The 144,179-nt window shown below is 36.2% G+C and overlaps 3 protein-coding genes and 1 long non-coding RNA gene across 9 annotated transcripts; 2 read left to right on the top strand and 2 right to left on the bottom strand.

Annotated features, from left to right (window-relative positions):
- The first annotated feature begins 22,976 nt into the window (after positions 1 to 22,976).
- On the top strand, positions 22,977 to 31,409 carry CSN2 (casein beta). Its single transcript, XM_047798953.1, has 9 exons — positions 22,977 to 23,007; positions 25,388 to 25,450; positions 26,180 to 26,206; positions 26,325 to 26,351; positions 27,680 to 27,703; positions 27,798 to 27,842; positions 29,151 to 29,669; positions 30,277 to 30,318; positions 31,097 to 31,409. Exons 2-8 carry the CDS (start codon positions 25,400 to 25,402, stop codon positions 30,280 to 30,282), a joined length of 699 nt encoding a protein of 232 aa, XP_047654909.1. The 5' UTR covers positions 22,977 to 23,007; positions 25,388 to 25,399; the 3' UTR covers positions 30,283 to 30,318; positions 31,097 to 31,409.
- Positions 31,410 to 40,560: 9,151 nt separating this feature from the next.
- On the bottom strand, positions 40,561 to 44,196 carry LOC125138126 (uncharacterized). The gene is made up of 6 exons (XR_007137582.1): positions 44,178 to 44,196; positions 44,045 to 44,086; positions 43,661 to 43,699; positions 42,537 to 42,563; positions 41,498 to 41,521; positions 40,561 to 40,702 (listed from the first exon to the last, which is right to left on the bottom strand). It is a non-coding gene; the product is annotated as an uncharacterized LOC125138126 (long non-coding RNA).
- A 3,017-nt stretch (positions 44,197 to 47,213) lies between these two features.
- CSN1S1 (casein alpha s1) lies at positions 47,214 to 85,208 on the bottom strand. Its single transcript, XM_047798124.1, has 11 exons — positions 85,149 to 85,208; positions 77,503 to 77,634; positions 56,339 to 56,401; positions 53,022 to 53,054; positions 52,573 to 52,593; positions 52,132 to 52,173; positions 51,637 to 51,660; positions 50,877 to 50,900; positions 49,103 to 49,126; positions 48,034 to 48,063; positions 47,214 to 47,255 (listed from the first exon to the last, which is right to left on the bottom strand). The coding sequence occupies exons 1-11, from the start codon at positions 85,206 to 85,208 to the stop codon at positions 47,214 to 47,216; spliced, it is 495 nt and encodes a 164-aa protein (XP_047654080.1).
- Positions 85,209 to 107,689: 22,481 nt separating this feature from the next.
- Positions 107,690 to 133,545, top strand: LOC125138047 (sulfotransferase 1E1-like). Of its 6 annotated transcripts, none has more exons than XM_047799290.1 (9): positions 107,690 to 107,811; positions 113,572 to 113,636; positions 117,554 to 117,715; positions 119,995 to 120,120; positions 120,915 to 121,012; positions 124,778 to 124,904; positions 127,066 to 127,160; positions 130,941 to 131,121; positions 132,690 to 133,545. In XM_047799290.1, exons 3-9 carry the CDS (start codon positions 117,565 to 117,567, stop codon positions 132,800 to 132,802), a joined length of 891 nt encoding a protein of 296 aa, XP_047655246.1. In that variant the 5' UTR covers positions 107,690 to 107,811; positions 113,572 to 113,636; positions 117,554 to 117,564; the 3' UTR covers positions 132,803 to 133,545. The 6 variants fall into 6 exon arrangements, with proteins under 6 accessions (XP_047655246.1, XP_047655245.1, XP_047655243.1 ...); XM_047799289.1 differs by having other exon boundaries at positions 113,572 to 113,654; XM_047799287.1 differs by having other exon boundaries at positions 113,449 to 113,636.
- The last annotated feature ends 10,634 nt before the right edge of the window (positions 133,546 to 144,179 follow it).

The raw sequence follows: 144,179 nt of genomic DNA, 5'->3' as shown, positions 1-144,179 counted from the left end.
GACAATCTAAGGGTTCTGAGAAAACACTTCCCAAAGAACACAATAATAGAAGTTTGAAATAATAAGAACTTTTGAAGTAATAGGCTAAATGAAGATGTATTCAATAAAATGAATTATTACAATGGTTTGTTATATGGTATTCCTTATGCAGAAAAAAAGGAACTTATTCTGAGAGATGAAAAAGATAATCAAAAAGTAATGAAAGAATTAGTGATGAAATAATATAACTTTGAAAAAGTTTACTCAAACCTTTAAAATAATACACAATTTGCAAAAAGAGAGTTTAAGGTACTCAAGAGATCTTTTTTTTTATAAAATGTAAAGTTTAACTTTAGGTCTAAGGTAAAAGTAATTATTAACAAAGTGGAGAGCATATACTTAGTCAAGGAAATTCAAAAGGTTTCAAGAACACCCCAGCAACAGAGAAGATGGAGCACATTTCCTCCATTTTCCACAACATTCATTTTGTGAAATAATTGCTGTCAATTCAGAGGCATTGACATCCTGAACTTATCTTCAGATCATGATATAGAGTTACAATTTCTTTAAAGTGTTTCTATATGCATATACATAGTTCCTATATAGTTTGCACATATTCTATATGCAAAAATATCAATAAATAACACATTTTATAAATGGTTTCCAATTCATCCCAGCAAGCAAAAGTTTATGTATATTATAAGTAAATGTATAATATCATTTTCCAAGATGAGACTTACCAGTCAGAGAAGGTGAAATTCTGAAGCCCTAAGAGAGGTTGTGCTTTTCTAGAGGGCTGGTGTATTTAAATACACTGAAGTCTTCCATTTATTTTTACAAATCCCATCAGTTATGAGATCATATTATTAGAACTGAAAACACTGCCCCAAATCTGTCCTCACTAAAAATAAACTTGGCAGGGTGATTTTACAAAAGAAATGGTGAAGCACTGTGACCAGAAAATCAATGGACCCAACAAATGTTAGTCCCAGTGTTAGTCTAGGCATGTGTGAATTGAATAAAACAAGAGGAAACATGTGTAGAATAAACCAGATGTAGAAATGATTGGCAATGGTAAAAGTGTTTCTAGAGAATGCCATCTATCCTATGTAGGTTGAAACATGTCCTTACTAAAATTAGTATCATCTCAAAATTTTACCTGCTTTCTAAGTATGGTGATGACCACCATGATAAACTGGAGTCATCCTTTATTTCAAATGTGTTACATTGTGCTTTTACTCTATTGATTTAGACTATCTTGTCTTAAAATTGTAAAAATTTGGCAAACCTATGGGTATTGTTTGATAAAATGTTTCTTATTTTTAAAGTGAAATGGAAAAAAAAAGACACTGTGCAAAAAAAAAAAAAAAAAGGTCAAATGGCCGTGAAGCTCAGTACTTTTTATCACCCATAATAAGCAGGTGTGCATATGTTTTGAATTGAATTTACTTCCTCTGAGTCTTAGGGGCTCATGTTTCCTCAATGGAAACTAAATGTTAACGTGGTTATTCTGTTACTCAAAATGTAAACAAAGTTATTCTCTTACTCAAAACGTGGGCACTTTGAATGAAATCTTAGAGGGGTACTAGGAATGCCATTTTAACAATATCTGCAGGTGTTTGTGTACAATAAAGCTTGAGAAATCACATAATAGACTCATAAATGTACATTTGTCTCTAGTGAACTTCTTAAACAGAAATTAAGAATTAGTTTTACATTAGATGTTTTAAGGAAATATTTATTGGGTCAATTTTCTATGCTACCTTTGACCATCCCTCCTAGAAATTACTGTTATTTTTTAGATAGCATATAAAACATTAGAGATGGTTTGTTAAAATGAATAAAGGATTAAAATCCAATTCAATTTAAACAATTCTTGCTCCTCTTCATTTTTTCTATGCCTCATGGCCATATGAAGTCTCTTCTCAAATGCAAAACAAATCCAATCTCAAGTATATTCTCAGTGGAAAAAAGAGATACAAGGTTTAGAATCATTGATATAAGTCCGATTTTTAAAATAAGCCCTTCTGTATTCATTTTGGAAATATCAAACATTTTATTTTTATTTTTTCCTCTATTCTTTCTCTCTCTCTCCTTATTGATTACTTTGTCCTTGCCCCGCACCCCCCCCCTTTTCTTCTTGGCTTATTTAAGAAATACTCTGAGGCAGTAGACCTATGATAGCCATAGTTTAGAGAACAAAAAATGAAATAGTATTCTAAAGACCCCACCAAGCAACAACAGCAACAAATTAGAAAGTCCCTTTTATAAAAATTGATAGATGCTAAAACATTAAATTTGAGTCACCTGTATTTTGGTTTGGGACAGTAAAATGTAGGCGTTATTCCACCTATTATTTTCCGCTTCATCATGGTAGGAAGTGTGAGGATTATGTTTGACAGTAGAAAGGAAGAATAGTGGACTCTGAGCACAGGAGTAGCCTTCTTGTGTCACTTGCGGTTTCAACCTCCAGGAACAACAGGTCATTTTAGAAGACTCACGAACCAGAACATGACCTGATACTTCATAATTAAGAAAACAGATATATATCCTATATAATCAACCACCATACTGTTTGAAAATGCCAAGGTCTTTTATTTGAACAACAACAACAAAAAAAATCAATAAGAGCACCTGTTTTATCACGAGTGTGACATTTAATTGGTGGCATAGGACCCAACATATAAAAGGGCACTTACTTATGCTGGATTTCCATCCTCTTCTTTTACTTCTCCTTTTGTTCTTATTCTTCCTCTTCCTTCTCCTCCAATCTCCTCCTTCTCCTTTATTTTTCCTTCAGTGAAAACAAGGTATGGTCTGTTACAAATCTATGATGTTTATTTAATTAAAGAAGCATTTTGTATATATTCCTGTGTGAATTACTAAGTTGAAAAATAGTGCTGGAGTTCCCATTGTGGCTCAGCAAAAACAGATTTGATTGGCATCCATGAGGACACAGGTTCAATCCCTGGCTTTGCTCAGTGGGTTAAGAAGGTTCTGGCATTGCTGTGAGCTATAGTGTAGGCTGCAGATGTGGCTGGCATCCAGCATTGCTGTGGCTGTGGTATAGGCTGGCAGCTGCAGCTCCAATTAAACCCCTAGCCTAAGAACTTCCATATGCCAAAGGTATGGCCCCCAAAAACAAAAACAACAAAATACTGCAAATGACAAATATAGACCATAGGGTGACCTACTAGGTAACAAATACTTCCTGGGAAATGGGAATATACAAAGTGATAATCTCTCATTCTTGCCTTTAAGGACATTACCTTATATCATGGACTGAATGTATTGCTCTAAATTCATATGTCTAAGCCCTACCTTCCTTCTAATCCACTCTATCAGGAGGTGAGCATTGTGGGAGGTCATTAGATTTAGATGAGGTCGCAGGGTGGAGAGCCCATGATGGTACTAGTGCCCATATTAAAAGGTGAGAATCTAAGGCTTCTCTCTACCATGTGCTGATACAGGAAGAAGGAAGCTGTCTGCAAGCCAGGAAGAGAGCCTGTATAATAGAACCCAAGTGTACCCTGGTTTTGGAATTCCCAGCCTCTAGAGCATAATGAATAAATGTCCATTGTTTAAGCAATCTGGTCTATAGTACAGTCATCTCTCTGAAACTTTAGGGGATTGGTCCTGGTACCCACGAAGGATGCATAAATACATTGATACTTAACTCTCATAGTCAGGCTTCTGTATCCACAGTTGAGTATCTGTAGATTCAACCAACGCAGGTCATATAGTACTGTATTTACTATTGAAAAAAAAAAAATCAGAGTGTAAGTGGACCAGGACAATTCAAACCCATGTTATTCAAGGGTCAATTGTGTTTTATAATAGCAGCCAAGATGACTAAGACATCTTGTAATTTGTGAAATAGACAAGGTTAAAGGCAACTGAAGATAGAAAAGTCTGGGAGAAGGTTGGATATATGACGCCAAATTAGAGAGAAAAAGATCCAGGCTGGAGCTGAGGATATAGGAGTAATCAGCATATTAACGTGATTAAAACTATGAAAATTTAAGAGATCATATAGGAAAAAGTTGCAGAGTCAGAAGCAAAATAAAATTAGGAAAGAACCCCTAGATTACAATATTTGATGTGTAAGAGAAAATATAGAAGTTTATGAAGTCTTTACCTTGAAGGTAAAGCAAAGCAAGAGAAGAGAATCCTCAGGCAAGTAGTGAATCATGGAATCCAAGGGGATAAAACATCAGGAAGGAAGATTAATTATCATGAACAAATGTTATAATGACCTTGAAGATTGCTTAATCTTTTTAAACTACAATTTTATCCTCTGGAATAGGTGACTAATAGCTGAGAGTGGATTGAACAAGAATGTGTATAAAATACATTGCAAATAGAAATGTTAAGGATTATCATTTTTGTTTTTATCATGGTAATCTTCATTAGCAATAATAAATTAAAAATTATATAAGGATGAAGGAGAAAATGAAAACCTAAGAACATTGGTCAAATATTTTAGGAAAATGTGAGAGTTACCGGAGCCTTTAAGACTGAAGGGACAAAGTTATAAATCTGAGGAGACATAGACACATTCAGGAAGGAGATGTATACAGGAAGGAGACGTATACGAGGAGACATCTACAGAAGAGGGAAAGTGGGCAATGGATGAAAGTAACGTTCAATAGATTCAATTTTCTCTATGAAATAGGTGATTATTGTCTAGAAATAGAGAGGAGTTATATGCTTCAGAAAACTAGTGCTACTTTTAGACAGTTTGAGAGGAAGGGTGAGAGATATGTGAAAAAAATGGGGAAAAAATAAAGATCTAGTAAGTAGTCCTGAATTCTACATTTAGGGAAAAAACGAAAAACACAATTTTTGTTCCCTGTAGAATTGATGTCCTCAGTAGGATGGCAATGTAAGTATATTTAAGGACTTTCTAGGAATGAGATTTTAACAAGCAAATTTACTTAAAGTTTTAGGTTTAAAGGACTTATTTGAGTTCAAGACATGCTAAATATTAAATATGAAATCCTAGATTTCACACTTCAGAAAATGAAATAAAATTAAGAACAAATATAAAATAAAAGGAAATGGAAAAAATCAAGAGCCTAGAGGTTTAACTAAGGTCAAAGTATATGTGGCTTTGTTTTCACACTTGCCTCCTTTCAAAATATAAAGATCTAATCCTTTTCAGTGACTTCCATCTCAAAACAAAGTTTTAACTTGAATTACAGAGCTTTAATAATCTGCACACCCTTTTTGTGTGGCCTACTTTTTTTTTCTTTCTGCTTCTTTTCTATCCAGACTGGTCTCTTTGACATTTACCCCCAAAACACACATATCCTTTGCAATAAATTTGCACTTGTTATTCCTTCAACTTGGAAATTTCTTCCTCCATGCTCACTCCCATACTCAATTCATATCATTTCTTAAATGTCACTCTACCAGAGAAGATGCCCTTGACTGTCTTATTTAAAATAGCCTCTGTGCCTCTGCCCCTCCTTTATCACTTGTTACCACCTGAGATATTATGCATCATTTATTTACGTCTTTTTTCCCAATTCCAAGCCTAATGAAAGTTTCATAAAGTAGGGCTTTGTCTCTTTTGCTCTCTGCTGTGTCTTCAGCAACCAGAAAGTTGGCTGACAATTAAGCACTCAATAAACAGTCATTCAATAAATACTGTTTGAAAAGTGCCTGAACCACTAAAATATTTCTTGTTGAAGGTCATTGGTGACACCACTTATGAAGGGCATTAGAAACTTAATGTTACAGTGCCTGCCTGCTTCTGTAAAGTGACATTAGGATAAAGTGACATTAGGGGTTTTCTTCTGACCTCGCTCGACTCAGATAGGAAATGTGAGGACTCAATGGAAGGTTTAGAATGGGTACTGTGGCAAAAGGAACTAGCAACAAGTCAGGGAATTGTTAGAATAAATAGTTCAAAAGAATCCAGCTGAGGTTGTGGACCATGTATTTGTAGAATATGGAATATGATGAAATAAATTGTAATTAGTTTGTAAAATCACACAGTGAGATACCACAAAAGAAATTTGTATTTATCAGCATGGATGAATATCCAGTCTCAAGCATAATATTAAGCAAATAATAAAAGCTGCAGAAAGAGATATATGCACAGTATTTACATAAAGCTTAAAAACATGCAAAATTATTGGTTTAAGATAATAAAATTGCAAACATTTAATATGGACCTTCCTATGCACCAGGTACTATTCTAAGATTTTACCTATATTAAATGAGTTATTCTTAAAAGATTGGTACTATGTATGTATAACTGATTCACTTTGCTGTACACCTGAAACTAACAAAACATTGTAAGTCAACTATATTCCAATAAATTTTTTTAAAAAATTGTAATTAGTTGACCTCAAAGAAGCCCTCACATAATGTTACTCCAGCAAAACTCAAAGTGGGAAAAGGAATTGGTTAAAGGGATGATTATGTAGCTTAGTCGGTCAATAAGGAAAATACAGATAGGATTGTGCTTCACATTCATTTCTTTTAGAGCAAAAAAAGGGTTTTTATTACTTGGAGAGAGCTGAAAAGAGCTTAACAGTTTTCAATTGCAACCATTTTATCAAACATTGATAAGGAAGGTGAGTACCATGAAATGCAAAGACCACAATGCATTAGAATCTTTCTTTTTTCTTGCATTCTCTTTTAATAATTCTGCCAAAATATGGCTGTAGGGTGGTATGATATGTGAAGTAAGAAAATACAGGGACTGAATTTTCTAGTCACATCCTTTCAGAAAGAGAAAATAACAAATTATTTCTGTACAATCCTATAAATGCATGCACATTCTAACCTGGTACAGGGTTAAGTCTTTATTGATAAATTTAATTACCTATAACTAAGATTATATATAATATGTACAGATATATATATAAATTTTATATGATAAATTTAATTACCTATAACTACGTTTATATATATATATACATACAGATATATGACTAAATATATTATTAGTACCTGAGTATTCACTATGTGTAATATTCCCCACTTGGTATAGTACAGAATAAATACTCATAGTAAATACATAGAATTAAATTATGAATAAATCCTTCAAGGCGAATGCTCCTCTTATGTAAAGCATAAGTTTAATCACAGTATTCACATAATAGCAATTTTAGTTAGTATTTTTATCAGATTAGATTATTTTGAAAAACATCTTCATAAAAACAATGATTGAGTTTTGAGAGAAAATTCTACCAGTTAAATTTTTTTTTTATACAGTTCTTATAGAGTATGAATATCCCCTGTGCCTTCAGAGGAAATGAACTATCATTGTGTTCAATGACTGCTTAAAGCAGATGGTTGCTATTGCAGTTTTCATTCGATTTAAAAAGTTATCAGAGTTCCTATTGTAGCTCAGAAGTAACAAATCCAACTAGTATCCCTGAGGACATAAGTTCTATCCCTAGCCTCATTCAGTGGGTTAAGAATCTTGTATTGCTGTGGTTGTCTTATAGGCTTGCCAATTTAACCTCTACTTCCATGTGGTGCATGTGTGGCCCTAAGGGAAAAAAAAAGACAAAAATAAAAAATTATCAAAATTTAAAACATAACTTTCTGATTTTTATTTGTTTTTTAAGTTCTAGGTTTAAAGAACTTGCTGATCAAGTGAAAACTTTGTCTTACAGATTTCTCTTGAAAAGAAAGATACATTTAAATGAAAAATGAATGGTAAGATATTATTTAAACACATAGTCTGAAATGCTGAGTTTTCTCTGTTGATTCTACATGCTTATCTCAGAAGCTCATTTACATCAAAGTCAAGGGCAGGGTGTTAATGGTGGAACTAGGACTTCTGACCCCAGTCTTAAATTGTTTAAAATAAATTGTTACTTTCTTTCTTTCATGTTCCTGCTTTGCTCTTTATTTCTCCTATTAGAAAAATAAGACTTCTTTAAGCCAAAGTAGAGTTTTACCAAATGATATTGACATGTTAGAGTCTAGGCAGGACACTGAATAATTTTGAATACAATTGTCCTGTAAAACAAAACTAATGAATTCTGCCTACCAATGAATAAATATAGGATTAAAGTGAAATAATACACGATAAACACATAAAAGAAAACTATAAGTCCAATAAAGAATCACTTCAATTTCTATTACTGTATTTATGCTTTGTATAATTAATGCTTAAATATTTGTGAAATAATTTCTGACCTAAAAATTTCTTTGAATTCACTTATTAAAACTATTTTTTTTTTTTTGCCACACCTGTAGCATGCAGAAATTCTTGGGCTAGGGATAGAACTTGCAACACAACTGTGACCTGAGCCATTTTGGTGATAATGCTGGATACTTAATCTGCTGCACCAGCAGGGAACTTCAATATAATGTGGGTGTTGCTCAACACTCCCCCCCCCAACCAAACCAAACCAAAAACTATTTCTTTTATTCCTTTTATTTATATGGCTATTATTTTATTCTGGGGTTAGAAGAAGTAGACTTGCCAGAGTAGGCATAAATTAGTAAGGGGTTGTCTTAATGAGATTTAATGGGCTCACAGCTAGCTGATATTGGTGATAAACCCGGGGATTTGGGAGGATTGCCCACTGCTGGTAATATTGAGATTACTTTCATATTAAAAAAAAAAACAATAATTACCCCCAATTAAACAATCTCCATGAAACAGATCAGGTCAACTAATATCAAATAGAGTGAACTAAATAGTTGATCATTATGTAAAATTCCCTAAAATTGCGACTACATTCACAGAGTGAACTATAACATTTGAAATCATATATTAAATTCAGAATTTAGACAAAAAGTTTTTAAAATGTAAGAATATATTTGCAACTAAAAAAGAAAGAATAGGATTGTTTAATTACCAAGATGTGTATATGAATTTTCCATGTTGTTTTCCATAAGTGGTCTTTAGAGTCAGAGAAACTAAATTGAACCTAGCATGAGCCTATATTCTGAAATCTTTGATCTTTAGCAGGATGCTGAATCTTTTTGAGTGCCTCTTACTGGTAGAACTATGTAAAGCACTTTGGGTATTGCCTGTCATGAATGAGAACTTAATGAATGCCCCTCTTACCTCCTGATTATGACTTTGATCCTAAGTACAAATACTTGCCCCTACTACTGTAGAGGTTTCTTGAGACCTTAGGGGCATAGCCCTTCCTTAAGAGCTTTAGATTATACAGAGGGAACACCAGTAAGACTTTATTTATTTATTTATTTTCCATTTTTTTTATTACTCAAATGAATTTATCACATCTGTAGTTGTATAATGATCATAACAATCTGATTTCACAGGATTTCCATCCCACAGCCCAAGCACATACCCTCACTCCCCAAACTGTCTCCTCCAGAGACCATAAGTTTTTCAATGTCTATGACTCAGCATCTGTTCTGCAAAGAAGTTCAGTCTGTCCTTTGTTCAGATTCCACATGTCAGTGAAAGCATTTGATGTTGGTGTCTCATTGTATGGCTGACTTCACTTAGCATGATAGCTTCTAGGTCCATCCATGCTGCAAAAAATGCTGGTATTTCGTTCTTTTTAATGGCTGGGTAATATTCCATTGTGTATATGTACCACCTCTTCTGGATCCACTCCTCTGTCGATGGACATTTAGGTTGTTTCCATGTCTTGGCTATTGTAAATAATGCTGCAATGAACATTGGAGTACATGTGTCTTTGCGAGTCATGGTTTACTCTGGATAGATGCCCAGGAGTGGGATTGCTGGGTCAAATGGTAGTTCTATGTTTAGTTTTCTGAGGAATCTCCACACTGCTTTCCACAGTGGTTGTACCAATTTACAATCCCACCAACAGTGTACTAGTGTTCCTTTTGTTCCACACCCTCTCCAACATTCATTGTTTGTAGACTTTCAGATGATGGCCATTCTGGCTGGCGTAAGGTGGTACCTCATAGTGGTTTTGATTTGCATTTCTCTAATAATGAGTGATGTTGAACATCTTTTTATGTGTTTCTTGGCCATCTGTATGTCTTCTTTGGAGAATTGTGTTTATATCTTCTGCCCATTTTTTGATAGGCTTGTTTGTTTTTTTGATATGGAGCTGCAGAAGTTGTTTATAAATTTTGGAGATGAATCCCTTGTCAGTCGATTCACTTGCAAAGATTTTCTCCCATTCTGTGGGTTGTCTTTTTGTGTTGTTTAGGGTTTCCTTTGCTGTGCAGAAATTTTGAAGTTTGATTAGATCCCATTTGTTTATTTTTCTTTTTCTGAGAAGATGTTGCTGTCCTTTATGTCATAGAGTGTTTGGCCTATGTTTTCCTCTAAGAGTTTTAGAGTATATGGTCTTACATCTAGGTCTTTAGTCCATTTGGAGTTTATTTTTGTGTGTGGTGTTAGGGAGTGTTCTCATTTCATTCTTTTCCATGTGGCTGTCCAGTTTTCACAGCACCACTTATTGAACAAGCTGTCCTTTCTTCATTGTATATCCTTGCCTCCTTTGTCATAGATTAGTTGGCTGTATGTAGGTGCATGGGTTGAACTCTGGGCTTTCTCTCCTGTTCCACTGATCTACATTTCTGTCTTTGTGCCAGTATCATGCAGTTTTGTCGACTGTTGCTTTGTAGTATATTCTGAAGCCCAGAAGCCTGATTCCTCCAGCTCCATTTTTCTTTTTCAGGATGTCTTTGGCTATTCTGGGTCTTTTGTGCTTCCAAACAAACTTTAAAATATTTTGTTCAAGTTCTGTGAAAAATGTCCTTGGTAATTTGATAGGGATTGCATTGAATCTGTAGATTGTCTTGGGTAGTATAGTCATTTTGATAATATTGCCTCTTCCAATCCACGAGCATGGTATATCTTTCCATCTATTTGTGTCATCTTTGATTTCTTTCATCAGTGTCTTATAGTTTTCAGAGTACAGGTCTTTTGTTTCTTTAGGTAGGTTTACTCCAAGGTATTTTCTTCTTTTGGATGTGATGGTAAACAGGATTGCTTCCCTAATTTCCTTTTCTGCTTTTTCATTGTTAGTATATAGAAATGCTGTCAATTTATGCATATTAATTTTGTATCCTGTGACTTTGCCAAATTCGTGGATGAGCTCTAACAGTTTTCTGGTAGAGTATTTAGGATTCTCTAGGTATAGTATCACATCATCTGCAAATAGTGATAGTTTTACTTCTTCCTTTCCAATTTGGATTTCTTTTATTTCTTTTACCTCTCTGATTGCTGTGGCTAGGACTTTCAAAACTATGTTGTAGAGTAGAGGTGAGAGTGGACATCCTTGTCTTGTTCCTGATCTCAGTGGGAATTCTTTCAGCTTTTCACCATTGAGAATGATGTTCGCTGTGGGTTTGTCGTATATGGCCTTTATCATGTTGAGGTAGGTTCCCGTCATGCCCACTTTCTGAAGGGTTTTTATCAGAAATGGGTGTTGGATTTTGTCAAAGGCTTTTTCCATGTCTATTGAGAGGATCATATGGTTTTTATTCTTCAGTTTGTTAATGTGGTGTATCACACTGATGGATTTGTGGATATTGAAGAATGCTTGCATCCCTGGGATAAATCCCACTTGATCATGATGTATAATCCTTTTAATGTATTGTTGGATGCGGTTTGCTAGTATTTTGTTGAAGATTTTTGCATCAATGTTCATCAGTGAAATTGGCCTATAGTTTTCTTTTTTTGTGGTATCTTTGTCTGGTTTTGGTACCAGGGTGATGGTGGCCTCATAGAATGAGTTTGGGAGTATCCCTTCCTCTGCAATTCTTTGAAGTAGTTTCAGAAGGAGAGGTGTTGCTCTTCTCTAAATGTTTGATACAATTTGCCTGTGAAGCCATCTGGTCTTGGACTTTTGTTTGTTGGAAGTTTTTTAATCACAGTTTCAATTTCAGTTCTTGTGATGGGTCCATTCATCTTTTCTATTTCATCTTGGTTTAGTCTTGGAAGATTGTACTTTTCTAAGAACTTGTCCATTTCTTCTAGGTTTTCCATTTTATTGGCATATAGTTGCATATAGTGGTCTCTTATGATTCTTTGTATTTCTGTGATGACCGTAGTTACTTCTCCTTTTTCATTTCTAATTTTATTGATTTGAGTCCTCTCTCTTTTTAGCTTGCTAAGTCTGGCTAGGGGTTTATCAATTTTGTTGATCTTTTCAAAGAACCAGCTTTTCATTTCATTTATCTTTTCTATGGTTTTCTTTGTTTGTACTTCATTGATTTCTGCTCTGATCTTTATGATTTCTTTCCTTCTACTAGCTTTAGGTCTTGTCTGTTCTTCTCTCTCAAGCTGCTTTAGATGTAAAGTTAGCTTGTTCATTTGAGCTTTTTTCTTGTTTCCTGAGGTGGGCTTGTATTGCTATAAACTTTCCTCTTAGAACGGCTTTTGCTGCATCCCATAGGTTTTGGAGGGTTGTATCTTTGTTGTTGTTTGCTTGTAGGTATTTTTAAATTTCCTCTTTGATTTCTTCAGTGATCCATTAGTTGTTTAGTAGCATGTTGTTGAGTCTCCACGTGTTTGTGGGTTTTGCAGTTTTTTTCTTGTTGTTAATTTCCAGTCATATAGCATTGTGGTCGGAAAAGATGCTTGGTATGATTTCAATTTTCTTATAGTTACTGAGGTTGAATTTGTAGCCCAGGATATGATCAGTCTTAGAGAATGTTCCATGTGCACTTGAGAAGAATGTGTATTCTGTTGCTATTGGATGGAATGTCCTATAAATATATATTAAGTCCATCTGGTTTAATGCTTCATTCAGGGCCTGTGTTTCCTTATTGATTTTCTGCTGGTTGATCTGTCCATTGCTGTAAGTGGGGTGTTAAAGTCCCCCACTATGATTGTGTTATTGTCGATTTCTCCTTTTAAGGTTGTTAGCAGTTGCCTTATATATGGTGGTGAAACTGTGTTGGGTGCGTAGATATTTAAAATTGTTATATCATCTTTTTGGATTGATACTTTGATCATTATGTAATGTCCTTCTTTGTCCCTGAAAATATTCTTCATTTTAAAGTCTATTTTGTCTGATATGAGTACTGCTACTCCAGCTTTCTTTTGATCCCCGTTTGCATGAAATATTTTCTTCCATCCTCTCACTTTCAATTTGTATGTGTCCCTAGAAGTGAAGTGGGTGTCTTGAAGACAGCATATATGTGATTCTTGTTTTTGTATCCATTCAGCCAGTCTATGTCTTTTGGCTAGGGAGTTTAGTCCATTCACATTTAAGGTAATTACTGATATGTATGTTTTTATTGCCATTTTATTAATTACTTTGGGTTTGTTTTTGCTGCTCTTTTTTCTTTCCTTCTTCCATTGTTCTTTTCTGCCTATAGAAGTTCCTTTAGTATTTTTTGTAAGGCTGGTTTAGTGTTGCTGAATTCTCTCAGCTTTTGCTTATCTGTGAAGGTTTTGATTTCTCCTTCAAATCTGAATGAGAGCCTTGCTGGGTAGAGTAATCTTGGTTGGAGTTTTTTTCCTTTCATCACATTAAGTATATCATGCCACTCCCATCTGGCCTGCAGAGTTTCTGTTGAAAAATCTGCTGACAGCCTTATTGGGGTTCCCTTGTATGTTATTTGTTTCTTTTCCCTAGCTGCTTTCAAGATTTTCTCTTTGTCTTTAATCTTGGTCAGTTTGATTAGTATGTGTCTCAGGGTGTTCCTCCTTGGGTTTATATTATATGGTATTCATTGTGCTTCCTGGATTTGAGTGAGTGATTCCTTCCCCATATTAGGGAAGTTTTCAGCTATTATCTCTTGGAATATTTTTTCTGTCTCCTCTCTCTCTTCTCCTTCTGGCACACCTATAATACGGATGTTGGTGCGTTTAATGTTGTCCCATATTTCTCTGAGACTCTCTTCATTTGTTTTCAATCTTTTTTCTCTTTTCTGTTCTGCATCCGTAATTTCTACTAATCTGTCCTGCACCTCACTTATTCGGTCTTATGCCTCCTGTATTCTACTGTTAGCTGCTTCTAGTGAATTTTTTATTTCAGTTATTATATTTTGCATCTCTTCTTGTTTAAGTTTTATATCTTGTATCTCTTTGGCAGTGTTTCCTGTAAGTTATCCATCTTTGCCTCCAGTTTATTTCCAGTGTCTTGCATCATCTTCAGCATCAACAGTCTAAAGTCTTTTTCCTGGAGGCTGAGAATCTCCTCATGGCTTAGCTGTTTTTCTGGGGTTTTTCCTTTTTCTCCCTCATCTGAGTTATAGTCCTCTGTCTTTTCATTTTTATAGGTTTTTGGTGTGGTGACCTTCTTACAGATAATAGAGTTATAGCCTCTCTTACTTCTGATGTCTGCCCCTCTGTGGCTGAAGTCAGTATGGCTGAAGTCAGTATGAAACCTTGCTGTAGGTTTCCTGATGGGAGGGGCTGATGCCTGCCCCCTGGAAGGTGGAGCTGATTCTAATCCCTCTGGTGGGTGGGGCTTGGTCTCTGGATGGGATTAGAGGCAGCTGTGTGCCTGAGGGGTCTTTAGGTAGCCTGTTTACTGTGAGGTGGGGCTGTGATCCCACCTTGGTTGTCGTTTGCCCTGGGGCTTCTCAGCAGCTGGCTGATGGGTGGGGCCAGATTTTCCCAAAATGGCCACCTCCATAGATAGGCACACTGCTGAGTATTCCCAAGAGCTTTGCTTCCAATGTCCTTTCCTCACAACAAGCCACATTCACCCCTGTTTTCCCAGGATGTCCTCCAAGAACTGTGGTCAGGTTTGACCCAGATTCCCCTGGGAACTTTGCTTTGCCCTGGGACTCAGTGCACGTGAAAGTCTGTGTGAACCTTTTAAGAATGGTGTCTCCATTTCCCCCAGTCCCGTGGAGCTCTTGCACACAAGCCCTACTGGCCTTCAATGCCAGATGCTCTGGGGCTCTTTCTCCCTGTGCCATATCCCCACACGTGAGAGTTTGATGTGTGGCTCAGAACTCTCGCTCCTGTAGGTGAGTCTCTGTGAACCAGTTAGTTTCCAGTCTGTGGAGCTTCCCACCCTGGAGGTATGGGGTTGTTTATATGGTGAAATCGCCCCTCCTTCCTCTTGATGTGGCCTCCTCTTTTTCTTCTGGAGTAGGGTATCTTTTTTAAGGTTTCTGGTCCATTTTGATGAAGAGTGCTCAGTCTTTAGTTGTTAATTTTGCTTTTAGGAGAGAATTTGAGCTCCAGTCCTTCTATTCTGCCATCTTAATCCTGTCCCCCACCGGTAAGACTTTAAAATGCAGCTTTAGTTCATACAGAGGGAGAGCCAGTAGATTTTTAAAAAGCCAGAGAATAATTATTAGATTGATAAATGGTTATGGAAAAATCAACACAACAAACGTGTGCCATTGTTAATCACTTTGACCAAATTTTAGGAACACTTTGAGAACTTTGTAAAACTGGAATTTTAAGTTATATTATTAAAACTATAATTAAACAGAAACAAAGTTCTAAAATCAGGTAGTTTTTTAGCAGAGAGGGTTGCACTTTGGGAGGATCTTAGGCAGGGGCTATTTCTTTGACAATCATTTTAGAGGAAATTTGTTGTTTATGGAAGAATAATAGCATGTTCTGTGCACCCAGCATTCCCTAATTTACATATATTATCAAATTTAATCAAAAAAACTCTCACAGCGCCAACAAGCTGTTATTATTTTATAGAGGAGAAAAATTCAGCTTAAAAAAGTTTAGTATTGAACAAATTTCCAAGAGACACTAAGAGAGTTCCCATTATGGCGGAAACGAATCTGACAAGTGTCCATGAGGATGTGGGTTTGATCCATGGCCTCACTCAGTTGGTTAATGATCTGGGATTGCCAAGAGGAGTGGTGTAGGTCACAGACATGGCTCAAATCCTGAGTTGCTGTGGCTGTGGATACAGCTCCAATTCGACCCCTAGCTGGGGAACTTGCATATGCCACAGGTGCGGCCCTAAAAAGGAAAAAAAAAAATTAAAAAAGAGATACTAAGTGATAGGGCTGCACTGTAAAACAAGTTGCAGGAATCTAAAACAGCTTCTGGCAAGGCACACCGTGTTTTATTACATTTCGAAGATACTGTGTTACTGCATTTTTTAAAAATAATTTGAAAGTTGTGACAAATTTAAACGGTACAGTTTTTCTATGAGAATTTTCTGGATCTTTCCAACTTTTTCATTATGATTATATTTGTCATGGTGATTTGCGATCAGTGATGTTTGATGTTGCTATTGAAAGATGATACAACTTGCTAAAATCTCAGATGGTGCTTAGCATTTTTTATCAATAAAGTTTTTGTTTTTTTTTTTTTTTGGCTGCTCCAGGGCATATGGAGTCCCCAGGCCAGGGATCAAATCCATATCCAAGCTCTAGGTATGGTGATGCTGGATCCTTTAACCCATTGTGCTAGGCCTGGGATCATACTAAGTCCTGGTGCTACAGAGATACCACTGATTCCCTTGTATAACAGTGGGAAGGAACTCTATCATTAAGTATTTTTAATTAAGGTATGTACATTATTTTCAGTCATAATGCTATTGTACACTTTATCAAGTGTGCTATTTTAATAAAATAAATTTTAATTAAAATTCAATAAGATAAAAAATTTATTAAAATCTATAGAATAAAAATTTTAAATTAATACAAATAATAAAATAAATTTTAAAGAAAATAAATTTAATTGAAGTTTAAAATTTAATGAAATAAATATTTAATAAATAGCTACACTATTTTAATAGTTACTTGCTTTGTCAAGTGTGCTATTGACTATAGTAGCGTGTAAACATAACTTAGATGTGCATTGGAAAACAGGTAATTTGTATGCTTCACTTTGCTGCAATATTTGCTATATTGTGGGGGCCTGGGACCAAACTTGCACTGTCTTGGAGGTATTAGATAACCTGATGCTTGAAAATAGAGCAGTTACTCATTTTTAATCATAAGACATTAGGCCATGTTGCTCAAGTAAAAGTAAGTGAGAATAAATTAGTAAGACTCATTTGAGCTATATTTGCACTTAAATCACTTCGATTTTAAATAATATTTTTAGCGTTTGGAACTCATTCATATTTGAATAGATAGAAGGAGAATACCTCATTGTTATTTCAAGACAGACACACTTCTTTGTTAGGGTAATAGCACTGTACCATGAAACAAACTTTTTTTTTGCCTTTTCTAGGGCCACACTCGCAGCATATAGAGGTTCCCAGACTAGGGGTCTAATGGGAGCTGTGGCCACCAGCCTATGCCAGAGCCACAGCAACGCGGGATCCCAGCCGCGTCTGCAACCTACACCACAGCTCACGGCAATGCCGGATCCTCAACCCACTGAGCAAGGCCAGGGATGGAACCCTCCACCTCGTGGTTCCTAGTCGGATTCGTTAACCACTGCGCCACGATGGGAACTCCTGAAACTTTTTTTTTTAACTTGAACAATTTTTTTTTTATTAAAGTATAGTTGATTTGCAATGTGGTGCCAATTTCTGCCATACAGCAAAGTGACTCAGTGATACATATATATACATTATATATACATTATCTTTTGAATTCTTTTCCATCAGCCTATCAAAGGAGACTGGGTAGAGTTCCCTGTGCTATACAGTAGGATCTTATTGTTTATCCTTCCTAAATGTAAGAGTTTACACCTACTAACCCCAGTCTCCCAGTCTATCCCTCCTTGTCCCTCCTCCCCTTTGGCATCCACAGTCTTTGAGTCCATTGCTGTTCTGTAGATAGGTTCACTTGTGCTGTATTTTAGATTCCACACATACACACGGTATTTGTCTTTCTCTTTCTAAAGTTTAATTTATTCTGAAAAATTAAGAGGTCACTGATCACTTGGAAAAAGTAGTAAAATCTTTTAACTGAAGTTACAAAGGGTAAATGAAATTTACCTGCTGGGTTTAGGGAGTGCTTTTCTTCTTTAGCAAGCTCAATTTTTCTGTTAAGAAGGAAAAGCCCATGTTTAAAAACACACAAAAAACGTATTAGATAATATTAAGATAATTTTATTTGAATGAAAAATAATAATCTCAGTGACTGTTTCTTCAGATTCCTTAGGGAAACAAAATAAGCAAGGATTTTCCTTCAGAACAGAATGCCTGAGGTAGCCAAGGCTCTGAGCACCAACACACCTTGTGTGACGAATGAGCCAGCCATTGAAGGGAGTTGGAAGGCGTGTTCCCTGTACATTAAGGAACAAACCCCTATTCTCTTCTTTAGAATAATAACGAACATGATGGTCTATTACATTTACGGAGTATTTTTATGTGTAAAACACCTTCCTATTTCTTACCTAGTTAAATACTCAGAACTACCTATGAAGACTATAATTAGTTCCTCACATCTAAGGAGAATGAAGCTCAAACCAGCTGAAGTATTTCCACTAGGCTACATGACTGGTAAATTGCAAAGTTCCACGTCACATTCAGACATGCTGAATGCAAGTTCAGATTTTGTCATGTAACACTGTCCTGTGTCTATTGCCATTAAGTACGGTGAGACCCTGACACTGTTTTGTCAAACCATGCAGTAACTGTGGCTCTGACCTACCTGCCAGAGGAATGCACTTTCTCAAGAAAATCGAAACACAGAGTACAGTGTTTGCTTTTCCATCTGCAGCTAGAATCCCGATTCAACGCAACTGGGAGAGTATTTCAAAACCGCCCTGATATTAGAGCACATTCCTATTCAGGAAAGGAGATGCTTAGTGCCAGTTAGGTCTTTATTTGCTGGTTCATCAGGCTCAGAATATAGTCAGTTTACTTACCCCCATCCTCCTGTGCACGTTGTAAAATGTGCTCAGGTTTTCTTCTTTTTTTCCTTTAAATAAAGATGGAGATGCCATTAATCTCACATGCTTTGCCAGAGCAAGAGCCAGAAGGCAGGCAAGGATGAGAAACTTCCTGTTTAGACTGTGAAAGTAAATGAAGACAATCAGTAACTCATTTCAGATTATATATATATATATTTGTATTTATATATCTTCATATCTTTATCACAGAAAATGGGCAAAGGGTAATGAAATATATGAAGGCCTGATGAATTCATGCTGGTGAATATAAAGAAGTCTATTTAAGCAGTAATTTTAAAAGTTCGAAACTCTTGGTTTCTAATGTGAAGATTCCTTTACTCGATGCCTTTTGATCACATAATTGGTTGTAATAATTATAATTATTTCAATTATTTATTTGGTATTTCAACAGCTATATTCTGAGTACCTACAAACATCTGGCTATATCTTAGGCCTGAAGTGGTGAGCAGAACAAACATGTGTTAAGCCAGACCTCCTTAAACAATTCTTTAAATTTTTCTTTAATATCGATGATGAACTTTTCCTTGCTATTAATTATATAAAGTGCAAAATACAGCAGGAATTCGCTTTTAAATCAGTTTAAAGAAGCTAAAACCTGCACCCTGGCTTTCCAGAAGAAGATGGAGCAGATGGAGAAAATGCTGGGATGGGCCTCTGGGCTTCTGCTAGCGCCATCTTGGCAGTGGGTGAGCCACCAGCCATCACTCACATTCCTCCCTGAGCAAATGAAATAGTCAATTTTATTGAGTCATTTTCCAAAACAAATGCGACAAGACATTTCACTTCAAAACATTTTTTTTTTCTTTTTAGGGCTACACCTGCAGCCTTAGAAGGGGTCAAATTGGAGCCTCAGCTGCCAGCCTATGCCACAACCACAGCAAAGCCAGATCCCAGCCACATCTATAACCTTCACCACAGCTCATGGCAATGCTGGATCCTTAACCCACTGAGCAAGGCCAGGGATGGAACCTGCATCCTCATGGATACTAGTCAGGTTCTTAACCTGCTGAGTCACAATGGGAGCTCCCACTATTTCCTGTTTCTTGATTAACTTTATAAATTAATCTCAGCCATATTTATCATAAATCAGATGTTATTTTATGTGGATAATCTCATGGAAAGAATTAAAATATTACATCTATATAAATAATGCTATGCTACCTATTCTTAACTAATAATTTGTTGGAATTAACAAATTTTGTTTTACATTGTTGCCATATCCAAATCATTATATAAACTTCACTTTGTTTATCCTATTTCCACCCCCGCCCATGTTTTGGAAGTTATTAAACAGAGTCTCAAATATTATTTAGGAAAATGAAGTTTTTAGTAACAGCTCTATTTCTAAAGAGCTGCAGTCTCCTGAAAAAAACAATGCAAATTGACAGGCCCTCCATTTCTTTGCCTCTAAAATATATTTAAAACATCATATGGATGATATCTAGGGTCTCTTCTGGTCTTATTTTCTGAACAATTTTTGGTCCTTTTATTGTACTTTTTATCCAGCTTTTCTTTCTTTCTTTCTTTTTCTTTTTCTTTCTTTCTTTCTTTCTTTCTTTGTTTTTTTTGATTGCTTTCTTTTTCTTTTTTTTATTTCTTTCTTTATTTTCTTAATTTTATTCTTAATCCTTCTTCATTACTCCTTCCTTCTTCATTCCTCCTTCCTTCTTACTCTCTCTCTCTTCTTTCTTCTTTCTTTCTTTCTTTCTTTCTTTCTTCTTTTCTTTCTTTCTTTCTTTCTTTCTTTCTTTCTTTCTTTCTTTTCCTTTTTAGGTCCGCACTTGCGGCATATGGAGGTTCAGGCTAGGGATCAAATCAGAATTGTAGCTGCTGACCTACACCACAGCCACAGCCACGCAGGATCCTCTCTGCATGGGTGCTGGTCAGATTTGCTAACCACTGAGCCACGACAGGAACTCCCTTATCAGCTTTTCTATTACTCTCTTTCTTGAGGGTGTTATTCACATGGTTTCAGCTATTACCTTTTTGCTTTACCTATATCTCATGCCTGCATATTTCAGATTCATCATCCAATATTGGAAAAAGCTTTGACTGAACAAATTCTGCTTATAACAAATAGTACTAGAACACTTTGCATGGATCATATATTACTCCTCACCCAGGGTTGTCTTATAAAATTTCTGTGGATGAAATTCTCACTTTGATATATAAAAATGGCAATGCTTGGGTAATTCATTGCAAAAGCTTGGTTTGCCCATATGGCACTTTGCTCCTTACTGGTCATTGTGCTCTGAGGCTTTCCTGGCCAGTGGCACCTGATGTTATCTTAAATCTCTGGCTTTTCAGCTCTCCCTTGGGCAAGTCTTTTTCTCTGGTGTATTGTTAGTGATTTCCTTGATCAAGGTTTTACCTACTTTTCTGGCCCAATCAAGTCCATAACTGTATCTATTCATATAATTCAAAATTGGTGAGAGATAGTCACAAGGGAATGTTGTATTTATTGCACAATAGGTAAAGCATCTTGCTGAGAAAATACAAAGGAAGTATCAAATGGTTAGGGCACACTTGCTTTTGTATTCCTTTTCTTAGAAATTATACTCTTTTGCCTATGGCCTTGGCAACCAAGAGCTAACACATAAAGGCACAGTGAACAGCCAAGACCTTTTCTAGTTATACCTACGACACTGGGGTCATTTCATCATTTCTTTTCATGGCTTCCTCCTGGCTCCATATGAACACTCTTAGAATGAATATTAGCTGAATAATTTGAATACACAGTAGACACTGAGTTGGGTTTCTGAGGAATACAAAACCTATATGACAGTCAGGAATATTCCCCTCCCACATACATCTAGCATGATATGAATGCAAGGTATCTTATGAAGAAAAATCATTAATTATGCCAATACTCTACTTGCTTACTTTATAACAGCATCTATCTATACTTAAGTACTGAATATATCTTTATAGGCAATGAATAGAAGAAATAAAGATAAAAGTGAGTAGTCTAATATAATCAGCCAATTACATTTATGAACATCTATCACTAACGAGGCAAAGAAACTTGAAGACAACTTTTATACGTGGGCAACTAAAAAATACTTTTGAGGCCTGGCTCAGACTCTATTATAGCACGTTAGGTGAGACCCTCCTCCTGTCTGGGCTTTCATCTTCTTTCTTCCTTCCATCATTTGGCCTTCATGAATATTAGCTGACATACATTGATTCACTATAGAAGATATGAGACCAAACTTGAGAGGACCGATTTGTTTTTCTTTTCTTTCTTTCTTCTTCTTCTTCTTTTTCTTTTTCTTTTCTTTTTTTTTTTTTAAGGCTGCACCCGAAGCACATGGAAGTTTCCAGGCCAGGGGTCAAATCAGAGTTGCAGCTGTGGTCTATACCACAGCCATAGCAACACCAGATCTGAGCTGCACCTGCGACCAAGGTCTCTTGTGGCAATGCGGATTCTTAACCCACTGAGCAAGGCCAGGGATTGAACCTGCATCCTCATGGACACCATGTTTTGTTCTTGACCCGCTGAGCCACAAAGGGAACTCCTAGAAGCACCACTTTAATAAATTTGTACCAGTATCATTTTTTTCTCTAGAAATATTCTCTAAATGTTACTTTCTGTCTTAAAACCCTTCAAAAAGTCCTCACTATCTAGAGAATAAAATTTGCACTCCTTAGAATGCTTTGCCCACTGTTATGTCACCCCTTTGTCTTTCTTCTCATCTCCATCTACTCGCAACTCCTTGCACTTCATAACCTAGATTCACTATTTGATTTAATTGTAGTGACTTTGTTCTCATGTTCAAGACCATATTCTTCCTTTCCTTTTAGCCTACATCTCTCTTTCTTCCTTAGGTCTGAGCTGTCATCACAGGCTTGTCATGTCATTTTCTCCATTATGGCATAAAATGGTAACATCTATTTAGTTAGCATTAAATAGTGACCTTCGTGTGTCCTGTGTATCTCCAGTACCTATTAGAATTTCCCCACAAGAAAGCTCTTGAAAACCTACCAAGTGCTAAAGAGACCTTATTGTGGCTACCATAACTTGGGGACTGGGCCAGAATGTCACTGTCCCCCAGCCAACGTCTGTACTTATTGAACAGTTTCATTTCCTGGATGGATTTTCTTTATCAGATGGTAAATTATCCACTTGTTAAAATGCTCCTCAGAATTTCTGGGGATAGATAATAGGAAGAAATCATTTTCTAATCATGCAGATTTCTTGGAATTCAAACTCACTATTGATTTTATTTTCCAACCACACAATTAGCATGTCATTAAATACTGTATAAAAATAGCCACAGAAGTGGATGATTATCCATTCACTTCCTCCTTCACTTCTTGTCCTCCACTTTGGAGAAAAGGTAAGAATTTCAGATTCAATTCAATGTATCCTCTCATCCTGATCTTAAACTATGTTGAGATATAGAAAGAACATAGTTGCTTAAAAATATGTATTTAATATATAGAGTATTTGTGGGTATTTAAGATAGTGCTGATACTATTTTCAGTACTTAGGTTAAAAAAATAGAAGTGCCTGTAAAGATTTGATAAAAATTTAAATGACCGTGTTGTATGAATCTAACAAAATGTAGTAATGGTGACTGCTATTTCCTTTAGTAAAAGACTAGTTAACAGGCTGTATTAAAAGATACATTTCTTGAATTAAATGTCTCTCAAATTGATTAAACATACCACAGCCATAAAGGCAAATACATTTAATTTATAGTATGGGGATATGAGTAATCATTATTAAGAAAGTTTTAGCCCACAAATAGTTTATAGAAGTTGCATGTCAGTCAAGAAATGGAGAGATTTGTTTGGGAACATGTGCTCCTTAAAATATTTATAAATAATATTTTTAGAAGAAGAGCATATTTGTCAGAATTGTTTAAAATATCCAAATTCTCAATTTACCATTTATATTATGATATTTCAAAAATATTAAAATAGATTCATAAAATACAGAATTAAATTAAAGACAAACAAAATGTTTATTTTGTAAAAAAAAAAAAAAAAAAATCCTAGGTGGAACAGAGTTTATCTGGGAACAAAAAAGAAGGAAAACATGATCTGAAATAAAGAATAGTTTAAAATTTATGGAGTTCCTGTTGTGGCTCAGTGGTAATGAACCCTACTAGTATCCATGAGGACATGGGTTTGATCCCTGGACCTGCTCAGTGGGTTAAGGATCCAGCGTTGCTGTGGCTGTGGCATGGGCCAGCAGCTACAGCTTCAATTCAATCCCTAGCCTAGGAATTTCAATATGCCAAAAAAAGGCAATAATAAAAATCCTGGCTTAAAAATTTATAAATAAAATTATAACTATAAAATAAAGAACATGTAATATCTTCCCTACTTGTAAACAATTCTAATAAAGTACTATATTCTTTTTTCAGTCTTTACAGTAAAAATTATTTGGAAATGTTTGAGAATTTCTGCATAAAGTAAAATCAATAAGGAATAAGACAGCACCCATGAGAAAAATCTAGGGCGAAAAGTCTTAATTTAGTAAAAATCTTGGATTGAAGATCGTGTGTCAAGGTATATTGGTGGCACAAGCATTATTTTCTTACAAAACTTTTAGAAATGCAGTAAAATCCACCATTTAGTACATTTTGGTCAAAAGTATTAACATATTTTATGCTATGCAGCCAGGAGAAGTAGCCTAGAGTGGGGAAGTAGCCTGGAGTGGGGAAGTAGCCTGGAGTGGGGAGATAGCCTGGAGTGGTAAGCAGCCTAGAGTGGGGATTGGGCAAGTGAACCTGACCTTTTGGTAAATCATCAAGAGACAAGTGCACACATGTTCACAGAGATAAAAGAAGGAGAGTGTATAATCTCCACAATTACGTGGCACAAAGGAGAAGAGATGCTATTAGGTATGGGGGATGAAGACTGTGAGGTGGATATATATGGAGAAGAAACAAACAAATCTGCCCAAGAAAACATCTGGATAAGTGGAGCAAGTAAAGGAAATACTAAAATGAAAAGCTCAGTCTTATGGAAATAAAAAGCTATGTATAAGCCAATTATCCATGTAAATCATTTAGTTCAATAAAGCTAAAATAAAATATGACCTTCTTTGTATACATTTTATCTGATAACTTTCCTCTCTGAAGAACTGAGGCTCCAATAGGGCTGAGACCTTACTATTTTGTTCACTGCTAACATTCCAGCACATAAGCAAAGTCTGGCAATAAAAAGTGCTAAATAATAAGCACTGAGAAACTGCTGTACAGCACAGAGAACTCTATCCAATCACTTGTGATAAAACATGATAGAAGATAATATGAGAAAACGAATGTTTACATATGTATGACTGGGTCACTTTACTGTAGAGCAGAAATCGACAGAACATTGTAAATCAACTGTACTTCAATTTTAAAAAATTTTAAAAGGTGCCGAATAAATATTTTTGAATCCATTAATTAAGCTTTCTGTCAATATTTGTAGCTTCTGTATTTCAAAAGAAAAAAGAAAAAACTAATATGTACTGTGAAATGAGATGAAAAAGATTGAAGTAGGATAAGGCTGTTAGTGGAAAAAATCTGAATGGCTGGCAATGAAATAGGAACTTGACATGTAAGATTAAGGAGTCATAGCAGTTGTTGACCCTGGTCATATGACAAAATTTCTATCAGACATTTTTATTACACCTTTGGTTTCTTTTAGAGGAAATAAAATAAGAAATATATTAGATTGACCAGTCATATACATTTTTTTCCCTCATTTCCCCATTCACAGGACTTGATCGCCATGAAGCTCCTCATCCTTGCCTGCCTCGTGGCTCTTGCCCTTGCAAGAGCGGTAAGTACAGAAAAAAAATCTCTAAATAAATAAGGAATAGTACTACCTTCCTATGGGTAGAAAATGGTATTACCAACACTGTAAAGGTATAAATAATGCAGAAGAGCAGGTTTGTTTGTTTGTCTATTTTTTCCCTTCTAAGAAAATTCCTTGCATTCACCCACTATCTCAACAATACCCACTGGGGCCACACATCTGGATCAAATGCTTTCTGTAGTATTGTGCCACCAGTGCCTAAGGTAATCACAAGCAAACCAATAAGCAACAGATAAACAAGAAGAAACACATATGAGAACAATAAAAAGAGTAGTATTACACAAATACACTTCCATCTTCTTCCAGTGATGAGATATATGATCTCTAGGGCACCCAGTTAAATCCTACCTGTGTCTATTGAACAGAGAATGATACTCCAGAAGATGGGGTATGAGACAATAATCACAAACATATTCATAATCATAATGAAAGTATTCAATACAAATGAAAATAACTTTTTTTTGTTATCCATAAAAAACTCCTCATTAAGGAAAAATAAAAATATACCAGTAAAAAGTTAATACATTTAAATAAAGTAAAAGCAATTACAAGTCTCTCAAAAGACGTGGAACATATTTTTTCAGTTTGTGAAATAGCTCTGCATAAGGAAGGTAAAATTCAGATAGGAAAAATGTTCAATAATGAGTCAGCTATGGGGACTAAAATGCTGGTTTTTCTTTTTTTTCTCTATAGAAGGAAGAACTCAATGCATCTGGTGAGGTAAGATATTTTTATTTAGAGAAAAATTCCCAAGCATAAAATAGTAAAACTTTCTGATGATCTAGCAGATTTAGCTGGAGGTTGAATTTCAACTTTTCCTTTCTTTTTTCCTTTTCAGACTGTGGAAAGCCTTTCAAGCAGTGAGGTAAGCCAATGTTTATTCATAGGTAATTTCCCAAATTTAGAACAATTAAAAAAACTGTACTATCTTTCTTTTAGTGTGAACATGAACATGCATTGATGAAGCCATCATATCTATATTCTGACACTTAAGTTCTAATGTAAATTTCCATTGTATATATTTAAAGAGAGAATACATGTCTGGAGGATTTAACATTCTAGCCATTTCTGAGTTGACTGGCTACTTGAAATTGTGGCACTGTGCCCCGCTTCTTCTTCTTTTTTTTTTTAATGAACTGTACAGTCTTTTTTTCTATCTTGATCTCTCTCTATATTAACCTCATTCACTGTTTTGACATTTATTGATACATTTATGTATCAGACTTTAACTAGAGCTGCGGTACAAACTGGAAAGAGGGAAGCCCATAAGAAAGATGGCGCAGTGTAGTCAGGGGGCAGACATGAATATGGACACATCTTGTCATTATAATAGCATAATAGCGGTCTAGTAAATAAGAGGTAGTTAGACTTAGTCTAGTCCTAAATCTGCCCAGGGTGTCAGTCAGGTAGATATTAACCCTCACATAACTCTTTGAGTCTCTTATCACCTGTTAGTGAAATGGTACATCACTAAACTTTGACTCTTCACAAAGGTTATAAGATCCTAGAGGGAGGATATGTATTTCTTACAATTCATAACAAGCGGACTAAGAATGAGTAACAAAGGTATCAGTGGTTATATATATACACACACATATTTTTGTCTTTTTGCCTTTTCTAGGGCTGTTCCTGCAGCATATGGAGGTTCCCAGGTTAGGGGTCTAATCAGAGCTGTAGCCACCAGCCTACACCAGAGCCACAGCAATGTGGGAGTGGGATCTGAGCCGCATCTGCGACCTACACCACAGCTCATGGCAACGCTGGATCCTTAACCCACTGAGCAAGGCCAGGAATCAAACCCACAAACTCATGGTTCCTAGTCGGATTTGTTAACCACTGGGCCACGACAGGAACTCTGATTACTGTATTTTCAATGACTGTTATTCTTTTCAAATCAGATGGGTTATTAGAGATCCTTTGTTATTGTAAGAAGGGTAATAGAGAGAAATTAGTATCTGTTATAGGCCTCTGTTGTTACTATGCTCACTCATTTTCTTTCCTTTTTTGACGGCATCATCAGTTCTTCTTTTATACAATAGATTTATTCAGAATAGTGTAACATAAATTTCCAGCAATTAAAATAATATTATCAAACAAGGTGTCCACATTAACCTATAAAATGTCATTTATTGACTTATATTGACAAATAAGAATTGTTCATTAAAACTCAATCTTATTTTTATTTTTCTAAAGGAATCTATTACTCACATCAGCAAGGTAAAGACTTCATACTTAAATACGCCTATTTTCAAAACTTCCTGTTTACTTGTTACAAATAGCAACATTTCTTTTGGTGTGATCTGTTTTCTAGGAGAAAATTGAGAAGCTTAAGCGGGAGGAACAACAACAAACAGAGGTAATTTGTTCATGATGAGCATATTTTGAAAATTATTATTAAACATGATATATGCAAAATGTTTATATGTTCACTCAAAAACATGGTATTAATATAAATCAGCGTAAGAAATTAAACTATGACAAAGTGAAAAGATTTTAAAGACATAGACACATTTAAATACATAATCAACTTCCAGAGTAAAGAATAAGTACCTGTGAATAACTATTGATTTATTCATTTTACCAACAATATACCTGTTTTCAGTAAGTGCACTTAATGGGAACATTTCCGGTTCGGGGCTGTGATCCCCTTGATGAAAGAGTAGGGAGGTGGTGCACCACGAATCCTGATTGGATCCTATATCAGCTGTATAACCCTGGTCCCAAGTTTCTCTGTACCTCAATTTCTTCTTCTGTAAAATTGAGAACATTCATAAGCCAATAGGGTGGATGAGCTGGCACACAGTGACTATCCAATGCTTTTACATTAACATTCTGTAGCTTTTATACTCATTTATGAATGTGTGAAGGTCTTTAAAAAATTTCCATTACACAGTTGAGAAAAGTAAGATACAGAACAATTGAGAGCACAATTGTGTGACAACATTGCATAGTTATTAATAAGCAGGGCTTGCTTAAAAACAAGGATTTGAGGATGAAATAAAATTCTTTAATTAAATTACTCTTGTGGTAACGTATTTATCCAATCATGATATTTAAGCTTTCCTGTTTTACCAATGAAGTTGGATTATTTGGTACTTACCCCAAATATTTTCTAAATCAAAATGAATTTACAAATTTATGCCTCTTTAAAAACTCAAGATTACCACTTTATACCAAGGGAAGTAGTGCTGGAAGTTTGCCATTAAGTACCTCCTTGAATTAAAAACACAAATTAAGACTTAAACAATATAAATCTTGGAGTTATCCAAGCCTTTTTTGGGAAGAACTCTTCCTTCATTATATGAAAACAATTTGGTCTATTATCAACACATTGTTGTAAAGTCTGTACCCTCTGAAGACCAAAGTAAGTAGCTACAGCTCTGCAGGCAGCTCAGGAAAAGGTGAAACAAATCTTGACATCTCCAAACACTTATTTCCCTTGGCTTTGAGCATTGCCTAGGAAGGAAGTGGGTTAGGGAGCAGTCCCTCCATGAGCATTTTACCCAGTAATCCTCACATGGTATGATTCCTAAACCAAAAGAAGTGAACGATTTGCTCTCTTTTCACTTAATTATGACTGTTCAAAAAAAGAGGCAGCTAATTCATCATGAATGACAGTTGTAGCTGCATTACGGACTCAACGATTCTTTTTCCTTCTTTCCAGGATGAACGCCAGAATAAAATCCACCAGTTTCCCCAGCCCCAGCCTCTAGCCCATCCTTACACCGGACCCATTCCTTACCCCATCCTTCCACAAAACATCCTGCCTCTTGCCCAGGTCCCTGTGGTGGTGCCTCTTCTTCATCCTGAAGTAATGAAAGATTCCAAAGCTAAGGAGACCATTGTTCCCAAGCGTAAAGGAATGCCCTTCCCTAAATCTCCAGCAGAGCCTTTTGTGGAAGGCCAGAGCCTAACTCTCACTGATTTTGAAGGCCTTTCTTTGCCTCTGCTCCAGTCCCTGATGCACCAGATTCCCCAGCCTGTTCCTCAGACCCCCATGTTTGCTCCTCAGCCCCTGCTGTCCCTGCCTCAGGCCAAAGTCCTGCCTGTTCCCCAGCAAGTGGTGCCCTTCCCCCAGAGAGATATGCCCTTCCAGGCCCTTCTGCTCTACCAGGATCCTCTACTTGGCCCTCTCCGAGGGTTCTACCCTGTGCCTCAACCAGTTGCCCCAGTTTACAACCCTGTAAGTCCAAGTTTATTCACTGTGCTGTTTCACTTATGATGTTTAGTTGCTGTTAGAGTAATTAAGCAAGAACTCTAGAATAAAAGAGACAATGAATAATAAGTGGTTCCAAAATGCACATAGTTTAGATAGTGATTCTCAACATTAGCTACAAATAGAATAACCAATAACTGGGAGATTTCCTCCCAAATCTCAAAGTCCAGGATTACCCACAAAGATTCTGACATAATTGTACTTACCTCTATATGTAGGGGAAATTGAATATTGGGAAGAGATAATTTCAGGGATTATGATTTAATTGGTCTGTTGAGAATTGAGATAAAGACAGAGGATTTAAGGTATACTAAAGCCAGAATTAAATGTAACAATCTCATGTGGCTTGGAATAACAAACCTAAGAAGGTTGGTTATTATTTGCAATTTTGAAGTTTTCCTTATGTTCAATTATTTCCCCACATGCCTCATTTCACATCTTGTTTCGATATATGAACATTTGAGGGCAAGATACTGAGATGCCTATTTCAATACTCATGGAATACTCAGGGAAATTGTTCTTGCCAAAAGATGAATTGTGTATTTATTCACTTTTTTATTTTTTAATTTTTAAGGTCTAAGAGGATTTCAAAGTTAATGCCCTCTCCTCACTTTTGGTAAGCTTTAAGAGTTTGAAAATCAGATTAATCATTTTTATAGTTAGTATCTTTCTACACTTCATTCTCCTGGATAAGCCTAAAATAAAGGCAAATTCCATCAATATGGCAACCTAATTATTAATTATCAATTTATTCTCATTGATTGATTATTTACTGAATCTTTTAATTAGCTATGAATCTTTTCTATTTCAAATCATTCAAAATTGTATTTATGTACTGTTGGCAGATTTGATTGGTTTTCTTTCAGTTGCCTATATACTTACGCTTGATTTTCATCATTGTTATGGAAAACTAAAAATAATTTATTTTACTTTTATGTAAATATATTAGAGCTATTTTAAAGACCAACTGCATTCACATTTCTAACTTAGGCTTTATGAACTTCAAGTATTTTTAATCTCATTTAAAATGTATATATTTTCTCTTAATTCATGAGTCAAAATGCAGTTCACTAGTCCAGATATAAAGCTTAAAAAAGGAAGTCAATACAGTTTTGAGATTCTTAAAACACACACCCTTTTGTGATCATGATATAGTAAATAAAATAATAATAATAATAATAATTCATATCTAATAAAATAATAATAATAATAATAATAATTCATAGCTAATAAAACAATTCTAGGTGAGATGATATTTCTTCCTAGAGGAACTTTTATATGCCTCCAAGATAGGGCACAGCATGGTACATTTGTAATAAAATTATCAGAATTACAGAGGGGAAGAGATTAGTTTTATAACATAATTAATTCTATATTTGTTCTCTATTCCGCAGAATTGACTGCGACTGGAAATGTGACAACTTTTCAATCTTTGCATCATGCTACCAAATAATTTTTAAATGAGTCTACATGAAAAAAATGAAACTTTACTCTCTTATTTATTTTATGCTTTATATGGCCTTCATCTTAATTTGAATTTGACTCAGAAATTCTCTATTTTAAAAATTTTAATTCAACTAATAGCACAGAATTTCAATTTTGAGTTGGAAATACCATGAATATTTCAAAAATATGTATAAAAATAATTTATGGAATTATAATTTCCTAACCAGTCATTTCAATAAATTAATCCTTAGGCATATTTAAGTTTTCCTGTTTTTATTACAATTTTCCAAACCTAACTGGTCTCTTTATTAGTTAACTTAAAGTTATTATTAATGTTAAAAATAGCCACGGAAAAATTGAAATTGAGTAGAATGCTTTGACTTGAGTACTAAATTATATCAAAAATGGAGGAAAAGGCAGGGTGATCTAATGCTGCATATACTCTAGAAAGTCTTGGTTTATACCTCTTATCTCAGCTGAACTATTATGCTTGTGCCTTTCACTCTCAAAAGTATCTGCATTGGATGTTAAATTTTATAATCCTCCTAGATAAGAAGGCTTCCAATGTAAAATCTGAATCATGGCTCTGTAACATGGTGGCTAAATGGTGCTGTATAAGTTAGGCTCTCAAAGATTCAGCTTTTGCATCTATAACACAGTCAGTTGAAAGGGTTTTATTGAAGTTTTAATATGAATAGCACCCCGCACAGTGCAGGATGGGTGTCCGTGTGGCTCCACATTCCTCACTTACACTAGAGCAGCCAGTGCCAGTGTCACAATGAGAATGAGCTGAAGGATGTTGTTTTAGCCATTAATGCCCAAGAGAGTAGACTTATGTGAAGCTCTGATATCCCTTGTCTCTGTCTGAGTAATTTTTTCATTGCAATGAATTATCTGTCTACCAACTATCACTGAAGTATCAGCTGCCTCTGTACACTGATGCCAAATAGAAATGTGGAAACTGGCAAAAGTAGCTTTAATTGCCAGGCTAGTGCTTCGAGGACTGTGTCCCTCTTGGAGGAGTGGTGAGGACTCTTACTCTTACTCTTCAAGGAGCCGGGCATGATCAGCCCTTGGATATTTTCCTAACTGTTTAGTGATGAGGTAATTAGGAGTCAGCATCATCAACCTTCTGTTTCCAACTGGTCTGGGGTCTACGTGTTTGTGGGTAGCATTCAGTTGACTTCTTCCGCCTGGTAGGGGTTTGAGCACCTGCAAAACCGTTCCAAGGACATGGCTCAGCATATTATCTATAGTCCATGAGGAAGAACCATAAGTCCTTGACATTGCTGAGTGGCTAAACTATTATTATTCTGTCTTGCTTGACTGTATTCCTTTTTCTCTGTATTTTCTCACTTCTCTGATCAAATTGATTCTTTGACTAAAATTTTTCTATAGACAAAAATGCAGGCAGAGGACAGGAGTGTGGATCCACTGTGGGAAGGCTTCACAGGGTCCTGCTTGGTTACACAACTCCTACATTTGTAAACTTGATTCCCTCCCCTTGTGTTTACACAAGGACTTGTCTCTAGCAGTAATTTCATCTTTCCTGCATCCTCAGTGTTTTCCTTACCTCAGGATCAAATGCAAGCCATACTAAGGCTATAATATCTCCCATCTTTAAAGAAAAAATTCCATCCTTGGCAGTTCTTTAGACTGCTCTATGGTAACCATCAGAAAGGAAGTGTCCAAACTACTGTGTCTATTGTTTCACATAGTATTCTCTCATCAACCTGTTCCCATTGAGCTTTACCCCTATGGTAACCACTTTTTTCAAGATTACCAACAACATTCATTTTACCAATCTATGTTTATTTTACCCAAACTATCAGTGCTATTTGGTCCAGTTAATCATTCCTTTTTTTTTTTTGAACTATCGCAAATTTTATTTGAAATCCTAAGCCTGATAAGCCCTTGATTTCCCTCTTAACTCACCAGTTATTTCTTTGCATCTTCTCTTCTGGCATTTTCTCCTTTTCCAAACATGCAATGTGTGGAATACCCTAGGGATTAGCCTTACTCTGATTGATGTTGTTTGATTCCATGGCTTTAAGTCCATTCATAGGCTTGAAGCTTCCACATGTATGTCCTCAAACTTATTTTTTTCTGAACTCCAAATTCAAGCACTCAACTGCATTCTTGTTCTCCACATCGGAGTATCTAATTAATATCTCAAACCTGATATGGCCAGCAGAACTTTTTGTCTGAATCCAGTCCCCAAATTGTTCAAAATTTAATTGGGCATATTTCAATAACAAAGGCAACTAATATAATAGTGCACAAGCAATATCTTTGAATGGGCACTTCACCAAAGAGGTTATTTTAATTGTCAATAAATATATGAAAAGATGTTCAATACCATTATTTCTCTGGAAAATGCAAGTTAAAAATACCAGATAATATCATGACACAACCTCCAGAATAGCTGAAATGAAAAGAATTGGTAAAACCAAGTATTTAAAAAAATAAGCAAACTGAATAAATGCCAGGTAATGTTAATATATGTATAAAATGGTTCAAGCAACTTGGAAAGCAGTATGTCTTTGTCAAAAATAAACATCTGCTTATCTTATAACTAACATTTCTTCTCTTAGGTACATAACCAAAAGAAAACCATAATATGCTTTCATATGTATTCTAAAAACATTTACCCAATACTCCTAACAATGCTAATACCCTAAACTAAAATCAACATAAATGTGAATTAACATTTACATTACTTTGTATAAATTTGTATTTTGTACAAATAAATCATGGTCTAAAGTGGAATGGGATATCCTACTGCAGTTGAAATGAATGAGTTACTGCCACAAAAAAACAAGGATGAATTTTATATAAATAACATTGAATGACAGTAATCAGGCCAAAATATAATGGAATATATAATCCAATAAGTGGAATTTATTAGAATCTAATGATCGATTAAATTCTTGTGTGATAAGCTAGACTATTGGTTATCTGAGGGAAGGTACAACTTGACAGAAAATGTGAGAAAGTGATGGGGAACTAGAGATATTCTTTCCCTTAGCCTGGAAGTAAGTATCTGTGGTGATTCATTGTGATGTGTGCATTCAGTATATTGCCTGTCTTCTTCCTTTTCCCTGTGGTTGGGACCTCATCAATGCAGACTCACCTCTTTGCTCTTGGACTTGAATGGGATTGTGTACTATAGCACAGGACTGGGTTTCCTCAGAAACTGTAATAGTTGGTTATTGCTACTGTTATATGCATAGTTTTAGCCCCCACTGAGGTGAAAATTTTAGAATGAGAAGCAGGAGATGAGAGAGAACTTGCAGATGAATTCTCCCTTTTTTTTTTTTTTTTTTTTTGCTGTATATTACAGCGAGGTGGTAATCACACAAGACCTAACATTTTTGATAGCTAAAGGAGACCCATACAGTTTACACTAACAGAATAGCTTTATTACAGGCAGAGGACAGAGTACAACAACAGGAGAAGGGCATGCATTGAAAGATGAAAGAGGTACTGAGATCTCAAGAGCAAACTTCATTTATCCTCCTGCTGCTTGGTAGCACAAGACATGTGTTATCTTCAGTTCTTAGGCCACTAACAGAGGGTGTGCAAAGCACCTCAATACTAGGAAGCTCAAAATGACTTGTGAAATTCTCTTACAATAAGCTCATCAAGCAGGCATATTTTAGCTATATAATGAGTCTTAACAATTGAATGCCAAACCCCAATTTACTTCACCACTCCTAGATTCTCCTAAATCTGGTGTAAACCACATCCGCTTATTACTAAACAATGTTTACCAGCCAGTACCTTAGCAACTCACGGACATACAGTTACAGAATAACATTTACCAAGATCCAGGTGCCAGCAGATCCTGTGTCTGGTAAAGGCTCCCTCTTGGCCTGCAGGTGCCTGCCTTTCTGCTGTATCCTCACATGGCAGAAAGAAAGACAAGCTCTCTCCTAGCTTTTCTTAGAGGGGCACTAATCCCACTCATAGACATCCCACTCACATGACCTATTTGCCTCCAAAGATGCCACCTCCAAGTGCCATCAAGTGGGGGAGTTAGGGCTTCAACATATGAATTCGAGAGGGCATGCAAAATCTAATCTATAGTGATTAATATGACATGAATCCACAAAATGGATAGTTCTTGTGAAAGTTAGGACCATAGGAACCCAACTATTGAAAGTGGAATATATTGGAAGGTATGGAAAATTTACAGAACTGCCTGCTCCCAAGTGCTCCTGAAGGTCTTACTGTAAGGAGAGCATGGAGAAAAAGAGAAGGAGTCAGGTGTTCAGGCAAAGAGAAGAAAATTTATTAGAAGGAAAAAGGAGAGGCTGACTGACCTTTGAGAAGAGTCAGCCCCCCCGCCCTTCTAGCAGGGCCTTCTTATACTCTGCAGAGGGGAAATTGATTCCTGAAGCAGGGGGAGTTTAGTTTATAGTTTATCTTTCACCTGCAGGTGGACTCTGGTGGTCACGTCATCATGAAAAAGTCAGAGGTGTCTCACGGTAGGGTGCACTTGTAATCTTGAGAGAGCTGGAGGTGTGTGGTCCCCCCTGGTCTTGTAGTCTTGGGAAAGTAGGCACCAGTGGCGAAAACAGGATGTCACTTGAACAAGATGGTCAGTCTCATGGGTCAGCATGATGAGCCATTTTAACAATGAGCCCCATGTAGCCCCTAACACTTACTGTGTATTTTTCATGATGGAATCATGATTTCTTTGTTTACTGTAGCTAACTATTACCCTAATTTCCTACTTCTCACTTTCACTTCACTGTAACTGGGATTCAACCTTGATTGGACTGGAAGTAGAAAGTCCTTTACTTAATGACTTAAAGTACAGTATAGTACATAGACTAGTGTTAGAGGGGTTGGGTCTGGCCAATAAAGAGAAGGAGACTATGTATTTTATATTTAAAAAACACTAGACCAATATTTAAAAATAGGAGGTCTTACACACCAATCAACATTTCTAGTTTCACCTAGAAGTCCCCAAATTTGTTTACACTTGACCTGTGTATTCCTGCACAGCAACAATGCATTGGAAGGGGCAGCCAATGAGGAATGCACATATTCTTCAGTTGACTGTCAGCACTGTTTTTTCACAACTGTATTTTTTTCTGCTTCTGTTATTTGTCAGACTCTAGAAGGCAGTTTGACAATCATAATCGAAAGAGAAATATTTAAACATCCATAAATAGATACGCTTAGTTCTAATGGCCCTTCACTTCCCTGTGTCTACAAAGGATAAATTATTCTCCTTTAAACTTTGCCTTGAAGGGTAAACTTTTATGAAATTCTTCTGTGCTAAACAATTGACTGAGAACTCTGGTGGGAGATGCAAAGTAATTGAAATTTCATTTCCAACCTCAGGGAAAATGGAAGGAGACTAGTGTCACCAAACCAAGTGACAATTGGTAAACTCTGAAGCAAGATAATTAAAAAATTCAGAGGTATAGTTAAGAGAGTAATTATTGCATGAGAATTGGTCAAACTGGATGTGATCTCTATATGAGGGTAATTGTTGTATCCTTGGGAAAATTTAATGGTAGGCTTATCAGGGTGATTTTTGATATATAAATACAAAAACATTTTAGTAAACAGAATTCTGGTTCAACCTACTATCAGAGAGACTGATGATTCATCCCACTTGCAATTTACAAATAAGAATCAGTTTATGGATCCATAGCTCTAGAATGAAAGGAAAGACAAAATTCTACAGGAAAAAAATCATACCGTAACATCATATTTCCAACCCTGGTACTTGCCTTCTGAGTCTTGGACATTTACCTGAATAAAGTGAGGTATCTGATCTTCTGACAGACTCTAAGATCCATGCTCTGTCTTACCACTCACTGCCTGGAATGGAAAATGTCCGGAAAATCTATTGCCAATGTTGACATTTCTCTGAGTCAAGTAATAGTTGGTGTTGCCACCAGACTTTCCCCCTCAAGCCTAGTGATAATCTAAACTGTTTATGCTAAGTCCTCAGACCAGAGTGTACATTTTGACGGGGTAGACCTGGAAACTGGTCTCATCCCATTTTACCTACTTGATATATGGAATAAGGAGGTCAAAAAATATTAGAAACAATTATTTTGTTTCCTTCTATAATAAAACAGTAATTTTGCATTACTGGGGGAATTACAGAAACTGGTAAAGACTGAAAGATAGTGAATTACATCCCTATTCTACTTGCCCATCTGGCTTTTAGAATAGCTTCTTGGAGAATAATTAGAGATTATTGCAAATTTAATGAGGTGGTGACACCTATTATAGGTGGTATTTTAAATGTGGTACATGTCAGAAAAATTCCTGATACTTATTTTATAGCTTGTATATGCATTTTTCCCCATTCTGACTTAAAATCTAAAGAAAGAGAAGAAAATACCAGAAACAGTTTATCTTCATCTTTAAAACAGAGCCTTCTATCTCATGGGACAGATTTAAGGACAATTCTACTTTTGTCTTGAACCAAAAGTCTACAGAAAACATGTTTTTTGCTGTACTATGGCTCATCATGTATTCATTAAATTGATGAATTTATTCCTACAGGATTCACAGCATGTGAAGTTTCGTGGCTTTGATTCTTTAGGAGCTGACATGATGACAGAAGCTGGGAGATACATTCTATGAAGACATAGGGCTCTGTACCCTTCATTAATTTCTTGCAGGTTCAGTAGTCTGAGAATGTTGACAAACTTCCAGATTAAATAACAACTTGTTTAACCTTGTACCTCTTAACACTGAGAGAAGGCAGGACATCAAATGTTAAATGTCTTTAAAAAGTGTTATAGGCAAAAAATACATGTTTAGGTGTTATGCATATATGTGCATATCAATTATATATATAATCGATAAGAGACAGAACTGCTAACAAAATAGGTCGCTTAGGTTGTGGTACAAGAGACCTTGCCACCTGTATTTTATGACCTGGTGGAAAGAAGTTTCTTAAAGAGTCACAGCAGATAGGGTTTGTTGGGGACCCTGGAATAAACTCTGGAAAGTAAATTCCAGCAGGGTTTTGAGGGTATTAATGCAAGCGACTATTGTCATTTTGAGAAATAACTCTTCACTGGAGTTCGGGAGGACACTGAGTATTGTGTTACTGTATGCCATGGTCTAACCTATTAAATGTTTATTATCTAATCTACCTAATTATAAAAGTAAGTGTATAATAATCAAATGTAATCAAATGAGTTTGGCTCAAACAGGTTCTGGTGACATAAATAAACAGCTTAGCCGTGTTGTTCAAATTCCCAGTGCACCCACAACTGCCATACCACTGTTCTTCTCTGCAGCCACACCTATGTTCTCATGGACAATATCCTATAGACAGGTGACTTCAAATGAAAGATCCTAGACCCAGCTTATAACCTGTCAGCATCAGCTAGGCATGAAGATTTAACATTTTGTTCATTGAATTGTGGTTGAAAGTGTAATAAAAATTTAGTGAAAATAAAATGTTACAGGCATAAAGACTCTCAACAGGATTGTGCAAATTCTGCTGAATGGAATAATGACAAAAAATAGGAGTTCTGCCTTAAAATGTAATTTATTGAAAAGAAGGAAGAAAAATCTCAGTCACTGCACACAATTATTTGAAATGATGGCACTTACAGGAGAAGCAATTCAAAGGCTTTTTAAACAAAATTTCCATATTGAAATTTAGTAAAGACTTTTAATTCCCTCTGATTCAGTGGTCTTCCTACTGGCATGATACAACTGAAATTTAGACACTAAACTGTTAGGACAACTTTGCCAAAGGAAAAGGATTATATGCTATCTAATATAGAGTAAAGAATTCAAGAAGGAAGATTGACTTCGATTTGGGATTTCCCTGTTCTAAAAGAACAGTCAAAGTCTTCAGATAAAATGGTTCTACATGGTAGATGGAGAGGAGAAATTTCAAGCATGGTATTTTCAGTCACATCTGTAAATAGAAAAAGAAATATGTGGTAGGTTATATTACATGTTTTCAATGGAAGAGACACTGTTATGATGCATTTGAATAATCATTTTCTCTTCATTTTAAGATGAAACACAAAATTATTTGTTCTTTCCTGTGACTGACATATGTATCCATTTATCCTGATAATTTTAAGTTATATAGACAATTTATTGCTAGGTAGTATTTTCTTTTGCAGTAACAGAGAAAATATGGCCAAGGAATTCAAAGAAAAACCTTTCCCATATGTTTTGTCATTTGCCTTAATTCAATCAGTTGGAAGGGAAATTTCCACCACTAGAAAGGGAAAACACACACACACAAACACACACACACACACACCTACTGGCATACAATCGGAAACACCAGTACAATGGATGAAGTTAATTAAAACAAGTCTGTAGACGTTTAAGTCTGTTTTCTTGTTGAGAAACAAATACTTGGTTTTATCACATGACTTGCTAAGGGTTTTTATTGTAGTGATCATAAAAAATAGAATCCCACTGTTGGGTTTACCAGCATCTCAAGGTCACATCTTGATGGAAAATTAGTAGCATTCATGCTCCTATACTTGTATAGGGGTTCAATATAATAAATTATATTCATTGAAATTATCTAATTTGATTGCTATTTACATATAGTATAATTATGAAACAAACATTTGCAAATGTCCAAGCCAATTTAATTATTATCTAAGTGCTAATGTGTCCACAAGGAGCTCAACTACAGGAAAAAAAACCTTTATAGTCTACAGTCATATCTTCGTAATGAGTCTTTAAACGAAAAGAGGATCGATGGTTCCACAAATGATTTCCAACTTACCAAAGGCCATAATTGTGGAGTTCCTGAGAAGTCACTTAATTCTTCTGAAAAAACAAAAATTCTTAAAATCATGTGATGAAGATAGTCAGCAGTACAATTTTACTAAATCAATAAAAACTGACTGCTATGTATCTTCCCAGCACTATGCTTAACAGATTATTGTCTTTAATCACCTTCAGAATTATAAAAATAAGCATTAATGCATTATTTTAAGTAAGCAAAAAAGGTCAGGATTTGGATTTGGGACTTTTGGATGCCAAAATCTGTGCTTTAGTCCCCACACTGAATTGTAATGTATATCATGGGTGTATATAACCAAAAGAAAAGCCTTTAGAGATTAGTAAAATTGCAAGGAGGATAAAATGAAATTACTGTGTTTTTGCTTTGGATAGAAAGCTTTTTCCTGACTTCATCAGAATGAATCTCACAGAACAGAGAGCGCTGCTCCACAAGTTCCTGAGTAGTGGATTAACATTAGCTGCAGATATCAGAACGTCCTGCCAATTTCCCATTTTGAAAAATTCTACTACGACGCTCTAGATATTGATTTTGTCATGTTTATTCTAAATCTGTTTTTATGGTATGTTCTTTAAGAAGTTTTCTTTTATTTCCTTTGGTAGAACATCAATATACAGTCATTTAAATGAACTTACCACCACTGAGGCAGAATCTCAGTTTTTCCACCCTTCTCAGGGGCAGTGGGTTGAGGGATGTTGGTGAATAATGGGTGAGCAATATATTGTGGAGGATAATACCAGGTAGCATAGGGAAAGGCATCAAGCTGGTAGAACTGGTGGAGAGGCTAGAGAGAATGAAATAGCAACAGGATATGGGAAATTGCTCTTTAGAATCTCTGAAAAAAAGAAGCATTTTATTCACTTCTGACATGGCTATTAGCATCACAAGAGATATCTACTCTGCAAGGAAAACAGAGAAATCACATTCTTCCATGCAGTGGATCATGGCAAAGGAACTTTTGGAAAGGGCTTTTTGGGAGACTTGTGAGTAATGAAGAAATCACTTCTTCAAGGTCAATATTCAGCATTGAACTCCACGAATCTGCATTACTAATCAGAGTCCAGTTACCAGAGCCCAGAGGAATGTAGGGGTGTGAATTTAATTATTATATAATTTATAACCTCATGGACATGTGGACTGGAAAGGACTTTTTTGGCCATTTTGTTCTTTAGCTTAATTTTCCATGAAGACACTGAGCTCAAAGAAAAGGAAGGGCCTCCCACTCGGGGTCCATACCTCTGCTCTCAGAAATTCCAGGAATAAAGGGAAAAGAATTCTCCAATTCCTAACACATTATCCTTTCCTAATTATAAAGTTTTGGTGCCAAACCATTTTCCTTTCTGAAATTTCAAGATAGGTGCCTCTGTTCATCTATCATGATGTTTTACTTGTTTTTATGCATAACATAATTCTCTACATATTTAGGTGAAAATATGTGCTTTTTGATGGAATAAAAAATAAAAACATTTCCAGTTTTGCTGTGGTTACCTACATAAAGATTACTATATTATAAATGTGTTTACTGATATTTTTGCTTTATAAATCATTTGGATAAAAGAATAAAATAAAATAAATTTACCTCAAAATAGAAGTAGGCCTGTTCCTTAACAGAGAGAGAGGGGAAAAAATAGTTTTGTAATTTAAATCCAATTAAATACCATGATTAAATTATTGCTATCAAATACTCTTATTGAGATTATAATCATCACCCTCTTTTTTTTTGGAATTACATGAAAAGTTGAGGTTAGTGTACCCTTTAAATCTCAAATGAAGTGAGTAATTGCCTTTTCTCTTACTTTGGCTCAGAAGTGATTAGAGAATTTCAGAAGAAATTGAGAGTAAATCTGATGCACAGTAAAGATGCACATAAAACTGATTGATGACTACTATGTTTTGAATCTTGAGGAACTTTTTTTCTCCCTAATAACATTCATATTGAGAAAACTCCGTGATTTACTTTGTATTCTTTTTAATTAGCATGCCGTGTGTGTGTCTGTGTGTGTGTATATATATATAGATATATATATATCTATATATATATCTATATATATATATATCTATATATATATGTTGAACCATCAGTAGACTGAAGAAACTGAATTGAATGCATAGCTACTACTTCTCAAAGTGAAGATATAGAAAGACACTGCAAAAATCAGGATATGGAAGTTTGGGGAGGAAATAAATGGATAGGTCCATATATTAATTTCACAAATGAAAAAGCAGTGCTCAAAGAGAATAGCGCAATTTGCTCAAGGTCCTGTAATTATAAGGTGTCAGATCTAAGATTGAAAACTCAAATTATTTTCATTACATGGTACTATAGATTAATAACAGGTCAAATTTTAACAATGTAAATAGCTGGTTGAGATTGTCCTGACTTAAAGTTGACCTGAAGCTATCATCACTCACAGACGACCATAGAATCATTCATTCATTTTCCTTTGGCAATCAGATCTATCAGATCTTCCACAGCAATGTTAGAACCAGCTCTAGAGAGTCCAACACCAATCAATAGCCAAGAAATACTAGCATAGCACTAGCTTATGGGGCAGTATTAATACACACACACACACACACACACACACACACACACACACTCACACACTCACTCTTACCTGATTCACTCCTTTCATAGGCTCTCCCTGGAAAGAAAAAGAGAATTAGAGTTACCTTTTTAAGGCTAAATAAAACCAAAGCTGTAAGAAGCAACCTACTTGAAATGCTTTTTATGTTAGAGATCTGAGAACTCATACTAAAATTTTCCCAATTGCCTTCTCTAGAGGAAGTTTCTTCTTAGACATATGAACCATACTCTACCATCCTTATAAGATTCCCTAAAGAGCAAATAGTGATTGGAAGCCTCCATGATTGGAATTGGTGTAGCTATTCACAGGAATCAGAACTGGTAGAGTAACATATGTTTCATGGTAACTCATCATTGCCTTAAAAAGGAAAGCAGAAGCCCCAGGAGCACTAGGGCATCAGTGGAAGGGAGGGCAGGAGAAGAGTCAGTTTCTGTTAGGTATTATATATAATCTCACTTCACAGAGGAGAAAACAGAGGATCAGGAAGATTTTTTTTGGACAGACATTTACTATGGCTCCAAATGGTTGCTTGAGAAAGTGTCAATTAGTAAATCTCCACTCTCTTTGCTTAAAAGAGCATAATGGTGAGTTTGAGTTTCCTAAATGTAAATTGAATTTAAGAATCAAATTATGGACAAAAATGCAAAATTAAAGTATGTCTTAAAGGAGAAATTAATGCAACCATGGAGATGAATGCTTCATAGTGCTCAGAATTACAAATGGGCTGTCCACGTCAGGTGAGACAGACCGGATAGAACAAATCTTATTCCAAAGAAGAGTGACACATGGTTCTCATCTCTGATTGATCAATATAAATTATTTCAGAAAGTTGGGAATAAGAAATAACTGCCTGCAGAGTCCCCCTTGTGGCTCAGCAGTAACAAACCCAACTAGCAACCATGAGGATGTAGGTTCCATCCCTGGCCTCACTCAGTGGGTTAAGGATCCGGCATTGTCGTTGTAGGTCAGCAGCTACAGTTTCAATTCGGCCCCCAGTATGGGAACTTCCATATGCCTTGCGTGTGGCCCCAAAATGCAAAAAAATAAAAAGAGCTGCCTAAGAAAGAAATCCCCTCAAAAGTATGAGGGTATTTAAAAACAAACATATTTAAACTTTACAATATAACTGTGTAATTTATTAAACAAAATATTACCTGTTGGGTATGCCTGTCCTCATTTGTTCTGTGAAGTTCCTATTTAAAGGAAAGACATTTTAAATTACTTAGATATCTTCTGATACAACACATTCATTTTACAATGTACCAAGAGTATATCATCATCCATGAAATTTAGGATAGACAGTATTCTAGGTCAAAATTATGAAAAAAAATAGCAATACACTTTTTATTTTCTAACTTTAGAAAAAATATTCAACTAAAGGCTAGTCTTAGTATAGTTTGGAAAATAAAGAATTTATAAAAATCATACCCTGGGGAAAAGAAAAACCTACCATTTCTCTAAGAATACATATTTTCCATATAAGACTATTAATCACTTATTTAAATATTATCTTTGGTGAATTTTAAATAACATATTACCAGATATGGGTAGGAGATAAATTTCTCTATTGGGATATATTTCTGTAACAAAAAAAAGGAATGCATATTATAAAAATATAACACATGAAGGAAATACTAAAATATTTTACACTTAATAAATAAATAACTTTACCTGGTCATGAATAGCTTCCTAAGAAAGAAAGAACATCTTCTTTTAGTATATTGATTTTATTCATACGTGAATAACAGAGATTTGCTAGGTAATTTCATGCACTTGAGGACTATGCTAAAAACTGACGACCACCTATGAAATACGATGAACATAATGAGCAAGGCTTTACTGGTCCTAACACTTCTGGGGGTTATGACCTTGTCATATCAGAGCTAAGTCCTAAAACTGATTATTCAGGTAATTTCTTAGATCAGTAATGATGAATTCCAGTGAAGTACTGATAAATTTAAATTTATTTGGACTTTATAAACACAGGCAACTCAAGTATTAAAATAAGAGTAAAAACTGAGGTCCAAATTAAATTCATTTTTAACTCTCTTCATCTTACATATATAACAGAAGAAAATGTGAAAAGGTAATTTACCTAAATTGACAAGCTTTTTTCCTTAAAGTCCTAATTAGGTTGTTTATTTGCTATAGCTAAGAAATTTTTTTTGACCTTCCAAATGAAAGATTGTGATACTCAAAAGGATCAAAATTAAATAGTGGAAGAAGGGCTTGCTAATTGATATGTTTTTTATCTATCCATACCTCTGCTGATAGAGTTTATGACATTATAGTTCAAACATATATCCTGATGAAAGACTTTCATAATGTTATCAGAAGTCTCATGAGCGCAGCAAATTTTCTAGAGGCTGTGGAGTGGGGGCAGGAGAAGGAGGAATGAAGCTTTTACTGGACTTGCTACAAGCTGGACTTAGGGAGACCTGAGTAGGCAATCACTCATTTAATATTCAAAATAACACCAGGGAGTGAGAATAACTGTATTTCCATTTCACACCTAAGGAAATGGATTCATAGACCATTAGATCAATCAATCTGCCAATTCTTTCCTCTTAGAGCTTTTTGTTTATGTTTATTTGGGTTTTTTTTTTTTTGGCCACACGTATGGCATGTGAAAATTCCCAGTTCAGGGATCAAACCTGTGCCACAGCAGCAACCAGAGCCACAGCTGTGACAATGATGGCCCCTTAACCCAAGGTGCAGCAAAAAAGCTCCTCTTTCTTAGAGAATTTTGACAAAAGCAAGTGGAATATTTAGGACTCCTGGTTCCTTCTCTTGAGTCTACACTCTTTCCTTAAATGGAAGGTTTATTTGGCGTATCTGTGCTTTAAGAAGCAGGCATATTTATGGAACACCTTTCAAGACTGAATTTGCAACAACAATAAAAAGAATAAATTTCTGAATATAATTCATCATGTGGGAGGGTCTAAGAGGGTTTGATAAAGAATTTAGTAAAAAAAGGAAATTTCTCCCTGGCTAGCAATTATGGATATGATTAATAATATATATATATATATTTTGTCTTTTGTCCTTTCAGGCCTGCACCTGTGGCCTGTGGAGGTTCCCAGGCTAGTGGTCTAATCAGAGCTATAGCTGCCGGCCTACACCACTGCTCATAGCAATGCCAGATCCTTAACCCTCTGAGTGAGGCCAGGGATCGAACCTGCAACCTCATGGTTCCTAGTCATATTCATTTCCACTGTGCCATGACAGGAACATCTCCTGATTTACAATGCTATTCTCGGAATAAATAGAAACAAATAGCTGTGACAGTAAATACATAGGCAATCATTTGGATTATTTGTCAGTTATTATTAATGGTCAAGTCTAGAATAAATAATTTCTTAAAAAATATTCAGAGGTGGACCCAATTTACAACTTAATTATTTTGATTTTGCACAGTTTAATTTTGTGTTATTATAATAAAGATATTACCAGCTGGCGCAGTTTGTATTTGTTCAGTCCTTGAAGATGTCCCTATTCAAGAAAAAAAAATATTGTCCATTGCTTGGAGACAATCCAGTCTCATCCTATCATTTTCAAGTAATAAAACTAGAATCATAACATGACCTCTCCTAGGAGCAAAGAAGGAAGAACTAGTAATCCTCTTTTTAATGTTACTTCAACCACAGATAATTTGGACTAATCCAATTATATTTTAATACTAGAAAAACTACTTTCATAACTTACTTTTAATGTGAAATAAATTACCATGCTGTCAAATGTGAATGAATATTCATTTTTATTTACAGTGTGTCATGTCAGAATTGCTAAGAAAATTGAAAATTGTTTCTGCTTTCTGACAAAGGATTTAACTTTGGCCAAGTTAAATTAGAATAGTAGATGAAGTGGGCAAACACATGTTAAGTTTCGTGAGACTTGCCACGTTTACCGAGTGCTTGCTTTGTGCTGTGTATTGCTATTATTATATTATCATTTTAGAGTTTAGGTTGCAGACTTATAGCAGATAAATAACTAACATCACATGCTAGTAAAAGGTAGAGCTTAGAGTTCAACTCAAATCTGGCCAAATCTGTAGGGTGCCATTTAAATACTATGTTATTCAGATCCAAAAATAGACTATAAAACACAAATCTCATGAAAGCATGAATTAATAACCTGGGATAGGAGTTCCCGTCATGGCGCAGTGGAAACGAATCTGATTAGGAACCATGAGATTCGGTTTGATCCCCGGCCTTGCTCAGTGGGTTAAGGACCCGGCATTGCTGGGAGCTGTGGTGTAGGTTGCAGATGTGGTTTGGATGTGGCATTGCTGTGGCTGTGATGCAGGCCAGCAGCTACAGCTCCGATTAGACCCCTAGCCTGGGAACCTCCATGTGCTGCAGGTGCGGCCCTAAAAAGACAAAAGACAAAACAAACAAACAAACAAAAACCCTGGGATAAAAAAGTTGTTGGCTTTATTTTTGCAGGGGATCAGTAAACATCTAGAGTCTGTTAGACGGCTATGTATTAAGGCGTAGCAGACGTTGAGAAGGAGAAATAATGTATCAGTACAACATTCATACTCATTCCTTGGTACATTTGCCTTTGATAAACTTTTAGTAAAATTTTACCAGATAGCTTTGGGAGGGCACATCTTCTTCTTTTTGAACATACTTCTGCTAAAAAAGAAAAAAAAAAAAGTTCAAGTAAATTTTAACACATCCTGGATAACGTGAATGCATTTTAAATTTAGTAAATATATCTCACCTCAGCACTATTGCCAACAACTTCCTTAAAAAATAAAAACATGCAGTGTTAGTTTTATGACTTATTAATTTATACTCAAGGTATGAATACTAATTAGCCAGTTACCATGTTGCTTAACTGTGATAAACTGATCTTAGGCACCCATTCCTTGGTAACTGAGATAAGACGAATAATTCAAGGTACAGGTTGTACTCAAGATTCACTTTCCTCTTCTCACTGATTTCAACAGGGAAGTTATTCAGAATGTTGGAGGTAGATGTGAAATATTCGATGCACTTTTACTGATCTCCCAGAAACTCCGCATAACTGGGTTGGGTTTATTTTGAAATTTTCTTCTCCCAAAGTTTACGAAAGGACCTTCTATGCCTGCTCTTTTTCTCTTTTAGGTTAACAAGGAGTAAAGGATTCCAGTACCCAGTTAACCTAGAATCAGTAGATGTCTGCAGAGGAAATACCAAGTTTCTATTCATGATTTAGAAGCATAGCTCTTATAGTAATTTTAAATAAAATATTTAGTACTACCAAAATCTAGGAAAGGCAAAAAAATTAGAGAAAAAAAGATTGGGGCACCATGGATAGCCAGATAGAATTGTTAGCGCAGAAACAATTCTGTAATTTCATCTGACAAGTATTTGCTTTATTATATCTTTTGGGCTCATAGCCTGTATGTTAAAATTAGAGTAGAGCTGTAGACATAGAGACTGTACCATGAGACCTTATGGGATGTGTAACATTCATAGCACAACAAGTTTTCATAAAAATTTTCTAATTGAGATACTGAATTAACATCAAAATGATTTACCTCACTTGATGAACTGCTAGATCCCCTTTGCTAAAAGAGAGAAAATCAGTGTTACCAACACTGTGACTTTTAGAATTAGAAGGAAATTTGTTCCACACTTTCATACTGGGTTGCTAACTCCTTGTTTAGAATGAAAGCAATTGGTAATGAAACATTCAGGGCCGATATAACGTACCTTTTTGGGGTTGTCAATTTTATTTAAAATATGTTGGATGTGGGAATGTAATAACCAATCACTAAAAAATAACATTTTATTAAATCCAACATAGATATGTGGTTGAGTAGAATGCAAAATATATATGAAATTTGGAAGGAAGTGCCCTACTGAGCTTGGGCACCCAGAACCCTGGGTGGAATGTTTATTCTCATGTATCCTTGGAGCTTCTTTGAATGGAATAAATTGAAACATGAAAATACAACAACAAATTTTGGTATGGAACTAAAATTACATTAACTTTAGATGTTTTAAAAACATCTACCCTTTGAACTATTTAGATTTTTTTCTAACTCATGGACGTTTATATTTAAATATGGATATAATTTTTGTTCTCAAGTACATACCTAAAAGATTGATTTTAATAGTCAACAGATGATTCATCTCTTGGGAAAGTTGATTAACCAAATATTGTGGGCTAGTGGATTTTTTCCATGCTTTTGGATTAAGTAGCATAGGCCATTGATCCTAGGTAATTACTGCAACCAGATTCTTTCTCCCCAAAGACTACCCTCAACAAACAGGAGTGAGTTTACACCCTGAGGTTGTAGAGACAGGGTTTGTTTTTCTTTTTTTTTTTGGAGGCTCATATTTCATTTGAAACACTCATGCACATTTTGCCTTACACCCTTTATTTTAATAAATAACATTTTCCCTGATTATCAATTAAAAGACACATTTCCTCTTCTAATTTTAACATTATCTGGCACAACATTGTACATTCTTGGGTATAATAACCTTGTTTGGGAAGTTCAATCTTGCTCAATTTGAGAAGAGAGTTTTCTTAAAATAGAGCATAGAGTATATACTATGGATGTTATGTAAGTGTAGAGTTTATTACAATAAAGGTCTTACCTCACGGCCTTCCATGCCATGATTCTTAGAAAAGAAAAGAGAATTTATTTTTTATGACAAATATTCAAGTGTCAAATAATAATTATCAAATAAAATAGATGCCAAAAGAAGTAGAAATATGTGGTAAGAGCCAGTGATAAGGAAAAGAAAAAAGCCTACCTACTAGGCTAACCAAAGAATTTACCTCCCTAATCTGCATTTCTGAGTTTAACATAATTTTTTTTTTTTTGTCTTTTTGCCATTTCTTGGGCCGCTCCTGCGGCATATGGAGGTTCCCAGGCTAGGGGGCGAATCGGAGCTGTAGCTGCCAGCCTACGCCAGAGCCACAGTAATGAGGGATCCGAGCCGCGTCTGCGACCTACACCACAGCTCAGGGCAATGCCGGATCCTTAACCCACTGACCAAGAGCAGGGATCGAACCCTCAACCTCATGGTTCCTAGTCGGATTCATTAACCACTGCGCCATGACGGGAACTCCCTTGACATAAATTATTATGGATTCTTATTTGTTGTGGTAAATCAGTGTAAATAATCCTACATTTTCCTTTAACTACCCTTACTTCTTTTTTTCCTCTACTTGGCTTTTGGCTATTAAACAGAAGTATTGGATTAAAGATTATGTAATAAATAAAAGTCTATGAAGCATTGGTTCAATGGTGTATAAGTATTTAAGCAAAATGGATTTTCTCCATCTAGAATGTTGTGTTCAGTTTTCATGACCATAGCAGTACAGGGAGTAGTGACATGATCCATAGAATTTAAGCTCAATATAATACCATTGATTTAGTTATCCAGCTAATTATGGATCACAGATGATAACATTGTATGTTTTTTTTTTCTCTCTTTGAATTAGAGATATCTGTCTTAGTTTTGACCTAAAAGAATTATTCATTCATTTTCGTTAGGATATTTAAAGGAAATGATTTTATCTCTTTCTTTTCCTTACATTATACTTAATAGTTTTACAATAAAGAATCTTACTTCAGTTGATTCACTCCTAGCATCCTGCCAAGAAAGGATGATCATTCAAGTATGAAGGGTAGTTAGGAAGATACATTTTTTATCTTCAATGGCACCTGTGTTGTCTCAATAGCAAAACTACTAAAAATCTGACAGACCAGATTTTTAAAAAAAATGCGTTAAGAGGTTCCCCCTGTGGTGCAATGGGATCTGTGGCCACTAGGAAGCGCTGGGTTCATACCCAGCCCAGCAAAGTGGGTTAAGGGTCCTCCATTGAAGTAGCTGTGACTTAGGTCTCAAGTGCAGCTTGGATCTGATCCCCGGCCCAGAAACTCATGTGTAAAGAAAGAGAATAACCAACTGTGATTATGTAAAACATTCTAGGTGCAGATAATATTGTTTTTTTATAAAACCTTTAACAAAGAATTCTTTCAGTTTTGGTGATAAGTGCAAACAATTGGTTAGTCCAAAATTGCACCCATTCATTCATTCATATTAATGCCTTGTCTATTCACAGATACAAAATTAAATCAATAAAATAAATATTTAGAATTATCAGTAGAATTCATTAGTCATTTTGAAAGTTCAGTGAAGGTATAAATATCACAGGAAAAATACTGTTTTTCTAAATCAAAACACTTTGGAACTGCAAGAATATACTTTTTGACGCACTATCATAAGAAAGATTTTGATACCTTGAGTTTATCACTGTTTTTTTCTCAGGAGTTCTCTTTGTTAAAACTAAAAAGTGTAGCTAATATATTTTTGAAAGAATGAATTTTAAAATAATTTAAATATCATTAATGTTCCTTACCCTGTTCAGTTCATTGATGATTTCCTTAAGGATAAAAAAGAAGAGAGAAACATTAGTAAAGAGGGACATAAATGAATGGATATCTATGAGAAAACACTTTACATTGTGCTGCTGCAAGTTAAAAAAATAAATATGCCTGGAGTTCCCGTTATGGCACAGCAGAACCAAATCCGACTAGTATCCATGAGGTTGCCAGTTCGATCCCTGGCCTTGCTCAGTGGGTTGGGGATCCAGCATTGCCGTGAGCTGTGGTGTAGGTCGCAGATGTGGCTTGGATCCTGAGTTGCTGTGGCTGTGGTGTAGGTCGAGGTCTACAGCTCTGATCGACCCCTAGCCTGGGAACTTCCATATGCCATGGGTACAGCCCTAAAAAGCAATAAATAAACAAATATGCTTTTTATGAATGCACTAATATTTATTGCTGTATCATTTCTTGCACTGAGACGCCTCACTGAGCTTTCTTTGTTTAAGCTATCAGTATGTAAATGTGCACTTAAAATCATTTAAAATTTTGTTCCACTAAATGTTGTTGCTATTATCTTTCACCTTATTTATAGACTGCTATTATCTTTCACCTTATTTATGACGTAGTTCTGAGTTCTCTTGATTTCATCTGCCTGATTCAGTTAAGTCTAGTGTTTATTTCCATAAAAAGGCAATAAAGAATTGGCACAACACCCACACCACAGCACTTACTGGACAGAAACCAAGCGTGCTTCCCTTGTTAACTCTACAGTATATCTGGTGGAGAATTTCTTACCTGTCTGAACTGACTTGATAAAGGCTACAAAAAAAAAAGGAAGGTTATGTTAAAAATCATTTAGACAAAGATGGGTTCATATCAAATCTTCTAAATAGTGGTCTTGAAGTAAAATTTCTATTTTTTTTCCTATGTGACAATTCAGTCACAAAATTACAGAAAACACAACACATATGAGGTATTATTTAGAGATAGAGAACATTCCATCATCATAATCATGGACATTTTAAAACTCTATATAGGGTATTAAAGAAAAGCGTTTGTGTTTTGCAAAGAGTCAGATATACAGGCACAAGTTAATATTTAAAGCAGTTCTTTAATATTTAAAGCAACTCCTAATATTTGCATATCTGATTTCAATATTATTTGTGGGAGCTTTGGAAAATGAAGAAAAAGTTTGATCAAGTCAAGTGAAAAACACATTTATAAACAAAAAATTAAATTGATTTTTTCCGGAAAAATATATTTGTCATTTAAGAAGTGGATAATGCTTACCACCTCAGGAAACCTGAGAAACTTTCTTTCTTTGAAGAGTTCCTATAGAAATTCAATTGTGAATTATAAACATGATTCAGAAAAGGAGAATATTTTTCCATTTGAACACAACTTCCCCATTTACTTAGGCAAACCAAAATATTTCTTAGGTAAGTTAGGAGATAATTAGTTTTAGTTTTATAATCTAATTTTAAAATCTAAAGGAGTCATTATTTTTGGTTCCTTCTTTACCAAGCCTAGAGGTTTAGTAAGTTCATACTCTTAATACTCGTCAGGTGTCAAAGGAGGAACTGAAAAGGAGTGTAATGAAAGCAAAGAATTGAGAAAGTACTCCAAGTACCTGAGTACCAAAGACAAATAAAAATTGAAACAAAGAAGATATTTAACATTCATCATGGAGAAATGAAGGAGAGATTTGTCGAGGGAAAGAAAGAACTTTACCTCTCTGCTGTCTGGCTCATTCTGTAAAGAATAAAAAAAAAAAATGGTATTAATTCAATTAGTGGACAGAGTGGAGGATTAATCACTTTTGTAAAGGCTCTTGGTGGAGGTATCTAATTTAAGATTCAGTGTGTAAAATGAGAGCAAATTTTCAATCATATATTTGGGTACATGCAAAAGAGATGGAAAGAAGCAACATTATATTAAATAACCCATGTCAAATATTAATTAAATATTTATGTAAGTCCCTATACCCTTCTCTCTACGGTTTGTGAGACTAGATCAATAATCAGTTTAATACTTGAACTGAAGCCCTTATTCCTCAGTGAATGTGAAACTGAATGTCTTATAGAGAAGGGAGGAGCAGGACCAGAGTCTATGTATGACCAATATATCATCGCTCAGTCCCACAATTAGTGAGTTCTTAGAACACAGAAAATAGCACTCACCTGAAGGTGTTCCTGATGCCTGAGAGGAGGTTTCTGTGAAAAACAATGCAAGAATTTAAAAACAAACAAAAAGAAAACAAAATGCAATCAAAATACGATAATAATATCACAAAACAAATAGAATACTGTAAATGTAACATTTGTTATTTAAGAATGATGTGTATTGTAATAGCTAAATTCATCTGACCCCAAGTTTCCCAGGGAAGAAAAAAAATGGTTATTTTCTTGATAAAAATCACAGAAAAGTAAATGATTTCCTGTCATTGGAGTATGATGGAGAACTGAGAAAAATGTGTAAAAAGACTAAAAAAAAATCTTAATTAATTTGTCTTGATCCAGAATGATAAATTTAATTTTTCTAAACTATTTATATTACATGGTAGTTCTAAAAATAACTATTATGAATTTTTGAAACAAAATATATACTTTTCTTCATTAAACATTTTCTGGATTTTATTTTTATAATCAGTTAATTATATAAAAATTTAACTCAATCTACATTTGAACTGTGGGAACAAGATTTATGTTTGTTAAATGGTAGCATTAAAAATGATGTTTTCTTGGAATAGAATTATAGAATCTGTTTGCTGGGGAAACTATACCCATTTCTTTTGTAAAAAGACTAACAGTGACACTTTTTTGAAAAAATTGGATCCTTTTTTTTGTAACTTGCTATCATAGATTTTCTTCCTATTGGTGCTTAAGGTGTAGCATAGAAAAAGTTCTAGTGTCTAACAGGTTGGTTTGGAGTTCCCATCGTGGCTCTGGAGTAACAAAGCTAACTAGTATCTATGGGGATGTGGGTTTGATCCCTGGCCTCACTCAGTGGGTTAAGGATCCAGCATTGCTGTGAGCTGTGGTGTACATCACAGACACAGCTCGGATCTGATTCCGATGTTGCTGTGGCTGTGGTTAGGCCGGCTGCAGCTCTGATTTGATTCCTAGCCTGAGAACCTCCATATGCTGTGGGTATGGCCCTAAAAAGCAAAAAAAAAAAAAAAAAAGGAAAGTTAGGTTATTAGTGATCCTGCATTATCCAAACAAAAATTTAGAAAATAGGAGTCTCATCATAGAATATCTCAGAATGCCAAAAAATTTTACACCTATACTTAATAATTACAATGCCCAAATATCCAAGATTATTATTTTATCTGGACAGTTTCTTTGTCAGGCAATTCCAATTTATCCCTTCTATCTTTGCTAGCTATATATCACAAGGGAACAGAATAATTTTTGCTCTACATAAGTAACTGAATCTTTTTTTTTTGAGAAGAAAAGTGATTTTAATTTATATTACCTAGTTTCCTTGTCTACAAGGACCACAATAATTAAATCTCTGAATCAGCAGAATAACTCAGTTTTCTACACCTTGGGAAATATTGGTTGACATGAGTCATCTCATGTGAGGGTTTGACTTAGGTTCCAAAAGTAGGATACACTGCAATAGGTGGCATTCTGTTATATTTGGTAAGAAAATATTGGACATGTATGTTTGTTTATTTATTTATTTATTTCATAATTATCATTTTTGTAATAGTTATTTCCTCAATACATTTTTTTCTACTGTACAGCATGGGGACCCAGTTACACATACATGTACACATTCTATTTATTCACATTATCATGCTCCATCATAAGTGACTGGACATAGTTCCCAGTGCTACACAGCAGGGTCTCATTGCTAATCCATTCCAAAGGCAATAGTTTGTATCTATTAACCCCAAGCTCCCCAACCACACCACTCCCTCTCCCTCCCCTTTGGCAACCACAAGTTTATTCTCCAAATCCATGATTTTCTTTTCTGTGGAAAGGTTCAATTAATCTTTGACAAAGGAGGCAAGAACATAAAATGTGAAAAAGAAAGTCTATTCAGCAAGCACTGCTGGGAAACCTGGACAGCTGCATGCAAAGCAATGAAATTAGAACACAGCCTCACACCATGCACAAAAATAAACTCAAAATGGCTGAAAGACTTAAATATAAGACAAGACACCATCAAACTCCTGGAAGAGAACATTGGCAAAACACTCTCTGACATCAACATCATGAATATTTTCTCAGGTCAATCTCCCAAAGCAACAGAAATAAGAGCAAAAATAAACCAATGGGACCTCATCAAACTGACAAGCTTTTGCACAGCAAAGGAAACCCAAAAGAAAACAAAAAGACAACTTACAGAATGGGAGAAAATAGCTTCAAATGATGCAATGGACAAGGGCTTAATCTCTAGAATATACAAGCAACTGATACAGCTCAACAGCAAAAAAAGCCAATCAACCCAATGGAAAAATGGGCAAAAGACCTGAATAGACATTTCTCAAAGGAAGATGTACAGATGGCCAACAAGCACATGAAAAAATGCTCAACATCCCTGATTATAAGAGAAATGCAAACAAAACTACCATGAGATACCACCTCACACCAGTCAGAATGGCCATCATTGATAAGTCCACAAATAACAAATGCTGGGGGGGGGGGGGTGTGGAGAAAAGGGAACCCTCCTGCACTGTTGGTGTGAATGTAAGCTGGTACAGCCACTATAGAGAACAGTTTGGAAATACCTTAGAAATCTACACATAGAACTACCATGTGACCCTGCAATCCCACTCTTGGGCATATATCCAGACAAAACTCACCTTGAAAGAGACACATGCACCCACATGTTCATTGCAGCTCTATTCACAATAGCCAGGACATGGAAACAACCCAAATGTCCATCAACAGATGATTGGATTCGGAAGATGTAGTATATATACACAATGGAATACTACTCAGCCATAAAAAGAATGGCATAATGCCATTTGCAGCAACATGGATGGAACTAGAGACTCTCATACTGAGTGAAATGAGTCAGAAAGACAAAGACAAATACCAAATGATATATCTCTTATACCTGGAATCTTATATAAGACACAAATGAGCCCTTCCACAGAAAAGAAAATCATGGACTTGTATGTTTAAATATATGCTAATTCTGTATTGGACCCAGGCAAAGAGCGTAATAACACTCATTGATTCTATTTACTATGTTGTTAAATACATTATTTCTTTTTCTTTTCTTTTCATTATTTGTTTTTATTTTTTTACTGTGAGGCATTTATACTTCAAGTCAGATTTTATTTGGAGTGATGACTTTGAATGAACTATGTAATAATGATCAAGATGTGAAGGATTTCCACAGTTTTAATATCAAGGCTTCGATAGGTAATTAGAGATCATTCAATACTTTTAAGATTATTATCCTCAGTTTCTTGTGTTTGATATGAGGTAATTTCAATCAAGAATCTAGAAGCTTCTAAATTCTCTACCATACTCACAGGCCTGGCAAGGGCAACAGCTGCAAGACAGGTAAAGATGAGAAGTTTCATGGTTGTCAACACCTATATAAGAAAACAAAATAAAAATTTAGGTCTGACAGAAAATTTACTCACAAGAAAAATTTATCATTCAAATTATCTTGCTTAGTGCTTATATGAGATAAGAAACACCATTATCACCCTCTAAAACAAAACATTTGATCCTTGAAGTGGTAATAGGGTTTTGTCAGAGGAATACATAAACATTAATATTTAAATACTACTAAATTTAAGAATACTACAATTAATTATTTTAAAGATTTCCTCTTAGACCATCAGATTTGCTAAAAATTGATAATAAACTAAAAGGCACAGGGAACTGGCATTTAATTTTATCTGAAAAAAAATTTTTTTTGGTCTTTTTGCCTTTTTTTGGGCCGTTCCCACAGCATGTGGAGGTTCCCAGGCTAGGGGTCGAATCAGAGCTGTAGCCACCAGCCTACACCAGAGCCACAGCAACGTGGGATCCAAGCCACGTCTTCGACCTACACCACAGCTCACAGCAATGCCGGATCACTTAACCCACTGAGCAAGGCCAGGGATTGAACCTGCAACCTCATGGTTCCTAGTCAGATTCTTTAACCACTGAGCCACAACGGGAACTCCCTATCTGCAATTTTTTGAAGATGTTTTTCTAGGTTTATGTTAGAGCATCCTGCTTTTTCAGCGTCTTTGGGAAAAACACTGTTGGTGCATATTATGTAGAAACATTTAACCTCCATCAATTTTTTTTAGTCTAGCTATTATTTTATGTTTTTCTACGTTGCTATATCCATGACATGACTGCATAAAGACGACTTCATTGAGCAGAATCATAAGATTCTGATGTCTTAGCATGTGTGATTTCTAGAGTTCCATCAAATTACAATAACCCAGAGATACTTAGAACTTATGTCCTGGGAAATTGGTTTCCAGAGAAATTAGGAAAAGAAAATCATAATATACGTGCAATTTGTTTATACATTAGCCAACAAACTAATCAGCTTATTTTATACATACTGTTTCAGTCTACATATTGTAGAATCTAACTGCATTTGTAAGGAAGACATATTTATAAATCCAAAATGAGTTTACTGGTTTTATTCATTTGCATCCTTCCAAATATCCAAATCTAACCATCTTTTAAAAAGCAGTCATTTATATTTGTGTCTATCATTGACATATCCTTTATAGAATTAATTTTATTAACCTAATGACATGGAATAAAAATGGCCTTGAAATATTCTACCAGAAATGATCCTCACTATGATCTTTAAAAAGATTATAAATTATTTCACATAATGTTTTCATAAAATTTGGCAAAAAAAAATTGGTCTTTATAAAACTATTATTTTTCAACTAAAGCTCTGAGATAGATGGCATCGACATTTGCAAATGCATTTTTAAGCCACCAGTATATCATTAAAAGGTATCAATATTTGGAATCACACAGAAAAGTTACCAGTGCATATTTTTTAGTGAGGAGTGAAAAATTAGACAGATTGAAATCATAATATATCACATTTTGCTATATGTAAATGAAATACCTTGAACCCAAGACCGGAAAGAAGAAGCAAGCTGAGTTGATGATCAAGATGGTGGCAGATCTCTTTGTTTCACAAATATTTAAACCTAGTGATTAGTAAAATGCTAATTTTGTGGTTTCAGTTCAACCAATAGTGTCATTTAAATTCTAAGAATTCTCTCAAAGAGGAAATTAATTTTCTGTCCAATTTTTCTCCCAAGAAATTCTGAGGAGAGTTTTCAACAAAGGAGTGATTCATGCTGTGATACCAAATTATACAGGAAATGGAATGACATTATTCAAAATTAAGATACATAAAAATTCCATATTTATGGTTATTATAAGAACATGCTTTTTAAGTTAAATGGATAATTGGAAAGATTAATATAGCAATAAAATTTCCTTTACAGCTTTTGAAAAAGTCAATACCTGTAAGGGAAATTCTTGAGACAAAATAAAATCATCAAAAATTTTTAATTTTTATAATTATACTAGACCATGAGAAGATTTCATCATCTATTTCACCTTTTAAAACTCTATTTATTCCCTATTATTTATTCTAAGTATTCTAAGTATTTATTCTAAGTATTCTAAGTAAGTTACCTTGTGGAGTAAGTTACCTTATATGTGGTCTGATCTTTTTTTTACCAAAAAGAAAATACAATTGCCTTATAAACTTTGGTAGTATTTTAACTACACCAAATAATTTTCTGCTTGCTTTATTTTGGGTGTATGTGTTGTGATAGTATTCATTAATTTCATTGTTAGATTTCTTAATTAAAAATAATTATTCAAGAATAATTTTTATTTAAGAATACAATTTTTAAATACTCCCCCCCAAAAAAATCAACCATAACTCCGATTTTCCACCTTTTAAAGTAAGTAAATAAAAGGAGAAAAAACCTTTCTTTCCAAACCTGAAATATAATCCTAGAATTAACTGGCATTGTTAATTGTAGAAAAAAAATGCATGCTGAATAAAATATCTATACATAGAGCTGGATTTAAAAAATTGTTGATTGTGACTGCTTGTTTACAGAAAAGAATCACACTATATAGTTTAAAAAAATCTGGAATTCCCATTGTGGTGCAGGGGAAATGAATCTGACTAGGAACCATGAGGTTGCAGGTTCGATCCCTGGCCTCACTCAAGGGGTCAAGGATCCAGTGTTGTCATGAGCTGTGGTGTAAGTTGCAGACACAGCTCAGATCTGGCATTGCTGTGGCTGTGGTGTAGGCTGGCAGCTACAACTCCAATTCGACCCCTAGCCTGGGAAACTCCATATGCCATGGGTGCAGCCCTAAAAAGAAAAAAGACAAAAAAAATTAAAAAATAAAATAATAAATCCATAGTGACATTCACAGCCAATTTACAGTCATATGGTAGGAACATTACTTGGGGTTAAAAGAAATTTCAAAGTGGCTCAGGCTTTCCATACTGGGGATAGACAAGGCTATAGTTTTCCATGTTAAACTTCTCTTTGGATAGTATCATCCTTGCTGACTGCATTACATCAATGTCAACAAAGTACTAGTATTTTCTATTTACTCTGATTTATCCAAGGGGCTGAGAACAAGTATTCTCCACTGCCTTACAATACCCGGCTCTTGTCTTTTCCTGAGAATGCATCCAGGATAACTGACTTATTTTATTTCCAATTCAGGATCATACTGTAGGTTGTGTAAAGCTACTGTATCCTCATTTGTCTACTCATTCTTACATTATTTATTTACAGAGGTGAAGAAACGAGACAAGACACAGGGGAAATAAAAGTTGAGTAAGACAAAATCTGTAGTCTCATACTATAGTGGGTAATTCACATACAAAAAGCTGATAATTTTAATATTCCTGATAGTCCAAAAATAGAGACTCAAAAAACTGAGACTGGAGTCATAGATTTGATAATAATAAGGCTTGTCATCAAAGAAGAACAATCAGAACTTTTAAAGACAAGGCAACTCTTAGTGAACTCATGTATCCACCATAGGAATTCTCATAAACTCAAAACACAGATTTTTCTAGTACCTATGGATAAGGATCAATCTTCACTTTGCTTATTAGATATAGAATATAGTTAATTAAGTTTGTATTTTAAAATAAATCATTCTTATTATTGTAAAATATGACTGTACACTGTAATTTGAGCAAACGTGTTTATTGTAGATTTATACAACATCAAATCGGGCAAAATTTTAGCTTATGTCAATTTGCTTTATATTAGTATTTTTCCTTTTGCTTTTATCACTTAAAGTTGTTCAGTTCATATAAAACTATAATCAAAGAAATCAAAGAAGATGTAAAGAAATGGAAAGATATTCCGTGTTCATGGATTGGAAAAATCAATACTGTAAAAATGGCCATACTACCCAAAGCAATCTATAGAGTCAATGCAATCCCTATCAAATTACCCATGACGTTTTTTACAGAACTAGAACAAACAATCCAAAATTTTATATGGAATCACAAAAGACTCAGAATTGCCAAAGCAATCCTGAGAAACAAAAACCAAGCAGGAGGCATAACTTTCCCAGACTTCAAAAAATATTACAAATCCACAGTCATCAAAACAGCATGGCACTAGTATCAAAACAGACAGACAGACCGACCAATGGAACAGAATAGAGAACCCAGAAATAAACTTTGACAACTATGGTCAATTAATCTTTGACAAAGGAGGCAAGAACATAAAATGTGAAAAAGAAAGTCTATTCAGCAAGCACTGCTGGGAAACCTGGACAGCTGCATGCAAAGCAATGAAATTAGAACACAGCCTCACACCATGCACAAAAATAAACTCAAAATGGCTGAAAGACTTAAATATAAGACAAGACACCATCAAACTCCTGGAAGAGAACATTGGCAAAACACTCTCTGACATCAACATCATGAATATTTTCTCAGGTCAATCTCCCAAAGCAACAGAAATAAGAGCAAAAATAAACCAATGGGACCTCATCAAACTGACAAGCTTTTGCACAGCAAAGGAAACCCAAAAGAAAACAAAAAGACAACTTACAGAATGGGAGAAAATAGCTTCAAATGATGCAATGGACAAGGGCTTAATCTCTAGAATATACAAGCAACTGATACAGCTCAACAGCAAAAAAAGCCAATCAACCCAATGGAAAAATGGGCAAAAGACCTGAATAGACATTTCTCAAAGGAAGATGTACAGATGGCCAACAAGCACATGAAAAAATGCTCAACATCCCTGATTATAAGAGAAATGCAAACAAAACTACCATGAGATACCACCTCACACCAGTCAGAATGGCCATCATTGATAAGTCCACAAATAACAAATGCTGGGGGGGGGGGGGTGTGGAGAAAAGGGAACCCTCCTGCACTGTTGGTGTGAATGTAAGCTGGTACAGCCACTATAGAGAACAGTTTGGAGATACCTTAGAAATCTACACATAGAACTACCATGTGACCCTGCAATCCCACTCTTGGGCATATATCCAGACAAAACTCACCTTGAAAGAGACACATGCACCCACATGTTCATTGCAGCTCTATTCACAATAGCCAGGACATGGAAACAACCCAAATGTCCATCAACAGATGATTGGATTCGGAAGATGTAGTATATATACACAATGGAATACTACTCAGCCATAAAAAGAATGGCATAATGCCATTTGCAGCAACATGGATGGAACTAGAGACTCTCATACTGAGTGAAATGAGTCAGAAAGACAAAGACAAATACCAAATGATATATCTCTTATACCTGGAATCTTATATAAGACACAAATGAGCCCTTCCACAGAAAAGAAAATCATGGACTTGGAAAATAGACTTGTGGCTGCCTGATGGGAGAGGGAGGGAGTGGGAGGGATTGGGAGCTTGGGCTGATCAGACACAACTTAGAATAGATTTATAAGGAGATCCTACTGAGTAGCATTGAGAACTATGTCTAGATACTCATATTGCAACAGAACAAAGGGTGGGGGATAAAAATGTATACATGTAAGGATAACTTGATCCCCTTGCTGTACAGTGGGAAAAAAATAAATTAAAAAAAATTGTTCAGTTCAAACCACTAAAAAAGAAAAATCACAGTTCAAATTTGAGACACATATTTAGATGATTTGTAGTTAAACAGGCCTTTGTCCTGTGAGTAAAAAAAGAATGAAATTATTGCCTGAATAGCGATTTTCTGATGTAATAGTCACATGTAGGATGAACATATAACTGATCATTCAACATGGAACACTTATGAGAATGGGAGAGTCTTTGTAATAATCATAACAAAACAACAGCCATAAACCAAAACTATCTTTGGCACACAAAGGCAAAGCTACTCTAGTACTATCATGATGGTTTTGAAAATCCAACAGAATCCCTAAATCAGTGAAAGTGGAAATAGGTCAGATAAGGGACAACCAAGCTGAAAGCTTTCTCGTGTTTCAAGTTTCAATATTGGAAACATTCTTTCCTAGATTCATACTTCTTAGAAAAACTAGCACAAAAAGGAGAGGAAACATTAGCAATAGACTTCGAGTTTGGAGGGAAGGGAACTGTGAGTCAGGAGGTAAACTTTACTCTGCAAAGTTTTGTGTACTGTTGCTACATATTCTGGTCCACATTAAACCTCATTGGAGAACTCATTCTGTATGAGACAGTCAATAATTCAGAACATGAATTTCAAAGCTAGTTTGTCAGCATTCTCCCAGGAATATTTGGGTTTATGACTGGTGAGTCTTCTAGGAAAATGTCTTTTAACAGTGAAACTTCAAGAAGGAAATTTACTGAGAATGTGAAAGACATCTTTGTTTTTCTCTAGAAACCCACATACTGTTTGGAATCTAAGAGAGGATCCACAGTGAATTCTTTTTTTTGGGGGGGGGGGATTTTATTTTATTTTTTTCTATATTTCTCAATGAATTTATTATGTTTATAGTTGTACAATTATCATCACAACCCAGTTTTATAGCATTTCCATCCCAAACCCCCAGTGCATCCCCCCCCATTACTCTTAAGTATTGCACAAGTGGAATCTTGGCATCCAGAACTAAAATAGAGTTCTTTCAGTAAGTTGTGGTATGTGATCTCCCTGGAAATATGGAACTTATGCTAGATTTTATGTTTGTGTTTAGAACAATATCCTTTTTAGTGCTGTATCAATAGGTCTCAGAAGACCTTAAATGAAACACATGATGTAGTTGTTGCAAGACAAGATTTTGAGGTCAAATTGTAAATTTAATTTCTGACTGTCAATGACCAGCAGGGTAATCTTGCAAAATCACTGTGCCTCAGTGTCCATATCTGTTTAAGAACATCCACTTCCTGTGTGATCAAGAGGAAAAAATTAGATCACACACTTAGAAGAGGGTCTGAGACAAAGTAAGTACTCATTTAAAATGATCAATTATTAGAACATTTTTAAAAAAAAAAAAAACCTCCACTAATTATTTTGTGCCCAAATCATTTTCCTATCTTGTGGATTTGTTAACTTTCGAGAAGTCTTGAATTATACTTGTATATTGTATGTGCATTAAGAATGTATAAAAGGGTAAAGGCAGGGTTCCTGTCATGGCTCAGCAGAAACGAATCTGACTAGTAAACATGAAGATGCAGGATTGATCCCTGGCCTTGCTCAGTGGGTTAAGGATCGGTATTGCCATGAGCTGTGGTGTAAGTCACAGATGCGACTCAGATCTGGTGTTGTTGTGGCTGTGACATAGGCCAGCGGCCACAGCTCTGATTTGACCCCTAGCCTGGGAAACTCCATATGCCATGGGTGCAACCCTAAAAAGACATTATGTGTGTGTGTGTGTGTGTGTGTGTGTGTGTGAAGGCAAAATTTTTATTAGTGACCACAATTGAAGAAAGCTTGGGATGGAATATGAGAGGGGAATAGAAAGGAGAACTTCTGAATTTTACTGATGAAATCCTATACTATTTGATGTTCTCACAGAACAATGAACTACAACAATGCTTTAATGTGCTTATGAATCACCAGGATATTATGTTAAAATTCAGATTCAGATTTAGTAAATCTGAGGTGTGTCCTGAACTAACACATTTTTTTTTCTCTTTTGTCCTTTTAGGGCCACACCAGCGGCATATGAAGGTTTCCAGGCTAGAGGCCTAATCAGAGCTGTTTCTGCTGGGCTATGCTAGAGTCACAGCAACACCAGATCCCAGCCGGGTCTGCGACCTATACCACAGCTCACAGTAATGTCGGATCTTTAACCCACTGAGGGAGGCAGGGATTGAACCTGCAACCTCATGGTTCCTAGTTGAATTCGTTTCTGCTGCATCACGATGGGAACTCCAGGAGCCAATGAATTTTTAATAAGCTCTCGGGTGATGTCACTGCTGGTGACCCATGCAGCACACTTTGAGTAGCTAGAAACTGAAATATTTGAAAATGTAATACACAGTCTTCTCTTTTAAAATACCCAATAATGAAAGGTTGTATGTAAAATACCTTTTAAAAAATTAAAAGCATATGAAAATTGTAAAAATATGTAACACATATGGCAAAAACAAAGATGCTAAAACTGCTGAATTGTATTTCCATGAAAGTGTTTACCTTTATAGCAATATCTGCAATAAAGCATCTCCTTATCCAACCCTAGATTCTTTTTGTAGGTATGATATCTCACTAGTAACAGTTTATCTGTCTATGTAGTGCCAAGACCACTACCTGCCTCTTACCTCCAACCAAAAATTCATTCATCTTGCCATGAAGGAAGCTTTCACCTACTCAAGACATCTGGGAAAACTGGGCTAAAATTTAACTTGGTTAACTAAATCTCACCTAGTGATTTCTTTCTGAAAGACTGTAATTTGGTGGGTAAAGAGGTTTTTTTCTTATCAGTAATAGTTCTTCTGACTTGACAAAATGTGGTTTTCATGACTGATAAACTTTCCTGGGGTCCAATCATTGGCAGTCCCTGTTTAACAATATTATTATGAGGATATAATGTATTTAACAGGCATTATTGGCCATCAGAACCACAGTTTACCAGATAGATTAATAAGTCATCCATCAGCAGAATGAAATAGATTCATTTATTTGTCAATTTATAATCTTCTTTATAATTTCTAAAGTCTTCTTATAATTATTTTCACAACTACTCCTTATAAGAATCATGTAATGTAGAGAAACAAGTCATTATTTTCCCTTTTGTAGATAAGGAAACTACACTTTTATAAATTAAGGAAATTAAGGAGTTCCCATCATGGCACAGTGCTTAACGAATCCAACTAGGAACCATGAGGTTGCAGGTTCAATCCTGACCTTCCTCAGTGGGTTAAGGATCTGGTGTTGCCGTGAGCTGTGGTGTAGTTTGCAGACGCGACTTGGATCCTGCGTTGCTGTGGCTCTGGCATAGGCTGGCAGCTACAGCTCCAGTTAGACCCCTAGCCTGGGAACTTCCATATGCTGTGGGAGCGGCCCTAGAAATGGCAAAAAATAAAAGACAAAAAAAAAGTAAATTAATTTCCATACAAAATGCTTGTACCAGCTAATGAGTAAATGATGACTCAGATCTCCCAACATCAGAGCCTGTGCTCTTTCTAATATATCATACTGCTTATTCTTTTACTCAACAAAAGCAATGTATTCAAGGTGTCGAATCTTTGGATAGGTGATGGAGGAAATAACATCCCAGCTGGTGGAGAATGCCTAACATGCATATAAGATGAAAAGATTTAAGCCCCGAGAAATAGGAGAGTAAAAAGAACTAGTAAAGAACATCTCAGCATTGCTAAAGACAAACTTCACAATACTTCTGCTGAGGTCTACAGAATAAAGATATGCAATTTCCTATACCCAGCATTATCCAACAGCAATCTTGTAACCCTTTTTCCTTAAAGTAACTACTATAATATTAATAATAATAATAATAATAATAATGTCTTCATTGATTAACTAACTTTTAATAGCTCAAAAGAATGTTTGCTACTCTTAGAAAATCTGAAGTGCCTTAAAAACAATAGAGAGCAGAAAGGGAAATTTTACAATTGGTAAAGTTTAAAAATAAGAATTTCTTTCTATGACAATGAGGCTAAACTAAAGAAGTAAGGTGAAGCTCTTTCAAGTAAAAGACCTCAGGAATTTGATTGGGCCATTTGTTTGGACACTGATATAGGCCAGGATTATGGCAAGTTTTTTTTTTTTTTTTTTTTTTTTCTTTTCTAGGGCTGCACGTGTGGCATACGGAGATTCCCAGGCTAGGGGTCTAATTGGAGCTGTAGCTGCCAGCCTATGCCAGAGCCACAGCAACTCGGGATCTGAGCCAGGTCTGCGACCTACACCACAGCTTATGGCAACACTGGATCCTCAACCCACTGAGCAAGGCCAGGAGCAGGGACCAAACCTGCAACCTCATGGTTCCTAGTCTGATTTGTTAACCACTGAACCACGAAGGGAATTCCAACAGGCTGGAGAACTTTTTGAACATGGTTGATGATTAAAAGAAATTGCAATGAAGAGTGTAGTATGCTTGAAAAGATTTCACAGAGACACATGAAAAGTCATGTAAAATTTAACAAGTGGAAGTAATTTCAGAATTTTAGTTCCAAATGGTTGATACAATAAGTAAAATATAGAGTTCCCTTCGTGGCTCATGGGTTAATGAACCCACCTAGGATTCAGGAGGACGCAGGTTGGATCCCTGGCCTTGCTCAGTGGGTTAAGGATCTGGCATTGCTGTGAGCTGTGGTGTAGGTTGCAGACATGGCTTGGATCCTGTGTTGCTGTGGCTGTGGTGTAGGCTGGCAGCTATAGCTCTGATTTGACCCCTAGCCTGAGAACCTTCATGTGCTGTGGGTTCGGCCCTAAAAAGACAAAAAAAAAAGTGAAAATACAATAGAGGTCCAGAAGACAGACAGTATATGATGGAATGAAGTGGCCATTAATATTTAGGTAAGATTTGGGTAAGATTTGGAAAACTGACAAATGAAGGAGAGGCTAACAGATGAGGGAAATGCTAATAGCAAGTGAGTGGAGGCATAAAATTAAAACTCTAAAATAATTGTTGGGGAGATAAACCTATACATTAATAAACTATATACTGAAAAGTAGTGTAATTGTTAAGGAACACAAAAACATTGAAGGCACAAAAAAAGGAAGTATTATTCTCAATGTGAAAAGATTAGGAAAGTAGTCTTGAAAGATGAATAAAGTGTATGAACTGAAGTGTGGAAACGGGGAAGGGAATTACATGTGGAGGTGGGAAGTGTGTTAATGGCCTTGGTTTGAAATGGTCCACCATGCTAACAAGAGGAGCGGGGAGTGACGCAGATGAAAAGGAAGGCAGTAAGCAGAACCAGAGAAGACCAGGCAGGGAGTTCCCATTGTGGTCCTGTGGGAATGAATCCAATTAGTATCTATGAGGATATGAGTTCCATCTGGCCTCGCTCCGTGAGTTAAGGATCCCGCACTGATGTGAGCTGTGGTGTAGGTTGCGATGCAGCTCAGATTCGGCATGGCTCTGGCTGTGGTGTAGGCCAGCAGTTACGGCTCTGATTAGACCCCTAGCCTGGGAGCTTCCTTATGCTGCACCTGTGGTCCTAAAAAGCAAAAAAAAAAAAAAAAAGCAAAAAAAAAAAAAAGGAAAAAGAAAAGAAAGGAAAAGAAAAAGAAAGAAATAAATTTTAAAAAAAAAAGAAGAAGAAAAAGAAGAAGACCAGGCAGTACAAAGAGGAATTTTGAACTTGATTTTGAGAACTGGACATTCTCCTTCTGAGGACAGCAGAAGACTGAAAGGCTGGCATTGTCTCCTTGGGTTTTGAGGTGAAGCTCTTCGCCTCTGCCCTGGCTCTCTCCACCCCAGCTCTACCTGAACATCATAACTTCCTCTTGTTATTTCAAATCAGGATGGTCACGGATTGTTTCAGCCCGAGTACCTCTAGGACCTTCTTCTTCCTCTGCCTGGAAGCACTCTGAGAAGGACATAGGAACCGGATCCTTTCCTGCCCCAACAATTCACCGGTTACGTTCCTGGCCTCTAGCCTCCCTTATTTCTAAGCACTCACCTGAAGAGATGAGTAAGGACATTCCCCTCAATGTACTGATTATTGTAGTGCCAACACTCACATGTAACCATAGTCTTCCAGCAGCAGTCCGTAATAGCTGGTGTTTATTAAGCACTTTAATAAGCCAGTTGCTGAACCACTGTGTTAGCACTTTTTAAGGATTTTCTTATTTTAAAGATTTTTCTCATGACAATCCCAGGAAATAAATATTACTGCTATTTCAATTGTAGAGATGAAGAAACCCAGGCTTACAATAATTAAACAACTTTTCCAGGTTAACACGCAAATGGCTATCCTGGAATTTGAGCCAGGCCATTTTATTCCAGAGCCACACTCTTAAAGCACTGTGCTATATTTTTTAAAAAGCACCCCAAAAGACTTTTGGTGCCCTAGATAAGAGTCCAACAAATGGCTCTATCATATTTCTCTGTTTTATTGTTTAAATTCATAATCAAGGAGATTACTGAAACACTAAAGTCAGTTTAATAGTTTCTGACATTTAATTTGTAAAGTGAGGTATAGGGTTTGAATTGCAAGCTTTTAATTATTGTAGAACAGTTGTAGACTTGAGGTTAGTGATTATTCAAATATTTAAAAAAATTTTAAAAGTCAGTAAGAGAAAAAAAAAGAGGAGTTCCCTTTGTGGCTCAGTGGTAACGAATCCGACTAGTATCCTTGAGGACGCAGATTCTATCCCTGGTTTTGCTCATTGGGTTAAGGATCTGGCATTGCCATGAGCTGTGGTGTGGGTCACAGAGGCAGCTCAGATCCCATGTTGCTGTGGCTGTGGCGTAGACTGGCAGCTGTAGTGCCAATTCAACCCCTAGTCTGGTGACTTCCATATAACATTTGTTGCCGCCCTAAAAAAAGCAAATAATAATAATAATAATAAAAAGAGGGAGAGAGAGAGAGAAAAGAAACATCATCAACCCTCAACCCAAAGCTAAGTAGTCTTGGTAAAAATGTGGAGTGTTTTTTAGCTATTATCTGAATGTTGGTATAGGGTACCTCATGTTGATTTCATAAATTACCTCCCCTTTTGCTATATCATTATCACTTTTTGCCAGTGTCATTTTTGTGAGTTAGTAATAGTTAACAAATTTTAAGCAATTGATTCTGTTCTTTAAAGCTCAAAATGTAAAATAGATAAATGCGTATTTCTTTGGTTGGACTATTTCCCCTCGTGATGGAATATAGTCTTTTTCATTCCCTGGGGCTCTTTTCAGTTTCCATGGGACACATAATCTTACATAGTGGTTCCACAATATTCTATCTTATAGATACGTCACAATTTATGTACAATTTCTTTACCGTTTGAAGGGCATTTTTTAAATTTCAGAATCTGTTTTGTTTTCTGCCTTTATAGCTATGACTAACATGTACATATGTACACGGATGTTACTGCATACCGTCTAGCAATGCCTTTTGCATATGTTTCTGGAAAAGGAATTAGACATTCATGAATCAAAGAGTATAAATATTTCTGATCTTTGATTCCAATTTCCAAATACCATTCAGAAAGGGAGTTTTCAATTTATAATGGCAGAATTAATGTTCGAAAGTACCTGTATGGCCATGAGTTTTATATTAAATGCTATTTATCATATTTGGAGTTTTATATCTTTATTAATTTCATAATTTGATGGAAAAATTGCATTAATTTATTATTTTTTAATTTTTTTCTTCTTGTTATGGCCACAGCTGTGGCATATGGAAATTCCCAGGCTAGGGGTTGAATCAGAGCTGCTGCTGCTGGCCTACACCACAACTGCAGCAACACTGGATCCGAGCTGCATGTGCGACCTACTCTGCAGCTTGCAGCAACACCATATCCTTTACCCACTGAGTACGGCCAGGGATCTAACCCACATCCTCAGGGACAATAAGCAGCCACAATGGGAATTCCAAATTGTATTATTTTAATATTGACTTGAATTTTACTTACTATAAACAAGGCTGTCCATTTTCTACCTGCATATTGGCTATGTTTATTCTCTAGAATTATTTCATAACTTTTGTAGTTCTCTTGGGGAATGCTTTTATATTTTTGCAGATTTTTATTCAATCATAAATATATTTACCTTTGTCAGTTATTAATTTTGTGGACATGTTTTCTGTTTTAATATCATAATGTGTTTATATTTAGAAGGTTTCAACAATAGGATAATCAAACAAATCAAATTTTTATTGTATGATATTTTTTCTATATTTATTGCCTCTGAAATTTAAAAAATATATTCATTATAATTTTATGTTTACTCACTGTGTTGATATAATAAATGTAGTTGCTGTAGTGTTTAAAAAAATCATATTCCTGCAGTAAAATTATTTTCTCCAAAACCCCAGGGTGAACTCTGAAGCATCCATACTTTCAAAGGGAGTGTTTCTAGCCTCACTTCCAGTTCTGATCCTGAGTTCTCATTTTTCAGTTTCAGACTCTTATATCTATTTCTTTTCTCTATTTTCCTTCTTTACGTTTAATTCTGAGTTACTAATTCTTAAGACAAAAGAGGAAGTAAAAATACTCAGCTCTATCTTAGTTTAAGGTGACATTAAAGACAGAGGTCAAAGACATTTCATGGGCCCTAAAGCTATTGCATTGTCTTGGAAAATATTAAGATAGGTCATTCAATATAAGGAATTATCCATCATCTAGAAAACAATGGATCTTCTGTGGTTCTTAACATGGGTCTTAAAAATGACCTTGTCTCAATCAGGTTGTTGAGCTTTCCAGAGTTCTTCAAAACAATGAAATATTTAAAGATTGAACACTATTTCCTTTATGATACCTAATTAGAAAACTGCTTTTTTTTTTTAACTCAGAAAAGGAACAACCAATACACTTCTGTATTGCAGTGTTTAAATTCAATAAAACATCAAAAGCCTTAGGCAATTATTTTTCTTTTGCTTTTTTTTTTAGGGCCACACCCATGGCATATGGAGGTTCCCAGAATAGGGGTCAAATCGGAGCTACAGCTGCCGGCCTACAGCACAGCCATAGTAACACAGGATCTGAGCAGCATCTGCGACCTACACCACAGTTCATGGCAACGCCAGATTGTTAACCCACTGAGGGAAGCCAGGGATAGAGCCCGCAATCTCATGGTTCCTAGTTGGATTTGTTTCCGCTGCACCATGATGGGAACTCCAATCTTAGGCAATTTTTAATCTAAATTATTTATTTGTAATTTGTATATATAAATCTTTATCTTAAATTATGCTATATATATGATTTAAACTCACTAAACATCATTGTATTTGAAACATTATATTTGTTTTATAAAGTCTTTATTTTAATGTCATGTTCACATTTTGGAGAGAAGGTAATGTAGGATTTTATCTTTACCTGTAATACAGATATAAAGACAGTAGTTTTCCCATGCTTCCATTTCTCTTACAACAAAAGGCACTGCTATTCCTTAGTTATCTTTCTTTTACCCATAAAGAAGAAGGGTTGGGATCCTTCTAATAAACTATCTCTATAAAGATCTTACCGACACTAGTAAGATCCAGAATTCATTGTGACAGAGAAAACAAAAGGATCAAAATAAGGACTAATTAGGGAGTTTCCTGGTGGCCTAGTAGTTAAGGATTCCATGTTGTCACAGTCATGGCTCAGGTTCCATCTCTGATCTGAGAAATTCTCCATGCTGTGCGTACAGCCAAAACAGGCTGATTTTAAAATGAGGGAAAATTTGAAATATTTGGTGAAGAATCTATCTCCACAGAAGCATTGAGATACCCTCTTAGGGCCTTCACTGAATAGTGAGAAACAATTCCCCAGAGAGCTCTTGCTTTCCCTCACATCCTGTAAGTAGGGGCACTGGCTGCCTTTGTTTTGGACCATTTTTTCAAGGATTTCTTGGTTTTTTTTTGAAGCAAACACCCTAGAAAGACAGAGATAGTATCTCCCTTCAAAACAAAGGGCAGGCTTGTTTTCTGACAAGTTGTAATAAAGATCATGTCTCATTGTAGGGTGAAAATTAGGTAAGCTAACTTGTAAAAATTTGTGTTCCCTAAATTTAGAGTTCTTCCTCCTAATAGAACCCATGTGTATGCATACTATCATCTTGCCCCATTACGTAGCCTTGTAAAGCATGGGGAAACCACTGCAAAAGCTGATACTCCACAGTGGCTGCTCTGGGCAATAGAGTCTTCTGTCTTGTGTTCAGGAGTCACGGTTTTCTGCTGATTCCCTTGAAACTGTGGCAGGATATCTTGTTACCTTGTAAGTAGGATAAAGTCACAGACCCATCAAAGCTTCTGAAATAGATGTCCTTGGACATTTTACAGTATGTCAGAGTCCATTTATTGGAAATACATTAATCAAGCCAAGTTTGCAGATTTTGTTTGGGGCTATTGACTTTGGGAAAGAAGGAAATAAGGAAGGAGATGAATACCAAGGTCACCATCAGAAATGAGGTCAAGCTTTTTTCTGATGAATGATTCTGGAAAAAAAAATAGAAAAGAAAGGAATGAGCAAGAAAGCAAAACATAGGAATGAAGGTACTGCCTGAATAGAATGTCAAAGCTCTTTTTCATTGACTAAAGTAAATTTACACTGGAGAATGATTATGGTCATAGAAATAATTTCCCCAAGTGTGTTGGAATACCATTGATATGATAGCATGCAATCAATAACTTGAGTAAAGGGGCTTCAAAAGAAATATGATTCAAGAAATTGCCAGTCTCTTGGCATCTTGAAACCAATATGGTGAGTATGACAATTTAACAAGATTTTGAAGTAGGAAAGCACTTTATTCCAGTCAAAGAAGTTATCAAAAAGTAGTTAATCGAGACTTTCAGGAGTTTTCTTTGTGGCTCAGTAGTTAACGAATCCAACTAGGAACCATGAGGTTGCAGGTTCGATCCCTGGCCTCGCTCAGCAAGTTAAGGATCCAGCATTGCCGTTGCCGTGAGCTGTGGTGTAGGTCACAGACGTGGCCTGGATCTGGCATTGCTGTGGCTGTGGTGTAGGCTGGCCACTACAGCTCCGATTAGACCCCTAGCCAGGTGCGGCCCTGGAAAAGGCAAAAAGACAAAAAAGAAAAAAAAAAGATTAAAAAAAAAGACTTTCAGTTTCATTCTTTTTTTTTTTTTTTGTCTTTTTGCTGTTTCTTTGGGCCGCTCCCACGGCATATGGAGGTTCCCAGGCTAGGGGTTGAATCGGAGCTGTAGCCACTGGCCTACACCAGAGCCACAGCAACGCAGGATCCGAGCCGCGTCTGCAACCTACACCACAGCTCACGGCAATGCCGGATCGTTAACCCACTGAGCAAGGGCAGGGACGAACCCACAACCTCATGGTTCCTAGTCGGATGTGTTAACCACTGCGCCACGACGGGAACTCCCAGTTTCATTCTTAATCATATTTTAGTCAGAACTTAAGGTTTTGGGGACCACATGCTCATTAGGTTTGATCATTTTATACATGGATATTAACAGAAAGAAGAAAGGAAAATTTCTAAAGTGAAGGATAGAAAGAATCAATGAAAGAAGGAGAGGAATACACACAGGGGAATAAAATGGGCTATGAACTTACATTTGTGAAAAGGCATTCCTCTGTTATTTTATCTTCCTTTGTTGTAGCTTTTTCTCTTATTCCACCATCAAATTTCATGAATTGATTGTTCTTGCTTTTTTCATCACTTTTAGTTACTTTGCTTAATTTTGTGACATTATTCTCTTTCATCCAATATCCTAAATGAAAGGGCCTATAAATATAGAACTTTGGAGACTATTACTGAAGATACATAAGACTCCCAAATTTATTAAACCAAGAAAAGACATGTAATAAAGAAGCCCTATGTAGCTGTTTTTAGGTGGTATAATAATGGGTTTTACTAAAAATCACACCCCACCTGTTTTAAATCCTGAATTTTGGTAAAGGTAGGGTGTTTCACCTAATTGCCCCATCAAGATATAAATTGACTTTCTGTACTCAATAAACTTTGTTTTTATCTTTCAGACCCAGCAACTTAGAAGATTTTAGAACTAGGCCAGTGAGAGACATAGAACACCTAGAATTTGGTGGACAAGAGGAAATTCTGAAAGGCAGTCGCAGAGGAAAGTGATTGGATTGTGTGGATCTGTAGGGGTTGTGATGCTACAGGAGGTCATGAGTAACGAAGTTACTCTGTTCTTGGTGGAGGGGCTGAGGAAATGCCACCTTGTGGTCAGAGAAAGACTAGAAAAGTGCCTAATTTGAAATTTCGCCACCATTTGTCATTTCTCCCTTTGCATCTAAATTTCTCAATTTTTTTTTTGTTTGTTTGTTCTAAGTAGTCAAGGACTTTTCAAACAACAGATGTTTTTGGTTCTTTGTTGCAAATCTCTGAACCCAGCACTGGCTATCTTAAGTAAAATTTACCAAAGGGGAGAACTCAGAATTAAAGAATTTAAAAGGTAGCTCTGAATGATAGGCGAAAGAGCAAGTGCAGTCAGCTGGAATAGCCTGAACCACACAGAGTAGTTGGGCGAAAATATTGAAACTTGTCTTCACTGTGGGGTTCCTCAGTAAAGACAGACGATTCCAGGAGAGGAGGTCAGATTGTCAAACTTGGGTCATGTGGCTGTAACAAAGCATGGAAAACAGCAGCTGGTTCTTTGAGTTTCCAGAGCAGGAAATCAGGTTTTTGTACATCACTTCGCACCCTGACTCCACATCATCGAAGAAAGAAATATCTCCAAAAGGAATTCAGAGAGCTACCTAGGTAGAACTTAGAAGATTCACATAATGTAATCATTCCTCAAATGTGGATGAAATTTTCTGAACTAACTGTCCTAATAAACTAAATAATCAGTAGCTTGATAATCTATAAGTCATTACCATTTAATGCATTGTGGCAAATCAGAGTGCATAGGCTATAACTAGAATTCGTTTATTGGTTAAGGGGGTAACTAGCACATAAGAGGGTTTTAATGTAGATAATACACATATCATTTATAATCTAGTAATCATAGCACATTTTTATATATTTGTTTTCTGGCTTTTCCATTAGAATGTGATTAAGAATCTTTATTTTTTTTTTAATTTTAATCTCAATGCCTAGCACCACACTTGGAGGTGTGTGTGTCAGATACAGAAGTCAGTGTATCTCCCCAGATAGATGGGAAATGAATAAAAAGATCTCTGAATTTTATTTTATGAGTTCTTTTCATATTAAACAATAATAATAATCATGTACTTAATTAACTTGAAAATTGATGTGCCCTGGAATCATACATCTATTTTTATGACTTTCTGGTTTTTGATCACATAAGAAATATTGCTCGGGAAGAGTTTGATTTGAACAAAATGTGGCTTCTCAAATCTATGAAATCACTAAAACAGTATTTATATATTGCATTCACCATAGACAATATTCTCTCTCTCTCTCTTTTTTTTTTTTTTTTTTTTTTTTGGCCACACTTGCAGCATGCAGAAGTTCCTGGGCGAGGGACTGAACCTGCACTGCAGGTGTAACTGGAGCCACAGCTGTGACAATGCTGGATCCTTAACCCACTGAGCCATGAGGAAACTCCAGTATTCTTATCCTTATAACTCTGAAAGTAATTATGTTTGATGTCCCCCCACTCCCAAATTCCAACAAGGTTGAAACAGATACTAAAGCCCTTGGAGACTTACAAGTTTTGACACAAGAAGGGCCTTCTTTCTTGGCAGTGAGGGTTATTCCACTTCAAGAACCCTGCATAAAATAAATTTTTTAAATTGTGTAAAAATCAGTGGTTTTCCAACAATCTTGAGATAGTCATTTATATTTTTTCCCCAAAGTACTTGATTGATAAATCTGAATCTGCATTTTGAAAACTAAATACCACTTTGCAAAACGTTACCAGGAAAGGAGAAAAAAGAAATCTATGATCAAATATATTTGGTAAGTGTGGGTTAAAGACTATCGAAGCCTTTTTTTTTTAACTATGGGAGTTTTCAGAGCCTTAAAGTCACTACCATGTTTTATAAATTTCCTAGAGAAAGGTTATAGGATGTAGCATTTAAAAAACATATTTATAAAGGAATGCTTTCTTTTTTGACCTATCAATTACTTCTACTTGAAAATTTTGGGAAATATTTGTAGAAATAATTAGGAAGAGGCCTTGGGTATAACTCAGATATTTTTTAAAATATTTATTTTGACTATCACATACTCTCACCTTCTCTTGCTACAAGTTCCACACACTCTTCATGTTTTATAGTGTCTTTCTGGCCCTTTAGTGGTGTTTGTTGTCCATATTTAGGTTGACCAGTGATTTTCCACTGGTTATTCTGAAATAAAATGATAAATCGCTAGTGGGGGAGTAGTTTTTAGTAACAAGTTGAGAATTACCAAGATAGATAGAGTATTCTTTGCTCATGTTCTAATACAAATGTCGTAAGCCACAGAGCAAGAGTTTTAACAATTTGTAAGTATGATATAGAACTGTACCTTTCCAGGATCTAGTATAGTCTATAGGCTATACTAAGGAAATTATAGCTGAGAAAATTATAATTCTTATTGTAATAAAAAATAAATTAACAATTGATCAATAGATGTCAATTACTATGTGGATAGATTCAACCGTGTTATTTTTTTTATTTTTTATTTATTTTTTTTGTCCTTTTTTTGCTTTTTTCTAGGGCCGCTCCCACGGCATATGGAGGTTCCCAGGCTAGGGGTTGAATCGGAGCTGTAGCCTACGCCATACCGGCCTACGCCAGAGCCACAGCAACGTGGGATCTGAGCCACGTCTGCAACCTACACCACAGCTCACAGAAACTCCGGATCCTTAACCCACTGAGCAAGGGCAGGGATCGAACCTGCAACCTCATGGTTCCTAGTTGGATTTGTTAACCACTGCACCACAACGGGAACTCCTCCCCAAGGTGTTATTTTTGAAAGAATAAGCAAACACATGAATAGAAGACTGGTTAAAAAACTGAGATCAGAATTCCTGAGAATAGAGGTCAAAAAATTTTGATATAACTGACTGCTTATAGAGATTTAATGTTTCAGTACTTATATTGGGCCCCTTAAATTGAGAATTCAGAAGAATATTCTGGCTGTAATAGTGTAATAGCAAGATCATTTTATTTAATATTATTGTGATAATAGAATTATTCATGTAACACAGCAATAAAATCATGTTGCATGGGCTGACGGAGTAGTTATTAATGTACTTAATAGAATATTCTTGAGTTCATAAACAAATCTGACAAATACCTGGCAAATTTTTCAGAGGTGACACTAATCTTTTTTACAGAAGCAATATCTGTAAACTCACACAATAAAAAATATTGTGCATTGATCACACTTTTCTTAGAACAAACTCTGTGACTTACCAGGTGTACGTGGGTTGCCAAGATAAGTTTAGGAAATTCAAACTCTTCAAAAATTGTAGGTTTTGCTAATTTTAAAAACACATGGAATTTTCCAAAGTCCTGAAATTGGGGAAGCTTATGAATACCAGGAGACCAAGAGCATATTGACTAGCAGGCCTCATTACTACTCTTCACATAAGAAACAAAAAATTAATATATTTAAAATAAAATACATATATTAAAAATATATAAATATATACACATATATAAATGTGTATATATATATATATATATAAACATCTTTTAGGAAGATAATTTAGCAATACCTTACTAGGTTTTTCTAATCTAATCCAGATGTTTTCATTCACTTGGTAGTTTTTTATTAAAGCAGCAATGGCAGAGGCTTCATGAAAGTTTTGAATGGTGAGAAGATGAGACCCATATTGTTGACACATGCCCTGGGAAGGAAAAAGTAGAAAAGTAGAAAAGTTAGTCCTGACTTTTTGTACAACTGTGCCCATCATCCATTAAAATAAAACAACTCCATCTTCAGTTTTTAGTGTTCTAAGTAAGCGGTCTGAAAGAACCAAAGCATGATGGGAGAAGACAAAATTATAAGCAAAATCACAGATACTTACTTCTGCCTGATCCCAACCCATTCTATCGTTAAAATAGGTAAAGCAACTGGATAAATAAAGGAATGAATCAGCAGGACACTTCGAACCACTCTGAGGAAAACTAGAAGCCCTCCTGAGGATCCATAATAGAAAAAACAAAAACAGTTTCATCTTTGTTGCCTTCCTGAAAACCTATGGGGAAAAGGAGAGCATGTGGTCAGAGATAAAAAAAAAAAATAACTAAATGTTTAAGCATACTAACTTAACTTTTCTGAGGATAAGGCATACTGCTTTATTTGCTGTTCAATTTTCTCTCCAAGGCAGTTGGAAAAGCTAGCCAGGGGCAACGTTAGGAAACAAAGGACAGCCTGAGTCCTCCAAGGTACTACTCCATCCAAAAGGAGAATATTGCACTGATGTCTAGACAATATATAGAATGTTAAGTTCAAAAGGTGGAACTAAGGCAATGGAATGAAGTGGATCAACAAGGAATTGTTCTAGGCAAGTTGTGTGGACACAATTAATACAACTTCATCTTCTTCATTAGGCAGAGGAACGTTTACTTCTCACTTCTTTTATCTTCCCAAGCATCCACTCTGTTGGCTTCGTGGTACCTGGTGAATTGTGTCTGAATATCTTACCATTAATTATTTATATATGGTGTGAAACTGAAAGTATCTTTCCAACTAAAACTTACAATACTCTCCTTAACCTAACCTGTGCTTCATTCAACCAGCTGATTGCTTTTTCTCAGACTTAGCTTCAGTTTACCCACTTTTTTGCCTTTGTGATGCTCTTAAACTACTGAAATATGCTTATGTTTATGTAAAAGAAATATAATGATAAAAAACTAGACATGGAATAAGCAGACCTCAATTCAGCATCAAGCTCCGTATACTGACATAATCAGGCAAGATAAAAAAAACTTTAATATAAAAAAATGCAGACATTTCTTCATTCCTTTATCACCCCTAAAAACGTGTTTAGTTTTGTTTATTTTTACAAAACCTTAGCGAAATCTTGACTGGCAAAGTTTAGGTTAAAGAGGTTTGAACTGTTCTGCAAAACATAGCCTTGAAAGTTGAAGAAAGAGTTTACCTGCTGGTTGATTTCTAGCTTCCTTGATTTCTAGGTACCTTGAGTCAGAGATAAAGGGACCTTGAATCTAGCTAGATAAGACAGAATATAAATAACTCTGATTTTCAAAAATGACAAACTACAACATAGGACAGTAGATTGGGGTCAAGGAAAATAATGTCTTGTGAAGACTCTTTGTTGGAATTTAACTGATGGACTTTAGAGGCACTTAAAATAATATTTAGTTTCTGGGTTTTTATTTTTTTCTTTCCCTTCACCATAGTCCTGTTCTTCAAACTACACAGCAGCTTGAGGCAATGCCAGATCCTTAACCCACTGAGTAAGGCCAGGGATCGAACCCACATCCTTACAGACACTGTGTTGGGTTCTTAACCCACAGAACCACAACGGCACCTTCCAAACCTGTTCTTTTAGAAAACATTGTTTACACTGGTATTACATGGACCTAATTTTATAAAAATACTTTGTTTCCTGGAATCATAAATAAATTAGTAGCAATGAGAATTACATTTACCATTTAGCAAATGCCTTGTATGTGACCTGTACCTTCTCACAATGAGATCTTCTCAGCTTCATTCTTCCTTGGCCATCTTACCATACTGATTCTCTCTAGCCTTCCTTTCTATTTCTTTTCTTTTCTTTTCATCTTTCCTTTCCTTTCCTTTTGATAGCCTATACCATCTTCTAACTTTATGTGTAATTTAAAATAGGTCTAGTAAAAGTTTGTAGTCTGCCAACATTCCTCTAGAGTGTAAGTAATGCAAAACAAGGATCTTTGTCAGTGTTGTTCACTTTATGCACCTTAAGTGTCTCAAAAAGTGCCTGACCTTTTTGCTTAATAAATAAAATGTTGATAGTTATAAGAAATAAAATATGATTACCAAATAGTAATTTAGAAGTTTTTAAATAATATATGGGTTATTATGCATTACAGTCATAGGCCATATCTTTAGGGCTATTCTTAAGAAGTCAAATTTCTATTTCTATTTTTGGTTTCTGCAACTTCCATTGATTTAATGTAAGTGTTTGGATGGGTACAAGTACATTAATTGTGTTATGCTCTCTGAACACGTCAAGACCATAGATATTTCTTTATAAAATGATGTGAATTTTATTTAAAAGGGTTAACTTAAGAGATAAATGGTGTGAAAATACTTTATGTTTTTGGCATAAAATCATGAATTTGAAACAATAAGAAAGGTTAAAATAACACATTAGGAAGTAAGATGTCACAGATAAAGTGTTTGGAAAAATAAATACAATGTACTTCTGAGAAATGTGCTGAACTGATTGTCAATTATTTAAAGGTAGACTTAGAACAAGGAAATTCTTTGCTACACATATTTCAGTGATCCAAGGTCACCAGTATCAGTATCTTTATTCAGCCAAAATTAAATGGATGATGTAAAAAAGAACAAACTACTCTTTGTATTTTTGACATAGATTAACTATATTTTAATCTAAAAGGGGAACTTTAATTACTTCACATGTGCTATTTATGAAATCTCACAATACTGAAGAGGAAAGGACTAGAAAATTATGTCATCAAATTACATAGCCTAAAAATAAATGACATAGCCCAACAGAATTCAATTTTCCTATTGATCTGCTAATATTGACACACCAGTTCTCACAGTTAAAAATATAATTTGGAAAACTTTATTAATAGTTATCCTCAGGATTTGAGGACAAACTAAACTCATAAAAAATGTCTCTACTTAATTCTTTAATATTTGGAGAAGAAACAGAGACAGAAAAAATGCTTATCATAATAGATTATAAGTAATACTATTATGTCTTTTTTATATGAAGAGGGACATGGAGAAATTACCTGAGATAGTGGGAAAAAATATGCCTGCATTTCAAAAATTTAATTCTAAAAGTGATAGTTATATGTATATTTACAGAAAAAATACAGTCGTTAAAAATGGTTGGAATTTCTAATTAGCAACCCCAGGTCATACCTCAGGAGTAAATGGCTAACAAGGCACCTAGCCATCTTAATCAGAAATCAGTTTCACCAAGGTTTTGCCTTTCAACTTAGTTTTTCCATTTTAAAATGTATTTTTTTTTTCTTTTTCTCCTTTTTTTTTGGTCTTTTTGCCTTTTCTAGGGCTGCTCCTATGGCAAATGGAGGTTCCCAGGCTAGGGGTCTAATCGGAGCTGTAGCCACCGGCCTATGCCAGAGCCACAGCAACGCCAGATGTGAACCGTGTCTGCAGCCTACACCACAGCTCATGACAACACCGGATCCTTAACCCACTGAGCAAGGCCAGGGACCAGACCCTCAACCTCATGGTTCCTTCCTAGTTAGATTCATTAACCACTGGTCCATGACAGGAGCTCCCAAAAAATGTATTTTTGTCTTGATCTCATTGTGTGGCCCATGAAGTTCAAATCCATCCTTTCCTCTTACTAACCAGAGGACACTGGTACTATGCCTTGTCCTCCAAATTCAGCCAATAATCCCAAATCTTCCTTGATGGCTTGAGCCTTCATCCTCAAATTTCCCTTCTGTAACTGCCTGTTTACAGATCAGATAATTGAGGGGTTAGGGTTAGGGTTCAGTGAGTAGCTATATGGTGATAAGTGTCCTACATAGGCTTACCCCTGCTTTTAGGCTTAAACTTGAACATATGTGAGATAGGAGTAGAAGGAAAGGAAATTCTATATGGGGGGGATATAGGACTTTAGAAGAAAAGAACATCAGGAGGAGGAGTCCTAGGAAAGAAAGAGAGAAGCAGAAGGAACAGAGAAGATAAACTTTGGAGCGGCTGGCTTACTAGATGCAGATTGCAACATCTGAAAGGCCTAATACTGCGTCTTAAAGAGCAATAATAAGATGGTGTATAAATAAGCTAGGCCTATGAGTGATTGGTCTAGAAGTCCTTTTTAATTCCTCCTGAGCCTGACATTTCTATATAACCTTTTGGTAATCTAAATGGCAGTTTATCTCTAAATCATCTGCATTGTAGCAAATTCCTACGTTTAGTACAGTGGATCCGAGTAATTCTTTTTTAAGTGAGCATTCTAATCTAAATGCATAACATTTCCTCCATACACAATTTCTTTCTGCCTAGTTTCTGTTGTACATATAAAGAGAACTTTGGGCAGTTTTGAGATATATTCCACAATCCTGTCAATTGCATGAGTCCTCCCACTTTAAAATTAACTACAATTAAAGTTACTTACCTCAGTGTGGGTTGTGGTCTTATTATGGCTCCTGATCTCAATCTGTCTTATACCAGACTATTTTGTTATGAATTAGAATAAAAAAAGATGTTTAAATAATATGTAAAGTGTTATAATCAAACGATTTCCTATTTGTAAAGGAAGGTACTCTTATTCAAAACCTGTACTATTTAATACATGGCATGTCCTGTAAAATATGAGAGAACAAATAAAGGCTCTAGGAAAATAATCTGTTGACAAGGATGTCTATGGATAGGAGAGAAATGGACCTTGGGAAACCACAGATCTGGGGTGGAATACCTACAGTTCAGAGTAGGATTCATGATGTTAAAAATCTCAGAGCATGTACACCTGAAGAAACTCTTGTAAATCAGCTATACTTCAATTAAAAAAACTCAGAAGACTCAAATTCTAAGGCAACCCAAAATAAGTAACTTAATGACCTAAGTATACATTTATGATAGATTGATTCAAACAGAACACCAAATTAGTTATGAAGGAGATTGACAAAGACAGAAAAAATGCTACATTTAAGAATCAACCAGGAAAGGTTGAATTATCTCTAAGAAAGAATTTACTCCAAATCAAGAATATTAAAATTTTATTTCATTTATTTTTCATTTTTCATTTTTTTTGGTTTTGTCTTTTTAGGGTTGCACCCGCAGCATATGGAGGAGACCAGGCTAGGAGTCGAATTGGAACTGCAGCTGCTGGCCTGCACCACAGCCACAGCAACACGGGATCTGAGCCGTGTCTGCGACCTACACCACAGGTCACGGGCAATGCTGGATCCTTAAACCACTGAGTGAGGCGAGGGATCAAACCTGCATCCTCATGGATGCTAGTCAGATTCGTTTCCTCTGAGCCATGATGGGAACTCCAAGAATATTAAAAATTTTAAAGTAAATGCTAAAATCATAAAATTAGACTTCAATTGTCTATGTAATCTTATTTTGAGAATTTTTCTAAAATATTTGATTCATCTCATTGCATAAACATTAAAATTTATCTGAAGGAAAGATATTATCTTTTGTTAGTATTTTTAAGTCTCCCTCCTCTCTATAGTTATACAAAATTCTCCAAGGAAAAGATTATGAATTCAGAAAAATTACCTTACATTTTACTTTGGTTTTTTCAAATCTACATTTATCTTTTTGGAAACTTGTCTGTATAGGATAAAAACCATTTGTTTTACATCTTGCCTAGAGTATGATAGGAATGTATTAATATAATGAAATTGTGGGGGGTTTTGGCCATGACCACAGCGTGTGGAATTTCCCAGGCAAGGGACTTAACCTGCGTCACAGCAGCAAACCAACTATACTCAAAAACAAAACAAACCGAAAAACCAAAAACAGAATCTCATGTTCGGGGCCCATTGAAGGAGGATTAAGATTAATTGAAGGACTAAAAGGACCCAGTGTTTGTCGGAGTGGAGGCGAATGGGGGCGTGGGTAGGGAAAGGTGATATATGGACTGGAAAGGTAGCAGCCAGGTCGGTCAGGGATTTGTGGGCCATTTGAAGGATTTGGTCTTAATTTGAGAACAATGGGAAGCTATGGAAAGGTTTTATGTAGTGGGAATATGGTGAGAGGTGACAAGATCAGATCCATGTATGAAAAATCTGTCTTCGGAGTGAAGAAGAGATTGCAGCTGGGGGAGAGTGAAAGCAAGAGGACGAGTTAAGAGCCTTTAGAGTTATCCAAAGAGAGATGATCATGTTTAAATAAGAGGGTGGTGAGGATAAAAAGAACTGGACAGATTAAAGAGATTTTAGAAGGGAATTTATGTATTGAACTTTCTAATAATTTGAGTATGGAAGGTAAGGGAAGTGACACAGGTGTGGATGTTAGTGCCTTCCACTGAGAAGGAGAACTCCAGGGACAAGGTCAGGACAGCCTTATAGGAAACCAGAATTCAGAATATCTCAAGGGAACAGATTACCTTCTCCCTGAGCCTAGCTCTTGTTTCTCCAGAACATTCCCTCAATGGCTGAGTTCAGATATCTGCACAGCATCCTCGACCACTCTACCTCTTTCTTCAACAGCCAATCTAGCACTCCATGTTTTTGAGCCACCTCCCAAATGTCCCATTTCTAGGTTAGCTTCCATCATCTTCCTGGAGCAGTCTAGTTGCTTCACTCATCTCATGGCCTCTCACTTTGTCCCTATACAGTCTGTGTTGCACACTTTAGCCCAAGCAAGCTCTAAAAAATTCAAAACTAGAGTTCCTGTTTTGGCTCAGTGGGTTAAGATCCCAATAGGGTGTCCATGAGAATCCAGGATCGATCCCTGGCCTCTCTCAGTGGGTTAAGGATCTGGCGTTGCCGTGAGCTGTGGTGTAGATCACAGATGCTGCTTAGATCTGGTGTTGCTGTGGCTGTGGTGTAGGCCAGTAGCTGCAGGTCTGATTCAGCCCCCAGCCTGGGAACTTCTACATGCCACAGGTGCGGTCCTAAAAAGACCAAAAAAAAAAAATCAAAACCTATCAGTCTTAATAAAATAGAATACAATAGAATAGGATAGGATAGAACGGAATAGAATATTATAAAAATATAATTATAATATAACCCATAATATAGTATAATATCAGGATATATAATATAATACATCATATATTTGTTAATTATTATAATATCTGTCTTATCAAAACCCCTTTTTCCACTGACTCCTCGATGTTTGTATAGTAATAGTCACCTAAACTCATCTATAAATCCCTGCGTGATACGAACATTGCTGACTCATTTATCCTCTCACCTCTCACCACTCCCTGTCTCCTACACCCATCCTTCTCTGGAGGCTACAGCCACAACAACCTTCTTTTGGTTTCAAGAATGCATGAGGCTCTTATTCCTCCACCCTATGTATCTTACTTCCTTCACCTGGAATATTCTCACTTTATATCACTCCCCTCCATCCCTTCTCTTCCTGGCCTAACGCTATTTTGTCACCACTTCCTTTCCATGGTTTTTAGGTGATCCTTCTCTGAAGTCCGCTGGACAGTGTTTTATTTTCACGTGACCAGTGTCGTATTATCTCAACGCCATATTTTAATTGCCTGTTTACACTTTCGTCTTCCCTCTGGATTGTGAATTCTTTGAGATTGTGAATTCTGTATAATCGCATCTTGCCGTACTTGAAATATACTTGGCCATAAATTGATAGTTTTTAAGTGAATTGAAATTTAAAAAATGGGCTATTCATCTCTTTGGCAACCTAAAGAAACAAGTTAGGACATGTGTGAAGACCTCAAATTTATTTGCGCACTTTTATATTAGGTTTAGCACCTAATGATCTAAAATATCGAGCACCTAATCCATTGATGATAGAAATGTCTAGACAAGTGAAATTAGTAACACTATTTTCAGCAAATATAATGTAATTCATATGAAGAAGTCGCATATTTTGCATGACCTTTTTATTTTTACTTCTCAGTCATGAGAATATTATGTAGCTCTTTGATGCCACCTGATGGTCAAAGGTGATATTTTTTCCTAAAAAGAAAATGCTTTAATTAAAATATATCTATTGAGCTTTCTAAAATCTATAGGTTAGAGAAGGGATTAAGTCTCCCCGGTTTTGTGCATGTGGAGCGGGGGGAGGGAAAAAAGTAGGAGAAGAGGATGGAGAAGGGGTATTTGTAGTAGCCCTTAGTTCATTTAATAACATTACTTGGCTACCACAACTTTTTTTCCCCAACGCAAAATTCAAATATTTTCATTTGGAATGGTGGGAAAATACCTACCCCAGAAAGCGAAACTCTGCATACACTTAAGAAGTCGAGGAAGTCTTACAAAAATATTTACGTTAAAACAAACCTGGAGTCGAGTTTCTCTTTTCTTAGGTTTTTACCTCCACCTACTGAATACAGAGAGAATAACACTTTTAACACCATCAGAAATTTAAAATAAGGTCAACAAATATTTTGTCTTCAAATATTTGATAGACCACTCCTGTGAAGCTACTGAATCTGATATATGTTTTCTGTAAAGTCTTAAATTGTTTATTAAATTTCTTTAAAGGCTATAGAATTATTTCATCTAATTAAATTATTAAATTTCTTAATGTTGTGATAATAGAATATTCAATAATCATTTTAAAATGTAATCAAAACATAATGTTTTGATTTTTGTATGTATTATTTATTAAAAATAATATTTTGTCAAGACTATATCCATTTTGTCAAGACTAATCATCTACTTTTAAATTGTTTGGCAAAAAGGTGTTGAGATGCCTCATTTGCTTGCATTTTATAAATCACTTGTTCTCATTTCCAATATTGTTCGTATGTGTAATATTTTTATCTTAGTATATTTTGCTTGGATTTTTATCAATTTTAATCTTTATTTCAATGAAAAATTGTATGATTATTTCTCTTCTCTGAGCATTCTTTCCTTTTCTACTTTTGTTTGTAATATTGAGTTCTGCACATTTTAAGTTTATTCTACTATATTATTCTTTTCTCTAACTTTTAAGTCAAATTATTATATCATTGTTTATTTTAATCATCTATTAATTTTAGAACACTTTTATACTTAGAATAAAATTGTGAAGATAGTAGAGTTCCCACATACCCTTCACCCCATTTTCTCTGTGATTCCATCTTACCTTACGATAGTGCATTTTTTACAGTGAGTGAACCAGTATTGATATCTTAATATCAAGTAGAGTCCATACTTGATTCAGATTTCCTTAGGTTTTACTTACTGTTTTTTTCTGTTCCACAATTCTGTCTAGGAACATTAATTTTTATGTCTCCCAGGCTCCTCTTGACTGACAGTTTTTCTTATTTTTAATGACTTTGATAATTTTGAGGGCATTTTATAGAATGTCTCTCAATCTAGATTTGTCTGATATTAGTCTCATGCTTAGACTGATGTCATGGGGCTTTAGGGAGGAAGGACACAGAAGTAAATTGCCATTTTCATTTCAACATGATGTGTCACTATTGATATTACATCAGCCAATATTACTTGTGCTTTGGTTCTCAGCCCCTCCTGAGTTTCTGACACAGTAAGAGCCGGGGTTGGGGCGGAGAGGGATGAACACATTTTCAGATGATGATGTTGCTACTGCTTGTTTGCAGACAACTTTGAGGACGACGGTTGTAAAAGAAGAGAATAGGAACTGTGGGCAGTGGCTGGCCCATGAAAGATGGATTTTACTTCATATACAGGATGCTTTGATAAGCCTGACTTCAGCAAATGAAAGAGTGTTTTAACATTTTATTTAGAGAAAGAATTAGCATGGATTCTGGGACACTCATTCTGGCTTTCTCAGCTCCTCAGTGAAGGTTATTGGGTGCACCCCTTATTACTTCTGTGCATCTAGGTCCTTATCTATAAAATGTAGATGATAATTCTGTTGATCTCATAGAATTTCCTGAAATTACAATAGTATTTGGCACATGGTAACATTTAATCCATGGTAAACATTACTATAATACAGGGGTCTTTAGAGACTCTGAAACCCATATTGAAAATACAGGATACGTGAAAGGAATCAAAGCTGTTCTTTCTGAATTGCTTAGACAAGTTTGGCAGAAATTGAGACCAAAGTCTAGAAGAAAACATAGGAAATGGTGTGACTTAGCTATGAATTAAAAGCCATTAATATTTTAAATCAAAGACAATGTAATTCTATCATCTTATACTTTTTATGATCAAGCTATGACTTTTAAGATAATGTGATCTTGAATTAAGTACTAACTGGACTAAAGAAAAAGAGTATATGGGAGGTAATGGAATAGGTCTGAACAAGTAGAATCTTGGTATTTTTTGAACTAGCCTGGGATGAAATTAAGGAATCTTCCCATTTCCTTTTTTGGTAACTTGTTCTTCTTTATGGAGCATTGTCTTGCCGTATTTCCACAAGTCCACATATCTATTTACCTATATTTTATGTCCTTATGCTGTCCCAAATTGTCTTACTTCCTATGTTTCTTTTCCCTCTTTGAAGTGTCCTAAGTCAGAATGTGTGTTTCACCACTTTCTCCATCTCAGTCTTATCCAGTAATTACTTACAGATATCTACTAAATTAAGTAAAATCTCTTAAGTCAAGAGAAAAAAAAAAAATCCATTCACAATAAGCTTCCATTTATCTCTCACACCTTAATCTCCTACTTGGTATAGTAGCTTGTATTCTGAGATGTGCTACTGACTATTTTTCTTGGAAAATACCCTTGATTTTTTATTTCCCTGCAGAATGTTTGGTCCTGTCCAAAATGTCTGTAACGCATTTAATCCATGTGACATTTGTCCATGCCTAAAGGTCCTTGATGTTTGGTCCCATCCGAAACGTCCATGAGCATATTTGTTTCCTGTCCGGTGGTTTTGGATAGGAGCAAATGTCTGCTAACCTCCCATTTCTGCATTTGTTCACACTATTGTCTTTGGCTGTAATTACCTTTCCACTCTTCGTGACCTGCCAAGGCCATTTCAAGTTTTATTTTTTCACAATAGCTTTCGCATGTTTTATTCCTATTAAATTCCAGAGCTCTATTTTATATTTCCTTTCTTGGTTTATGTTCTTTCATATAGCAAAATATGTATGCAATTCACAGACATCATTCATTCATTCATTTTTCAATTACAGAATAAGTTATAGTGATGGGGAAGTAAAGTTGAACATATGGATTCTTTGTTGAACATGGATTGGTTTGGAAAATATGCCTTAAGTATTCTTTTCAAAATCCTAAATAAAACAGGCACCATAGGCAATCAGGTTAGGAATGATTATCTAAGTTTTGTTTTTCCTTGTAGTGTGTGAGGGTGCCTGACATGATCATGTAAAAGATTGCAGGGAGAATGACCTGCCATGAGGATATCCAAGAGATGACAACAATCCTAAAATGAGGGGAAAAAAGACAGGAAATTGTTGAGGATTTTCCAAAATTAATGATAGGACCCGAATTTAATTTATGCTTCTTTATTACTACTGGAGCTAATAGGAAATTATAGGGGAAGTGGTAACTCTTTGACTTATAGAGTCAGAATTTTGAAGGTAATTAAACACATATCAAGAGAGAAAGTGTCTTAGGAATTAAACATACATGTGAAAGTTTAATAAGATGCTTAAGAGATTCAAAGATTGGAGATATATATATACATATATATATATATATATATATATATGTGATCCAATTTGCTGTACACCTGAAACTGGCACAACTTTGTAAGTCAACTATACCCCAATAAAATAAAAAATGGAAGTTGCATAGACACAGGCCAAGAGACCAAGTCTATAAATGGAGAGAGAGAGAGATGCATTCAAGAAATTTGAGTACTTAAAATCAAAATGTCTTACACTAGGAAAACATTAACCAAGAGGAAGTTATTTAATGGAGTATGCCTGTATGCACAGTGTATTCTAAAGCAATTCATATCAACAATAGGTATTATCATATGTATCATTTTTTAATCTAATAAATACTTATGAATTTGATTTGAAAGTGTTCCTTATGTTCACTTAAAAATGTTGCCTCGTTGTAAAAAGCTTTTACTCTTGTTACATAATTTTAGTATTTTTACAACTCTGTTAATGACCAAATATAGACAAAGTCTGTAATATAACGTGAAGGTATCTTTAATTTCTGTTGGTGACATTTACATTGCTAATGCTATTGGGATTTGTTGCCACCTTCATAATGAAATAAGGTGTTAAATTTAAGTTAGAGGTCAATAAAAATCAGGAGATTTTTTTTCCCCACATTTAAGTACACAGCCTTCCTAAATTCCATCCACAGATCCCAGATTAAGAACCTCTGAAGACACATTTCCTCTTATCCTAGCAAAGGAAAAGAACAAAGGGAGTCATGTCCCATCAGTTCATTTTGGGCTATAGCTCATTGGTCTGAAAGTCACATGATCCCATTTAACTCCACAGGGGCTAAGAAATTCAGTCTTCTAAATGTTCAGGAAGGAGAGGAACACCAGATGCTAGGAAGTACGAGTGAAATCTACATCATCGCTCATGCAGAGTACTGAGAAAATTCCTTCTGTTTAGAGGCTAGGCTTTTAGCATCCTTACCTACAAATATGCAAAAAAAAAAAAAGTTGTTAAAATTACATTAAATAAGAAATCAATGAAAATCATTCAGTTCTTTATTTAGTAATTAAATAGTTTAATGCCTAATAATGTTAGACATCTGGGTAGGTGTTATGGGAAAACATATGAATAATAACAGTTATTTTACTCAGAAATATTTTGTGAAACATGTAAGTATCAAAATGAATATGAGTTATGCTTTGATTCAAAAGTATTGATCAGTGGTGATGTGTTAGACAATTACCAGGGAAACGGCTATGACTAATAAATGTCCTGCTTTCATGAAGCCTATGTTTTATTTTGGTGGAGGGAGAGAAAAAACATGAGAAGACCTATATTCTTACAAATGTGTAACATGCTATGTGGAGATAGATTCTGCAGATTACGATAATGAAGAGTAAAGGACTGAAGTTTGATTGATCTTGAAAGGCCTATGAAAGTGATATTTGAGCAAAACAAACAAACAAACAAAAAACCTGAATGAAATTTATACTTTATGAAGAACAGAATGAAATCATTTATAGGGTATAAAGTGTTATCTCTGTGCTGGATTTTCCACCCATCTCCATGTAGATGTCTATTGACTTCTCACAATTAGAATTCAAAATTGAAGGCTTATTTTATTCTCCCATTCCTGAAGCTCGTATCCCAGGTGAATGAATTCCAAATAAAACATGCTTTGACCTAGCCTCCAAACTTTGAAATCATTCTTTACTTTACTCTCTCACTTATCATTCCCAAGCCCTGTTGGCTCTAGGACCAATTCTTACCAAATCCATCACTTTCATTTTTATCCAAGCCAGCATGGTCCATTGCCTGGACAGCTGCAAAAGCTCCTGCCAGCTAATGAATGTTGCCACCATCTGGTTCAACAAGGCTTAGGTCATTAGCCACTGTGGTGGGCTGATCTTTTACCCACCCTGAGAGGAGTTCAGGGTGGAGAGTAGGAATGAGACACACTCTGTGCTCTGGAAAAACTGGCAGAACAAACCTTCAGATAGATATTTTCAGGAGAAATTTTTATAAACCCAAATTCTTGCTTAGAGAAGCACTAAAATCGTTAATGGATACATGGGCTCCTCACGACTAGCCTCAAACTTCTACAGAGATGTTTGCTTGGTTGCACATGTCCTCTTCACCAAAATCACATATATTCTGACCTCCCTCCACCTCTTTGGAGCAGTTCCTCTCCGACTTCTCTGAGAAGGTGTCTCCCCCACCATAGTCCTCAGTAAGCCCCACACAAAACTGAACTCACAACCCTCATGTTGTTGTGCGTGGTTTTCTCCAGTTGGCAGCCCCAACTATTCCTTCTTCTTCTCCCCTTGCCTGCACCTCCAGCCTCACCTTTATTTTCAGCACACTCCCTGTTGCCGAAACTCGACCCCTGTCTACAGGTGCCGAATAGAAATGCAGAGATGGAGTTTGCGGTGAAGGAGAAAAAGATAGCTTTTACTACTCTGCCAGGCAAAGGAGGGCACAGAATGCTAAAGCCTTATTGGGAAGAATTGCAGAGAGTTTTATAGCAAAAAGGAGAAAACTAGGATTCCAGATAAGAATCAGGGTTGAGGCCAAATATGCATTCTTCTTTCTCTCGGTGAATCTTTAGTCATTGAGGTTGGTGTCATGAGATCTCAGTGTGATCCTAGTGATCTGGGTTATCATGTCTCGATTTTTCCAAAAATAAAAATACTTGCAAAAAAAGGCATATTGATCAGAGATTAGGGCAATCTGGAAAAGTACTCAAAAAAAACATCATGTCCATGCTGCAGTTGTGAATTACGCCACAGCTGTGGCAACACAGGATCTTTAAACCCACTGTGCCCGGCCAAAGATTGAACCCGACTCCCAGGGCTCCAAAGACACCACCAATCCCATTGTACCACAGGGGGAACTCCTATTTTTTTTCTATTTTCTTGATACTATCTTTTGAAGTACAGATGTTTTTAGTTTTTATAAAGTCAAGTCTGTCCATTTTTTTTTCTTTTGTTGCTTGTGTTTTAATGTCATCTAAGAATAAATTATCAAATCTAAAGTCAAAAAAAAAAATCCTTTGCTTATATCTTTGACAGTCAGGCAATGGTGCAAAGGGTGCTTAATCTGTAGTTTAGAGATGATTGTGTTCAGGGGGCAGTTAAGCCAAGGAGAAGCACAAGGCAGGACTCTAAGCTATTTAATTTTAAAAGAGTCATTCCTAAAAGAGCATAAGGAATATAATTTTCTCTTAGGTGTATGAGGTGACTGAATTGATACCAGTAAATATTTTTAAGTAGAAATCAGGAGTTCCTGTTGTGGTTCTGATAACGAACCTGACTAGGATCCATGAAGACACGGCTTCGATCCCTGGCCTCGCTCAGTGGGTTGAGGATCTAGCTTTGCCGTGAGCTGTGGTATACATCTCAGACCCAGCTCTGATCCTGCATTGCTGTGGCACAGGCTCGGCAGTTATAGCTCCAATTTGACCCCTAGCCTGGAAACTTCCATTTACTGCCGGCACAGCCCTAAAATAAATAAACAAATAAATAAATTAATTAAATAAAATAGAAATCAGATGTCTCAGTCCTCTGCTCAGATCTCTGTGATGAGTGCTCCAGAACACAATGGATGTTAGAGTACAAAGGGCTCCCCATCTCTGTTACCTCATCTCCTCCTACTTCCACTTTTTTTCCTCCATCGACACTAACCTCCTTTGTTCCCCAAACATACAGGGCATGTCTTAACTTGGCACAATTGCACATGCACTACACTTAGGCTGTAATGCTCTTCCCCCAAATAATTTTATGGCTCACTCACTTTTCGTATTCAGATCTCTGTTCAAATACTGTCTGCTCAGAAAGGGCTTTTTTGACACCATATCTAAAAAAAATAGCTCTACCCTACCACTCTGCTTTACTTTTTAGAAATCCATGCTAACCATTATCTGGCACTCTAAAAGTCTCTCTTTTGCGTCTATTGTCTGCTTCATCTGAATAGATTGTGGGGGTTTAGGTCTGCTTTACCCACTGCTGTACCTTGGTGCCTACCACATTCTCAACAGATGATGTTTGAAATGAATAAAGGAAAAATAATACATCTCCATCTATGTCCTGAAATGATGGAATTTAAGAAAGCCACCTTCAACCCTGCCACAAAAGTATGATATAATGAAATCAAATATCAATGCTGTGCTAGGTTTAATCCCTATATTTATTCATATTATCTGAAAGTAAACATAAAACAGAGATCGGGTATTATTACTCACAGAGATAACTTTACAAATTCCTTTTAACCCTAATTCCTTCTCCTTCTGAAGTAATGCGAGAGTCAGATGGGCACACCTGCAAGTACAAAGGCTGTTTTTGCAGTCCAGGAGTGGAACTCTCAAAACGTGAGTACCGACATATTTACCTGTTGCCTTCCTCTAGTCCAGCAAGAGAAAGGAAAGATCAGTTTCCTTAATTTCAACAAATTAAAATTGGGAAATGGAGGAGAGGGTTTCAGGTCTCTTATCCTTTGGAATGTAAATAAATGTCTCCAGGGTGGGGATGTGTTAAGTGCTACCAGTTTGGCAAGACAAGGAATGTTTCCTGGATTCCATATTTTATTCCTCTTTGAAATGTAAATGCATACCCCCCAGAGAGTGAATCTCAGTCATTTTTTAACTTCCAAGGGTTTGCTAAGCAAGTTCCAAATTTCTTTGTTCAGAAATCCTTAACACACAAAAATGTAAAAATGTTTACCTACAGTCCTGCTACCCAGTCATCTTTTCATCTATGCTCTTTTCTTCCACTGAGAATTCTTTTTTCTGCCTTCCTACCTTTCTTGCTCATTTTCTTTCTTTCTTTATCCCCCATGTTTCTTTTTAGGGCCGCACCTGCAGCATATGGAAGTTCCCAGGCTAGGGGTCAAATCCAAGCGGCAGCTGCCTTGCCTATACCCTAGCCCAGGCAAACGTCAGCCGAATAGTCAGTCTAGCTGCAGATACTGATGTGTGCCAGCAGGGAGCAGCAGGACCCTGTACAGCTTGCTGTGCTAGGCTTCTTTCCTTGAGCAAACTGTGGTCAGGCTGCTCTGAGCCCTTGGCACAAGTAGGACTGATCTTGGGCTTTACCGAGGTGCTTTTGGAGTTTAGTTTTGGCGATGATCTTTCTTAGTCAGTTTAGCCAGATTCCCCCGTGATTAATATGTGATCATCCTCAATATCTGACCAAATTCCTTTATCTTCTCCTATGCCCCAGGTAATATCTGATTGCCCTGGCCTATCAGCAAGAACCTTGTTAGGTCAGTTTAGCAAAGAATAATACATTTCCATCTTGCTATTTTTCCATGTATTGACACCATGACCCCTCAATTTGCTCCTTGACTGTAAACTCCGCTTTCCTTGCTGTCTTCAGAGCTGAGCCCAATCTCTCTTTCTTTCCTGTTGCACAACTCATCGCAGTCATCCCTATGCAAGTTGCAGTTTCCTGAACAAAGTCTGTCTTCACATCTTTAAGAAGTGTCATGAATGATATTTTCTTTAACAATAGCATAGTCAAAAGCCTTAGAAAATTCTATAGTTGATCAGGTGGTGTAAAGCCTTCTATAGTGAATTATCCTATTTTTTATATAGAAATGCACTGTGAAATAAATAATTCAAATAATTAAAAATAATTTTTACCCTCGAAGAGTTGACTTTTGGTAGAATTAATAAGTGAACTTTTCTTTTTATATTGACATTGCCTCAGTTTTGTTCAAACCTTTTCCAGATAGTGAGACTTAAATGAGAATCTTAAATGTCTAAAGTTTGAGAAGAATTATATTTATTATTCATATACGTTATGGTCCTTATAGTCTTACGGAAATCCTGTATGTATATAATTCAATTTGTTTTTCCTTCTGTTAATGTCTGATGTCACTTTAAGTCTTAACCCAGTCAGAAGAACCTAGTAGGACAGAGGAAATATTTTCCTTTTCCAACAATTATAAATTGGCTCTTACAATTAGATTTTTCAAATGAGAGTTAAACTGTTGATGAGTTTGTGCTGGATTAGATCAAACCAAACTATAGAAGAGAATATTTAAATTTAGTAGTAACTGAGTATAACTTCATTTCCATTTCATTTATTTAATGGCTAAAGCAGTACAGCATGTAACTTATGCTGGTTTTGTCAATAAAATACACTCCCTTACGTGGATACACAGATCATATATATAATATCTCCTTTTCGTTTAATCTTATTCTCATCCAATTTTCAATTTTCCATCCTAAAAATAAAAAGAATAAATAACTGAAGAACATTTTTTTCTTTTCCATTTTTCTTTCTTTCTTTTTTCTTTTTCTTTTTCTTTCTTTTTTTAATAACCGCACCTGCAACATATGGAAGTCCCAGTTCAGGGGTAGAATCAGAGTTGCAGCTGCCCACCTACACCATAGTCACAGCAACACCAGATCCAAGCTTCATCTGTGACCTATGCTACAACTTGTGGCAATGCTGTATCTTTTTAATCCACTGAATGAGGCCAGGGTTCAAACCTGCATTCTCACAGAGAAAATACTGAGTTCTTAATCTGCTGAGCCACAACGGGAACTCCTGAAGAATTTATGTTATAGAAATATACAGATTCCAGCAGTTCCTGTTGTGGCTCAGTGGGTTATGAACCCGAATAGTATCCTTGAGGATAGGAGTTTGATCCCTGGCCTTGCTCAGTGGGTTAAGGATCTGGTGTTGCTCTGAGCTATGACGTAGGTTGCAGAAGAAGTTTGGATCCCCGAGTTGCTGGGGCTCCGTCATAGACCCCTAGCATGGGACCTTCCATGTGCCACATGTGTGGCCCTAAAAAGAAAGAAAGAAAGAGACAGTTTCTGAAACTAGACACAGTTTTCCCTTGAAAATAATCTTGGATCTTAAGGACAGGGTGCAGCATCTGGAAAGGCCCTTGAGACTAAAGAGAAAAGCTTCCAGGGATTTTTTTTTTTTTTCCCCTTACGTCTGCTCTTTTCTTCTCTTCCTATGTGGCTTCCTCTATTCCTCCATTTGCAATGCAAATGCAATTTTGCTGCCCTGTTGCCCGAATTGCATTGTTTGTTTAAAAGACAAACCCCAAATCCTCTATAGAACTTCTAGGTTTAGATGTCCCAGTGATAATCTTATTAGCCCTACTTGGGAGAAGATTTAATTCCTTCTCCATCATCTGTGACCAGAAGGGCACGTTGATAAAACTGACTTTTGAGGTTCTAAGCCTGTGGAGTTCAGAACATTATTTTTAGCTGGAAACATACCGTAAAAGAGGTTTACTATTTCCAGAAATTTTAATAATCTTTTTTGAATATATCATTTCATGTAATCTTCCAGAAACCCTAATAAGGAATTTACCACATGAACCTCATTTATAGATAGAGCTCAAAAATCTTGAATAAATTGTTCAAGGTCACAATGATTTTTTTTTTTTTTGTCTTTTTGCTATTTCTTGGGCCGCTCCCGGGGCATATGAAGGTTCCCAGGCTAGGGGTCGAATCGGAGCTGTAGCCACCGGCCTATGCCAGAGCCACAGCAACGCGGGATCCCAGCCGCGTCTGCAACCTACACCACAGCTCACAGCAACGCCAGATCCTTAACCCACTGAGCAAGGGCAGGGACCGAATCCGCAACCTCATGGTTCCTAGTCGGATTCGTTAACCACTGCGCCACGGACGGGAACTCCTCAAGGTCACAATGATTAAGTGACAGGACTAGTATTTAAATTCAGATCTGCCCCAAGTCCATTACATTCCTAAATGGAAGCTTGGCTCAGTGAAATTATTTTATAAGAAGACAAAATAAGTTAGTCTAAGAATGAAGCTGTTTGATGGCCTGCTTTAATCAAAAACTAACATTTTAAATATCCAGGGAAACAGATAGAATCCACTCCCTTCAAAGAACTCTCTGTAAATATCACTTTTCATAACCCAGCTTTCAATAAGTACCAGACTCAAGAGAATTCAGTTTCTATCTCTGGCAAGCTAAGCCCGATTTATTCTTTCCTACTTAAGCAAGATGTGGAAGCAAGCCTGGGGCAGAAATGGCAGTAAGTTCCAACCAACTAGCAGAGAGAACATGGGGCTCTTCCTGTCCCCTTTCACCTCTGTACTCTCACATATGCTCAGCCAGTTTTCATTTTACACATACTAAAATAATGCGTGAAGTTTTGCAGTTTGCAAAGATTTGGCTAGTTGCCCCATTCCGTACAGTGAGAGGAGATGTGTTATTATCTTTTATAATAAGAAATAATAGCTGAAATAATCCCCCTGCATTGCTCAGCTCCTCACAAGCTGACTGGATAGCCTCACTGTCAAGTCTATATTCATGTACTTCCTTGTTCGGTTGGGTGTTTTGTGGAGAGCACAATCCATTTCAGGGGAAACATCGTCACATTTGATTTCTCTTCTCATGTATTTATAATCACATGAATTGCTGCCAATGTTGACCTGCACCTGTTGTCCTCTGGAAAGGGGTTTATTGCAAAGAAACAGCCTTCTCCATAAGACTTTGGTAAGAATCAAGGATGTCTCCATGCGACATAGACACCCTCCATATTGCTATGCTTTGCCATGTAAATGATTAACTGAACAAAATGCTTGTTACCTAAACTCTGGTTGTGATTCTCTCCTTCCCTCCGTACCTTGAACTTTGTCTTACTGTTAGGCTGAGTTAATATAGAATGCCTGTTTATTGTTTTTATTGAGGTAAGTTTGTTTTATAACATTGTATGCTTCATGCGGGCGATATTCTATTTCTGCTTCTGTATGTGCTACACCAGGCTCATCACCAAAACCTAGCTTCCACCCATCACTAGACACTGCCCTCCTTTACCCATTTTGCCCTCTCCCTGCCCATTCCCTGTTGGTAACCATTTCTTTGTTCTCTGTACATTTGCATTTGGTTTGGTTTGTTTACTTGTTTTGTGTTTTTGTTTGCTTGTTTTGGATTCCACCTAAGAATTAAATCATGTGGTATTTTTCTTTCTCCATCTGACTTATTTCATTTGGCATGATATCCTTAAGGCCCATCTATGTTGTTGCAAATGGTGATATTTCTTCTTCTTTTATTGCTGAGTAGTAACAACTCTTTTCAACAGCCCATCCTAAGAACAGGCTGGCTTCAGGGAAAAACAGTCTCTCATCTTCTATTCCATCACACTACCATTCATCTCACTTCTCTACTCAGAGTATTTTTTCTTTTTGTTTTGTTTTTGCTTTTTAGGGCTGCACCCATGGCATATGGAGGTTCCCAGGCTAGGAGTCCAATCGGACCTGTAGACGCTGGCCTATGCCACAGCCATAGCAAAGCAGGATCCAAGCTGTATCTGCAACGTACACCACAGCTCATGGCAACGCCAGATCTTTAACTCAGTGGGCGAGGCCAGGGTTCGAATCTGCAACCTCATGGTTCCTGGTCAGATTTGTTTCCGCTCCGCTATGATGGGAATTCCAACTCAGTATTTTCTAGCCTTGTTGACATTGTATGAAAGAAAAACCCTTCTGCTTAACTCTCCCACCCCCAGCTTTACTGAGGTGTAACTGACAAATAGAAATTGTATACCTTTAATTTGTGCAAAGTGATGATTGATATAAGTATACATTGTAAACTGATTACCATCATCAAGTTAACTCACACATTTGTCATCTCCTATAGTGAACTCTGTGGGCATGGTGAGAACACAGAAGATCTACTCTCTCAGCAAATTTCAAGTACACAGTGCAATATTATTAACTATAGTCACCATGAGATGCACTGGATTCCCTGGAGTTTTTCATGTTATAACTGGAAGTTTGAATCCTTTGACCATCATCTCCCCACTTCCTTCACTCCTTAGCTCCCTGATAACCATCATTCTCTTCTCTGCTTCTATGAGTGTGGCTTTGAAGATTCCACATATGAGATCATGTAATATATATCTGGCCTCACCCTTAAGATGCTTGCTGATCTCTAAGTCAGAATGTTCTCCTTATTACAATGTTCTTCCTCCACCTCCTCACAGCCCCCTACCATCTTGCAGTCATTCTTTCAAACAAAGTTTCTTCCAAGTCCAGATTTGTTTGTTTGTTTTTTGACACCACAATATTACAATCTAGAAGGGATATTTTCCATAATACTGCCAGACGAAATGTTCTTTTGAAACTGTAATCTGACTTTAGCCAAGACCAGATATTCCCACATTCTTAGCTCCAGGTATGGTCCAATTCTCTTCATAATATCAACACTAACTTTTAAAACTGTTTATAGCTCTTTACTTCTAAATATATATGCCTATGTCCTAGATGAAACAAGACACTTTTTGTTATCATAAGACCATATTTTTTCTTAAATCAGTGCAAAGGTCCATAACTCCTAATTACTATAGTATTTTTTGTAATATTTCCTAAAAGCCTGTATACCTCCCCTTATATGAATCTGTATCACATATATCATGGCATATGTTAATTTGCTCATTATTTCTTTAATCAGATGGGTTCCTTTGGAAAGATACAGCTTTATTTTCCAGGATTTCTTCATTTTTCATTGGTATTTACTGAAAGGGCAAACAACTGCGAAACATCAGTGACTTCACAATGAGAGAAATTAATCTCTTGTTCATGCCACTTGAGGGGTTTAGCTCAGTGATGGTGTAGTTGGGCTCTGCCCATTTTCATTCATCTTCTCACTCAAAGGCTGAAGAGGAAGGAGGAGGTATTATCTGGTACATTATGTTCTCACAGTGGAGGATAACAACAAGAGTGGCAGCCAAAACACACATAGACATTCCAAGCTTTTGTCAGACATGGCTCTATATCATGTTTTCTCATATTCAACTGGACAGAGCCTGGTGGATGGTAAGATTACAGAAGTAGATAACTACACTTCACCCTGAGGTTGCATGGGCAGCACTTTTATTTCCTTGGGATGCTGTTAACAAAGTACCACAAAGTGAAAAGCTTGAAACAACAGGGATGTATTCTCTCACAGTTCTGGAGGCTAGATGTCCAAAATCAAGATGTTAGCAGGGCAATGCTTCCTTGGAGATGGTGAGTGGAGTCCTTCCTTTCTTCTTCCTAGCTTTCATGGTGTCTGCCAGTCCTTGGTGCTCCTTGGACCATAGATGCATAACTTTAGTTTCTATGTCCAGCTTCACAGGGAGTTTTTCTTGTATAACTTTACATTGTCATCTTATAAGGATATCATCATATTGGATTAATAGTCTGTCCTAGAAGAGTAAAATCTTAATGAATTATGTCTGTAACACCCCTATTTCCAAATTAAGTCACATTCTAAGGTACCAGGAGATTAAGTCTCTAACATACATTTGGGAGGACACACATTTCAACCCATTACAAACAGAGAAAGAACATATTCTTATAAACAAATTATAAATCAACCACCACTTTTCTTCCTGTCCATAATCTTTTAAGAATATGGACTATAAAAGTTACCTCAGAAATTGAGGGGAGTTCCTGTCATGGCTCAGTGGTTAACAAATCTGACTAGGAACCGTGAGGTTGCGTGTTTGATCCCTGGCCTTGCTCAGTGGGTTAAGGATCTGGCATTGCCATGAGCTGTAGTGTAGGCTGCAGACAAAGCTCAGATCCTGTGTTGCTGTGGCCCTGGTGTAGGCTGGTGGCTACAGTTCCAATTAGATCCCTGGCCTGGGAACTCCATGTGCCGAGGGAGCAGCCCTAGAAAAGGCAAAAAAAGACAAAAAAAAAGATTCCAAATGGAATTCTTTCTTAGGAGATGGCTGAAATCATAGAAAGTGAGCTGACTGCAGAGTGGAAGTCAGAACAGAAACCCATAGTTGCAGTGGACCTGCTGAGGGGCGAGTTATTTCTGCAGCTTCAGCTCTTTAGGAATGACCCCAATTCACCAGTCTTCTGATACAGCTGAGTATGAGATTTCTGGGAGCAATTAGAAGATGGAGATTACATCCAAATCTTGAATCCCTATGCCCAGAAGCAGAAGCCCTTAGAATGATTCTGATAATATCTTGACACTTTCAGAATTGGTTCAAGTCTTGCTAGATGATCTCATCAGAGACAGGACTATTGCACGATAGTGAAGAGAAAGATAATGAACATAAAGTAGGCATTCGATGTATGGATTAGAGATTAGAGAACTACTCCAGAACTACAGCAAGCAATTGGAAGACATCTGAAAAACAGTCTCTTCTCAAGCCCTAAAAGTCTGTCTGGTTTCCACTTGCTGTGGCATTTCCTTACACCCTGAGGCCAGTCGGACTAGTGATGAGGTAGAAGGAGAAGAGGAAGCAGCCCAGGATGTGGCAGGGAAATGAGGGGTATTTACTGGTTACAGTCCTTTGCTACCGGGTTCTTTGAATGGGTTCTTGGGTCAATTGGCTTGGCTTCATATCCCAAGTCAGCCTCTGAAGTGGCCATACATCTTTGCCACTTACCTAACCTGAGCTTCTATTCTCTTTTCTTCAAATGGAGGATGACGGTACTAATTCATAGGATTAATGTGGATGAAAAGGACTTAGCACAGTTCCTGGAATGTGATAAGCTCTCATGAAACATGAGATAATTTTAGCAGTTTTACAAACAAGGTGAGAAACTGTTTCTTCAGACAATACCTGCCTTATATCCCAAGTTTCTCACATTCCCCTCCCCCCCCCACATCTTAATCTTTATCTGGGTGTCTTAAATCCTCTCATATAGGAATCAGATTTGGTTTTGGTTTTTTTTATCTATCTGGGAATTAGTTCTGCTACTGAGCTTCAGGCATGTGACAACACCTCTATCATCTGCTTGGATCTTTCTGACCTTGTGTGTCTGCCAAATGTCAATGCCGCTTTCTATCTGCCAGATGTCTGGTTGTTTTGATAACACAAACTCCCCTATGCTCCCAATTCCTAACATCCACCTGTCTTTTACCTACCATGCCATGTTCCCTCAATTCTGTTGTCCTAGCACTTTCTGCCTATCTTTTGTATGATTTTTATCACAAATCTAATTCAAATCTGAATCATTTTTAAAGATTAATATCACAGGTATGTCTTCCCACCTGCAAGTCCCAGGACACAGTTGTAGGACACACTTCCACAGGGGGGTAAACATGAAGATCACAGATGACTGTACACAAGCTGATGGGCACATGGAAGGTATTCTGTACATTTCACTGTGTCCTATTCTTATTGTCATTGCTGATAAGATGCATGTGCAAAGAGTTCAGTTACTAGATAACAGGTTAACACTGATAAGTCAGTAACACGGCTGAATTTCTAAAAATGAAATATACTACGAATATTTTTTCAAAATAATTTTTAATTGGCCAAGAATTGGGAGGAGAATGTTCATAAAGTGGTAAAATGAGGAAACCTGAACCTGCATACTGGTATCCTCTTTGAGAATTAGACCTGCAAGGAGGAACGGAATCAAAACAATAAGGGGTACATATGATTTCATAGTCTTCCTGGGAGCTGATACTTGCTTGAATTCAAGGGAAAAAAAATCCCCACAAAATAAACAAATTTCTGACAAATAGGATCACAAGCTGAGGATTTGAAAAGTATTTACAAAATTATTAGTGCTTTAAAAAAAATAGCAATACTGAATTAATTATGTGATGACCCATGAAGCAAAACACTATGAATTACAGTCTATTTTCTTCCAAATGTACAAAATTGTTAAAATAATTGGATAAAGCTAATTTGGAATTAACAGTACAATTTATAGGTCAACAACTACTGATTCGAGCTTTAAAACTAATTGCATTAATTGTATAGCGGATATATATCCCATAGGAATGACAATGAAAAGATAAACTACTAAATTTGATATTGAAAAAAACAGAATTCAAAAAGATTTTCTTTTACTCAGATTAAACAAAGAAGCCGAATTTTGTAAATCATTAAAAAATTCCTGACATTCAAAGTATCAGGCATTTCAAAGATCCTATATGCTCAAATAAATCCTAATAAAAAGTGAGTGGTTATGGAGTTCCTGTCATGGCTCAGTGGTTAACGAATCTGACCAGGAACCATGAGGATGCAGGTTTGATCCCTGGCCTTGCTCAGATCCCCCGTTGTCTTCGAGCTGTGGTGTAGGTTGCAGACGTGGCTTGGATCCCACCTTGCTGTGGCTGTGGTGTAGGCCGGCAGCTGTAGCTCCGATTTGACCACTAGCCTGGGAAACTCCATGTGCTATGGGTGCAGCTCTAAAAAGACAAAAAATTAAAAAAAAAATTTTAAAGTGGGTGATTATGTCTCTCTTTTCTGTTCAGACTCTCAGGGACTTTTCACACCTGAGAGAAGACTGCAGTCACTTTACTTTTTTAGGCTCATAGTATATTAAAGAGTGAAGCTACATAGATGAATTAAGATGCCATCAGAATCCTACAAAGACCATAGAAATAATCACTTACATCCTCACAGCCGGAAAAAAAAAAAAATGGAACTGAAAATCCACAGAACTTCTTAGATCCATTAGAGAAATGAGGTTTCAGAGCAAACTGTGGCCCCCCAAACTGGAGAGACAGGAGATTACAAAGAATGTGAGCCAATGAGTTTGGAAGCGAGTGGAGCCAATGGTTGGTAGGAATAATTAAATGGTAGCAGATGAAATGCTAGCGGCCAAGTATGGATTACTTTAAGAGGTAAAAACTCCTGGGGCCCCAGTCAGAGAAAAGCCCCAGTCTTTTGTAAGTTTTACTTCCAAGAGTCTCACTATTTTATCATAGTGAACTAAAAAAGGAGAAAAATCCCCTGGGTTCAAGGAGGGAATGAGGAAAAATAACCATTTACGAATAAACCTAGAACGTTCTCCATAACAAGGACCTCCTCACTAAGGAAAAATATCTTATCAGGGACTTATCTGACTTGAGGAAGGGAAATACTGACTACAGCCCCCTCTGGCCTTCCTGTCTCATTAAAGAGGAAGAAAAAACAATAGAGAAGACCAAAGCAAGGATACTAGGAGAAATTGAAGTCTGTGACACTACAGCAAACATTAAATATGGCCTTACACTTCGTAAGGTAATACCCCAAACTCTGCAAATGCTGGTGAGGATGTGGAGCAAAAGTAACTCCCGTTCATTACTCCCATTCTTCCTTGGTGGGAATGCGAAATGGTACAGTGATGGTTATAGTTTCTTAAAAAGCTAAACATAGTCTTAACCATATGGTCTAGCAATTATATTCCTAAGCATTTACCCAAAAGAGGCACAAACTTATATCCACACAAAAACCTATACAAGAATGTTAATAACAGCTTTATTATAATTACAAAAATTGGAAGCAGCCAAGATACCCTTCAGTAGGTAAATGGGTAAACAAATTCTGGTACATTCAGATAACACCATATCATTTAGCAATAAAAATAAAAGATCTATCAAACCACCAAAAGACATGGAGGAACTTTGAATGTGTAACATTGTTAAGTCAAAAAAGCCAATCTGAAGAGACTACACACACAGTTTGACTCCAGCTATATGGCATTCTGAAAAATCGAAAACTACAAGGACAACAAAAGCTCAATGGTTGTCAGGTGTTCACAGAGAAGGAGGCAGCATAAGTAGGTGGAGTGCAAAATATTTTTTTGGGGGGGTTGAAACTATTCTGTATGATATGATAACAGTAGAGGCATGATATTAAGTATTTCTCAACACCTGCAGAAATGTAGGATACAAAAAATGAACCTTAATGTAAATATGGACTTTTTTGATACTAATGTATCAATACTGGTTCTTCAATTATAACAAAGTTACCACAATAATGCAAGGTGTTAATAAATAGGGGAAGATATATGGGGAGAAGAGATATATCGGACCTCTCTATACTATGTGCTCATTTTTTGGTAAACTCAAAACTGCTCTGAAAAATAAAGTCTACTACTAATAATAACAATAAAAAGACTCAATCACACTACCACTGATTTTTCACTATTAACATTGAAATATGCTCATTTATACAATAGACACCAGGATGCTAAAATTGGATTTAAAAATTAAGTGTATGAAACAGAAGGAAAAGAAAAAGCTCAATGGTCACAAATAAGGAAAAGCCATTGTCCCAGGAGCATCTGTCACACAGACTTGGCGGTGCCAAGTTTGTCTCCAGTGTTTTGGAGTATGGCAGCGGTATGCTACCAGATCCGCCCAAACTCTAAGAATCAAAATAAACATTGTAAAAATAGTTGCTTATCTGAGATGTTTTTTGTTTGTTTGTTTGTTTTTTCCCTAGATCAAGGTATAAAAGAGGAAAGGGCAGAATATGGAACTTTTTCTAATCTCCTCTGTACTCAGGGCTCAGAGAGCAGGATGTAGGTTAAAGTGGCCATTTTGCATCTTGCTTTATTTTTATCAGCAAGTGAATCATTATCATTTGAAAGATTTTTTTATGGTTAAATAAGGGTTTCAAATTTAGTGGCTGCGAGCATCACATAATGTAGAAATATTTGTGACATCCTTGTAGCTGCTTGCTTACTAGTGATAGACAATGGAGGTTAAACCTGTTTGGATAAGTTTATGCTCATATCCTGACTTTTTGGATGAAAGAATATTTTTGGTAAACAATAAAAGAGGCCTCACAGATCCTTATTATTACATAATAATTTAAAATTAATGTATACAACACTGTTAAAAATGACAGTCTACATTGAATTTGTATGTTTAGAGATTACGCATTCTTAACACACATTTTATTTAACTCAAATAAATATAAAAATAAAATGACCAACTACATAAAACCAAATAATATAAAACTTCAAAATAAGCCCCTGGTTAGAGCTACTCTACCTTGATTTTCCATCATGAAAATCACCATTTCTCATAAACCACCTGTTTTGTTTTGTTTTTACTGTGGGTAAGGTTGGATATTAATGCTTTTTGCAATTCATGATAAGAGGCCATGCAGGGAGTTAATTACAGAATAGTACCCAGTTTCAAATCCATACACAGTCTAATAAGGAATTGGACAAGTACATTTTAATTGAAGCACAGTGGAATAAATGCTCAGTAGGATTCAGTTCAGGGTTTCAAAGATCTCTTAGAGGGACATAGAGTCTTACAAGAGTTAGGAGAGGCCTTTTCAAGAAAGTGCAATCTAATTGGACTAGAGGAATATATGAGGACTAATCATATTTGCAACTAAGTTGGAGGTACTGATGGAAGTGTCATGGTCTGGGCAAAGGAGAATTTCCTCCACCCAAGATAGGGTAGGTAGAGAGACAAGAAAAGAAAAAGTGGAAGATTCATGGGTTTCACAAACCCTTAACCTTTTTGAAAAATTGAAGTCTAGTTGATATATAATAGCATATAAGTCACAGGGTTCAAGGATTATACTACCTTTATAGCAGTTTTAAAATATATCCCCTGTGCAGTAAATATATATTCTTATAGCTTATTTTACACATAATACTTTGTACCTCTTAATCCTCTACCCCAATCTTGCTCCTCCCTCCTTCTCTCTTTTTCCTCTGATAACCACTAGTTTGTTCTCTACATCTGTGTGTCTGTTTCTTTTTTATTACACTCCGTGTTTGTTGCATTTTTTATATTCCACATATAAGTGATATCATACAGTATTTGTCTTTCTCTATCTGACATCTCTCTTAGCACAATACCATTTGAGTTTATTTTTCTCATTTACTTATCTACATTCCAATGGTACCAATAGCAAACTTTACCCGAAATTCCACATTCTGCCATCAAGCACGTGATTGGGAGCAGAAAGAGGTTACGATTTTAAAAACAATAATCCGGAGTTCTTGTTGTGGTGCAGTGGAAACAAATCCAACTAGGAACCATGAGGTTTCAGGTTCAATCCCTGGCCTTGCTCAGTGGGTTAACGATCCAGCATTGCCGTGAGCTGTGGCGTGGGCCGGCAGCTGTAGTTCCGATTTTACCCCTAGGCTGGGAACTTCCATATGCTGCAGAAGCAGCCATAAAATAAATAAATAAATAAATAAATAAATAAAAATAAAAATCCAAAGGCGAAGGTTGCTTACATTCTTCTCTTAGCTGTTTTTGGTTCTGATTTTCAGGGATGTTAAAGACAAAGCTTTTAAATAAAAGTTAAAGAGTTAAAGGTGAAGCTTTTAAATAAAAAGTGTTTTCCAAATGACCTGTCAGGACAGGAGCAAGTACTTAAAAGCCTTATTTGTTGGATCTCCCTAAACTAAGCTAGGTCTCCTGACCCAGCATCCTTAATGCCCTCTTGTTCCTTCCCTGAATTTTTTTTCTGTTTTTTTATTCCCCTAGTAAGTTTTTTCCTTCAAAGGCTAACCCCACCCATTTGATTATTCATCAGTGAATAAGTAAGGAACTCTTTCTTTCGAGCTCTTATACTTTTCTCCTTTATGCTTACATTTTTCTCCCTCATTTTTGCCATCAATTTCTCTCCCTCCTTCTCCTCAACCCACTGATTGGCAAATTTAGAAATTTGCCTATGAGGCAAGAATGGAAAATTACAGGAGGATTTCTACATCTCTGAATGAATAAATATCACTCTGTGTGGCTAAATGCATCTGCAGGTACGAATCAATACTTTTGTGTTACTCCATTGCATCACAAACTCCAGAAAGCCAAGCCTCCCAAAATAGTCTCCGCCCTCTTTTCTGGCATTCAGAATAAAAACTCAGCAGAAACATTCCAAATGCTCAGAGTACCCGTCTTTTTTGCAGGTTGAAACCTGAGTGGAGATTTGAAGAAAAGTGAATTAGGTCGGCCAGTTTCTTTTAGAGGATCATCCAAACAGGTTGTATTTCTATTATTGTTGCTAAAATTAATATTTGGAGGTCAGCCGTAGGAAATATAGAATGCAAATATATATTGAGAAGCAGTTAAAGAGAGAATAAATCTTTTTATCAATAGCTAATACTGTAAGGCATCTGAAAGCTTTTTAAATCACTGGTTTATTAGTAAAAATATCTTGCATTTATACAATGCTTTACTGTTTGAAGAGTTTTGACATAAAACTGCAGTATCATAGTTGTCATGTAAATCCTGCATGGTTGGACACATTCTCCATTTGACACATTCTCCATTTCTCCATGAGAAAAGAAAGCAAGCAAAGCAGAAAAGTCAGAGTGGAGAGTAAATTCTGGTTAGATGTTTACTTCTGTGAACTATGTCAGAAGCAGTCTTACTACCAGGGGCCTTGCAGATATTATTGTTACTTTTAAGTGAGATACATGAGATAAACAAGAGAAGAAATCCAAGTCCTTGCTAAGTCATTAACAGGTGGACTATTGGCAGGATAGTAACTATTTTATCTGGGAATACTTAGTGGCACTAGAGATCCCCAAGAAATTTCATTAAATAATTCAATAATTGCATTTAATGAGGATTTTCAAGCATTTTCTGATGTAGCACTCTGGTTCTGGGTAGAATGAAATACAAAAGGGTTTTCTCTCCTTTCAAGCACTGTGCTGAAATCCAAGTAAGTGGAGGAGGGTGAGGCCTAAGTGAACACTTTGTATCTACCTCACCCTGTTTTCCAACACTTGTCCCTGGGCCTGGCAGCAAGATAGAAACTCAAACATTGATGAAAAGCAGATAGGGTGTGGGTGGAGATATGCTCAGCAGACCAGCTCAGCAGGATGGGGCTGAAGAACAGGTGCTGTGAAACTTCAGGAAAAAAGTTAACATAAAACGAGACACAGAGATATTTATCTTAAGTTAAGGTGGGAACCAGGGGACTCAAGGTCTCAGGGACCAAGAGCCCTGCCTCAAGAAACCACACTGCTCTTATTGTGCTCTTTAGGATGAGGTCAAGTGAGGAGGGGCTTTGGGTGGAGGATATAGGGTTTGTTTACTATTTTATAAGTTCTTTTATTATTTTAAAAGCCACTTAGCTGGTAGAAGGTTACACTTTTACTCTGACCTTTAGACACATAACAATCATTAGCTTTTGGGTTAGCTCTCTATGTATAGCATTCCAGAGAATCCTCACTGTGCTTCCACAAATGGCATGCCTATTTGTGGCAACCCAGCATGCCTAGGTTTGCACCTTGGTTCTCTTGGCTAATGCGTATTCTGCTAATGACCACTCATAAACCACTTGGCCATGAGGTTCCTCTTTCTCTTATTCTTTAGAGGACATATGCTTGTGCAAGCGGCGTGCCAATCTAGACCAACGCATTATGTCCTCATTCAGCTGACCCTATGAGCAGCTTATGCCTTTAGGTCTTTGTTCTTAAGCTTAAGTCATTTACTAGCACTGTGACTGTTTTTCTAGCAGGAAGATGGGATAAAGTAGTAAAGTAGGACAAGATGGAGTTTTCAGTAAAGAGGCTAAGAAAATACTGTAGAAACAAGTCTTGTGACATCTCCCCCTTTTTGTTTTTGCAGGAGGACAAAAGTAGATCTTGCAACTTCTTTTTTCATTACTTCTTGGATCGCTCTCTTCGTGCATCTTTAGATGCGATAGAAACCAAAGTAAAGACAGCTAGGACCAAATTATTTAGAGTGAGAGGCTTTCCTTCTCTTCTTAGATTTTTGGCTTCTTGGGTTAGATGTTTGATCTGACCCCAGGTGGGAAGATGAGCCCTTCGGGTCTGTGGCAGTGACACACGAGTTGGTGTCACAGACATTGCTGCTGTATCCATGGTGGGCAGCTCTGGATCCCAAATCATGAATCTGGGTCTCTTCAGTATGTTCTTGTCCATCATCCTTCTTCTGGGGTCCGGAGTGGAGGGATACATCACTGGCTCATTCATGATATGGTTTGATTCTTCTTGATGGAATCCAAACAGGTTGTAATTCATGACCTGGTGAAATACAAGCATATCCCCTACCCCATGTAATAAGTTTTCCCAGGGACCAGAAGTTTGTTAGTGGATCCTGCCAACAAATCATGGGCTGTTCATCCTGAGGAATGTTAATCTTATTTTGTTCTGTATTAAAGTGTCTTTCTGCAGCCATTTTTTTTTGGTCAGAGGCCAAATTTAAAAAATTTAAAGTGAATAAGGTTTTGTTTAAAAGTGTTTGTTGTGACTTAACTATTTCTGTGTCTCTCCCCCCCCTTTTTTTTTAAGAGCCTGTTTTATATATAAATCGGCTCATTCCACAATAGCCTGTCCTTGGTGGTTGTAAGGGAGACCAGTGGAGTGGGCAATATGCCATGTATCCAGGAATATTTTAAGTTGAGAACTGATATAAGCTGGACCATTATCAGTTTTAATTGCTTGTGGCAGGCCCATGACTGCAAAACAGGCATATAAATGATGAATAACATGTTTAGCAGATTCACCAGATTGAGCAGTAGCCCAAATAAATTTAGAGTAAGTGTCAATACACACATGAATAGATGACAATTTTCCAAAAGATGAATAATGAGTACCATCCATTTGCCAGCGAGCATTCGGGACAAGTCCCCTAGAGTTAACTCCAGGCTCGGATTGAGAAGGATTGTTAGTTATTTGACATGCAGGACATTGACAGACAATTGTCTTAGCTTTAGCCCATGTTATTCCAAATCTCTTTTTAAGGCCTCGAACATTTACATGTGTTAAATCATGAAAATGTTGAGCTTCTTGTAACACAGTTGTCACCAGTCAATTTCTTTATTTCCTGCAACTAGAGGCCCAGGTAAGTTAGTATGTGCTCCGATGTGAGTAATATAAAATAGATTATCTTCTTTCCCTTAGGACAGTTTGTAATTCTGTAAACAAGTCAAATAACAAGATAGGTAAATTTTGTTTAATGGTAGCGGTTTCAATCATTTTGGCAGTATGAACTACATATGCCAAATCAGAAAGAATATTGATTGGCTCAGGATAGTCCCTCAAGGCATGGATTATAGCAGTTAGTTCAGCTTTTCCAGACATTTGTACACAATGAGTTGGATCTTTTAGGGTAAGTTGTGCCATCAGGTCCAGGTACAGAGACAAAGATTTTTGTGACGTTATTGGGAAGATAAAGCCACTCAAGAGTATTTTCTAATTGCATCAATATTCCCATGGGAGAATGAGGAGAAGGTATAATTACCAACTGAATGGGATGTTTTAGATTGACCCGACATAGTTGGGAGTTTTGTATTTTACTTTCAATCTTTTTTAGTTCCCCTTCCACTTCCACAGTTAGAGAGCCAGGGCTGTTTAATTTAGAATCTCCCCTAAGTAAGGAGAAAAGATTTGTCAATTCATTTGTAGGAATCCTCAAACAAGGTCAGAGCAAATTAATATCTCCTAACAGTTTTTGTAAATCTTTTAATGTAGAAGTTTGATCTCTTTTTAATTCTACCTTTTGAGGGTGAACAGTGGTACATTCAACCACAGTTCCCAGATATTGATATGGACTTTCCATCTGAATCTTTTCAGGAGCAATAATCAATCCTGCTCCCTTTAGACAGGATTGCAAGCATGAAAAAACCTCAGTCAGCTTCTCCTGAGAGGGTGCAGCACAAAGTATATCATCCATATAATGAACAATATAGCATTTAGGAAATTGTTGTTGGCCTGGCTCAACAACTGAAGCCACATAATGCTGACACAAGGTAGGGCTGTTTAACATACTTTGAGGCAGGATCTTCCTTTGATAATGCTTTCTAGGGGCTATATTGTTTATCACTGGCACTGGAAAAGCAAATTTTTCCCTTTCTTCTGGGTGTAAAGGAATTGTGAAAAAGCAGTCTTTTAAGTCCAGAATAATTAACAGTCATTTAGCTGGTATCATACTAGGGGATGGGAGGCCTGGTTGAAGGGCACCCGTAGGCTGAATTACAGCATTTACTCCTCTTAAATCTGTTAACAATCTCCATTTTCCTGATTTTTTTCTGTATAACAAACACTGGCAAATTCCAAGGAGTAAAGGGTTCTCCTATGTGGCCCCTCTCTAATTATTCTTGGACAAGGTCATTTAAAATCTTTAATTTTTTTGAAGAAAGAGGCCACTGCTCAACCCAAACCGGTTTTTCTGTAGTCCATTTTAATCGAATAGGTTCAGGAGCATCATAATTATTTTTACAAGCAGTGGCCAGTAATGAAAAGGCCGAAGCTCTGTGAAAGGAAGGTCGGGCTCGTGGAGGAGGGCGACATTGTTTTATAGTATGTCCTATCTTGCCAAAATTAAAAAACATTTTTCTGAAAATTTGTCTTTAACCTTTAAATTAGCCATTGCTTGGGCCAGCATTGAGGACTTAAAGGACTCTGTCCTCACTTCCTGAAAGGCTTTAATATATTCAGCAATGTTAGCTTTTCCTTTTAAAAGTCCTATGGCCTTTTTGCAATCAGTATGTGCATTCTCATATGATAACAATTGAAAAATAGTATCAGACACCTCAGAGTTAGTAATTTTTCATTTTAATGCCTCTTGTAAAAGAGCTAGAAATTCAGTATAAGGTTCCTTAGGGCCCTGTAGGATCTTTTGAAAGGAAGTATTTATTTGACCCTTAGATTCAATTTTATCCCATGCTGTTAAACAACATTGTCTAATCTGTTCAATGGCCAAATCATTCATTCTCATTTGATCTTGAAGATTACTCCAAGGACCAATCCCTAACAATTGTTCCATTGTAATTGGAAGATTTTGAGCCTGATTACAATTAGCAGTAATTTGGGTATGATCTTGCCACCAAGACTTAAACTGTAAATATTCACTAGGTGATAGATAGCACAGCATGGCTTATATTATGCCAATCAGCAGGAATCATATGATTTCCTTCAACTACTCCCTTCATGATTCCTTTTGTAAAGGGAGAATTAACACCATAGTTTTGAATGGCCTGTTTTAATTCTTTAAGAATTTTAAAAGGAAAGGGCTTATGAATGAACTCATAAACTCCATCAGGCTTGGCGGGATCGATGCCTAGAGCCACTGTCTCCCTGACAATTACTGGAAAGGCTAGATGTATGGCGTCCAAATTGCCTTCCCTTCAAGCCTGTAAAATTCCCTGTTGGCACCTTCTAGTAACAATAATAAACAGCCCAGACTATGTCCTCAAAAGAATAAGAGAAAGAGGAACCTCATGGCCAAGTGGTTTATGAATACGCATTAGCCAAGAGAACCAAGGTGCAAACCTAGGCATGCTGGGTTGCCACAAATAGGCATGCCATTTGTGGAAGCACAGTGAGGATTCTCTGGAATGCTATACATAGAGAGCTAACCCAAAAGCTAATGATTGTTATGTGTCTAAAGGTCAGAGTAAAAGTGTAACCTTCTACCAGCTAAGTGGCTTTTAAAATAATAAAAGAACTTATAAAATAGTAAACAAACCCTATATCCTCCACCCAAAGCCCCTCCTCACTTGACCTCATCCTAAAGAGCACAATAAGAGCAGTGTGGTTTCTTGAGGCAGGGCTCTTGGTCCCTGAGACCTTGAGTCCCCTGGTTCCCACCTTAACTTAAGATAAATATCTCTGTGTCTCGTTTTATGTTAACTTTTTTCCTGAAGTTTCACAGCACCTGTTCTTCAGCCCCATCCTGCTGAGCTGGTCTTGGTAAGTGGCACCCAACGTGGGGCACGCAGGCACGAAGAACGAAGGACCGCGACGACAGCAGAATTTTTATTCACTAGAAGTGCTGTGGAGCCCTGAGAAGAAGGGAGGAATTTTGGGTGACTACGCTAAAGAAATCCTGCAGATACGTTCCCTTTCTCAGGTATTTACAGGGTAACATGGGAAATAAGGTAATTGCAGGAAAATATAGTCCTTACATTTGTTTGTTAGGACAACTTAAAAAAGGGGGTGCAAAAACAAGTGAAAATAAGCTTTTGGAACTTTTTTAGACTATTGAGAAACATGGTGACTGGTTTCTTACATTAGAACGTTATATTTTAAAATACGGGAGATGGTAGGAACAGAACTTAGGATATTACATGATGAGGGTGTTCCAATTCCTGTGTCCATTTGGAGTGGTTGGAGCTTAATTAAATCAGTTTTAGAACCTCTACAGACCACGGAGGACCTAGAGGAGGAAGAAGAAGGGGAGTTTACACCTTTGTTGGAGGAACCTAAATATGCAGTCCCTGAACAAAATTATCATAGAGAATATTTGGCTCCTGAGCCTTTGGCTCCAGTTTTTGATTTTGATATTCCTCAATTGCCTCCTATTAGGAGTGAGGTGACGAGGATTCTTCAAGCCTCTACTTCTAGGGTTGTAAAGAAAATGAGTGTTATCCCTGAACACCATCTAGCATCTTCCACAGAGAATCCTCACAAAAACGGCATGCCTATTTGAGGCAACCCTGAGTGCCTAGGTTTGCACTTTGGTTCTCTTTGCTAATGCATATTCTGCTAACGACCGCTCATAAACCACTTGGCCATGAGGTTCCTCTTTCTCTTATTCCTTAGAGGACATATCATGCTTATGCAAATGGCGTGCCAGTCTGCACAGGTCCGGTGTGCCTAGACCAACGCATCATGTCCCATTCAGGTGACCCTATGAACAGCTTATGCCTTTAGGTCTTTGTTCTTAAGCTTAAGTCATTTACTATAGCACTGTGACTGTTCTTTAAGCAGGAAGATGGGATAAAGTAAAGCAGGAAGATGGGATAAAGTAAAGCAGGACAAGATGGAGTTTTCAGCAAAGAGGCTAAGAAAATATTGTAGAAACATGTCTCGTGACAGAGATGGGGGAAAGAAGAGGGGGAAATGAAGACTAAAGAAAAGGAAAATATTTCTTCCTTCAATTGAATCACAGTTGTAATCATTTTTGTTAAGCTCTTCTAAACAGCAGTAGCCTAAATACTCAGGACATAAAATTGACAATTTCTAATTGAAATATGTCTTTTGAGAAAGAAGAAAGCCACTAGAGGTGACTCCACATTGCAATGTGAGATAATTTATTAAAAGAAGTTAAACAAAGCAAAAGATCACCTTGTTTAACTCTTAGATTAAAATTGAAGGGTCAGCCAGAAGCCAGCCAAACATTTAATGATAAATGTTTAATAATAAATACTCTCCATTGACTATAAGCCAATTCTTACAACTTTGGCAGGATACCAAAAAAGTCGTTCACATGAATAAACACATTGATAGGCAGAGCAACAGATTTTCATACACATTTTTCTTATCTGAACATTAAATGTTTCTACAAACCATTAAAAAGTTAAAGAGCTGCAATGAAAAACCACACATAACCTTCAATTTATAAATCTATAATAAATTAAAAGCTATATATCAGTTAGGAAAAAACAATACTCCTGATGGACAAAGTTGATGGACAAAATGGTTAAAATAACCAATAAACATAAATATAAAAACATGAACAATTATAGCTATGAAATACTGATTTCAAAAATATAATTCAGTTATGAAAACTACAACAAGTAATTTCTGATACTGATGGTGAAGTGAGAAAATAAGAAGTTTCATAGACTATGCAAATTTGTACACAGTTTTAGTAATTTCTTAAAAATAATTGCCATTATCTCACATGTGTATACGTTATATTGGCAATTCCATTGTCACTGCAAAGGTAAGTGTGAAAATACATATGCTTGAAGGCATTCATTGCACTACTACTTATACTGAAAAAAATCAGGAAATACAGGGATTCCCAACAATAAAGAATAATATCACCTATGTTACAGCCATGCTATAGATTGCTATGTGTCACTTATGAAAATAAAAACAGAATTTATGTATCAACACCAAAATATATTCACATCATATAGGTAAGTGTAAAAATAGATTACAACAAATGAATATAAATCATAATACACATTAAACTAAATACATGAGTATAGATTTTACATATACTTAAATTTTGGAAGCATAAATATAACGCTAATAGGAATGAGCATTTCTTTTAAGAGTAGACTAAAGAGAGCACTTTCATTTTCTCTATATTGTTTAATTTTTTCAAAAATCGTGCCAAAAATAAGTTCGTTCATATGTACATGTTTACCTAAATGCAAAATGTGTGCACATTTATCCTTCCATTTGTCTTTCCGGTAAGACAAGCGTGGTTCCACCATCAAGGAGTTTCCTGCAGGACAAACTTAACCTAATTGATAATGATGTCTGCTTTTTCATAGAGCCCTGTGACATGAATAAGATTTTAAAATAAAACTTTTCAAATCTGGCACAAAATAAGTATCTGATAAATAACATCCATTTTCTTTACTCTGGTGGTTGTAGAAAGAGGAGAAAGGCAATTTTTTTTATAGAAAGGCCAGATAGCAGGCTATTTTCATATTCAATCAATAGTAATTTAACTCAAAACATAATGGGGAAACCATTACCAGAAGAAGCTTAAAGCTTTCAGTATAAGTCCATGGTCTAATTACTTGGTTGGTTTGATTTGTAGGACACATCTTTCTAAATTTTACCATCAGTTATTTATTCCTTTAGGTTAATGCATTTGTTACAGTATTGACCAATTTCATTTCTTCATTATAATACATTTCTCGTGCATTATAGGAAAAACATTAGGTGGCTAAAAGAACTATTGTCTTCAAGAAACTCCTGTTATTGTACACATTTTCTGAAAAAGACAATAAAAGCCACAGTGGTAACAAATGTGTGAGTGTATAACAACTTACCAGGCAGCTTTTTGGGTAAAGGTGGATAAAAGGGAGACCCTAGAAGGCTAATATCAAAGGACAGCTTTTGTTGAGATGCCATATCACGAATTCAGAATGGGGTAAGTTGAGGGGGGTGGGAGGATAAGGTAGTGAAAAAAGTTGAAAGCCAATAAAGGAACGTTTACTTAATTAAAAATTCTAAGACTAACCCTGAACATGAAATACATTGTCATAGGATCAGGAGATGAATTATCAATGATAACCATCATGTGTAACTTTGATTTTCACACAAGTCATTCAATTGGAGTGTTTAAGTAAGAGAGAGAAAAGTACAGGCAATACTAGGGATCAAAGAGGAACCCTCAAGAATCCAAGAATCCATGTCTTAGACATATTCATTACAGCATCATTAATTTCATCTTCTTTTTAATATACTCAGCAAGCACTGGATTTTTTTCATTAAATGAAACATGTTCAGGAACAAAGGAAACTCAGACTTTGATATCTAGTAATAACTATCAAATATGACTATCCATCTTTTTTATTTAATGTACACATTAAAGAATGGAAGTGCTTCTTTGTCAAAATATTGTTGCATTTTCTCATTGCAGATATTGTTGCATTGTCTTTATCTGCATCAACAATTTTTTTATTAAAGTATAGTGCTCCCACTAATTTTTGATGGAGAAATCAAATGCTTTGTTTTCATTCATCATAGAATTCTTATGTAAAAATATTATCTATATAAATATAATAAAATAAATGTATCACAGATTTTGTACATAATTTTAAAGCATTTTACTTCATTGTGCTTTGTACTTTTACTTGTTAGACATATCTCATTATTACGGTTAGACACTCTTAAAGCACTAAGGCTATGTTATATTCTTTTTTAATATGCCTTTACCCCATGTACTAAACAGCTAAGAAATGTTAGACACCCAAGAGAAACTCAATGTACAGAGCTATCATTAATGTTAAAACATTTTAAAATACATACAAAGTAGAAAAAACACTTTTTTTCTTTCAGTATATCACTCCATGATGAATTCTTCCAAATCAGCCTATTCAGATTACTTTGGCAGAATCCATGGAATTCTACTGTATAAAAAATTTATCGAATATTGGAATGATGTGGAGACGTTTGAGGCAAGACCAGATGACCTTGTCATTGTCACCTATCCCAAATCTGGTACGTCTCTTTGTTATATCAAACTTGTCTTCTTTTTACCTAGAAATGACAAACCCACTTAAGTGGTAAATATTAAGCAGTTCACTTCTTCCATACTCATTCTCTAAATTAACTAAGGACAGATATAACTGTTTTGGTATAGACATAGAAAGAGTAGCTTATTATAGCTTTATTCTAAGACCACAATCAGTACCTATAACTCAAGCAGCACAATGACAAATGGATATTGTTGGCCACTTTAGAAAATTAGCTAGTATAGGTGGATGAACATAGAACCATAACTAAAATTTAAAACTGTCCAATGTATTTACCTTATGTCATTATTTTCTTTGTGGTATAGACAAAGTATAAATAATTTTCACAGATTGAAAAAAAGAAAACCAAAATCTTTTCAGCTAACTAGCTCCTTGTTTTTAAAGCCTAGCTCTAAAACCCTATTTATTTATTTAATTTAATTTTATATTACTTTATTTTATTTTATTATTTTTTTTGGCCTTGCCACCTGCATGTGGAATTTCCCGGGCCAGAGATCAAACCCAAGCCACAACCGTGACACAGCTGCTACAATGACAATGCTGGATCCTTAACCTGTTGTGCCACAAGAGAACTCTTCTAAAACTCTATTTTTAAGTAATATTCCCCCCCCCCCGCCCCGAAATTAGCTCTGCTGTTAGTCCTACTTCTGGAGTCTTATAGATGTTTAGAAATTTGAAAAGTGCAATCTAGACTTCTCTATCTGGATATTTCAGTTAACACTTAAATATATCACACACTAAATGAGTCTTTGGCTACTCTAACCCCAAAGTGTTCCTCTGCTTCTCTTCCCTACCTGGGACAATATCAGGCACTGAAGAGGACACCTGAGAACTATTCCAGGGTCCCACGCTCCATCAATCACAGTGTTTTGCCCACTTAGTCTTAAAGGTAAGATCACAGTCAGTGATCAGAGTCACTTAAAGATCACAGTCAGTCTCCTCCAAGTCTCCTGTCACCTTGTAAGTGCCTTATTGGCCCCTAACTTCCTTGTTTTATTTACTCTGCCAACAAGAGTAATACTTGCAAAACATAACCCTGATATCTTGCTTTCTTGTTTAATGTACATCAGTTTAAACTTTCAGGAAACAACTCCATCAACTAGTATGAACTTCAGGGCTTTTTAGGTGTGGTGTCTGCTTGCCTCCCTCCACCCATAATACCCTCAGGCAGAGGTCTGATTTAGGCTTGATAATCTCTATCCAATTCTTTTCCTCACCTTTACTGTTTGTAAACATCTGACCTTTGATTTAAAACAAAGACAGTACTTCTGTCTGGTAGAAGCCTTCCCTACCTTACAAAACTGGTGAATTGAATGCCAGATGCTATAATTTGTTAAGGCTGAGATCAATTACCATGTTCTCTTGAAGGCATTTCTTGTGGAAACCTCACAGCAGCAGTAGTATGCAAAGTCCCTCCTTTGGACTCCTTTAAAGTCTCTGTGCCCACCCATATTACAACATTAAAAGAAGTGTTGGGAGTTCCCCAAGTGGCTCAGTGGGAACAGACCTGACTAGCATCCATGAGGATGTGGGTTCGATCCCTGGCCTTGCACAGTGGGTTAAGGATCTAGAATTGCCATGGGCTATGGTGTAGGTTGCAGATGAGGCTCAGATCCCATGTTGCTGCGGCTGTGGTGTAGGCTGCCAGCTGCATCTCTGATTTATTCCCTAGCCTGGGGACTTCTTTATGTTGCAGGTGTGGCCGTAAAAAACAAAAAACAAACAAAAAACAAGAAGAAAAAAAAGTATGGTAATTATTGAGCATTGTTTCTTATTCTTCAGAGGGCCTTTGACTGTCATAGACTAAGAAACCAGATTTACTCTCTTCTATGTGCTCTGAACCAGGATTCAAACTGAGGCATAAGAAGCTATCCAAAGAAATCTGTGGTTGAAAGCATGCTTGAGGGTGTCACACATTACTCAAGCTTCTTTACTTTTTTATACAAAAAAAATTAGATCCAAAACTGTTGGCAGCTTGCACAATGTCATAACTCATCGTGAGCAAATTCAGCTTTATACTGTAAGTGTACCTTATTACAATGGTCATCCTTACTGATTGAGACCATGTTTGGATCTTCTAAGATAAAATATTTGAGGAAATATTTATGGTGTGTGGTGGCTATTCCTACACTGTTCAAATAATATTGCATTGGTAATTTTCTACTTTATCCAAATATAAATCCATTACTTCAACCATCAGGCATGCACGGCCAGTGGGAGACTCAAGTTTGTTTAATTTTCCAGGCACAACGTGGGTTAGTGAAATTGTGTACATGATTTATACAGAGGGCAATGTGGAAAAGTGCAAAGAAGATACCATTTTTAATCGAATTCCTTACCTGGAATGCAGAACTGAAAATGTAATGAATGGTAATGCTTAAATTATTTTTAAAGGCGACATACATAATTTTAATATGTGGATTTAAGTAGTGCAGGGAAAGAGACTGTGAGCCAAAGTGGCAAATTAGAGCTGTGTCTTCTACGGAGGAAAGAATGCAAACTTAAATCTTGGTAACATGGCATAGCATATGCTTGGAAGAGAGTGAATAAGGATAGTTCTGATCTGCTTTCTGCAGAGTCTAGTAATATGTGCACATTTATCTCTCTATGGGATGTAGGCAACAATATTTTAAATACTAGGAAAATATCTAAATTTTTCAAGGATATATGCAAAAAGATATTTGTCACAGATTCTTTTAATATTATGAAAAATTAAAAAATGTAAATGTTAACAGCAAGAGTTAAAAATGGTATAATAACACTGAAATCATTGAACATGTTATGTTGTCATATGTTTCTTGATATTGCAGTATTGGTATAATAGATTGAGAAAAATGCAATTAGAAGATATTAAACATTTCGTGTGTGTGTGTGTGTGTGTGTGCGTGTGTGTGTGTGTGTCGTATGCGGATGATTGTGAGTCTGGGCATATACACATATTTTGTATGGAAGGGTGCTTACCAAAATGATAATAGGGATTTTTTTCAAAGTGGTGAAATTTTATTTGATCTGTTTTTTCTCTATAATTTTCTTGATTTAAATCACGAAATTTAATTCATTTAAATATAGAATACACAGTTACTTCTATTTTTAAAAATCTATAAAAATTCATATCAATCTTTATAATTTTGAAGTTGTCTGACTTTTGGTTTTTTAAAAATTAGGAGTAAAACAATTAAAACAGATGGCATCTCCTAGAATAGTGAAGTCTCATCTGCCACCTGAGCTTCTTCCAGTCTCGTTTTGGGAAAAGAACTGTAAGGTAAAAGGGTCAAGTGTTCCTAGAACTTCATCCAACTCAAAGACATTTTAAAATCCCCAATTTAGGTAACATCCTGAATGTACTTTATACACACACGTTCATTTATCCCTTCATTTACTCTGTAGACATTTAAAAAATGTGGGTCATTCTCAGCATAGTCAGAGAATCTAGACTTCAGTTTCAACTCCAGTGGTGATTCTGAGAAAAACAGGTAAATTTGCTAAGCTCCAGTTTCCTCCTCTGTGAAGGGAAGTTAATAATAGCATTCCTGATAAAGTTGAAACATTATTTAAGTGATCAACTAAAATTATGCCTGAAACATGCTTAACATAGTACCTAGCACTTTCTAAACAATGTAAGTAGCTACTTTTGTATTTGTTGTCATTGGTTGTATTGAATACATTCTTTTTACAAACCATGTGCTTGGCATGTGAGGCATAACAACCTGGAAAAGGATAAACCAGAGAATAATGATGTAATAATTATTTACTGAGTGCCTATCATGAGCCAGCAGTATAACAATTAGCCTTGTCTTCATGGACTCATGGGCCACGGCAGGCCTGGGGGGTAGGGGAGTAAACAGTGAGGAAGGTGTTAATAGGGTAAATAAGAGAACAATCCTAGCCCAGACATGGAGGGCAGAGAAGGTGTGCTGTCCAGGAGCAAGTAACAGCTCAGCTGATATATGAAGAAGGCATAGGAGTTGGTCTACACAATCCCAGAGGCAACCCCCAGGGGGGACATAAAACCAGTTTAGCTGGAAGGCTGAGTGTCCATACTGGCTGGATGAGTAAAGGGAGGTAAGCTGAATTTAACTAAAACAGGTATTGAAGCCAAGTGAGGAAGTTTGGGCTCCACTTTGATAGTGAGGAGTTATAGCTATATTAAGCTACAGATTGGTATAATCAAGTTTGCTTTTTAGAAAGAATAATACATCCAATCCTAAAGTGCAGGCAAAACACCGTATTAGATCACTGAAACTGTTCCTCAAGATCTTACTAGCTTTATTAGGACGCACTATAACCCATACTAAACAAGATATTAAAGTGCTATATACAGTCATTAGTGACAAAAAAGGGGATAGCAGAGCCATGAAACATCTCCATTTTGTACTCTGACATAACTTGGCATATGCGACCATTTTTTTTTTTTTTAGATCCATGGTGCAAAGTTTGGAAGATCCCAATATTTTTTGTTTATTTTTTTTCTCTCATCATAAGCGATACTAGAAAGACCACATATATCCTGCTGAAATTATTCCATATATAAAGGCCCTCTCCTTAGTAAATACTATTTATGGAGTTCCCGTTGTGGCGCGGTGGAAATGAATCTGACTAATGTTCATGAGGTTACTTGTTTGATCACTGGCCTCATTCCGAGGGTTGGGAATCCAGTGTTGCTGTGGCTGTGGTGTAGGCCAGCAGCTGTAGCTCCAATTCAGCTCCTAGCCTGGGAACTTCCATATGCTGCAGGTCCGGCTGTAAAAAAAATCCCCCAAAACTATGTATTTCCCCGGGAATGCGTCATACCACTTTTTTCAAGAGATTTGGCCCAAATTGCTTTTTCTTTTTTTCTTTAAAGAATGGGATGTAGCCACAATGTTTTAATTCTTAAATGAAAATAGTTACTCTACCTTTACAATTGCCCCGTTCTTCACAAAACTGCTTATTATCTGAGAGGTCATCAGAGAAGAGGAAAGAGTTGGACAGATTCACATCCTGACTACTTCCAGGTTTACCAGGGGACAAGAAGGCAGATGAACTATTAGTAAAAGATGTTTGGAGTGTTGGATTAGAAACATGAAAGAAAAGGAACGAGCTAATAGATAAACAAGGTCAATAAACTTGGAAACTTGGAGTCACTGCAAAAGAGGTATATTCTTGATAAGAAAGAAGGTCGAAGCAGGACTTTCTTGGAAGACAACACTGCTCAAGGATGAGGAAGGTTTCTGAACCTTTGGGTACTGACAAATTTCAAGATTTGGTAAAAAGTGGTGCTGAAGTAAAATGGAGGTAACGATCAATGACTACAAGAAGATAGAGAATCAGAAAAATTTTGCACACAGATAGCTAAAATTGTACAGCCTGATGCAAAGTTTTGGAATGGAGGGTAATATAATGAGGCAGGTGTTCAAATTTTTAATTAAAGCAAGGGAATGACCACAAGCTTAAAAATGCCTTCAGCTGGGAGACAAATGAATCAGGGTGTTTTCAAGTGTAGGATTTGAATATAGATTCTGATCTCAAGTGATTTGTGTGTAAACTAGAAACACTGACTTGAGAAGACCTAGAGTTTCAATGAAGGCAGAAACAACTCCACAGCAAAGTGGGGAATAGAATAGGATCTTCCAAAATGGAGATAAGATAAATCAAGGGGAACAGAGGGGCAGAGGGTTTACTTTTGCTTCCCCCTTCCCCTATCTTGAGGGATAAAATCTTCCTAGGGGACCTGGAACTAAACTTTAAATATGAATAGTATTTTGAGATGCAGAGACTATTCAAGACAGAGGGAATAACATGAATAAAGGAAAGGGATGAAAATTATGAGGTACATTTGTGAGTACAGTGGCAGAGTTCCATTCAGATAATAGACAAAAGGGACTAGGGAGAGGTGTAATAAGATTGGAAAATTTCAATATGGCCAACAATAGCTTTGGTAAGAAAAGAAAGTTTGTTTTTTTGTTTTTCTTTGTTTTGTTTTGTTTTTTGCTGCAGTATTTGGATCTTTTTAGAGGGGGAGCTTAATATGGAAACCATACTTCTTAGAGTAAACAGAATGATTTTTTAAAACCTGTTTGAAAATGTAGCAACTTGAGCAAGACAAGTTAGTGAGCCTAATCATATCCAGTGAAGAGTGGAAGGTCTAATGTAGCCTTTGTTCTTTGGTGTTGCTCAGGTGACTGAAGGTGGAAGTGGAAGACCATAGAGATGTTGGTTTACATTTGCAGGTCTTTTCCTATAGCATTGAGTGTCAGACCTAGAAAGGTCATACAGATCTGATCCAATTTGTTAAGTGGATAAAAAATTTAGGTCCAAAATGATTGGTGCTTTACACTAGATGTTAGAACTTAGTGCCAGAATCATCTAAAACCAAGTCTTCCTAACTTGTAATTTATTGATGTTTCCTTTCTATATAAGATAGAAACTCAACAAGGTAGGGGGGAAGAGTATATATATATATGTATATATATACACACACACATACATATATAGATTGACATCAATGAACAATGTGCATTTAAAGAGAACCTCATAAACATTTTTTTTTTGTTTCATTTTGTTTTGTTTTGTTTGCTTCAAGATTGTGAGTAGGAAAATGACAGGACTTTTTTTTTTTTTAATTAGTATGCAGAATAAAGGCCAGGGGACTTTATTTTTGACTGAATGATTTACCAAATCCTTTACTCTCGTTGATTTATTCTCAAAGATGTATTCTGACTTAGCTTCAGTTTACTTTCTTCACTTATAAATTGGGGATAATGATCTGTCTCATCCAATTTATGTCAGTGGAATTTGAGACACTCAAATGAGGTAGTAAATGTGAAAATGACATAAAAATGTAAATAACCAACACTGAACAACAATACAAAAGATGTCACTTCAGATTATTGAAGGAGTTTTCTTCTTTATCATTTTATATGTCATATATTTTCTACAATAAATACATATTATATTTACAGTTGAACACAAACATTTTCTTTCTGAATCTTGCTGACACTATGATTGAAAAATATTAGATGATTTAATTCTGATTCCATCTTCTTAGATCATCTATGTTTGCCGGAATGCCAAGGATGTGGTCGTTTCTTATTACTATTTCTTTCTAATGGTGACTGCTAATCCAGATCCTGGTTCTTTCCAAGATTTTGTGGAGAAGTTCATGGATGGAGAAGGTAAGAAGAGTTTCTTTCCTCTGAATTCTTTCAAGGTAAATGAAGCAAGACAAATGACATCTCTGGGCAAAAAGTTTGCTGTCTGTTCTTTGATCTTTAATTAAAACACAGAAGTTTTTGAAGCCCTTGAACTTTAGAGCCCTTGCTCTAAAGTTTCCTGATATGGATGACAAATTGCAGAATCTGGTACTCCAGTTCAAAACCTATAAATAAGAGTTCCCGTCATAGCTCAGTGGCTAACAAATCTGACTAGGAACCATGAGGTTACAGGTTTGATCCCTGGCCTTGCTCAGTGGGTTAAGGATCGGCATTGCTGTGAGCTGTGGTGTAGGTCGAAGACGAGGCTTGGATCCCACGTTGCTGTGGCTTAGGCCGGTAGCTACAGCTCCAATTCAACCCCTAGCCTGGGAACCTCCATATGCTGTGGGTGTGGCCCTAGAAAAGACAAAAAGAAGACAAAAACCTATAAATAAGCATATAGATGTGTATGTGTATGTCCAATTCTCTCTCTCATCTCTTTTTAGTAGAGAAATATATCACAGTGTGTCATAACAACTCCATTGAACAAGGGAGAATGAGGATCAAGGAGAAATGTGTTTCTAAGGAAAATTTCATTTATTATATGGGGCCAGAATGCAAAACAAACAAGCAAACAAATACAACAGAATATCTGCAAAGTTCTGACTCCTTCCTCCCACTGTAGAATCCGAACAGTTCAACTAGATTTCTCAGAGCAGACCAAGAGCTGCTTGAGCAGAAATTCTGGGAAATGGTGCTTTTTAATTTAACTTCAGACTAAAGCAGCTGAGTGTTAGATTTGAGAGAGGGTTCAAGAAATTCTAAAGAAGGCCGCTGTGATCCTGTAGCATAATTGTAAAGAAAGAGAATAAAAATGCCATTTTATATCCACAAAAGTTAATATTGACTCAGTATAAGTGTCGTATATGTGCTTTATGCTTGTTGCTACATTTTGGAAAATTTTGTGCTCAAGCATCATGAATAAACTCTATACCTCTAGATCATTGAAACCTGCATTGTAAGGCAGATAATGCTATACCTCTGAAAAATGGATGAATCTGATCACTGCGAAATCATTATATGACCTTTTCCGTAAAGAAACAAATTAACAAAACAGAAACAGACTCACCCACAGCTACAGAGATCAAGCCAGCCTTTACCAGAGGGGAGAAGGATGGGGGGAGGGGCAAAATAGATGAAGGGGATTGATAGATACAAACAGCTAGAGGTAAAATAAATAAGTCACAAGCAAATAATGTGCAACGTAAAGAATATAGTCAATATTTTATAGTAACTTTATGGTATGTAATCCATTAAATATTGCATCACTATGTACACTATTATAACTACTATCATATTGTAAGTCAAATATACCTAAATAAATAAATTAAATAAATAAATAAATAAACTATCACTAGGTCAAAGAACAGAAGCAGTTTTCAATAATATAAAGCAAAGCAGGGTACTTTGACTCACATCATTATATTATCATGTCAGCTTTTTAACGGGTGAAACACTTGCATGTTTGCAAGAGAAAATGAAGTAAGAGAAAGAAAGAAACAGTATTTGGTCATATTACATCACCTCCAAAAATATTCTAATTTTTTAGAGTATGAATGACAGACACTAAGGTCCCTAAGAGAACATTGTTTACCATTTAAGCTGCATGTAATGCAAGAAAATATTATATTGCTGCTAGCTTCACTTGCCAAAGCTAGTTTGTAAATAGTAAAATGAGACCTGGACTGAATTCTGGTCATAGGATGTTGATAGTTCCACTATTTCAACTCTTTTCACCAACAATGTGATTTTACACTCACTCTCTCCAACACAGACACACACAGACACATCCCAATTTCAAAAATGCTCTCATAAGCTCTGAATCAAAAGAGTGGGATATGTCCTTCCCTTTTCCTCTGAGCCATAAATCCTGTCATAATAATAAAAGTTGAGAGTATAGTTCTGTACATAGATTATTCAACAGGCTTTGCTCTCATGCAGCAGAAAATTTTGCGTAAGATGCACAGCGGATCTCTAATTCACATTCCGTGATCACTTACTTATATTTCTTTGTTGCTACTATTGTTTGAACACTCATAAAGATGATGCTATGTCCTCACATTGTTTTTATTTCTAATTTTAGTTCCTTATGGTTCCTGGTATAAACATACAAAATCCTGGTGGGAAAAGAGAACGAATCCACAAGTGCTGTTTATTTTCTATGAAGACATGAAGGAGGTGAGAGATTTAAAAGATGTGGCAGCTTAGTAATGCTCAAAATGTTAGCATTTGACAATGCTAGATATAAAATTCTTCTTTTAAATAAATGATGCAGCCAATTCCAAAATTTACAATAATCCAGATAATTTAGCATAGATGGGAAGCTAGTAAATAAAAACATTCTGTAAATGAAGACATTTAAATTCATCTCAAAAATTATCAAAAAGTTGAAAGAACTTGAGTTAATAAAACAAAAAAACAATAAACACACACATACATATGGGCAAGAAGAGTCAGCTGATCTTCAAATTCATAGATGCTGGAATTATCAGACAAGGACAAGGACCATAAAATAACTATGCTTTGTATATTTAAAGAAATAAAAGAAGAAATTAAAAATTTTACAAAGAAATCAGGGGTTACTAAAATTGGCAAAGCAGGTTTAAAAAAAATCAGCAACATAGAATTTCTAAAATAATTTAAAAAAATTAAAACTAGAAAATTATAAAGTGATTTAAATAAAAAGATGTGACTGTAGTGAATTAGTAATGTAGATTATGTGGAGGAAGTTCCATAGACTGTACCACAGTAAGATAAGTAGAAAACTTTACAAGGAGACTAATGAATATGTAGGATAGAGTGATAAGGTCTCATATATATCAACTCAAACTTGCAGAAGGAGAATGTACAGAGAATATAGAAACAGCCATATGCAAAACTATGATGACATCACAATTTCTTCATTATCTAGTTTTTTTTTTTCCTAGCCACATTAGTAAAAAGGGTAATTCAAAATAAAAAGTACTATGAGATGCCATTTCATACCCACCAGACTGACAACTTAATAGGTCTGACACTCTTGTGGCACAGGGGGTTAAGGATTCAGTGTTGTCACTGTAGTGGCTCGGGCCACAGTTATGGTATAGTTTCTACCCCTGACCAGGGAACTTCCACATGCTGTGGTTCCCACCTCCCCAGATTAAAAGTATGATAATAATAAATGGTAGTCAGAATGGGGATTAGTGAGAAGTAACACATTTCTGTCTTTTTTTTTTTTTGCCTTTTCTAGGGCTGCTCCCATGGCATATGGAGGTTCCCAGGCTAGGGGTCCAATTGGAGCTGTAGCTGCCGGCCTACACCAGAGCCACAGCAACACCAGATTCGAGCCTCGTCTGTGACATACATCACAGCTCACGGCAATGCCGGATCCTTAACCCGCTGAGCAAGGCCAGGGATGGAACCTGCAACCTCATGGTTCCTAGTCAGATTCATTAACCACTGAGCCACGACGGGAACTCCAACACATTTCTGATAAGAGGATGAAAATATACAATTTTGATCATTGTCTAGGAAGAGAAAACATGCATATAAAGGTGAAATTCCATTAATAGGTATAGGCTCTTGAGAAACACTGGCTTGTGTGTCTTGAGTTATATGAACAGCGATCTTCATAGCAGGATTCTCCATGACCATAAAAATTGGGATCAAACCAAACACATATACCTTCAAGAATCAAGACATGGTATATATTATTATTGTACAATTAAATATTATATTTCAGTGAAAAGGAATACACTTCAAATGTGAACATCAGTTTGATTAAAACCAAACCATCCATTGTCTAGGACTACATACATGAGATTCAAATCTACAGAGTAAAGCACAGAATTGATTAAATCAGTTTCAGGATAGCAAGTTTGCTTGTTCTTGTTGTTTGCAGAAATGGGAATGGCGAGTGAAAAGAATGCAGTTGAAAACTTGCAAATGGAAAAACTCAACCAGTTATGAATGTTTTGTTGCATACAGTGGGTAGTAGGTAACTGGTGCTGCATTCATTGTTATTCTTTAAGGTACATCTGGGCATTTATCAAATAATTTTTAAAAGAAAGACAAAACACTAGGGCATTTGATTAAGGGGTGAGAAATGTCTCTTCTCTCATCTTTATTAGCATCAAGAAAGCAATTGATCACATCTCTGCACAATTACTAAAATTCTGTGGTAGTAATTCTAAAGTTATTTTGATGAGGACATATTTAAAATAAAATCATGAGGTCTCACTGTATAGCACAGGGAACTATATCAGTCTCTTGGGATAGAACATGATGGAGGATAGTATGAGAAAAAGAATGTGTATGTATATATATGAATGACTGGGTCACTACGCTGTACAGCAGAAACTGACACACTGCTGTAAATCAACTATACTTTTTTTTTTTTGTCTTTTTGTCTTTTCTAGGGTTGCACCCGAAGCAAATGGAGGTTCCCAGACTAGGGATGTAATTGGAGCTACAACTGCTGGCCAGAGCCATAGTCACAGCAATGTGGGATCCAAGCCGTGTCTGCGACCCATACCACAGCTCAGGGCAACGCTGGATCCTTAACCCACTGAGCGAGGCCAGGGATAGAACCCAGAACCTCATGGTTCCTAGTTGGATTCATTAACCACTGAGCCATGAAGGGAACTCCTAAATCAACTATATTTTAATAAAAAATTTTTTTAAAACTGTAGAAAAAAGACCTGTGCAAGCATCAGGAAGTATTACCATTACAGTAATTAGGAAAAAGGATATATGAACAATGAATAAAGATGTTGTGAAAAGCATCAAAAAATACAATAAAATCATGAACATTATTTTAGAAACGATTATTATTTCTTTATAGAGTTTAAAATTTGAATGAGAAGCAGCCATTATCTGTAGTTTATTACATTATTTAAATTTGTGTTCTGTAACTAGAAAATTGAAGACAGAATTTAAAAGGCACATGAACAAAATTTATTAGTTAATCCAACTATTTTTCCCTCTCAAATTGTCTATGTCCATTTATTTCATATTTTAGTGAATAATGGCCATGTTTATGTTTCTTCTCTATTTGAATGAATAAGAAGCAGAAGGGTAAGTTTTACTTCTGCAGTGTATCAGGTAGAAAGAGAAAAATACATTAATATTATATGTAGAGACACTACCTTTGTTGTGGAGAACAGATAAACAAATTAGAAAAGCATATGGGAATAAAGATATGGTACAATAGATTTACATGTGAATTTAAAGGGAGCAAAAATAGGGTTATCTAACTCAAAGTGGAATAGTCAAAAAATCATCCCAAAAGTGATACTTAAGGTGAATTTAGACAGGCAAGCTGTAATTTGTAGGACAGAAAATTAGAGAACAGCGTTCTGAAAAAGAGAACTATACCCCAGAGTGAAACAGTACAGTTGGTATTTAGAAGAGCCGCCTTGAATAATTAAGATGAGTAATAGGGTACACTATAGAAATGACTAGAGATGGGAATGTTTGTAGCTATTGTTCATAGACATCTAATGTTCCATGTTGAGTATTTAACTTTTTACCCCCTTTCTTAGTATTTCTGGTTCCTTTGCTTCTCTCTAGAGATACCAATAAATATAAAGAAAAATAAAAGCTGTCTGTATATATTTTCAACCTAAAACTTGATCTGTTGTAGGGGACTGTAGTCTTTAAAAGCATAGATTTATATTCATAGACAGTATTTATTGAGCATGTGCAATGGATAGAGGACTAAAGCAAATATTTTACAAACATTGTCTCAGTTTTTAAACAATCTGTAAAGCTTCTTTTATGTTCTTTTATGAATGAGGAAAATTATGCTTAGAGAAGTTAAAAAATACCACTTGCCCAAGAAGTGTTTTTCTTGACCAGAAACCTACTTCAAAATCAGATGGGGGAATAAAAGTTTTTATTTCCATGTGTCTTTTTTTAATCCACAAAATAATGTACTCAATTTTAGTAATTGTCTTCAAAATATTTTTTTCTTCCTAGAATATCAGAAAAGAGGTAATGAGAGTGATAGAATTTCTGGGAAGGAAGGCATCAGATGAGCTTGTGGACAAGATTATAAAACATACTTCATTCCAAGAGATGAAGAACAATCCATCTACCAATTACACAACACTTCCAGATGAAGTCATGAACCAAAAAGTATCTGCCTTTATGAGAAAGGGTGCGATAGTGATGTTATTTGCCTCTGTTGCTATAGGAAGTCGCAAGTTGAAATATTTATGGGCAGACACCTACTAGAGTCTATTCATGTCTCTGGACCCAGCTTGTTTTCTTCAGATCTGCTTCATATTTGAACACTCTCTTTGTTGAGTGACCAGTTCTGCAGAAGTGTAAAATAATTAGTACTACTGTTAATGCTATTCATACATTATTATTACTGAGGTTGATTATTTGTTATATGCAGCAAATTAAGAATGACCAGCAGCCACCCCAGCCTCAGCAATAGTATTAATACCACACTCCACTAACTTTTATTAAGTCTTTGTGCCTTGGTGCTGCATCATACATATTATATAAATGGTAAATTCTATCTTTTCCTTTTTTTTTTTGTCTTTTGTCTTTTTAGGGCCACACCTGCAGCATGTGGAGGTTCCTAGGCTAGGAGTCTAATCAGAGCTGTAGCCGCTGGCCTGCAGCAGAGCCACAGCAACGTCAGATCTGAGCTGCATCTGCGGTCTACACCAACACCAGATCCTTAACACACTGAACGAGGCCAGGGATCAAACCCACAACCTCATGGTTCCTAGTCGGATTCTTTTCCACTGCGCCACAATGGGAACTCCCCTGAATGAATTCTTTTTTGAACTAGTTGAATGAATTGGAGATACTTGAATGGGATCCAGGTAACTGTCAGATAGGCGGCTAGATAGGAAGACATAAGTTTGGATTTTAATGTTATCAATGTAAAGGTGATATTTAGCGTCTTTGGAGTAGGTCAAACATGGATCTCATTTTAGGATCCCCAATATTTCAGAAGTTGGAAAAGAAAAATTAAGTGAAATAGTATAACAGGTAAAAGTCAGAAATAAATTTCTTCTTTCTTTCTTTCTTTCTTTCTTTCTTTCTTTCTTTTTCTTTCTTTCTTTCTTTCTTTTTCTTTCTTTCTTTCTTTCTTTCTTTCTTTCTTTCTTTTTCTTTCTTTCTTTCTTTCTTTCTTTCTTTCTTTCTTTCTTTCTTTCTTTCTTTCTCTTTCTTTCTTTCTTTCTTTCTTTCTTTCTTTCTTTCTTTCTTTCTTTCTTTCTTTCCTTCCTTCCTTCCTTCCTTCCTTCCTTCCTTCCTTCCTTCCTTCCTTCCTTCCTTCCTTCCTATGGCATATGGAAGTTCCCAGGCTAGGGGTAGAATCGGAGCTGCAGCTGCCAGCCTACCCCACAGCCACAGCAACATCGGATCTGAGCCCCATCTGAGACCTACTCTGAAGCTTGTGGCAACATTGGATTCTTAACCCACTGAGCGAGGCCAGGGATTGAACCAATATCCTCATAGACACTCTGTCAGTTTCTTAACCTGCTGAGCCACAATGGAAACTCCAAATTTGCTATTCTTTTTAACAATCAGGACAAATCCTTATTGGCACTTTTATAGTATTTATGGCATATATTTTATTTTTATAATTAAGGATTACAAGAATAAGACAATTAAGTGTTAAAGAAAATGATGAATATCAGGGAATTTCATTATTTTGTTTGTAAGACATAATATTCACTGTTTTCTCTTTCTCTTTTGTTACAGGGATTGCAGGAGACTGGAAGAATTACTTTACAGTAGCCCTGAATGAGAAATTTGACATTCACTATGAGCAGCAAATGAAGGGGTCTACACTGAAGTTACGAACAGAGATCTAGGAAAGTTTTTGTGGTCACATCTGAGATTAAAGTGTTATCACTTCTTTCCTCTGTTATTTCAGACTGGTGGAGAATGAATCAGGCTAAAAAGATCATGGTTGAGTTCATGTGATTTTTGAGATCTTCATATCAAAAACAAGAAAGATTTTTTTACCCTGTTATCTGTTTTAATTTTGTTTCCTTTCTTTTTTACAAATATTGCAAAAATCTATAACCTGTGAGAATGACGTGGGAACACACAAATTGTTCAAGTTGTTAGAGCCTCATCGAAAATAACCAAGCATTCCAAATTCTTTAATTGTGTGATTACTTTTTTCCATTTATTGGTACATTTAGTATATACAACATACATATATATACATATACACATAAATATATATTAATAACTGAACATGGATTTTGAAAACCTTGTTGGAAAAAATTAAAGAATAATTAAATATGAGGGCATAACTAGATCTATTATTTCCTTCCTGATATTTTCTTTCACCTTCTGCAAAATGGCTTAATTTGGAATTTTATTTAGTCTAATGTAAATGTGAGGCATAACAGAACTGATTTCCAGATGTCTATAAATGATCCCAATGAGTGTTATTTATGCATAAATATCTCCAAATGATTTGAAATATTTATGTTCTAGAGTTCTTTCTGTTTTATATAACAATACAATACAATGTTATAAATGTAAGCTCTGTAAACTAAAGTTTTTTTTAATGTATCTTTTTTATGTATCTTTTTTATTACTCAAATGAATTTATCACATCTGTAATTGTATAATGATCATAACAATCTGATTTCACAGGATTTCCATCCCACAGCCCAGGCACATCCCCCACCCCCCAAACTGTCTCCTCCGGAGACCGTAAGTTTTTCAATGTCTGTGAGTCAGCATCTGTTCTGCAAAGAGTAAACTAAAGTTTTAAAGAATGTGATATTTACCAGTAAAATAAAATAAAAACAAAAGTACAAGAAATACAAGAAGCATTATTTATCTTTTTTTTATTTAAACAATATTGTTTTGTCTTATGCCTCCTGTTTTTCTGTACTGTTTTTTTTTTTCCTTTTTAGGGCCACACTTGTGGTATATGAAGTTTCCCAGGCTAGGGGTTGAATTGAAGCTACAGCCACTGGCCACAGCCACAGCCACAGCAAGGCCAGATGTGAGCCACATCTGCAACCTACACCACAGCTCACAGCAATGTTGGATTCTTAACCCACTGACCAAGGCCAGGAATAGAACCCGCAACCTCATTGTTACTAGTCTGATTCATTTCCGCTGCGCCACAAGGGAAACTCCTCTTTATTATGTTTATTCTAACAGTCAATACTTCCTTTCTCTAAATCAGAAGACATACAAGATCATGAAAAATTCAATATGGATCTTTAGTAGACTATGGCCTCCTTAATTCCTAAATTCAAAGGTCAAATCTAGGGAGAAATTTATGTATTCTTATTTTTGGAGAAGAGTCTAGGGATTTTTCAGCCACTGCACAATAATTATGATCTTTCAGAATCATTGCTAACATTGCAATGCATTTTACAAAAATCAAAGAGTCCTGAAAATTATTAAGATTTTGTTCGATTTGGATTGGTAACTAGACTCTCATTCTGTGGAGGGAACGATTGTTATTTATCTTTAAATACCCATTTTGTCATGAAAAATTTTTTTTTTTTTGTCATTTTGCCATTTCTTGGGCCATGCCAGTGGCATATGGAAGTTCCCAGGCTAGGGGTCTAATCAGAGCTGTAGCCCCAGCCTACACCACAGCCATAGCAATGCCAGATCCTCAACCCACTGAGTAAGGCCAGGGATCGAACCCGCAATCTCATGGTTCCTAGTTGGATTTGTTAACATCTGAGCCAGGAAGGAAACTCCTTTTGTCATGAATTTTAAATTTAATGTTATAGTATATAATACTTAAAAATTTTTGTGCCCCCACCCAAAAAAGTGTAGTTCCTGTTGTGGCTTAGTTGTTAACAAATCTGACTAGGAACCATAAGGTTTCAGGTTCGATCCCTGGCCTTGCTCAGTGGGTTAAGGATCTGGCGTTGCTATGAGCTGTGATGTAGGTCATGCACACGGCTCAGATCAAGCTTTGCTGTGGCTCTGGCATAGGCTGGTGGCAACAGCTCCAATTCGACCCCTAGCCTGGGAACCTCCATATGCTGTGGGTGCAGCCCTAGAAAAGGCAAAAAGACAAAAAAAAATTGTGTTTTCTAAAACTCATAGTTGATGTTGCCTACAAATAACTCAACAGGAATAAGCCCATGTATTTTTCTGACTTGAGATTTTAGTGAACCAATATATTCCAAGTTGACCTGATTGAAATTTAAACCAAGCAAATTTCTCCAGAAGTTGTCCAAAAATTTCCATAACTGTTGGGAGACATGTTTCTACAATCTTTTCTTAGCCTCTCTGCTTCTATTTTCTATGCCAAAAACTCCATCTTGCCCTGCTTTACTTTACCCCATTTTCCTGCTTGAAAAACATTCTCAGTGCTGGTAAATAACTTAAGCTTAAGAACACAGACCCAAAGACATAAGTTATTCATGTGGTCAGCTGAATGAGGACATAATGCATTGATCTAGGCATGCTGGATCTGTGCAGACAGGCATGCCGTTTGCACAGCTTGATATGTTCTGTTAAAATAAGAGAAAGATGAACCTCATGGCCCCAGGTGGTTTATGGGCAGACATTAGCAGAATATGCATCAGCAAGGAGAAAGAGGTGCAAACCTAGGAATGCTGGGTTGCCCCAGATAGGAAGCACAATGATGATTTTCTAGATGGTATGCATAGACAGCTGACTCCAGGGTTCCTCAAATGCTAATTATTGTTAAATCCCTAATGGTCAGAATAAAAGCTTAACCAGCTATAACCAGCACAATAAAAGCAGTGTGGTTTCTTGAGGCCACACCTTGAGTCCCCCGGTTCCCACCTTTAATTAAGATAAATGTCTCTGTGTCTTGTTTTATGTTAACTTTTTCCTAAGTTTCACAGCACCCGATCTTCAGCCCTCACCTGCTGAGCTGGTCTTGGCACATAACCTCACTGGAGAAAGAAGGGAACTGAGATCTAGCTTAAAATTTAAATAGAAACTTCAAACCCTCTGAGTTTCTTTGGCATCTTGACTGAGCTGTGCTTAAAGCTTTGTGGGCTGCAGACAAGAACCTTGGACAGCGTGATTGGTGGGATACACACAGGGGTAGCTGTGTACTTTTACAGATTAGTCTGAAGACCAAAGGAAGAGCATTTGGGTTTGTCTCACCACACATCTTGTAACCAGAAAATTATTCTCAGGTTCTCAGCATGCCTTCATTTCTGCCCCATTTCTTCCCTTGTAGGAGATTGGAGATTTATAGTCCAGAAAAAAATTGCAGCGTAGGGATTCAGGCCTAAGGTCAGTACATATAGCCGAAGAAAAATATGTCATAATGAAAACAAAGAAATCATGGTAGTGTTAATGAATCTGAAGGAAAACTGATATTTAGTTTTTCCTTTATTTTCCTTCCCATTTAGAAAAAACTGACTCTAAGTGAAAATTACTCTTTGTTGCTTAACAAAAATATCTCCACTTCTTATAATGTATTTTTTGCAGATGACATATATCTTATATTTTGTATGTACTGGAATCTCTTTCTTACTATTTTAGTAGCTTTCCTGATTACATATGGATTATAATTTATTAACATTTAAAACCTTTAGTCTCTAGTGCAAACCAAGAACTGTTTGTTATACCAGCATTTTTTGATTGGTAAACTTAATGGAAAAATTCAAAAACATTAAAATCTTATATTGATATAAATTTTCATAGCATAATTTATTTCTTTAATGTGGCATAAGACATCTGTTTAACAAACCCAATTTTTTTTTGATCGAAGTGTAGTTTATTTATAATGTCTTAGTTTCGTTTGTACAGCAAAGTGATTGTTATATTTTTTCAGATTATTTTCCATTATAGGTTTTACAAGACACTGAATATAGTTCCTTGTGCTATACAGTAAATACTGTTGTTTATCTATTTTATGTACAGTAGTCTGTATCTTGTCAATCTCATACTAACACCACACTCTTTCCTGGGTGGGACTTGAACCCAGTCAAAATTCAGATTGGGACTTAAACCCAAGAAACCTGACTTAGGAAAGGGCTTGAACTGGGCTTGAATCCACCGTCTTTTAATTGGAACCACTCACCCGGTGTCAGGACATACTGAAGCTCTCGTTCTTTAAGCTCACATTCTTTGATCTCTGCTCAGAAAGAATTCAGTGCAGGAAAAGAGTGAGTTTACTAGCATAAGACAGTTATGAAAAATACAAGCAGACAGGTGAGAAGGCTCAGCCTCAGGACCAAGAGGACTTTTTATCTTTATAAACAAAAGAAAAGTGAAGGGGGAAGAAGATGACCTCCTCATTCTTGGGCAGATGTTAAGACTTAAATCATTAGCTCATCTTTTAAACCTTTATGGTTTAACTGGAACTGTCATGGCGCTATTTAAAACATCTGTATATTAGCAGAAATGTGGTAAATATACTGAAATACGGTCATTCATCTCAGGTTTTGGTATAATGTTCCCTTTCTCCTATATTCCTGTCTTGACTACATGCAGAAATACTCCTGTCAGGGACTATTACCTTCCTGACTTCGTATAACAAAATTTGCATCCCATATCTATTGCCTTGTGTTTTAACTGTCAGGATTTGTCTAGATGCAACTATCAGGACTTTTCTGGATTGTTTTACTTATCAGGATTTTATCTATGTGTCTGATGCTCTGATGCAATGATCTTCTTCAAAGTAGTGTAGATTTTTCCTAGGTTAGTGGATTCTTTTCCTGAGTGGTCATTAGCTTGCAACAGTCCCCAAACTCCCTTAAAATTCCCTTTCTGTCCTTAAACCCTTCATGGGATTTCTAAACTATTTAATTATCCTACTCTATCCTCATCAATACCATTAGTTTATAGCCCCTCCCGTTCCATTTCCCACTTGGTAACATAAGTTTGTTTTCTATGTTGGTGAATCTATTTCTGTTTTGTATGGATTCATTTGTTTAATTTTTCAGGTCCCATATAAAAGTGATATCATATATTATTTGTCTTTATCTGACTTATTTCACTAAGTGTAATGTTCTCTAGGTCCACCCATGTTACTGCACATGACAATAGTTCATTCTTTTTTGTGGCTGAGTAATATTCCATTGTGTATATACGGCAAATCTTCCAAAGCTAATCCTCTGCCACTGGGCACTTAGATTGTTTCCATGTCTTAGCTATTATAAACAGTGTCACTATGAACACTGGGGTGCATGTATCTTTTTGAATTAGAGTTTTTGCCCTTTATATGTTCAGGAATCGGATTGCTGGATCATATGGTAGCTCTATTTTAGTTTTTTAAGGAACCTCCATAGTGTTCTGCATAGTGCCTGCAACAGTTTACATTCCCACCAGCCATATCAGAACAAACCCATCGAACATATGGATCACTAGCAGTGAAACTGAATTTGTAATAAAAAATTATAAATATTTACCCAACAAAACAACAGAGCCCTCAGAATATATGAAACACCCCCCTGCAGTGTCCTTCTCGAGTTTAGAAAGACCTTTCTAGTTAATTTGATGAAGTATGCAGCTCACTTAATTCCACCTCATGGGAAAGAGTCTGGGAATTAATCAACTTGGCTTCACCCTCCTACTTCCTCTGGCCAAATAGACACTGGAGGGCCCAGAGTGCTGCTGCTGCTGCAATCCAATGGCAATATAGCCTCCCAGGACACAGAACAGGACAGGAAAATGTCAAGACTGAGTCTGGAGGGGTTAAATAAAGACATGCAGCAAAGAAAACTTGTCCCATTTTTCAGAGAGAAAACTTTAATTATTATTTTCCTAAAAAGCATTGTCAACTTTATTGGTAAAACAACATTCTGCATATTTTTCTGTAGTGATACATCTTATAAATAAATATTCTCTCTAGGAATAAATTTTACAAATTTGCAGAACCTGTGTGTGTGTGTGTGCGTGTGTGTGTGTTTGTCTGAACACAAATCAATTGAAATAAATGGAAAGACATATTTAATGTAAAGATGAATTACACACAGCATAAGACTATAAGTTTTTGAAAAAGGGTCATATCCATGAATTTTACCAATACTACCCTGGACTTGATAAGACTGAACTTAAGGACAAGATTATCTCAAAGCATAGATCTTTAGTTTCTCATAAACTATACTAATTTTGACATCATGTCTTCTGGATGATTTTTGTTTTTGTTTTTTAACATAGGAGAAATTCCCACAGAGATGATTATCTCATGGCAGGTTAACTAACATGACCTTAGCCCAGCTAGTACCTGCCTTGTTTAATTTCTCTCTCTTTTAAAATTGAAGTATAATTGACTTTCAATAGTATATTAGTTTTAGGTATACAACATAGTGATTCAATATGTTTATAGATTATACTCCATTTAAAGCAGTTACCAAACAATGGCTATACTTCCCAGTATAGTACAATGCGACATAGAGAACACGCTAGTGGTTACCAATGGGGCTAAAGGAGGGGGAGAAGGGGAAGATAGAGGTATGGAGTTAAGAGACAGGAGTTCCCGTCAGTGACTCAATGGGCAACGAACCAACTAGGAACCACTAGGTTGTGGGTTTGATTCCCGGCCTCGCTCAGTGGATTAAGGATCAAGTGTTGCTATGGCTATGGTATAGGCTGGCAGCCACAGCTCTGATTGGACCCCTAGCCTGGGAAACATCCATATGCCACCGGTGTGGCCCTAAAAAGAAAAAAAAAAAAGAGAGAGAGAGAGAGAGATACAAACTTCAGGGATTTCCCTTAGTGCGTGACTCAGCGGTTACTGAACACTACTAGTATCCATGAAGAGCTCGATTCCTGGCCTCACTCAGTGGGTTAAGGATCCAGTGTTGCCATGAGCTGTGGTGTAGGTTGCAGAGGAGGCTTGGATCCTCTGTTGCTGTGGCTACATTTGACCCCTAGCCTGGGAATTCCAAATACTGCAGTTTGCAGTCATAAAAAGCAAAAGCAAAAGCAAAAGAAAAAAAAAAGGATACAAACTTCTATCGATAAAACAGGTAAGCAACAAGGATCATCTTTAAAGTGTGGATAAATTTGTTGTTTTCACCATGGCCCAAGAGTAGCAAAATGATTCTGAAACTTGGGCTGAATATTGGGAGACTCAGAGGCCTTAATGTGAATACTAAGTGATAAATCTGGCATTTCCTTAATAAGAAAATGAATAACCCAGCTTTAGGGATGACAGGGGGGTTAAGAATGAAACCGGAGGGTACTTGAACACTTGATAATGCAATTCTTCCTGTCGAATATCAAATAGATTCCAACAGTTCTAATTATGAAGGCTGTGCAAAGGTAAGAGAAGATCATGGAAGATGATATTAATCTTGGCAAATTACCTGTGAAAATGGAGATGTGTGATACAGAATGAGATACATTTCTGCCCAGTAACTTTGGACTTGGCCGTGATATCTTTGGCCAATTAAATGTGCACAAAAGTGAGAACACACCAATTTTCCTTTAAGAGACAATGCATTTGATAATGACTCCCTTGTTTTTGTTTGTCTAGAGAATAAACCCCAAAGGGACTGATTCTTCTGCTTGGGTCCCTGAGTGAAAAATCTGTATCAGAGTTTCAACCTGTCTAAAGCCTGGAACTGTGTGGAAGTCTAAAAGGAACAGGAACAAGGACTAGCCCTCTGTTATTTATTGCAGGCAATGAGAGATTTCAGATTTTTCTGTTTCTTAGTAAAGCTGCCTAAACATAATTGCCTTCTCACAGACCTTCTCAAAAATCATTGCTAAGTTGGAGACAGGTTTCATATTTTTTTCCTCTGAGTAGTTTGTTCTAAAATACAAACAATAAATCTTTCCCCTTATAGAAAACACTGGTCTGGATACTTAGCAATTTGGAAAAAGTACCTGATAATTCAACTAAAATTAGTGTTCAATGCTTTCAAGAGTTGATATAAATGAAAAAATACCACTTTCATTGGTACCACTTTCATAGTAAGGAATTTTTTTTTCCATGGCATATGAAGGTTCCCAGGCTAGCGGTCTAATCGGAGCTGTAGCCACCAGCCTATGCCACAGCCACAGCAATGCCAGATCTGAGCCACGTCTGCACCCTACACCACAGCTCACAGCAAAGCCGGATCCTTAACCCACTGAGAAAGGCCAGGGATCGAACCCACAACTTCATGGTTCCTAGTAGGATTCATTAACCACCGAGCTACAACGGGAACTCCAGGAATTTGTTTTTTAAACTCTTGCTAATAACAGAGACATACATATGTGCCTAGGCCAGACATTCATTCTTCACGCATTCATCTAATATTCATGTACACATACTGATACAAGTCTCTGTTCTATGGGCTTTGTATTGATCAATGAATAGAACACAGTCCCCTGCTTTCACAGACTTAATTCTATTTTGATTGGAGAATAGACAAAATAAATGTTACTTTGATTATTGATCAAACTGGAGTCTGATAGGTTTGAGCTGCCATTCTTTCCTTGTAACTGATTATTATTCTCTGAGCTACCATTTCTCTCTTTATAACTGATTATTACTTCTAGAGGTTAACACTTACTATCTGCATATCCAGTCTTCTTTGGATTTGTTTATATGTTGTAATGTAACAAATTACGTACACTAAAGTGTAGGGTCTTAAAGCGACAGACGTTTATTGTCTTAAACAGTTTATAAGGAATGATTTAGCAAGGTCCTTCTGGCTCAAGGTCTCTCCCATGGTTATAGCCAAATTGTTGGTTGGGGCACCAGTCATCTGAAGGCTTGATTAAGACTGGAAAATTCAATTCCAAGATCTTTCATTTTCATGGCTATTTCCAGGAAGCCTCAGTTCCTTTCCAGTTATTAACAGATAACCTCATTTTGTTTTGTGTGAAAGAGTGTCTACAAGTTTGCTGAGTATACTTATGATGAGGCAGTTTTATTTCCTGCTTCACCATCTCTGTGTCATTATATATGTGTATATGTATGTATGCATGTATTTTTGACTTATTGAAGTAGACAGAGCTACCACTAGATTTAATAAGAATGATGAGAACAGATGTTCTTGCCGTGCTTATGATTCTAAAATAAAAAGATTCAGTCTTTTCACACTTATGTAGCTATAAACTTTCTACAGACAATGTGTGTCGAGTTGACATCGTTTCCCTCTATTCTCAAATTGCTGAGTGTTTTTAGTCAATGAGTTTTATCAATTACATTTCCTATATCAATTGATATAATTATATGATCATTCTTCTTTAGCTTATGAATATGGTGATCTTGGTTATAGCTTGATTTTCAAATGTTGAAACAGCCTTACATATCTGCAATAAATTTTGATTGGCCATACTGTGTGTCTTTTTTAAGTAACTTGTTCGTTAATTCTAAGTTTTCAAATTTATATCTTAAAATTGTTTATTTCTTCTTATCCTTTTATTGGCTATATAATCTATGGTAAATTCATTTGTTTTCATTCTTGATATAAGTGATTTGCATCTTGTAGCTATTCATTCCTGTCCCTCCTGCTAGAGAATTGTCAATTTTATTGATTGTTTTTGAGAACTAGGTTTTTTTTTTTTTTGTTTTTTATTTTTTGTCTTTTGTCTTTTTAGGGCCACACTCAAGGCATATAGAGGTTCCCAGGCTAGGAGTCGAATTTGAGCTGTAGCTGCCAGCCTACACCACAGCCACAGCAATGCGGGACCTGAGCCACATCTGCGACCTACACCACAGATCATGGCAATGCCAGATCCTTAACCCACTGAGTGAGGCCAAGGATCAAACCTGCAACCTCATGGTTCCTAGTCAGATTCATTTCCATTGTGCCACAACGGGAATTCTGAGAACTAGTTTTTAGTTTCATTAATTTTCTCTATTGTTTTCCTGTATTCAATTTCACTTATTTATTACTTAAATTTTTAATCATTTCTTTTCTTCTGCCTCCTTTGGGCTTATTTTACTTTAGTGAACTAATGAAAATTTATAAAATGCTGTTCCAAAATCCAGAAGAAACAGAAATCTGGAGAATCGAAACCTACTAATGCCTTAAGGACTTTTTCTGATTTCCTGAAAAATGCCTGAGAAGCCAAGCCCAGCTTTTGAAAGCCTTGTGGGCTTAGGAAGATAAAGTGGGTTACAGATCCCAGAAAAAGATAGAGGCAAGGCCTGCCTAAGCCCTGTGGTTTTAGTTGAATCCTGGAGACCATGTAAGTTCAAATTTGTCTTTCTTTCCTTTTCTTTCCCTGGGTGGTGGCAGCATTACTAAGGGCTAAGGTTTAAAGAGTTACTGGGGTCTTGTGGGCAGCAGCATGCCTGGGGGAGAAGAAAGCAGCAGTGACTCCAGGGGTCAATGATGTGGCAGGGCAGGCAGGCAGGTAGCAGCATGATCGTGAGATTGGCTACATATTGGGGGGGGGGATTAAGCAAACAAGTACATTAAGGATAATGGGAGCTAATTTTAGTATTTGGAAAATGAAAAGGTTAGATAATATTATTGAAGTTATAGGTATAGATGTAAACTTCTATTTTTTATTTAAAAAAATTTTTTTTTTTTTTGGTCTTTTTGCTATTTCTTTGGGCCGCTCCCGCGGCATATGGAGTTTCCCAGGCTAGGGGTCGAATCAGAGCTGTAGCCCCTGGCCTACGCCAGAGCCACAGCAACGCGGGATCCGAGCCGCGTCTGCAACCTACACCACAGCTCACGGCAACGCCGGATTATTAACCCACTGAGCAAGGGCAGGGACCGAACCCGCAACCTCATGGTTCCTAGCCGGATTCGTCAACCACTGCGCCACGACGGGAACTCCCAAACTTCTATTTTTATAGTTTATATACTTAGACTTAAATTACATATATATCTATCGAGATTTATATACGTATATACACACACACACACACTCTGATACAGATTTTCACTCAGGGACCCAAGCAGAAGAATCAGTCCCTTTGGGGTTTATTCTCTAGACAAACAAAAACAAGGGAGTCATTATCAAATGCATTGTCTCTTAAAGGAAAATTGGTGTGTTCTCACTTTTGTGCACATTTAATTGGCCAAAGATATCACGGCCAAGGTCCAAAGTTATGGGGCAGAAATGTATCTCATTCTGTATCACACATCTCCATTTTCACAGGTAATTTGCCAAGATTAATATCATCTTCCATGATCTTCTCTTACCTTTGCACAGCCTTCATAATTAGAACTGTTGGAATCTATTTGATATTCGACAGGAAGAATTGCATTATCAAGTGTTCAAGTACCCTCCGGTTTCATTCTTAACCCCCTGTCATCCCTAAAGCTGGGTTATTCATTTTCTTATTAAGGAAATGCCAGATTATCACTT

The sequence above is a fragment of the Phacochoerus africanus genome, chromosome 10 (genome assembly GCF_016906955.1).
Source record: "Phacochoerus africanus isolate WHEZ1 chromosome 10, ROS_Pafr_v1, whole genome shotgun sequence".
Lineage (NCBI taxonomy): Eukaryota > Metazoa > Chordata > Mammalia > Artiodactyla > Suidae > Phacochoerus > Phacochoerus africanus.
The sequence above is the reverse complement of the archived record's forward strand: the minus strand, read 5'-3'. Positions and strand labels throughout refer to the sequence as shown.

Coding starts and splice junctions, on each gene's coding strand:
- LOC125138047 (XM_047799290.1), top strand. CDS start 117,565: ATGATGAATTCTTCCAAATCAGCCTATTCAGATTACTTTGGCAGAATC. Junction 124,905..127,065: donor GAAGTTCATGGATGGAGAAG/GTAAGAAGAGTT, acceptor TTCTAATTTTAG/TTCCTTATGGTTCCTGGTAT. Junction 127,161..130,940: donor TCTATGAAGACATGAAGGAG/GTGAGAGATTTA, acceptor TTTTCTTCCTAG/AATATCAGAAAAGAGGTAAT.
- CSN2 (XM_047798953.1), top strand. CDS start 25,400: ATGAAGCTCCTCATCCTTGCCTGCCTCGTGGCTCTTGCCCTTGCAAGA. Junction 26,352..27,679: donor AAAGCCTTTCAAGCAGTGAG/GTAAGCCAATGT, acceptor ATTTTTCTAAAG/GAATCTATTACTCACATCAG. Junction 27,704..27,797: donor CTATTACTCACATCAGCAAG/GTAAAGACTTCA, acceptor TCTGTTTTCTAG/GAGAAAATTGAGAAGCTTAA.
- CSN1S1 (XM_047798124.1), bottom strand. CDS start 85,208: ATGCGATTATACAGAATTCACAATCTCAAAGAATTCACAATCCAGAGG. Junction 51,661..52,131: donor TTCTCAGGTTTCCTGAGGTG/GTAAGCATTATC, acceptor TTTTTTTTGTAG/CCTTTATCAAGTCAGTTCAG. Junction 50,901..51,636: donor TATCAAGTCAGTTCAGACAG/GTAAGAAATTCT, acceptor TTTATCCTTAAG/GAAATCATCAATGAACTGAA.